General features: G+C 38.9%; 15 protein-coding genes and 4 pseudogenes across 20 annotated transcripts in view; 17 read left to right on the top strand and 2 right to left on the bottom strand.

Annotated features, from left to right (window-relative positions):
* Window positions 1-1,268, top strand: part of LOC148100299 (E3 ubiquitin-protein ligase TRIM35-like) — a 1,440-nt gene extending 172 nt beyond the window's left edge. The window contains exon 1 of the mRNA XM_087849375.1: window positions 1-1,268. This exon is cut by the window's left edge and continues 172 nt beyond it. Coding sequence (XP_087705501.1) covers window positions 1-1,268 — 1,268 coding nt within the window.
* Window positions 1,269-3,515: 2,247 nt separating this feature from the next.
* LOC118455247 (general transcription factor II-I repeat domain-containing protein 2 pseudogene) lies at window positions 3,516-5,327 on the bottom strand (annotated as a pseudogene).
* A 6,115-nt stretch (window positions 5,328-11,442) lies between these two features.
* Window positions 11,443-12,723, top strand: LOC148100300 (zinc-binding protein A33-like). The gene has a single exon (XM_087849387.1). The coding sequence runs from the start codon at window positions 11,458-11,460 to the stop codon at window positions 12,721-12,723; it is 1,266 nt and encodes a 421-aa protein (XP_087705513.1). The 5' UTR covers window positions 11,443-11,457.
* A 3,619-nt stretch (window positions 12,724-16,342) lies between these two features.
* Window positions 16,343-17,910, top strand: LOC148100301 (nuclear factor 7, brain-like). The gene has a single exon (XM_087849373.1). The coding sequence runs from the start codon at window positions 16,451-16,453 to the stop codon at window positions 17,897-17,899; it is 1,449 nt and encodes a 482-aa protein (XP_087705499.1). The 5' UTR covers window positions 16,343-16,450; the 3' UTR covers window positions 17,900-17,910.
* A 2,763-nt stretch (window positions 17,911-20,673) lies between these two features.
* Window positions 20,674-22,216, bottom strand: LOC148100302 (uncharacterized; annotated as a pseudogene).
* Window positions 22,217-26,236: 4,020 nt separating this feature from the next.
* Window positions 26,237-28,908, top strand: LOC148100303 (uncharacterized). The gene is made up of 2 exons (XM_087849388.1): window positions 26,237-27,282; window positions 27,475-28,908. The coding sequence occupies exons 1-2, from the start codon at window positions 26,383-26,385 to the stop codon at window positions 28,588-28,590; spliced, it is 2,016 nt and encodes a 671-aa protein (XP_087705514.1). The 5' UTR covers window positions 26,237-26,382; the 3' UTR covers window positions 28,591-28,908.
* A 7,985-nt stretch (window positions 28,909-36,893) lies between these two features.
* On the top strand, window positions 36,894-42,400 carry LOC148100304 (nuclear factor 7, brain-like). 6 transcript variants are annotated; one of them, XM_087849386.1, is made up of 4 exons: window positions 36,894-37,491; window positions 40,282-40,286; window positions 40,503-41,070; window positions 42,050-42,400. In XM_087849386.1, the coding sequence occupies exons 1-4, from the start codon at window positions 36,994-36,996 to the stop codon at window positions 42,398-42,400; spliced, it is 1,422 nt and encodes a 473-aa protein (XP_087705512.1). In that variant the 5' UTR covers window positions 36,894-36,993. The 6 variants fall into 6 exon arrangements, with proteins under 6 accessions (XP_087705512.1, XP_087705511.1, XP_087705507.1 ...); XM_087849385.1 differs by lacking the exon at window positions 40,282-40,286 and having other exon boundaries at window positions 36,894-37,481; window positions 40,488-41,070; XM_087849381.1 differs by having other exon boundaries at window positions 36,894-37,182; window positions 40,159-40,927; window positions 41,907-42,400.
* A 3,015-nt stretch (window positions 42,401-45,415) lies between these two features.
* LOC148100305 (E3 ubiquitin-protein ligase TRIM35-like) lies at window positions 45,416-46,967 on the top strand. Its single transcript, XM_087849371.1, has one exon. The coding sequence runs from the start codon at window positions 45,516-45,518 to the stop codon at window positions 46,965-46,967; it is 1,452 nt and encodes a 483-aa protein (XP_087705497.1). The 5' UTR covers window positions 45,416-45,515.
* A 3,829-nt stretch (window positions 46,968-50,796) lies between these two features.
* On the top strand, window positions 50,797-54,375 carry LOC148100306 (uncharacterized). Its single transcript, XM_087849357.1, has 2 exons — window positions 50,797-52,532; window positions 54,336-54,375. The coding sequence occupies exons 1-2, from the start codon at window positions 50,797-50,799 to the stop codon at window positions 54,373-54,375; spliced, it is 1,776 nt and encodes a 591-aa protein (XP_087705483.1).
* Window positions 54,376-63,703: 9,328 nt separating this feature from the next.
* LOC148100307 (nuclear factor 7, ovary-like) lies at window positions 63,704-65,143 on the top strand. Its single transcript, XM_087849374.1, has one exon. It carries the CDS (start codon window positions 63,704-63,706, stop codon window positions 65,141-65,143), a length of 1,440 nt encoding a protein of 479 aa, XP_087705500.1.
* Window positions 65,144-68,689: 3,546 nt separating this feature from the next.
* Window positions 68,690-70,893, top strand: LOC148100308 (uncharacterized). Its single transcript, XM_087849354.1, has one exon. It carries the CDS (start codon window positions 68,855-68,857, stop codon window positions 70,634-70,636), a length of 1,782 nt encoding a protein of 593 aa, XP_087705480.1. The 5' UTR covers window positions 68,690-68,854; the 3' UTR covers window positions 70,637-70,893.
* A 3,689-nt stretch (window positions 70,894-74,582) lies between these two features.
* LOC148100309 (nuclear factor 7, brain-like) lies at window positions 74,583-76,284 on the top strand. Its single transcript, XM_087849376.1, has one exon. The coding sequence runs from the start codon at window positions 74,854-74,856 to the stop codon at window positions 76,282-76,284; it is 1,431 nt and encodes a 476-aa protein (XP_087705502.1). The 5' UTR covers window positions 74,583-74,853.
* Window positions 76,285-79,993: 3,709 nt separating this feature from the next.
* LOC148100310 (uncharacterized) lies at window positions 79,994-81,871 on the top strand. The gene has a single exon (XM_087849358.1). The coding sequence runs from the start codon at window positions 80,056-80,058 to the stop codon at window positions 81,778-81,780; it is 1,725 nt and encodes a 574-aa protein (XP_087705484.1). The 5' UTR covers window positions 79,994-80,055; the 3' UTR covers window positions 81,781-81,871.
* A 5,686-nt stretch (window positions 81,872-87,557) lies between these two features.
* On the top strand, window positions 87,558-88,838 carry LOC148100311 (zinc-binding protein A33-like). Its single transcript, XM_087848773.1, has one exon. It carries the CDS (start codon window positions 87,573-87,575, stop codon window positions 88,836-88,838), a length of 1,266 nt encoding a protein of 421 aa, XP_087704899.1. The 5' UTR covers window positions 87,558-87,572.
* A 6,243-nt stretch (window positions 88,839-95,081) lies between these two features.
* Window positions 95,082-96,536, top strand: LOC148100312 (nuclear factor 7, brain-like). The gene has a single exon (XM_087848774.1). It carries the CDS (start codon window positions 95,082-95,084, stop codon window positions 96,534-96,536), a length of 1,455 nt encoding a protein of 484 aa, XP_087704900.1.
* A 5,108-nt stretch (window positions 96,537-101,644) lies between these two features.
* LOC148100313 (E3 ubiquitin-protein ligase TRIM35-like) lies at window positions 101,645-103,862 on the top strand (annotated as a pseudogene).
* A 3,770-nt stretch (window positions 103,863-107,632) lies between these two features.
* LOC118456005 (E3 ubiquitin-protein ligase TRIM35-like) lies at window positions 107,633-109,505 on the top strand (annotated as a pseudogene).
* Window positions 109,506-113,610: 4,105 nt separating this feature from the next.
* On the top strand, window positions 113,611-114,891 carry LOC102794030 (zinc-binding protein A33-like). The gene has a single exon (XM_006809597.3). The coding sequence runs from the start codon at window positions 113,626-113,628 to the stop codon at window positions 114,889-114,891; it is 1,266 nt and encodes a 421-aa protein (XP_006809660.3). The 5' UTR covers window positions 113,611-113,625.
* Window positions 114,892-118,547: 3,656 nt separating this feature from the next.
* LOC148100314 (nuclear factor 7, brain-like) lies at window positions 118,548-120,020 on the top strand (the record flags this gene model as incomplete). Its single annotated transcript, XM_087849637.1, has 1 exon — window positions 118,548-120,020. A coding segment is annotated over exon 1 (1,365 nt), but the record flags the coding sequence as incomplete, so codon positions are not given.
* Between the last annotated feature and the right edge of the window lie 6,655 nt (window positions 120,021-126,675).

Consider the following 126,675-nt stretch of genomic DNA (forward strand, 5'->3'; position numbering starts at 1 on the left):
CAAGGGATGAAGCATCTATAAACGTTTCTCTCAAAGAACTTGCTGACTCCTTTGCTAAGAGACACAGTGAGAGCTCACCTGAGACAGAAAACGAGAAGGAGGAGGTGGTGTGTGATAAACATCCAGACGTCCCTTACTGGTACTGTGAGGATGAAGACAGAGCTGTGTGTCCTGTGTGTGACTTTTCTCTCCACCAGAGTCACAAAGTGGTTCCTGTAGAAGAAGCAGTCAGTGACCTGAAGGAGCAGCTGAAATCTGACTTAAAGTCTCTGCAGGACAAGAGGAACAAATACAAACAAGTGGAGGAAACATACAATGAAATGAGGGAACACATGAAGAAGCAGCTGTTGTCCACAGAGAGGCAGATCAGAGCAGAGTTCAACAAGCTCCAGCAGATCCTGAAAGAGGAAGAGGAGTCCAGACTGGCAGCTCCGAGGGAGGAAGAGGAGCAGAAGGGGAGGACTATCAGCAGAGAGATGAAGATGATTGAGGAGCAGATCTCCACTCTGTCAGACAGCATCTCTGCTGTTGAAGAAGAGCTGCAGAAACACAGCGTGCCATTCCTCAGCAGTTATAAAGACACTCAGAGCAGAGCCAGAGCCCAGAGCTCAGTGTCAGATCCACAGCTGGTCTCAGGAGCACTGATAGATGTGGCCAAACACCTGGGCAACCTGTCCTTCAGAGTGTGGGAGAAGATGAAGGAGAAGGTCCACTTCAGTCCTGTCATTCTGGACCCGAACACTGCAAACCACTGGCTCTATCTGTCTGATGATCTGACCAGTGTGAGGGATGGAGACACATGGCAGCAGCTTCCTGATAATCCAGAGAGAAACACAAAGTATGTCACTGTTTTTGGCTCTGAGGGCTTCAGCTCAGGGAAACACAGCTGGGAGGTGGAGGTGGGAGACCATCCTGACTGGAATGTGGGTTTAATTAAAGAGTCTGTTGACAAAAATGAGTCATCCGTTTCACCAACATGTGGATTCTGGTGTTTAACACATCGCAGTGGAGAATACACTGATGTTGTTGGTCAGACTGTGACAGTGAAGAAGAGTCTCCAGAGGATCAGAGTCCAGCTGGACTATGACAGGGGGGAGGTGTCCTTCTATCACCCTCAAGACATGACTCACATCTGCACTTACAGAGACACTTTCACTGAGAAACTCTTCCCATATTTTGGTATTGGACAGACAGGAGACGCCAAAACATCTGATATCAAAATCTGTGAGACTGAGATTTCTTTGAAAACTGCAACGACGTCTCTGTGAATTCTTTTTTCTTTTCTCTTGTTTCAAGCTTTTTTCGTTGTTTGTTACAGCTTGTTTTGTTGTTGTTTTTTTTCCAATTTCGGCAACTCCTGTTGTTATTTTTTATGTGAGAAATTTCAGAAAGAAAAATTTAGCACCTGAAGCTTTTTATACAATAAGATACAAATTATTTTCAAAACACAAAGTAAAACAAAATCATAAATGTAATATTTTCTTTTTTGTTGCAAATTTAGTTTGAAGATGTTTAAATCATTAAGTGTTCATGAAACTGTTTTTAAACATTTAGTCAGTATAAAATAGATGTGACATTGATGAACAAGCTTTGTCACCTTCTTTACCTTCATCACTTATTTAGATCAATATCAGCTAATAACAGCATCGTGACAATTTGAGCTTCTAATGTCTTCTTTTAATACTTAACTGTCAGTGATTCATTTAAGTGATTTGCTTCATTTAAATGTGTTTCTTATAGCATGTTCTCCATTATGTTGCAAAATAAACCAAACTGTGTAGGTTGTCATAATAATTCAGCCATGTTTTTTTTTTTAAATGTGTCATTGCAGAATAATTTTGACTGTCTGACATTTATTCAGTTGTATTCATACAAACTAAAGTTCATTCTTTGTTTTTTAGATTGTTCCTAAGTTCTGTGTAAATTGATTTGTCAGATACAGACACTGTTTTCTTTGCTACTGACTGACCCGAAACATTTATTTCATAATTGTTGAACATTTGTACAGTTGGAGCTGCTGTTTGTTCCAGTGTTTTTCTGTGAACTCCCACTTCATATTCCAGATCACATCAGCACATTCAGGATTTGGTCTCGTTAACTGTGGATTTCCTGTTTTTCACCTGCAGAGCAAATAAGATGAAAATGTTGGAAACATGAGTTCACTGATTTCCTGGATTATTTTCTGTCAATAAAAATATCAAAGTCTGGCTGCGTTTTGATTTGTGTATAAACATCGAAGGAAAAGGATCTCTTAATTTTTATTGTTTAATTCTTACTGTATTCAAACTGTCCTTTTATTGGTAACACATTAACACATCTTGTTGAAGTTAGAGAAACTTGTGCATCACCTAAGAGAATAAAGCAAAAATCTGAAGAATATGAGAATTTAAGGATTAATATTATTATACTGAAGAAATCTCAAGTAGCAATAAGAGACAAAAAGGAAAGTAAGAGGAGGAAACTTCATGTAGTTTATGTGTAGAGCTGCACAAGAGCTGTGTTCAGAGACTTTCAGAGATCCTGTGTCTCTGAGCTGCAACAACAGCTTCTGTTCCAGCTGCCTGCAGAAATTCTGGGAACAAACTCAAAACAAAAACTGTCCCATTTGTAAAAGAAAATCTTCAAAGGATAATCCTCTTGTGAACTTTGCTCTGAAAGAACTTGCTGATTCATTTGCTGGGAGACAGAAATCTGGATCATTTGAGACAGAAAAGGGAGAGAAGAAATTAACAGTGGTGTGCAGTAAACATGAGGAAGAGCCTAAACTGTTTTGTGTGGACGAGCAGAGAGTTGTGTGTCCTGTGTGGCTTTTTGAACACTGTCACGTGTTCCACGGTCCAATCAGCTGCTCACTACTCTTCATTAGGGGAGAGACCTGCAAAGAGTCTGAAACACAGTAGAGAGACACAGAACAGAACAGCCCACACAGTGTTCCTATGGCCACAGCCGTAACACCCTCCTTCCCAAAATCAAAGACATCTCCTTTGTAGTTGTTTTGAACAGTTCTGTTTAGAGCAGGGGTGTCAAACTCAAATATACAGTGGGCCAAAATTCAAAACTGGAACAAGGTCGCGGGCTAACATTAATATGAAATATATTTATTGAAAAAAATCTTCCTCCAGATATAACAAGGAACCTTTTCTTACAGACTCAAATAAGTTTTGCTGAAAAACTGAATATGGAATAAGCAACACTTAATACTGAACGATATATAACTTATATAAAAATATATAACTTAATATTGCACACATGCAAAATTGAAATTCCAATTAAATAACATATCACTGGAATGCATTTCTTAAATAAAAATTGTATTTGCAGCCTTCTGAATTAAATTTTAGCAGTAAACTTTTTCCCCAGGCTAATAATACATGTAAAAATAAAATAACAATAATAAACCACTTAACTAATAAAAATATCATTAAACGTGAAACCATTCAAGCCCATGTCTGGGAGTAGCAAGACAAATTGCACAAAGAAAATGTTAATTATAGCTCAGTTTGCTACACACTGATCTACTCTGATGCGTCCAAGCCAGATACCTGGCATCTCTTCTTGGATGCTAGTTCCTCAATATATGGGCTCAGGCTCTGAGCTGAGGAAATCCTCAGGATCGAGTGAAGGTGTTCATCGGTCAGACGTCTCCTGTGAGATGTTTTAACCATCTTCATTGAGGAGAATAGTTGCTCACATATGTAAGTGCTGCCGAACATGGAGAGCATCTGAGCAGCGTGGGTGCGGAGCCCAGGCATTGTGTCAGGGATGAAATGTGGAAATTGTGAAGCGCCCACAGCATCATACTTTGATTTCAGCGTGTCACTACACTGGAGTTCAATCAGCTCCATTTGGAGGTTTGTTGGTGCTTTTGCCACGTCAACTGCAAAAGGATTACTGAGCAGTTCAAATCGACATTTCTGGGCATCAAAGTCGGCAAACCGCCGGGTAAACTCAGTACTGAGTACACAGAGTTTTTCAGCAAACTGTGCACATGGGAACACAGCAGTAGAGATTTGCATGTTCATCGTTTGGCAGCAGGGAAAATGGCCCAGGTTTCCTTGTAGCATCTGATTCTGCCACAGGCACAATTTCGTTTTAAAAGCCCTCACTGCAGCGTACATATCTGTGATGATACGCCCCCGTCCCTGAAGCTGCAGGTTCAGCGCATCGAGATGGCTCGTGACATCACACATAAAGTCCAGCTCACACAGAAACTCTTGCTCCCTGAGCTCAGCTGTGTCTTGCCCTTTGCTTTCCAGAAACTGAAATATTTCCTCGCGTAGCTCGAAACATCTGTTCAGTACTTTTCCTCGGCTTAACCACCTCACCTCCGTGTGATACGGCACGTCTCCGTATTCCGAACCACACTCCTCAAGAAAAGATTTGAATTGGCGGTGATTCAGACCTTTGGCTCTTATAAAGTTAACCACTCGTGTTACTGCGGTCATAACATGTTCCATCTTTAGGGCTTTGCCACAAAGTGATTCTTGATGTATGATGCAGTGATAAACAGTCAGCTCACCTGCACAGTTCTCCGCTCGCATCTTCTCCCGTACCCTGCCCACCAGTCCGCTCCTTTGACCACACATCGCTGGTGCACCATCTGTCGTTAACCCCACAAGTTTTTCCCATGGCAACTTCATTTCAGTTAGACATTTGGAAACCTCTTCAAATATTTCCTTCCCTGTGGTTGTGCCGTGCATTGATTTTAATCCTAAAAGTTCTTCCGTAACACAGAGAGTTGAGTCCACACCACGGATGAAGACTGAAAGCTGGGCAGTATCAGAGGCGTCGCTGCTCTCATCCACAGCGAGGGAGAATGCAACGAAACTGTTTCCCTTCTCCATCAGCTGGTTATTTAGATTGTTGGCAAGTTCACGTGTGCGATCAGCTACTGTGTTTCTGCTCAGGCTAACATTTGAAAATGCTTGCTTCTTCTCTGGGCACACAACGTCGCAAACTTTCATCATACAACTTTTCACAAACTCTCCCTCACTGAAGGGCCGGGCTGATTTTGCGATCTCTGCTGCCACAACAAAACTAGCCTTTACAGCAGCCTCACTTTGTAATATGGCTTTTTTAAACATAGTCTGTTGTGAAACAAAACTTCTTTTCATCTCTTCTGCTTTCCGGCGCCTTTGAGTCATGTCCAGGTCCTTGTACTTCTCTTGGTGTTTCGTTTCATAGTGTCGTCTAATGTTGTACTCCTTGGATATAGCCACATGAGCTCCACATACAAGACAAACAGGTCTATCTTTTACATAGGTAAACAGATATTCTGTCTCCCACCTGTCCAGAAAGCTCCTGTTTTCGTTCTTTCTTTTCGCCATTTTGGGAGAGGTAGCGCGGCAGTATTCGCACGGTTGCTATGACTACGGTCAACAGAGGAGAGGGCGTTAATGGGTCCTGTCCTGACTGAGGCGCCAAAACGCCAACAGAGCATTGTAGGATTTGTAGTATTAGCAGTACATGCGCTGTATAAGACCGGCGGGCCAGCTCTAATAGTAGTTTGGTATGGCCTCGCGGGCCAAATGTAATTAGGCTGCGGGCCAAATTTGGCCCGCGGGCCAGAGTTTGACACCTATGGTTTAGAGGAAGACACGGGATAGGGCATCCGCCAACACATTCTCTGTGCCCTTTTTATGGCGGACTTCCAAGTTGAAATCCTGCACCAGGAGAGACCATCTCATCAGCCTTTGGTTCGAGTTCTGCATTCACATCAGGAACACCAGGGGATTGTGGTCGGTATAAACGATCACAGGCGAGGGGCTGGAACCGACGTACACCTCGAAATGCTGCAATGCGAACAGCAGAGAGAGGGCCTCTTTCTCAATCGTGCTGTACCCTCGCTGATGGACATTAAATTTCTTTGAGAAATAGCCGATTGGGTGATCCACACCATGATGGTCTTCCTGTAGCAATACGGCACCTGCTCCGTTTGCACTAGCATCTACCTCTAATTTAAAAGGGCGTGCAAAATCAGGGGCAGCCAGCACTGGCGCACTGCACAGGAGAGTCTTAACAGCCTGGAACGCACTCTGACACGCAGAGGACCACACAAAGGGTGTCAACACACTAGTGAGGCTAGTGAGGGGTGCGACCACTTCCACGAAATTTTTACAGAAACCCCGGTAGTAGACCACCATGCCGAGAAAACGACGGAGCTCACGCCTAGTCCGAGGGGCAGGAAAGTCCAGTATGGCCTGGATCTTGGCCAAGATAGGGCGCACTTGTCCCTGACCCACATGTTTTCCTAAGTACGTCACCATGGCTTTACCGAAATCACACTTGGCGAGGTTGAGGGTGAGGGATGCCTTTTCCAGGTGATGGAACACATCAGTGAGTGTCTCCATATGCTCTGGCCAGGTGTCTGAATAGACGACAATATCATCTAAATACACCTCACACTTGCAGACGCCTCCCAGCACGATATTCATGAGCCGTTGGAATGTGGCGGGAGCGTTGCGCAACCCAAAAGGCATGACAGTGTACTGAAGAAAGTGGTCAGGAGTAACAAAGGCAGAGATTTCGGCCGCACGTGATGTTAGAGGAACTTGCCAATAGCCCTTTAACAAGTCCAGCTTGGTAACGAACTTCGCAGAACCGACCCTGTGGCAGGAATAAGGCACAGCGGGTCCAGGGATCAGTGTTTTCAGACATTTTTTATACAAAACACCTCACACCACACACACCTGAGTCCCCGTGTTTTTAACGTGGCGGGCGTGATTGCGGATGCCGTGCAGGTGCGTCCGCCCTCCCTGCACGCCACCGCAGACCACGCCCCACCACAGACCCTATCGACACAATCTTCCATTCTGGGAAGAGGATAGGAGTCAGGTTTGGTCACGCTGTTCACCTTCCGAAAATCTGTACAAAACCGTGGGGTCTTATCCGCTTTAGGCACTAGGAGACACGGGGAACTCCACGCACTAGAGCTAGGAACAGCAAGACAGTTTTCCAACAGATAAGAGACTTCTGTCTGGAAAAGAGCACGTTTAGTGGGATTCACAAGTGAAGAAGAGTCTCCAGGGGATCAGAGTCCAGCTGGATTATGACAGGAGGGAGGTGACCTTGGTGACCAATCTATGACCTTGAAGACATGACTCTGATCTGCACTCACAGAGACACTTTCACTGAGAAACTCTTCCCATTTTTTGATATTGGAAATGCTGGAGATGCCAAAACCTCTGATATCAAAATTTGTCCAACTAACATTTCATTGTAAAGTTGAGGGGAGTGTTTCTGTTTTGGTTTGATATTTAATTTGTGGTGATTATTATATCTGTTTATTTTGTAAACTGTTGGTAAATGTTGGTTAGATTTATTTTTAAAATGTAAACAAGATTTTCAAAAAGGATGGAATAATGCCGCAAATCATGAATGTAATTCTTCTTTATCCAAGAAGGGAAATACCAAGTTCAAACAAATTGGTTTCATGAAGAAGAAAGCTGTTGAAAACCTTCATCTTACTTTGTTTTGTTTCTGACATTTAACCTTTATTGATACTTTTGATTAAAATACATTTAATCTATTATGAAGAATGAACCAACCATTAACAGTGATTTAATGGTTCATTAAACTTCATGCCAAAATATAAAGATCCTCAAGAAGAGATGAGAAACAAACTCACTGACATCTGTCAGTCTGGAAGGAGTTCTAAAGCCTATTATGAGACCTTTGACCCCAGTGAACCACGCTGTGAGCCAATATCCACAAATGGAGAAAACTTACAACAGTGGTGAACTTTCCCAGTCGTGGCCAGCCTACCAAAATTACTCCAGAAGATCACAAAAGAATCCAGAACAAAGAATCGCAGACTCCACTTACCTCAGTTAATATCAGAGTTCATGATTCAACAATAAGAAAGAGACTGGGTTAAAAAATGGCATCTATAGGAGACTTTCAAAGTGAAAACTGCTGCTGACCAAAACAAACACAAAAGCTCATCTCACATTTCCCAAAATACATCTTGCTGTGTGTTTTTAAGAAAAAATTCTGTTGACTGATGAGATAAAGTTGAACTTCTTGGAAGGTTCACATTCCTTTGTATCTGCCATAAAATTAACGGCATTTCGTAAAACATATATCATATTAAGAGTCATAGAGGGATAGAGGGTACTTTTCTGCTTCAGGATCTGGACAACTTGCTGTAATTAGTGAAACCATGAATTTAGCTATCTACTATTTAAATCCTGGAAATTCAGAATCCCGAAGGAAAATGTCCGACCATCAGTGCTCTGAAATTTAAATTCACTTGGATTATGCAGAAGGATACAAAACAAGCAAGTCCACCTTTAAATGATGCAAATAATAAATGAATGAGTGAATAAAAGGAAGGTTTTGGAGTATCCTAGTCAGAGTGTAGAAATAAATCAGATTGAGCTGGTTTGTGATGACCTTAAACAGATCATTCACGCACGAAAACCCTCCAATGTGGCTAAATTAAAATGATTTAGTTCAATTCAATTTCAAGCCAGCTGTAACATAATGGGGGGCTCATTTCAAGACAGCTTTTAGGTGAGTTAACTGTTGTAGCCCTGGAGCTTTGGACTTTTGCTGCTGATGTTTTGGTCAGGTTAGTTATTCAGAGCTCACTGTCAAATCATTCAGTTAGGGAAAATAAATTTTTACAATTTTAAATACAATACAATGTGCTACTGTGTAAATGGACCAAATACTAATTCATCTGTTGTCTGTTTAATACATATATCAGCACTGGCTGTACTGCATTCTGTATATATTTATTTGGTTTTGTTAGTACAATCAAAATCTTTTTTGTTTTGTCGGATTCATTAAAGGTATTTGTGCTATTTCATCTGAATGGAAGCTGTTTTGTTTTATTCCAAGCTTAAAAAAACTTGACTGACTGGCTTGTCTGTTTGATCTGACACCAAAGTTATTGTGCAGTTACATGTTGCGCAGCATTAACATGCAGGGTCAGTGAAACAGCAGCAAATGTGTCTCATCTCCTCTCAGCTATGTACATAAGAAACCCATAGAACAGCATGCAAAATAATGATCCTCATAACCACAAAGAATAAAATGAGATGCTAAATATTTAATGTATTTTTTTCATTCTCCAAATTTGTAAAATAGATCCACAAAATGAATTTCAACAAAAAGTCTTTAATGTAAACAATATTTGTACTGATTTTCACAATATAGTCCTGCATATACTAAAAAAGGTTGTTGGGGGGATTTTAGCATTTACTCCTCACATTTTAGTCAGGAGGTTATTAAGCTGCTACTACATTTCTGTACTACTGTACAGACATGAACAAACAGCAATGTAGTAAAATCGCCACCACCATACAAACATTCATTGTAAAAAATGAATCAAAATAAAGTCATAAACCACAGTGAAGTACATGAGAAATCCCTGGTTCTCTTCCAATACACAATGTAATACATGTTGAGATCAAAGGTGCATGAGGACAATAAAAGCTGTGAAGCAAAGTCCAAAGAAGGAACCATAAACCAAAGTCAAAGGGGAGATTTATGACATAAATGAAGCTCATGTTTGACAGTGAGCTTGAAAAACACAAATGGCTTATGAAGTAAAAATAATTTGATCAAATGATAGTCAAGCAAAATCTCCAGGGTTTGAAGTCCATGATACATGTTTCAGCTGCATCCTGTTCTGCCTAAAGGTAATATAAGACAGCAGAATCCAGTTAATAACTAACTGATAAAAAATCCACATGAAATCTGAGTATCAAGTAGAGTATTTTGAAACCAATGCAGGGCTTGGCATCTGTTACTGAACTGTGTTTCCTTGGCAGAGAGTTCAAGGCAAGGTTTCATTTGAAAAAAGAGAATCAGAGATCGCTGATTTTCTCAGTCAATAAATGTTTTTATGATGTTTTTGTGTTTCTCTTTAAAAAATTCTTGGCAAATCTAGAGTTGGTGGAAACAAACATGGAAATGTAATGTATCTGATGAACAGTGCTCAAGCTCTATATCAGTTTTCTAATAATAATTTAAAAAATTAGGGCTCTTCAGCCACACATGCACTGAAAGGCATCAGGTTACATTTAAGTGTAATCAGTTAATGAGTACTAATACTGGAGTTAGCAATGGAATCCAACAGATTAGAAAAAATGTCATAAAATCTCACTTTCACAAATATTTGTTTTCTGTGGTTTTTAAAATCTCAGAACATCCATCCGTTTTCTTCCATGTATCCATGTGGGCGGATGGTGGGGACTGCTGCCTATCTGAGCTGTTATGGGACGAGAGACTCTGGACATGGAGAATATGCAAATACCATACAGAGAGGTCCATGCTGGTGGGGTTAAATCCAAGTGGAAGCTAATCAACCTTTATTTTTTTTTAATCTTTTATTTTTTTAATGATAAGTGATTTTCTTCTGATTAACCATCTAGATTCTAGATGGATGTCTGTTAGAACGATTCAGTACTAACATTACTTTAGTAATCCTTAAACATTTGATCAGTTGGAGCTGCTGTTTCTTTAAACTCTCACTTCATATGTCAGATGGGAAAAAACTGAGAAGCCTGGCTCCAGTTTGATGTGTCTGTGAACATAAAAGGACAAATATCAATTGAAAACAGGGCTCAGACCTGCATTTAAAGAAACACTTCCATTATTTTCATATTTGGAGGCAAAAGATGCAAAAACCTCCAACTTTAAAATCTGTTTTAAAAATAAAAATATTTGTTTTTAAAAATAAATGTAAGTTTAAAAAAAAGTTTGTACATTGAAATTTGGCCTTTTTTGGAACTGAGCCTATACAATGACTTATTGCAAAAAAATAAAATAAAATCATAAACCACAGGGAAGTATGAAGAACTCCTTTGTCTATAAGAATACACAAGGTAATAACTGTTGACATCAAGGCTGCAACAGGAGGACAATAAAAGCTGTGAAGCAACATCCAAAGAAAGAGCTGCAATCTAAAATAAAAGGGGAGATTTATAATGTAAACAAATGTTTGACATTTGCTTGGAAAACACAAATAACTTAAACTAAAAAAGTAATAATTTTATCCCCAATAAAAGATTCTCGAGAGTTTTGAGTCAGTAGGTTAGTTTATGGTTGTTTCGGGACAGATCCCATTCTCCATAAGGGTAGTAAAAGCTAGCACAATGCAGTTAATAATCAACCAATGAATGATTTAGATGAAATTTGAAGTGACTGTTGAAACCAAGTAGTCATTACAGGGTTTGGTGTCTGTTACCAGTCTGTACTTACGTGGTGGACAGTAGGAGGAAAACTGCGAGGAATTTTGATTTGGTGAGTTTCTCATTTGAAAACAGAGAAAATGCAGAAAAAGACTTATTTTCTTATGCACTTTAATCCACTTTCTGTTCTTAGATTTTCAAAGATGCTGTGTCTCTGATCTGTAACCACAGATTCTATTCAAGCTGCCCGCAACAATTTTGAGAACAAGTCAAAAACAAAATCTGTCCTATTTGTAAAAGGAGACCCTCAAACCACATGGAAGATCAAATGCACTCTCTTACCCATCTGACCAACTTTGATCAGAACGAAGTGGCTGATAAGTATGATGGGATAAATACAGCTCGATTATCCGAGACAGTAAAAGAAAAGAAGATGGTGGAAATGTCTTGCATTCAACACCAAAAAGAATCTAAACTGTTCTGTGTGGACGAGCAGAGAGTTGTGTGTCCTGTGTGTGAGTTTTCTCTCCACCAGAGTCACAGAGTGGTTCCTGTAGAAGAAGCAGTCAGTGACCTGAAGGAGCAGCTGAAATCTGACTTAAAGTCTCTGCAGGACAAGAGGAATAAATACAAACAAGTGGAGGAAACATACAATGAAATGAGGGAACACGTGAAGAAGCAGCTGTTGTCCACAGAGAGGCAGATCAGAGCAGAGTTCAACAAGCTCCAGCAGTTCCTGAAAGAGGAAGAGGAGTCCAGACTGGCAGCTCTGAGGGAGGAAGAGGAGCAGAAGGGGAGGACTATCAGCAGAGAGAGGAAGATGATTGAGGAGCAGATCTCCTCTCTGTCAGACAGCATCTCTGCTGTTGAAGAAGAGCTGCAGAAACACAGCGTGCCATTCCTCAGCAGTTATAAAGACACTCAGAGCAGAGCCAGAGCCCAGAGCTCAGTGTCAGATCCACAGCTGGTCTCAGGAGCACTGATAGATGTGGCCAAACACCTGGGCAACCTGTCCTTCAGAGTGTGGGAGAAGATGAAGGAGAAGGTCCACTTCAGTCCTGTCATTCTGGACCCAAACACTGCAAACTGCTGTCTCTGTCTGTCTGATGATCTGACCAGTGTGAGACAAGGAGACACAAAACAGCAGCTTCCTGATAATCCAGAGAGAAACACTTATTACATAACTGTTTTTGGTTATGAGAGTTTCAGCTCAGGGAAACACAGCTGGGAGGTGGAGGTGGGAGACCATCCTAGCTATTTTGTAGGTTTAGCTAAAGAGTCACTTGACAGGAAGGGGATGTCTTTTGGCTCACCAGACTGTGGATTCTGGTGTTTATTATATTGTAGTGGAATATACTTTAACCGTGACGGTCAGACTCTCACACTGAAGAAGAGTCTCCAGAGGATCAGAGTCCAGCTGGACTATGACAGGGGGGAGGTGTCCTTCTATGACCCTGAAGACATGACTCTGATCTGCACCCACAGAGACACTTTCACTGAGAAACTCTTCCCATATTTCAGTTTTGGAGGGGATGGAAGTCGAAACACATCTGATATCAAAATCTGTCAGACTGAGATTTGATTGAAAACTTGAAGGAGGTCTAAAATTATTATACATTATAATATTTTATATTAAACAAAGTCATGAATGTAGTTTGTGGTTTTTGAGACTATGCAATATTATTTAACAGCTGGTTTCAAATATCATCCAGTTAATATGAGATTGATAACAATGATCCTGGTAGCTGATATCAATGTCACTTTCTTTGATTTTGGTATTTGCCCCTCTCTGTTTAAAATCTCTTACTTTTTCATCAAATTATTTTTAAACATTTAAATATTTCCAAACATATGATGATTCAGATAAATATCTGTAACTAAGATGATATTTTATGATATTTTGATATCATTTACTAAAGTCAGTGTCTCCCAATTATAGCAGCGCTTTAACAGAACACTAAATTGAACACTAAAGTGAACACTAAAATATTTTTTTATTAGACTCTAATCTCTGATTTAAAGCATTCGGGAAATTGTGTTATTTTTTCTTGTTATTGTAATAACGCACTATGTGTTACTGTGCAAAACGAATCCAATTGTGGACTTTAATGCAAAATTTATTCTGCTGTAGATCAGTGCAGATTACTGTCTCAAAATCTTCTGTATATTTTTCTGTTTTCTTCATACAAAGAAAATCTGGATTTCTATTTGTCTCTGTTTTAATACAACATAAATGTAACACTGGGAAGCAGAGTTACCTAACTGTGGATGCACATTGATGGCTGAACAGCAACATTTATTTCATAAATCTGTAAAATTTGTACAGTTGGAGCTGTTGTTTGTCCCAGTGTGTTTCTGGAAACTCCCACTTCATATTCCAGATGTGAAACAACACATCAGCACATTCAGGATTTTGTTGTGTTAACTGTGGATTTCCTCTTCTTTTTTTTTTAATGCAGGTATTGCAAATATGATAAAATGTCAAAATCATGAGTTTATTGATCTCTTGAGTTTTCTATCAATAAAAAAATATAAACTCCTGGCTACAGTCTGATATTTCTTCAAAAACAGAATTTCATACTGAATTATAATTTCATAAATAACACCACAATAATCAGAAAAAACAGAGACATAGAGGAAGAAATCTAAAGTGGTAAAAAGAGACAAAAGGAAACTAGAAACAGCCACCTGAAGAGAAATGATGGAGTAAGTTTGGAAAGACACCCTGTGAAGAGAGGCCGTCTCACTGATGTCCGTGCGGCTCAGGCAGTGACTGGAGATAGCAGACAGCAGACGTTCAGAGTTCAGTGATGCTTTATCTGACTAAATGACAGGAAGGCAGCAGAGTTCATGCTCAAATTAAGAGGACAACACTTCATGTAGTTTATGTGTATGACTGGACAGGTAATCAGTATTCATTAATTCGAGCCCCTTGAAATTTGAATTTTGCTCATTTGTGCAGAGAAGAAAACGCTGACTTCAGCCTAAAACCGCAGGCCTTTAAAAGTAAATATCATTTTGTCATCCTGGGAAAGAGTGGTGTTTTAAATGTCGTCTTATTTTGCATGTGTAGCTGTATTTTATTATTTATAATCTTTTAATAATGTGTAGGGTGGTACTCTTGCAGTTTTATTGCATGCTTTTATTGTGACATTTGTTAACTTGTTTCCGGGAGACTCCTCACCTCCCCTATCACACACCTGTGAGAGTTCATGCCCTGGAAGGATTGCGCGTTTGACAAATCACAGTTCGCATTCGCGCCACAAACAGACCAATAAGAGTGCCTGGCGGCGGTCCAACTGGAGACGAAAACGGAAATAAACACCATCGGCGAAGAGTGAAGAGGTGACGCGATAGTATCGCATCATACATCGTTGGACGGCGAGATACTAGTCACGCGTGTCAAGTACAGTTAAGAGCTCTGCCCATTGGGGCTCACAGGAGCGAGGTAGTGGAGAGGACGTGTGAGGACGCTGCCAGCTTTTGGATTTTAATAGATCTTTATTGGACTTTTACTTTTTCTAATTGATCGGCTGAGGCGATTGAAACTTTTTAGTTTCATTGTTTTTACATATTTAAATGTTGTTGTGTTTGACTGAAAATCAGCTTTTTAGACACATTCAGTCATTAGTTTCGTTTTATTTAACATGGAAACTCACTTTCATTGTTCTTTTTATATTTAACTGACTCCTTAGAATAAAAGATTATTTGCTTCTGTTGGTTTGTAAATATTCTTGTTGTGCTGAAGCTGTTTTCTTGAAATAATCATAATCAGATTTGATAAAATTCAGTTTATTTTAAGCAACTATATTTAAAATTTTTATTTTTATTTTCAGACCTGCATTCACATTTAACCTCAACTCTCTTAAACTGCATATCAGAGAAGACTTGTGCAGTTTGTTTAGATGGAGTCACTGATTCTCACTTTGGTCTGATCCTCAGTGTGAATCATTACCAGGCAGAAATCAAATGTAATCATGGATAAAGTTTACATTCTCACACCTGATCTGCATCTTTATAAACTCTAACTTATGTTGTTTAACAGTAAATTTAAAGCTGCAGAGATGTTTGATGAAGGTCCAACTTTATAATATTGGTGTTTATTTGTATATTATATTTACTCACAAGACAAAGTTCATATTTTCTTCTCTGGTAAAAATGTTTTTCCAACATTTTATTTCCACTTTCTCACATTTTTATTATATGTGACTCATTACATGTTAGTTATGCCGTTACTCAATAAGTAAAGCAAAAACACTTTTGTCAGTTCATCTCTAAAAACTGCAAATACACAAATAAAACATTTTTTTCTTTAGTATTTCCATAAACTTTGGCTCTAAATACATCATTTGTTATGCGTTTGGAGATTTAAACTCAGTAAGATTATTAAGAGAGCAAGAAGGTAGATTATTAATTAAAAACTAATAAAACTTTATTTCTCCTCTTTGCAGACTGAATCTTGTTTTTCAGTCCTGAGCACAGACCTGCTGACATGTTGGAGAAGCAAACAAAGTATTTGTTTAGTCAGTCTGCCCTGAGCCATAGTCTTTGTGACACTTTTTATACTTTATTCATATTTTTTAAATTTGTTTATGTAACCAGATAAGGGGCAGAAAAGTGATGATGGTACTAAGGGTCTGCACCATAGCTTCTTCCTTTGACTATAAACATCACAGCAGTTATTCTAACACTTTGCTGAGGTATAACAAGGCACAGCACTAAAATGAATGTGCATCAATACAAACTCACCAGAGCAGTTTGGTTCATGCTAAGTGTCTGAACTCAGCTCTGCTTCAAAGTTAGTGAATTCTCCCGCAAACAACACATTAGACTCATCAGTTTCAATTATGTACATTTTTATAAACGTATCTAGCATGACTCATTTCATCACAGCAGCACACAGAGGACAAAAGACACCGGCCCTGGTTCCTGTCACAGCTGGGATTTCATCCTGCTTTCATCCTGACGGGCCGTCGTAGTCTAATCACAACATAGCATAGCTGAATTCTTATATAATAAATCATCTTCAGTTCCTTCTCCTTATTGAAATATCTGTTTGTGAAGCACAACCTGGAAACTGTCTGAATTACTGTGACAGCGCCCTCTAGCGAATACAAATATTATATGCACATTTCAGTTTACCACGTGACTGTGATTCGTGAAAATGAAAGTAAATTTCGACACTTTTAAACTGAGCTGAGACGCCATTACAGGGAGTCAGATCTCTGCTAAGAACACACGTTTGGAGGATTTTAATCAGAAAGTTCAAGAGACACTAATTTGGTGAGTTAAAAATACTTAACGATCAAATGGCTGAGAAACTCGGACTTGTTGAAAATTACCTGAGCTGCCATGTGTGTTCAGAGACTTTCAGAGATCCTGTGTCTCTGAGCTGCAGCCACAGCTTCTGTTCAAGCTGCCTGCAGAAATTCTGGGAACAAACTAAAAACAAAAACTGTCCCATTTGTAAAAGAAAATCTTCAAAGGATCTTCCTCGTGTGAACTTTGCTCTGAAAGAATTTGCTGATTCATTTGCTGGGAGACAGAAATCTGGATCATCTGAGACAGAAAAGGGAGAGAAGAAATTAACAGTGGTGTGCAGTAAACATGAGGAAGAGCCTAAACTGTTCTGTGTGGACGAGCAGAGAGCTGTGTGTCCTGTGTGTGAGTTTTCTCTCCACCAGAGTCACAAAGTGGTTCCTGTAGAAGAAGCAGTCAGTGACCTGAAGGAGCAGCTGAAATCTGACTTAAAGTCTCTGCAGGACAAGAGGAACAAATACAAACAAGTGGAGGAAACATACAATGAAATGATTCAACACTCCAAGAAGCAGCTGTTGTCCACAGAGAGGCAGATCAGAGCAGAGTTCAAGAAGCTCCAGCAGTTCCTGAAAGAGGAAGAGGAGTCCAGACTGGCAGCTCTGAGGGAGGAAGAGGAGCAGAAGGGGAGGACTATCAGCAGAGAGATGAAGATGATTGAGGAGCAGATCTCCTCTCTGTCAGACAGCATCTCTGCTGTTGAAGGAGAGCTGCAGAAACACAGCGTGCCATTCCTCAGCAGTTATAAAGACACTCAGAGCAGAGCCAGAGCCCAGAGCTCAGTGTCAGATCCACAGCTGGTCTCAGGAGCACTGATAGATGTGGCCAAACACCTGGGCAACCTGTCCTTCAGAGTGTGGGAGAAGATGAAGGAGAATGTCCACTTCAGTCCTGTCATTCTGGACCCAAACACTGCAAGTCGCCGTCTCTATCTGTCTGATGATCTGACCAGTGTGAGGAATGGAGACAGAAAGCAGCAGCTTCCTAATAATCCAGAGAGAAACACTTATAGTGTCACTGTTTTTGGCTCTGAGGGCTTCAGCTCAGGGAAACACAGCTGGGAGGTGGAGGTGGGAGACCATCCTGTCTGGGTTATAGGTTTAAGTAAAGAGTCAGTTGACAGGAAGGGAGAGGTTTTGTCTTCACCTCAATATGGAATCTGGTGTTTAAGGCATAAAAGTGGAAAGTATACTAATGGTGTTGGTCAGACTGTGACAGTGAAGAAGAGTCTCCAGAGGATCAGAGTCCAGCTGGACTATGACAGGGGGGAGGTGTCCTTCTATGACCCTGAAGACATGACTCACATCTGCACTCACAGAGACACTTTCACTGAGAAACTCTTCCCATATTTTGGTATTGGAGAGGCAGGAGACGCCAAAACCTCTGATATCAAAATCTGTCAGACTGAGATTTCTCTGAAAACTGCAACGAGGTCTCTGTGAACTTTTCTTCTCTTGTCTCATCCTTTTAGTTACAGCTTGTTTTGTGGTTGTTTGTTTTTCAATTTAGGCAACTCCTGTTTTCATTTATGTGAGAAATTGCAGAAAGAAAGATTAGTATCTGAAGCATTTTATACAATGTGATAAAAATCATTTTCAAAACACAGTAAAGTTAAATGATAAAAGTAATTTTTGTTTTGTTTTCTTTCAAATTCAGTTTGAAGGTCCTTAAAACTTTATATTTATTTCTTCTTTTTTTGGTTGATTTTTTCCTTTTTTGACAAATATATAGCAGTTTCAAGTCATTGGGTGTTCATGAAACAGTTTTTAAACATTTAAACAGTGCGAAGTTGAACATACTTCCATGTGTCAGACATTGATGAACAAGCACTGATAAATGTCACTTTCCTTTCCTTCATCAGTTATTTAGATCCATATCAGCTAATAACAGCATCGTGACAATTTGTGTTTTAATGGTTTCAAAATGATAAATAGACTTGACTCATAAATAATCCTAATGTCTGCTTTTAATACTTAACTGTCAGTGATTCATTTAAGTGATTTGTTTCATTTAAATGTGTTTCTTATAGCATGTTCTCCATTACGTTGCAAAATAAACCAAACTGTGTAGGTTGTCATAATAATTCAGCCATGTTTTTCTTTAAAATGTGTCATTGCAGAATAATGTTGACTGTCTGACATTTATTCAGTTGTATTCATACAAACTAAAGTTAATTCTTTCTTTTTAGATTGTTCCTAAGTTCTGTGTAAATTGCTTTGTCAGATACAGACACTGTTTTCTTTGCTACTGACTGACCCGAAACATTTATTTCATAATTGTTGAACATTTGTACAGTTGGAGCTGCTGTTTGTTCCAGTGTGTTTCTGTGAACTCCCACTTCATATTCCAGATCACATCAGCACATTCAGGATTTAGTCTCGTTAACTGTGGATTTCCTGTTTTTCACCTGCAGAGCAAATATGATGAAAATGTCGGAAACACGAGTTCACTGATTACCTGGATTATTTTCTGTCAATAAAAAATATCAAAGTCTGGCTGCGTTTTGATTTGTGTATAAACATCGAAGGAAATTTGATCTCTTAATTTTTATTGTTTAATACTTACTGTATTCAAACTGTCCTTTTATTGGTAACACATTAACACATCTTGTTGAAGTTAGAGAAACACGTGCATCACCTAAGAGAATAAAGCGAAACTCTGAAGAATCAGAGAATTTAAGGATTAATATTATTATACAGAAGAAATCCAAAGTGGCAATAAGAGACAAAAAGGAAAGTAGAAAAAGAAGAGAAATGCTGGAGTGAGTTTGGAAAGACACCCTGTGAAGACTGGAGATAGAAGACAGCAGAAGTTCAGAGTTTAATGATGCTTTAACTAAAAGACAGAAAGGCAGAAGAGTTCATGTTCAAATCAAGAGGACAACACTGCATGTAGTTTATGTGTATTACTGCAGTTAGTTAGTTTATCTAACTAAGACACTTCACCCGTTGCCTACTGGTGGTGGTCAGAGGGCCCGGTGGCGCCAGCCTCGCCTCTGTTAGTGCGCCCCAGGGCAGCTGTGGCTACAATGTAGCTTGCAATCACCAGTGTGTGAATGTGTGTGTGAATGTGTGTGTGAATGGGTGAATGACTGAATGTAGTGTGAAGCGCTTTGGGGTCTTTAGGGACTAGAAAAGTGCTATACAAATGCAGGCCATTTAGGTTTTTTTTATTAGTTTCAGTCTTTTTAATTATTATTGTATGGAGCGCATATGTCAGATGCACGATTTACAAAACTCACTGTACACTGAAAAAAAAAGTTCTTTCAATTTACTTGATTTTATTGTGTACATCGGTCCCACATAATATGAATAAGTATGATTGACTTAATTTTCCACTTTCCCTCAAGTAATTAATGCTTGTCAAATCAAAGTATTTTATTTACATCAGATTACTTAAAAAAAAATCATGTTTGATGTACTAATATTAATCTGTTATCATAATATCAATGTATTGCATAATGTCAATATATTTTAATATTTAACACCAACTTATTTTTATTTGCCAGTGGTACGCAATGATATTATGTAATGTAAACACATTGCAATTATGTTCCTGCAACACAACTTATGGCTTTAAATCCTACTTAATTTTTTCAATTGAAATATTAACTGATCATTATTGACAAAAAAGGCAAAGACTGAGTGCTACTGAACAATTCACCTTTATTAAACTGTAACAGCAGTGAAAGCAGCAATTCTGCCATGAACAAGTCAAAAATCACATCCATATAAACTTGTTAACACATTTTTAAAGATAGCCTGCAGAAATAACTAAAAGAAAAAGTTAGTTTGAGAATATATTTGCAAATACTTCACAAAAAACTGACCTTAGCAGCAAATAAAAGAAAGTGCTTATAGATGATCCTGTCATCTCTTACATATAACATTTGTATTAATTACACAATTGAAAATGTAAACTAAATTAAGACTACCTAAAAAAAAGCAACACGCTTTTATGAATAAACATATTTACACAAATATAACTTGTGTATTATTTGACAACAGTTTCAGCTTCTATACAAGTATTTACCTGTACAAGATTTCAACTAAGTTGAGCCTTAAATGACATTGTTACATAACTAATACCAAACACCTACATGAATTTTAATCTTCATTTTAAACATGTAAGCAGGACATTAAGGTTGACTTAGAACATATTGCTAAAAATCATCAGTAAAAATTTCTTACAACATGATACCAAAAGGAAAAAATCATCCTGCATTGCAGTCACATGAGGGGAAAGCAATAAAAACATAAGCAGTATAACGTTACTGAACACAAAATGAAAAACTGCAAAGAATTGCAGAAGTGCAGTCTTTGACTTCTCAATGAAACAGATGGTTTTTGAAAGCAAGAACTTTAGAGAGTTTAGCTCCATCCAGTTCCATGAAAACCTTCTGGAAAACGTCAAAGTTGTAGCGAAGGTCAGCAGGGTAGGCAAGGTTTAATGCATACATGACTCCAAATAGCATTATCACAGCAAATGCTACATTATCCAAATTCTTCGCCACCCTGATGCCTGCGAGGACAACTCTTGTTCATCTGCTGAAGCTTGCTCTTTAAGAAGATAAATTCGAACAGTGGTGTCTTCAACAGTCTCACTGATGGCACGTTCTTCCATGCCCTGTAAAAAAAAAAAAAAAAAAAAGCCATGTTAGTCATTTCATGCCAAGTAAGTAATATGACACACTGTGGAAAGTCCGAAAAAAAAAAAAAAACACCAAAAAAAAAAAAAAAAAACCCCAAAAAAACACAAGTACATACCACAAACTCCCGGATAAGCATGCCAGCGTCTTCATGTAGATACACACTCCCTTGACAGACGCAGCATCAACATCTTCACACTGAAATGAAATGTATGTAATTAGCATCTTCATTCAGCCCTTGTCCTTCATTTAAGTTTTAATAGTGTACTTTACATGAATGTTTTTAAAGTAAAAGCACACAAATTAATAATAGGTTTAATGGCAATTAATAATAAGTTGACAAAGTGAAGGTTAAAAAAACAAGCAGATGTAAAAATACAATATGCGAGAATTTATCAAGGGAAAACATTTGAAATTCAGGCTTTATCACTTACATTATCCATTTATGCCACAATTCTTTTCAGTATTAGTCCAAGCTCTCCTCTTCTGTTGACCAACTTCACCAGGTTGTCCAAGTGGAGAGCCAGCTGAGCCACGAACTTTGTCTGAGGGGGGATGGTGGCAATTCTCTTAAACTCAGCGTTGATCTGAAAACATGAGCACAGAGGAATGAGCTTCAAAGGTTTAATACCTGGAAGAAGGCCACAATCACTCATGCTGAAGAAATGGGCTGTCAAATAACAACTGTGCCTTAACCCATTTTAGGCTAATACCACAAAAACACCGTGTATGAGGCAAACCTTACCTCATGGAAATCAAATGGAGCAGGCCATCTTGCCATGAAACCATTGGTGCATCACGAACATCTTCATGTCTTCTGTATGAAAAAGTCTTTTCCATCTTGAGTTTCACCAACTCTGTTACTCTTTTTTTATGTCCATGTGGTGGGCTTTGGCATGTCAATAGCTTTAAGAGTCCCTTTGTCTGCTACTTCTGAAATTGAGGTGAGGTTAAGAAACTCATTCCCAAACAAGGAATCCATAAACTGAAGTCTGCCCTGAAGACAACACTGTCTCTTGACTTCAACGATGAGATCCTTAGTTGATTCAGGCGCTCCATTAGAGAGTGAGCCTTTGACAGGTTCCGTCAGCCAAAACTTCTTTAGGACCATAGGACTCTGTAGGCAAAAAAGAATTACATATTCAGAAAGAATCATTTCAGTTTAGTTTTCATAAAGCTATCCATACCCAATAGTCAAAGTTATAAAGATCAGACATAAAAAAAGAAGAATTTATCTAATGAAATACATGCGACTGAACCTATTACACTTATATGAACACCTTTTATTTCTATATGCCTTTTTAAAGTCACAATGTGGACTGATCCAATCTCATAGTCAACCAATGGATAAGTATCAAGAGTGAAATGAGAGTGAATATTCTTGATGATACTGGGCTGAGCTCAAAAGCTCTGTCGTGCTCTCTGTACCAGCCACCAAGCTCTCTCACAATGTAGAATATGCTGTGATACAATGCAGATATGGTTTTTCAGTGTTCTGGCAATCCACCTGCTGCCCTTTGGGCCAGTACCATTCCCTTTCTATAAGTTATACTCTTTATGTCACACACTGTCCAAGGTCGACATCTAGAATGTCAGGGAATATGTACCCAATGACTTAAGCTATCTCCTCTTTAAGTCTTTAACTCTTTAAATCCACAAGAAAGGCCGATACAGCTGAGCTCTCTAATTCAGAATTGCCAAGAGATGGGGAGTTTAGATGGTAAGCGATCATCATCTGATGTTTTGACTTCTGTAATGATAAAGGTAAAAATTCCACCATCACAAAAAACATTAATTTTAATTGAAAAAAGGTATTCCAGTCCAGAAGAGCATCAATGGTTTCTTTAAAGTACCAATCTTTCTCTCATTTATACATAATGTTTTAAGAAGCAGCTCACATATGTTCTACACAAAGTAGGAAAAAAAAAAAAGGGGGGGGGGGGGGGGGGGGAGAGAGAGAGAAGGGTCCTAATTTTTGTTAGGACGATGTTGGAAAATTCACAATACATCACTTAATAAGACATACTCTGTTGAACAAACTTATCTCCTTGTAGATATCTGCTGTATTATTTGGGCTTGACCAATAGAATAGTCAAATAAGTGACACTTCACCTAAAACAATGACTAAATGGAAAAATGATTTGGCATTTATGGGCACAGGTTCTTAAACCCACGTCTAAGGTGGCAGGATCCTTATTATAACTTGAGTGCGTGTCAGCAGCAAGAATTAGGGTATGGCACTGTGGGGCTCCCAGCTTCTTAAACTCCAACGGTTACAGCCGGACTAATTAGCCACTGTAGCCATAATTAGCATGAGTAACACAAACACTATTGCGCTCTCTCAGTGACGTTTTAACTTGCTAAGCCACCAAAAACGTCAGTGCTCTCTGTCACATGCATAAATTCCATATCTGACCGACAACAGCTGCAATTTGATACTATTTTTCAGTTTTAGCCACAAAGCTAATACCAACTTTAGCTAGCACTGTAAAAACAACATGTAGATGCATTACAGATTACTTTTCATATAGCATGCACTACAACAATTCTGTGAAAACGTACCCAACTAAAACAAATGTATTTAAATTACTTACCTTCTCAGTATGCCTGACTCAGTGCCAAAGGTTGCATGTGACTGGACAGTCTTCCAGAATCTGGCGGTCAATTGCGCTCTCCTTAAATTATGTTGTTGTCTTATTGGATAAGACTCTAGGTCTTATTATCCAATCATATTTAGTTGTTGTCTTTGAATATATTGCATCATTTCCGGTTGTGGTCAAACATGATTACAATGGTTTTATTATTATAATTTAGTCACTTTAAATCAATGCAAAAAAATGAGTAGTCTCAGTATTGTTTATAATCAAGTAAATGGTACTTTATTTAATCATGTAAATAAGAGAAACATGAAAGGCTTGCGTAGCATTAACAAAATTCATTTGTGCAAATTCAAAAGCCTGCCAATTCCCATTTTTTCAGTGTAGGCTTAACTAGGTAAGCTTATTCTTACTGTTATAACAAACAGAACTTTTAACAAATGTGTTTTTTTTATTGCAGGGAATAGGTAAGGTTAAAGTTTAACAACAAACACTGAGCCTCACGTTTGATATTCGCAGACAACATGGAAAAACGTGGATCCAAACACTGTCTCACAGCCTTTTTGATTAAAATACCTCATATAGCACTAAATCTGGTACCTGAACACATCTTCATTTTTGACATATTTATGGCTGTGATGAACCAGCATCTCTCTCATGTGTTTTAATACCTGTGACATCAGAATCAATCAGAATCAGAATATTTTATTGATCCTTAGGGAAATGATGTGGGTTACAGTTGCTCTCGTACAGTGACAATAAGAAAAACAGAAACAAAAAAAACCCCAAAACAAAAACAGAATAGATGATTAGAAATACAATATGTCAAGATATAAGGAATAGCACAATATATAAAAATCAGCAAATAATAAATATCCAGGGTTGACAGATGCGATTATAAATAAATATCCAGAAAATAGACAGCAACATTACCAAGCAGGAAGGAGCATGTGCAAAAGGATGTAACTATTGCAGTGTTTACAGTGTGTTAGATGGAGGAGTTGTACAGGGAGATGGCCACAGGAAGGAATGATTTCCTGAGTCGTTCAGTGGCGCTTTTTGGTAATCTCAGTCTCTCACTGAACGTGCTCCTGTGGCTAGCCAGCATGTCATGGAGTGGGTGGAAGGTATTGTCCAACATTGTCTTTATCTTGGACAACATTCGCCTCTCTGACACCGCCTTAAGAGAGTCAAGCTCCATACCCACAACATTACTGGCCTTGTGGATCAGTTTATTGAGTCTGTTGGCATCAGCAATGCTCAACCTGCTGCCCCAGCATCCAACAGCATAGAGGATAGCTCTGGCCACAACAGACTCATAGAAAGTTCTGAGCATTGCCCGATAGATGTTGAAGGACCTCAGCCGCCTCAGAAAATAGAGACGACACTGGCCCTTCCTGTAAAGTGCAGTGGTGTTTTTGACCGAGTCAAATTTATTGTTTATGTGTACTCCGAGATATTTATAGTCCTCCACAATGTCCACGTTGACCCTCTTGAGTGTCAAAGGGGTAAAAGGTTTCCCGGTATTCCTAAAATCCACAATTAATTCCTTGGTCATGAGTCTGCACACAGACGTCGTGTTGAACAGATGGCGCTATGGTGAGGTCAGAATAACTAAGAGCTGATTACACTCAAAACTGAGACTTTTTTTTATCTGCCTTGAAAGTTAAATGTTGCTACGAGGGGCTTCATAGTGGAGGCAAAAGTGATGCTCAGATAAAGACAAACAAGGAGCCAAAGGAAGGAGGCAGCTGCAGGTCTCTCTCTTAAGGATCTAACACAAGATAAGCTCATACAGTGGCAATTAAACGTTATTAAAATAGCAAATAGCTTTTATCAATGTGGTTGGTTTTAAGGTTGATTTAAAAATTTGCATGTTTTTCTAAACACAAGAGAGTTCAACTTATTTCAATATATAACAAAGAAAATGAAGATATCATTTTTTCATTGTTAAAAATCGCGCAGTTAGAAGTAAACTGTGTGTCGAAAACATTAATAGATCAGGTCACCTGCTGGTTTGAAATACTCTCCTTCCTACCTTATTATAAGTAATCAACAGGGGCACAGGCAATAATCTCGGAGTGGGCAAAAAGACCTGATAGAGGCGGATGGAAGTGAAGTGAGCGTGGAAAATAAAGGTTTTCTACCACAGAGAAGGGCTTTTGAGTAAGTGATGAAAATGTTTTTTGGGTAAATGAAGAGGGATGAATCATAATAAATTTAAATGAATATATTTTTAAATAATTTCTATTTTATTATTTCTAAATATGAATTTAATTGTAAAACTCTGGCAGCCTGTTCTTTGTGGGCGGGATCTATTTTCAATGAGCCAATATGGAACGTTGTGGAGGGCGGGGCCTGTTTCAAACATGAAAGGCAAGAGAATGGGGCCATGACGTCAGAAAATCTGACAGCCTGTTCTTTGTGGGCGGGACCTATCGTCAATTCACCAATAGCGAACGTTATTGTGGGCGGGGCCTGTTTCAAACATGAAAGGCAAGAGAATCAGGCCATGACGTCACAGTCAACTCAAGTCCTTAAACAGCCAGCTGAAACTGCACACTAGACAAGCACGTTTCTTACCTACAGTCACGAGCGATTCACTAGATGAACTTTTGTTCTGCTACCCTCAGTCAAATCTGAATATCTGATTTATTGTAACACTGCAGCTTTGTTTTAAATGTCAAAAATGAGCAACCAGAAAGGAAAACCACAATTTATGTGCACTCTGCCAAAAAGTACACTGGATGACCTCATTAAGGTTAGGAAAGCCTTCCAAAACACTCTGTCTGAATATCAGCTTTTAAAAGAGGATACAAAGGAAGCTAGACAGCTAATCAAACAGCTGATGGCCCAAATTTCACTGATGCGTGCCAAGCTGGACCAATATGAGATCCAAGCTGGAGAACTCACTGATGAGTCAGTGTCACGCAAAGTGCAAATGAGGAGCACCACTAACGAAAAAGGGGCTCAGGCTTGTTCAGATCAGGAAAAGACCAGCATCTTTGACCTTGAGATGAACCGTCTGGAAGAGCAGCTTCAGCAGAGGGACAGCGAAATCCTGATCCTCAAACAGGACAAGGACAGTCTGTCTGCCGAGCTTGCACAGCTTCAGAAAGGCAAGGAAGAAAAAATTATGTGCACTCTGCCAAAAAGTGTTCTGGACAAACTTACTCAGGTTAGGAAAGCCTTTCGAAACACTCTGTCGGAAAATCAACTTTTAAAAGAGGATTCAAAGACAGCCAGACAGCAAGTCAAACAGCTGTTGGCCCAAATTTCACTGATGCATACCAAGCTGGAACAATATGGGATCCAAGCTGGAGAAGAAACAGAGGAACAGACTTGTTCAGATCAGGAAAAGACCAGTATCTTTGACCTTGAGATGAACCGTCTGAAAGAGCAGCTCAGGCAGAGGGACAGTGAAATCCTGATCCTGAAACAGGAGAAGGACGGTCTGTCTGCCGAGCTCGCAAAGATTCAGAAACACGAGGCCCCTCTGAAAGAAACTCAGTGGAATCAGAAAACACAGACAGAAAATCTGGAGGAAGAAAAAGAGAAAGTCCTGGAAGACCAGAAACTGGTGAAGGACACAAAAGAAATGCAGAACAAACTGGACACGCAGAGAAAAGAATTAGCGGAAGCTAAGACGGAGACAAAAGACACGGCAACCCCAGAGTCCTCCTCATTAGAAATGCAGGAGGTGAATCAGAGCGCCGAGAAGAGCGGAGTCAACACGAAAACACAGACAGAAAATTTGGAGGTAGAAAAAGAGAAAGTCCTGGAAGATCAGAAACTGGTGAAGGACACAAAAGAAATGCAGAACAAACTGGACACGCAGAGAAAAGAATTAGCGGAGGCTAAGACGGAGATAGAAGACACGGCAACTCCAGAGTCCTCCTCATTAGAAATGCAGGAGGTGAATCAGAGCGCTGAGAAGAGCGGAGTCAACACGAAAACACAGACAGAAAATCTGGAGGAAGAAAAAGAGAAAGTCCTGGAAGATCAGAAACTGGTGAAGGACACAAAAGAAATGCAGAACAAACTGGACACGCAGAGAAAAGAATTAGCGGAGGCTAAGACGGAGATAGAAGACACGGCAACCCCAGAGTCCTCCTCATTAGAAATGCAGGAGGTGAATCAGAGCGCTGAGAAGGGCGGAGTCAACACGAAAACACTGAACATGGGGGAAAAGTTGTGTGTTCACAGAGTTATTCAGTTGGTGGTTTCACAGGCCATAGAAAAAGTCTCTTCTAAATACAAGCTCTTCACAGAGCGCCTGACTCCTGACTGCATCAGCGATCGCCTGATTGAGAGAATCTGGCCTGAAATTCAGCTGAAACATTTGGACCTATCCCCAAAAAGGCTGAAAAAGATACACAAGGCCATTCTCAAGGATCTGTGCCAAACACACAACTGCAAGGAAAAAGATCTGATTTTTAATCTGAGGGAACAACTTGATAATATCACAGTCCCAACCTTCACCAAACACCTGTTGGCTTTACCAAGACGAGTACTCAGTGTCTCTAAAAACAGGGAAGAGTACAAAGAAGTGGTGAAAAATTTCACTAAAGATCTGGTAATGCACGCTATGAGTCGAGAAAATGAGACAGCGACATGGCATCCAGGAACATCAGATTTCATTATGCAGAGGCTTTCCAATAAGATCTGGAACAAAATCTTGTCCAAATCCTACAAAATGTCCTTAGAGAACATTGAACAGCTCAGCCTGACGGTGTACAACGAACTCCATGACAGGTGGCCTTCTCCAGTCTTCTTAATGAAGTCAAACAACCCAGTGGTTGACGAAGTAATCGTCAAAACCTTCAAAACACATGCCAAACCGAGGAGCCAAAATGTCATCGTTAGGGCTTTCTCATGTGCACGCTAAAATTGAACTGAAACGTGCATGTGATTATGTGACAAAACTCTGAAACTGGCTTAAAATATGCATTTACATTGGGCAATCTAAATTTACTTTTAAAACCAGAGTGGTTAAAAAATAACCACTCTTCTCTTCCCAACTTCCTTCCCTCATCACCAACTGGCCGAGGCAGATGGCCACCCCATCCCAGAGCCTGGTTCTGCCGCAGGTTTCTCTCTTTTAAAAGTGAGTTTTTCTTTCCCACTGTCGCCAAAGTGCTTGCTCTAGGGGGTTGGAGTTTTGGTGCATTATTGTAGGGTCTTCACCTTACAATATAAAGCACCATGAGGGAAGTGTTGTTGGGGTTTGGTGTTGTTTCCTAACTCAAAATGTCCAATTACAACAGGACATTTTGAGTTGAGAAACAGCACCAAACCACTAAACAAAAGAAAATAAAAATTAATAATAAAAAAGATCAAATTTAATATATTTGTGCTTTGTTCTATTTGCTTTAAATTTGCTAAGAATGTCATATCAGATTAAAATTGTGTGTCTCAATATCATGTATTATAGCATCATTGTGTAGGCCAATTTGAAGTGGATGTCATAGTAATGTCTTTATGTACGTATGTACAAACCAGTGGTGAAAAACACAGGAGATACGCAAAGAATAACCAGTGTTTGAGGTTCCAGATCCCCAGAATTGATACTTTCACCGAATGGTCTTTTCTGTCTGCCAGTGTGTCATGCAGTTTTCAAGATTAAAGACCTTGGCAAAGAAAAAAGGTTCCCCACTCCAGCCCTTGGGAATCCATATACCCTTCAATATTACTTTCAGACAAATTTTTTTTTTTTTTTTTTGCCTGTCCCATTTGGTTCTTTAGCCGTTGGAAATGTTGTCTGAAGACCAACAAGGATACCCAATGGATTTATTTAGCCAAATGGATCATCATGGCATTGCCGTATTGTTCCATTTGATCGACCTTTGTTTTTATTATTTATTTTATTTTATTTTCAGTTGTTACAGACGGGACAGACATGAGTGAGGGATAGGAAAGGGAGAAAGAAAGAGGAATGAAAAGAAAAACAGAAGGGGAGAGGGACAGTGAGAAAGGGGGAAAAAAAATATCTCCGGGATCACCTGTTGAGAGAAAAAGAATAGAAAACAAGCAAAAAAAACAAAACAAAACAACATACTAAACAACACCATCGCATTAATCTAGCTAAGTGTAAACAGCAGTAAATACTAAATATTGAATGTTGTTGTGCAGCACGCAGGACAGACAGCGCACAATGTGCTTTGAAGTAGCAGCCAAGAAAGGTGTGATTTAAGTCTACGAACATTGAACACCCGTGTGCACACCTGTGTGGATCGGCGCGCTTGTATTCAAATGGTTTCCCCTTGTAATGGTCTGCAAGAGGATGTAGACAGCCATAGCCCTGTCCCCCAGGGCATGAAGCAGGCATGGAGGAGATCCAGGCCCCAGACATCCAGAGGCCCCAGAGTGCAAGAGCCCAAGGAGGACCACCGGAGTGGCATCCGTGCCACCTTCATGGGAAGTGCTGAGGATCCCCAGACGAGGGGTCACCCAGTAGCCACCGGGCAGAAGCTAGAGGGGGCTGCACCGGCGTGCCCGCCGGCTTCGCCGGCAGCCAGCTGTGCCAGAGTGAACCGAGCCACAGGCACAGAGGCTGGAGGCCCGAGGGCCCTCCGCGCCCCGGAAGAGGCCTGACCGAGCAACCTGGTACATACCTGAGCGCCCAGCCCCAGACACCAAGAACCAACAATGCACCGACCCCTGAGGGCATCAGTCACCGGCAGGGAGTGTGGTGAGGGGAGATAGGCCTCCACACTTTGGAGGGCCTGGGAGTTCCCAGAGAGGTGGAGTCTAAGACCCGACCTGACATATAGACACAGACAAACAGGCACACACAGACACAGACATACATTCCCACCCTCATGCACACATATACAAACACTCAGCACTCACCCAACATAGGAATAAACGTAAATGGACATGTACACACAATCACACTCCCCAAACATACTCTATACCCCGGGTCCAGGTATCCTCGCCCCCAGAGGGGGAAACGGCACCCAGACCCAAGAGATGTTACCCTTCCCTCCAGGGTGGAGGCAAGCAGACCGCCCCAGGCTCCGCAGCAGCAGGGAGGCCAATCGGACAGCCAGCATCTCTTCCCAGCCCCCCCGCCCCGATGGCTAGTAGAGAACGGGGGTGTGTTAAGACCCCATACCCTCCTCCTCCCGCTCAAGTGTAGTGTTGCTGCGTGTTGCTCTAAAGTGTATTTAAAACAAGGGAGAGCATGGTGCTGCTGCCAGAGAGCAGCAGGTGTTAGCACGGCCCCTCCCGAGAACCCTCAATGTCTACATGGATTTAAAATTGAGAGGTGGGCACCGGCGCCAGAGGTAGGTTTGAATACACAGACCGTCTACTGGACGCCGTTAACGTGCCCACCCCAAGGCCCTACCTGTGTGGGTGGGTGTGGTGGAGCGGGAAGAGGGAGGTAGCCGGGGATGGGGAGGAAAAGAAGGGAGGGGAGGATGCCCCTCCCTAGGGCTAGTAGGCACCCCCGTCCTCTGGTATCCACCAAGGCAAGGGAGCCCAGGCCCATCCAGACTGGGGCCTACGGCAGCAGCACCGCCAAGCCCCACAGGACCCGGGGCAGCCCACCCTACCCCACCGCAGAGGAAACTGTACCCACCCCAACATTCAATCATCTCCCAGACTACACAAGACAACAGACACCCAGGTTAAGTTTATTCTCCACCTCTCCTATGTCTCTCCCCCACCTGCAGAGTGGACTCCTGCAAGGATGGAACAACCTCCCTGCCAGTTGAAGAGCCCCCCGGTTGGGCCGATGCACAAGAGGCCCCCTTCGCCAGGGCTGAGCCCCCGTGCACCCACCCGCCCACAACCTCGGCGACACACCGACGAGGACCGAAGCCCCCAAGGCCCAGCCAGAGCCCCAGCACGGAGGCGAAGCACCCCTGAACCCCAAACCCCCACGCCTGCCCCGGATCCACTCAGGGGCAGCCAGGCCACCAGGCCAGTAACCTACGTCCGTTTGCACAGACCATCCTCCAGCCCCGCTGCACGCAGCCACGAGGAGAACAACCTCTGAGAGCGACCAGAGCCACTAACCAGGTTATGAACACAACCCCCGGGTTAAGCCCTCCAGGGATAACGTCTCTAGGGGTCCTCCAGGTGCCCTAAGCCCATCCCAACCTCCACATCAACCACAATAGCCAAGGCGGGACCAAACCACGACCCCCTACCCCCGCTAGGTGATGGAGCCGATTAAAGGAGCCCAGAGGGATTGATCTAATGTGGTGGCAGAGGCTATATCGAGACTAATGTGATCTATTAGATAGTTTCTATATTGGCTAGAATTAAGATTATTTTTATTTTTCCAGTTCATGAGGACTGTTTTCTTGGCGATGCATAGGGCAGTAAAAACCATGTGGACTGTATTAGTTTCTGTAGTGACATCATCCAAATTTCCCAACAAGCATACTAAAGGGGAGGTTGGAATTTTACATTTCAGACACTTTGATAAGTCTTCACATATCTCGTGCCAAAACTTCTGCACTGGTGGACAGAACCAAAGAGCGTGGATGTAATTGTCTGGTGTATTGCCTTGACAGTGTGAGCAGTTGTTGGCAGACAACAATTAATTATTTTAAATTTTAGTAAAAAGCCTTCAACCTGGTTTTATTTAGATTTATTTAGATTGTGTTCACTGACACATCTGAATTAAAAACTGATGAACAGGATTTAAAAGGAGGGAGCGATGGACACTGAGCAGCAGATCAGTCCGTGTAGAAACAGGACATAAGTTTAAGGGATGGGGGGGATAATTTGATTGTGATCATTTTTGATCTGACTCAGTTGGTGCTGGCTTCTCTCCTGGACACATATTTCCCTTACAGGTCGCTGATGTAGAATAGAATAGAATTTTATTAATATCTATGGGAAGGTCCATTTATTGTTCATTCTTCAGGATGTGGTTTCTGTGTCTGTTCCTTTTATCGTCACATGCAGCTCAACTTTAAAAAGCAGTGCAGCTGCATGGTTGCACATGATTGTTTCCTATTGTGATGGCTGCAGTTACAGCCACAGATTTTGGGTAATATCTGCCAAACATCACAGGGCTACAATAGAGACTTATACATACCGCTACACTAATGAAGGGCTGCACAATCAATCATGTAGATTCCTGATCTATTATGTTAAATGACATCAGTGCCATTTCAGTCCTAACTGTGCAGCCCTGATCAATAATATGAATGGAAACTGGTTCTTCTTTACACTGATGAACTGCTGATGTCTCTGACTGGATTGTCTGTTTGATTTGACACTTAAGTTATTGTGTAGTTACATTAGAACCATCAATCTGCCACCAGTGTGTGATTGTGCTTTATTTTGTAAATGGACTGGTACTTACATGATACTTTTGTATTATATTTGCACATTTTAAGTACATTTTACTACAAGCCTCACTTACCCATTCACACTCTATGCCTGTGCACTTTTATCCTAACATGCACACACACTCACACAGTCATCAGGGTAAAATCAGTGTTCAGTATCTTGCAGGAGGAGGAGACAGGATTGAACTACTGACTCTCTAATTAGTAGATGACTCACTGACACAAAGACTCACCATCCCTTTGAATAACTGCACCCTTGCTGACGCTCATTCACTCGTTGAAGTGCCTCTGATAAAGTAGGTCTTACAGACGGTGACCATCTGAAGCTGAAGAAAAAGAGTAGAAGAACTCAGGTTAGTGATGTGAGAGTGAATGAATAGTGGCATTGTAAAGCGCTTTGGGTGCCTTGAAAAGCGCTATATAAATCCAATCCATTATTAAACAGGTGGTGAATGCTGTGATTTACTAGGATTTTATGATGCTCATGCTTTTTTTTCTTACACCACCAGTTATGATTCATTCCTGGGTCAGATTCATGTAAACTAAAGAAACATCAAAATAATTAAAAGATACAGGTTACACGGAAAAAAAAAAAAAAGGTTTTCTAATACACACACGGGGCGATCGTGGCTCAAGAGTTGGGAGGTTGCCTTGCAATCGGAAGGTTGCCGGTTCGAGCCCCGGCTTGGACAGTCTCGGTCGTTGTGTCCTTGGGCAAGACACTTCACCCGTTGCCTACTGGTGGTGGTCAGAGGGCCTGGTGGCGCCAGTGTCCGAAAGCCTCGCCTCTGTCAGTGCGCCCCAGGGTGGCTGTGGCTACAATGTAGCTTGCCATCACGAATGTGTGGATGACTGGTTGTGTAAAGTGCTTTGGGGTCCTTAGGGACTAGTAAAGCGCTATACAAATACAGGCTATTTACCATTACATTACACGATTAAATTCAATGCTATATTTTAAATATATTTTTACAACAGAGACACATTATGCATAGAAAAGAAAATGTAATTCATATTAGATTTTTGTTAGTTGTTTTTTTTTTCGGGTTTACAAGCAGTTAACAGAAAAACAATGGACCTCTGAGAATAGGAGCTAAAAATGATTGAATATATATATCAGTTTAGACAAAGTCGTAGCATAATTTATATAGTCACACTTAAAATTTCACCTCAATTTCACATGGTTCTTCTTTAGCATGGAATTTTCCTTTGACATCTATAACAAAGAAATGGCGACATCTAGTGGGGACTGAGTCAAATGATAGGTTCATTACTATCAGTTTCACCCATTACAGAGAAAATAAAACTTACTTCTTTATCACAACGCAGATACGTTTGTATGCTGGGATCTGAACTGACGAACTGACCATGAGTGGATTATAACTGAAAAGGACTTTGTTTTGGTGAGTTCACCTATAAACTAAACTAAAATATCTGAAAATCAGTGGAAATGACTGAGAAACTTGCAATCATTGAAAATTTCCTGAGCTGCCATGTGTGTTCAGAGACTTTCAGAGATCCCGTGGATCACAGATCCTGTGATCCTTCCTTGGTTTCATTGAAAACCAAAGAAACTTTTTCAACTGAAAATCTTGTGAGCCACTCGAGTTTTTGTAAAAAAAACTTTTGCTTTTTATATTCTTGTTTCTTTTAAATTAATATTTTCAGACTGTTTCTGATGTTGTTCATGTAAATATTTTGATAATTTTAAAATCTGAATGATGATTTCTTTCCTTTTCAAAGTTGTTGAGTGTGAACAGTAAACTGTGACACTTTTTAAAAGAAGGATTAATGATTAAACTTGTGTCACATCAGCAAGAGTCAACTTTAAAGCTACAAGATCTTAATTTTCCTGATTGTCAGCATCTTGTTTTCAGTTAAATAACATTTTATAGTAACACATCTACTTTAAAGTTTTCCAAATTCAAAGAAACGACTTCTAAGTTCTGAAACTGTCTCATCAGTGTAACTAAGATTGATTTGATTAAAAATCGTCTTTCTTGTGTTATTTTTAACTGCAATCAGCAGCAGACGTCGCTTAATGTTTGAATGATTTCTGGATCTTCTGATGATTTATAATCAGGTTTTAAATTTGATTTTGAAACTTCAATGTTATTCTTTAACTGGTTTCTTTGATTATTGAAAATCACAAAATGTGTCTGTGAAGTGAAAAAAATCAAATTCAGTGATTCTGTTGTTGTTGTGTTTGACTGAAAATCAGCTTTTTAGACACATTCAGTCATTAGTTTAGTTTTATTTAACATGGAAACTCACTTTCATTGTTCTTTTTATATTTAACTGACTCCTTAGAATAAAAGATTATTTGCTTCTGTTGGTTTGTAAATATTCTTGTTGTGCTGAAGCTGTTTTCTTGAAATAATCATAATCAGATTTTATAAAATTCAGTTTATTTTAAGCAACTACATTTAAAATTTTTATTTTTATTTTCAGACCTGCATTCACATTTAACCTCAACTCTCTTAAACTGCATATTAGAGAAGACTTGTGCAGTTTGTTTTGATGGAGTCACTGATTCTCACTTTGGTCTGATCCTCAGTGTGAAACATTACCAGGCAGAAATCAAATGTAATCATGGATAAAGTTTACATTCTCACACCTGATCTGCATCTTTATAAACTCTAACTTATGTTGTTTAACAGTAAATTTAAAGCTGCAGAGATGTTTGATGAAGGTCCAACTTTATAATATTGGTATTTATTTGTATATTATATTTACTCACAAGACAAAGTTCATATTTTCTTCTCTGGTAAAAATGTTTTTCCAACATTTTATTTCCACTTTCTCACATTTTTATTATATATGACTCATTACATGTTAGTTGTGCCGTTACTCAATAAGTAAAGCAAAAACACTTTTCTCAGTTCATCTCTAAAAACTGCAAATACACAAATAAAACATTTTTTTCTTTAGTATTTCCATAAACTTTGGCTCTAAATACATCATTTGTTATGCGTTTGGAGATTTAAAGTCAGTAAGATAATTAATATAGCAAGAAGGTAGATTATTAATTAAAAACTAATAAAACTTTATTTATCCTCTTTGCAGACTGAATCTTGTTTTTCAGTCCTGAGCACAGACCTGCTGACATGTTGGAGAAGCAAACAAAGTATTTGTTTAGTCAGTCTGCCCTGAGCCATAGTCTTTGTGACACTTTTTATACTTTATTCATATTTTTAAAATTTGTTTATGTAACCAGATAAGGGGCAGAAAAGTGATGATGGTACTAAGGGTCTGCACCATAGCTTCTTCCTTTGACTATAAACATCACAGCAGTTATTCTAACATGTTGCTGAGGTATAACAAGGCACAGCACTAAAATGAATGTGCATCAATACAAACTCACCAGAGCAGTTTGGTTCATGCTAAATGTCTGAACTCAACTCTGCTTCAAAGTTAGTGAATTCTCCCTCTAACAACACATTAGACTCATCAGTTTCAATTATGTACATTTTTATAAACGTATCTAGCATGACTCATTTCATCACAGCAGCACACAGAGGACAAAAGACACCGGCCCTGGTTCCTGTCACAGCTGGGATTTCATCCTGCTTTCATCCTGACGGGCCGTCGTAGTCTAATCACAACATAGCATAGCTGAATTCTTATATAATAAATCATCTTCAGTTCCTTCTCCTTATTGAAATATCTGTTTAGTTTTAAAAAAAAACACTTAGAGAAGTCAACGATTTTTCAATTTTCACTCTTGTGTTTTTTGTGAAGCACAACCTGGAAACTATCTGAATTACTATGACAGCGCCCTCTAGCGAATACAAATATTATATGCACATTTCAGTTTAACACGTGATTCGTGAAAATGAAAGTAAATTTCGACACTTTTAAACAGAGCTGAGACGCCATTACAGGGAGTCAGATTTCTGCTAAGAACACACGTTTGGAGGATTTTAATCAGAAAGTTCAAGAGACACTAATTTGGTGAGTTAAAAATACTTAAAGCTCAAATGGCTGAGAAAGTCAGACTTTTGGAAAATTTCCTGAGCTGCCATGTGTGTTCAGAGACTTTCAGAGATCCTGTGTCTCTGAGCTGCAACCACAGCTTCTGTTCAAGCTGCCTGCAGAAATTCTGGGAACAAACTAAAAACAAAAACTGTCCCATTTGTAAAAGAAAATCTTCAAAGGATGATCCAGATGTGAACTTTTCTCTGAAAGAACTTGCTGATTCATTTGCTGGGAGACAGAAATCTGGATCATCTGAGAAAGGAAAGGGAGAGAAAAAATTAACAGTGGTGTGCAGTAAACATGAGGAAGTGCCTGAACTGTTCTGTGTGGACGAGCAGAGAGCTGTGTGTCCTGTGTGTGAGTTTTCTCTCCACCAGAGTCACAAAGTGGTTCCTGTAGAAGAAGCAGTCAGTGACCTGAAGGAGCAGCTGAAATCTGACTTAAAGTCTCTGCAGGACAAGAGGAACAAATACAAACAAGTGGAGGAAACATACAATGAAGTGAGTGAAGAGTGATACAGTGGTTGACGAAGTAATCGTCAAAACCTTCAAAACACATGCTAAACTGAAGAGTCAAAATGTCATCCTTAGGGCTTTCTCATGTGCACGCTAAAATTCAACTGAAACGTGCATGTGATTATGTGACAAAAGTCTGAAACTGGCTTAAAATATGCATTTACATTGGGCAATCTAAATTTAATTTTAAAACCAGAGTGGTTAAAAAATAACCACTCTTCTCTTCCCAACTTCCTTCCCTCATCACCAACTGGCCGAGTCAGATGGCCACCCCATCCCAGAGCCTGGTTCTGCCACAGGTTTCTTAACTGAAAATGTCCAATTACAACAGGACATTTTGAGTTGAGAAACAGCACCAAACCACTAAACAAAAGGAAATAAAAATTAATAATAAAAAAGATCAAATTTAATATATTTGTGTTTTGTTCTATTTGCTTTAAATTTGCTAAGAATGTCATATCAGATTAGAATTGTGTGTCTCAATATCATGTATCATAGCATCATTGTGTAGGCCAATTTGAAGTGGATGTCATAGTAATGTCTTTCTGTACGTGTGTACAAACCAGTGGTGAAAAACACAGGAGATACGCAAAGAATAACCGGTGTTTGAGGTTCCAGATCCCCAGAATTGATATTTTCACTGAACTGTCTTTTCTGTCTGCCAGTGTGTCATGCAGTTTTCAAGATTAAAGACCTTGGCAAAGAAAAAAGGTTCCCCACTCCAGCTCTTGGGAATCCATATACCCTTCATGTCAATATTACTTTCAGACAACAATTAATTATTTTAAATTTTAGTAAAAAGCTTTCAACCTGGTTTTATTTAGATTTATTTAGATTGTGTTCACTGACACATCTGAATTCAAACTGATAAACAGGAATTAAAAGGAGGGAGCGATGGACACTGAGCAGCAGATCAGTCCGTGTAGAAACAGGACATAAGTTTAAGGCACAGGGGAGATAATTTGATTGTGATCATTTTTGATCTGACTCAGTGGTGCTGGCTTCTCTCCCGGACACATCTTTCCCTTACATGCAGGTCACTGATCTAGAATAGAATAGAATAGAATAGAATAGAATAGAATAGAATAGAATAGAATAGAATTTTATTAATCTCTATGGGAAGGTCCATTTATTGTTCATTCTTCAGGATGTGGTTTCTGTGTCTGTTCCTTTTATCCTCACATGCAGCTCAACTTTAAAAAGCAGTGCAGCTGCATGGTTGCAGATGATTGTTTCCTATTGTGATGGCTGCAGTTACAGCCACAGATTTTGGGTAATATCTGCCAAACATCACAGGGCTACAATAGAGACTTATACATACCGCTACACTAATGAAGGGCTGCACAATCAATCATGTAGATTCCTGATCTATTATGTTAAATGACATCAGTGCCATTTCAGTCCTAACTGTGCAGCCCTGATCAATAATCTGAATGGAAACTGGTTCTTCTTTACACTGATGAACTGCTGATGTCTCTGACTGGATTGTCTGTTTGATTTGACACTTAAGTTATTGTGTAGTTACATTAGAACCATCAATCTGCCACCAGTGTGTGATTGTGCTTTATTTTGTAAATGGACTGGTACTTACATGGTACTTTTGTATTATATTTGCACATTTTAAGTACATTTTACTAGAAGCCTCACTTACCCATTCACACTCTATGCCTGTGCACTTTTATCCTAACATGCACACACACTCACACAGTCATCAGGGTAAAATCAGGGTTCAGTATCTTGCAGGAGGAGGAGACAGGATTGAACTGCTGACTCTCTGATTAGTAGTTGACTCACTGACACAAAGACTCACCATCCCTTTGAGTAACTGCACCCTTGCTGAAACTCATTCACTCATTGAAGTGTCTCTGATAAAGTAGGTCTTACAGACGGTGACCATCTGAAGCTGAAAAAAAGAGTAGAAGAACTCAGGTTAGTGATGTGAAAACCTCTGATGTCACAAATCTGTCAAAGAAGTGGTGAATGCTGTGATTTACTAGGATTTTATGATGCTCATGTTTTTTTTTCTTACACCACCAGTTATGATTAATTCATGGGTCAGACTCATGTAAACTAAAGAAACATTAAAGGAACTAAAGAAAAAAAAGGTTTTAACACATTACATGAGTAAATTCAATGTTATTTTTTAAATATATTTTTTAAATATAAATTTATATAGTCGCACTTAAAATTTCACCTCAATTTCACATGGTTCTTCTTTAGCATGGAATTTTCCTTTGACATCTATAACAAAGAAATGGCAACATCTAGTGGGGACTGAGTGAAATGATAGGTTCATTACTATCAGTTCCACCCATTACAGAGAAAATAAAACTTAATTCTTTATCACAACGCAGATACGTTTGTATGCTGGGATCTGAACTGACGAACTGACAGTGAGTGGATTATAACTGAAAAGGACTTTGTTTTGGTGAGTTCACCTATAAACTAAACTAAAATATCTGAAAATCAGTGGAAATGACTGTGAAACTTGCAATCGTTGAAAACTATCTGAGCTGCCATGTGTGTTCAGAGACTTTCAGAGATCCTGTGTCTCTGAGCTGCAGCCACAGCTTCTGTTCAAGCTGCCTGCAGAAATTCTGGGAACAAATTACAAACAAAAACTGTCCCATTTGTAAAAGAAAATCTTTAAAGGATCAAACATCAATTAATTTTTCTCTCAAAGAACTTGCTGACTTCTTTGCTAAGAGGCAGAGTGAGAGCTCACCTGAAACAGAAAAAGAAAACGAGGAAGAGAAGGAGGAAGAGAAGGAGGAGGTGGTGTGTGATAAACATCCAGACGTCCCTTACTGGTTCTGTGAGGATGAAGACAGAGCTGTGTGTCCTGTGTGTGAGTTTTCTCTCCACCAGAGTCACAAAGTGGTTCCTGTAGAAGAAGCAGTCAGTGACCTGAAGGAGCAGCTGAAATCTGACTTAAAGTCTCTGCAGGACAAGAGGAACAAATACAAACATGTGGAGGAAACATACAATGAAATGAGGGAACACATGAAGAAGCAGCTGTTGTCCACAGAGAGGCAGATCAGAGCAGAGTTCAACAAGCTCCAGCAGTTCCTGAAAGAGGAAGAGGAGTCCAGACTGGCAGCTCTGAGGGAGGAAGAGGAGCAGAAGGGGAGGACTATCAGCAGAGAGATGAAGATGATTGAGGAGCAGATCTCCTCTCTGTCAGACAGCATCTCTGCTGTTGAAGAAGAGCTGCAGAAACACAGCGTGCCATTCCTCAGCAGTTATAAAGACACTCAGAGCAGAGCCAGAGCCCAGAGCTCAGTGTCAGATCCACAGCTGGTCTCAGGAGCACTGATAGATGTGGCCAAACACCTGGGCAACCTGTCCTTCAGAGTGTGGGAGAAGATGAAGGAGAAGGTCCACTTCAGTCCTGTCATTCTGGACCCAAACACAGCACACTGCTGTCTCTATCTGTCTGATGATCTGACCAGTGTGAAACATGGAGACACATGGCAGCAGCTTCCTGATAATCCAGAGAGAAAAACAAAGTATGCCACTGTTTTTGGCTCTGAGGGCTTCAGTTCAGGAAAACACAGCTGGGAGGTGGAGGTGGGAGACCATCCTGACTGGGTTATAGGTTTAGTTAAAGAGTCAGTTGAGAGGAAGGGACAGTGTTCTGCTTTACCAAAAAATGGAATCTGGTGTTTATTGCATCACAGTGGAAAATACAATAATGGTGATGGTCAGACTGTGAAAGTGAAGAAGAGTCTCCAGAGGATCAGAGTCCAGCTGGACTATGACAGGGGGGAGGTGTCCTTCTATGACCCTGAGGACATGACTCTGATCTACACTCACAGAGACACTTTCACTGAGAAACTCTTCCCGTATTTCGGTGTTGGAGAGGCAGGAGACGCCAAAACCTCTGATATCAAAATCTGTCAGACTGAGATTTGATTGTAAAGCGAGTCTTTATTTTAACTGTTTTGTTTTTTTCTTGTTGTTTGTTTCTATGTTTGTTTTTTTTAAGTCCAGGAGCAGCTTAATTTTAGTGAAATTATTCATCAAATTTTTTAACTTCATTATCAGGTTTTATTTTATTTTGTTGAATTAATGAAACTATTAGCAATTCATTGAAAACCAAAGAAACTTTTTCAAGTGAAAATCTTGTGAGCCACTCGAGTTTCTGTAAAAAAAAAAACCTTTGGATTTTTATATTCTTGTTTCTTTTAAATTAATATTTTCAGACTATTTCTGATGTTATTCATGTAAATATTTTGATAATTTTAAAATCTGAATGATGATTTCTTTGCTTTTCAAAGTTGTTGAGTGTGAACAGTAAACTGTGACACTTCTTAAAAGAAGGATTAATGATTAAACTTGTGTCACATCAGCAAGAGTCAACTTTAAAACTACAAGATCTTAATTATCCTGAATATCAGCATCTTGTTTTCTGTCTGATGATCTGACCAGTGTGAGGAATGGAGACACATGGCAGAAGCTTCCTAATAATCCAGAGAGAAACACTTATTATGCCAATGTTTTTGGTTCTGAGGGTTTCAGTTCAGGGAAACACAGCTGGGAGGTGGAAGTGGGAGACCATCCTGACTGGGTTATAGGTTTAGCTAAAGAGTCTGTTGAAAGGAAGGGAGAGTGTTCTGTTTCACCAAAAAATGGAATCTGGTGTTTATGGCATAAAAGTGGAAAATACACTAATGGTGATGGTCAGACTGTGACAGTGAAGAAGAGTCTCCAGAGGATCAGAGTCCAGCTGGACTATGACAGGGGGGAGGTGTCCTTCTATGACCCTGAAGACATGACTCACATCTGCACTCACAGAGACACTTTCACTGAGAAACTCTTCCCATATTTCAATGTTGGAAAGTCAGGAGACGCCAAAACCTCTGATATCAAAATCTGTCAGACTGAGATTTGATTGTAAAGCGAATCTTTATTTTCACCGTTTTGTTCTTTTGTTGTTTGTTTCTATGTTTGTTTTTTAAGTCCAGCAGCAGCTTAATTTTAGTGAAATTATTAATCAAATTGTTTAACTTCATTATCAGGTTTTATTATATTTTGTTGAATTCATGAAACTATTAGCAATTCATTGAAAACCAAAGAAACTTTTTCAAGTGAAAATCTTGTGAGCCACTCGAGTTTCTGTAAAAAAAAAAAAAAAACGTTTCATTTTTATATTTTTGTTTCTTTTAAATTAATATTTTCAGACTATTTCTGATGTTGTTCATGTAAATATTTTGATAATTTTAAAATCTGAATGATGATGATTTCTTTCCTTTTCAAAGTTGTTGAGTGTGAACAGTAAACTGTGACACTTTCACGGCTAGACGGTCCTCACCGGTCGCCTTGCTAATTTTTGTTGTGTTTGTGTGTACTTTGTGGTGTTCTCCTCTCCATCCGGTGCATGTGTGTTCGTATGCGGGAACGTGTACTTCCGGAAGCCGTGGCACTGAACGGCAGCTGACCCGGGGGGAGTATCCTCAGCTGGAATCGTCGCACCTGTGCTTAATCACTTCACCGGTTACTACTAATCCGAAACAGACCTATTTAACGGTGCGGTCGAGTCACAACCAACGCTGGAACGTTGAGCTAAACCGGGTAGCGTAGTCGCGATTGGCATACCTAGTTTGTGAAGGAGAGAGAACGTTTTCGTTACTGTGTGTGTGTTTTTCTCATCTGCCTCCAGGATCCAGGGATCGGAGGAGGAGCGGGCACAAGGAGTTGTTTTGGATTGTCACTGCATTTTCACCACGGGGAGAAACCACTGTATCACTGCACTGCCCTTTTGGATTACAGACTCGAACTGTTGACTTATTTATTCACTGTCACTCTGCAAGGAATCTCGCACCCGAATCCTTTAACCCAATTCACCATGACAGACACTTCTTAAAAGAAGGATTAATGATTAAACTTGTGTCACATCAGCAAGAGTCAACTTTAAAACTACAAGATCTTAATTTTCCTGATTGTCAGCATCTTGTTTTCAGTTAAATAACATTTTATAGTAACACATCTACTTTAAAGTTTTCCAAATTCAAAGAAATGACTTCTAAGTTCTGAAACTGTCTCATCAGTGTAAATAAGATTGATTGGATTAAAAATCGTCTTTCTTGTGTTATTTTTAACTGCAATCACCAGCAGACGTCTCTTAACGTTTGAATGATTTCTGGATCTTCTGATGATTTATAATCAGGTTTTAAATTTGACTTTGAAACTTCAATGTTATTCTTTAACTGGTTTCTTTGATTATTGAAAATCACAAAATGTGTCTGTGAAGTGAAATAAATCAAATTCAGTGATTCTGTTGTTGTTGTGTTTGACTGAAAATCAGCTTTTTAGACACATTCAGTCATTAGTTTAGTTTTATTTAACATGGAAACTCACTTTCATTGTTCTTTTTATATTTAACTGACTCCTTAGAATAAAAGATTATTTGCTTCTGTTGGTTTGTAAATATTCTTGTTGTGCTGAAGCTGTTTCCTTGAAATAATCATAATCAGATTTTATAAAATTCAGTTTATTTTAAGCAACTACATTTAAAATTTTTATTTTTATTTTCAGACCTGCATTCACATTTAACCTCAACTCTCTTAAACTGCATATCAGAGAAGACTTGTGCAGTTTGTTTTGATGGAGTCACTGATTCTCACCTTGGTCTGATCCTCAGTGTGAAACATTAGCAGGCAGAAATCAAATGTAATCATGGATAAAGTTTACATTCTCACACCTGATCTGCATCTTTATAAACTCTAACTTATGTTGTTTAACAGTAAATTTAAAGCTGCAGAGATGTTTGATGAAGGTCCAACTTTATAATATTGGTATTTATTTGTATATTATATTTACTCACAAGACAAAGTTCATATTTTCTTCTCTGGTAAAAATGTTTTTCCAACATTTTATTTCCACTTTCTCACATTTTTATTATATATGACTCATTACATGTTAGTTGTGCCGTTACTCAATAAGTAAAGCAAAAACACTTTTCTCAGTTCATCTCTAAAAACTGCAAATACACAAATAAAACATTTTTTTCTTTAGTATTTCCATAAACTTTGGCTCTAAATACATCATTTGTTATGCGTTTGGAAATTTAAATTCAGTAAGATTATTAAGAGAGCAAGAAGGTAGATTATTAATTAAAAACTAATAAAACTTTATTTCTCCTCTTTGCAGACTGAATCTTGTTTTTCAGTCCTGAGCACAGACCTGCTGACATGTTGGAGAAGCAAACAAAGTATTTGTTTAGTCAGTCTGCCCTGAGCCATAGTCTTTGTGACACTTTTTATACTTTATTCATATTTTTAAATTTGTTTATGTAACCAGATAAGGGGCAGAAAAGTGATGATGGTACTAAGGGTCTGTACCATAGCTTCTTCCTTTGACTATAAACATCACAGCAGTTATTCTAACATTTTGCTGAGGTATAACAAGGCACAGCACTAAAATGAATGTGCATCAATACAAACTCACCAGAGCAGTTTGGTTCATGCTAAATGTCTGAACTCAGCTCTGCTTCAAAGTTAGTGAATTCTCCCTCTAACAACACATTAGACTCATCAGTTTCAATTATGTACATTTTTATAAACGTATCTAGCATGACTCATTTCATCACAGCAGCACACAGAGGACAAAAGACACCGGCCCTGGTTCCTGTCACAGCTGGGATTTCATCCTGCTTTCATCCTGACGGGCCATCGTAGTCTAATCACAACATAGCATAGCTGAATTCTTATATAATAAATCATCTTCAGTTCCTTCTCCTTATTGAAATATCTGTTTGTGAAGCACAACCTGGAAACTGTCTGAATTACTGTGACAGCGCCCTCTAGCGAATTTAAAAATTATATGCACATTTCAGTTTGCCACGTGACTGTGATTCGTGAAAATGAAAGTAAATTTCGACACTTTAAAACTGAGCTGAGACGCCATTACAGGGAGTCAGATCTCTGCTAAGAACACACGTTTGGAGGATTTTAATCAGAAGGTTCAAGAGACACTAATTTGGTGAGTTAAAAATACTTAAAGATCAAATGGCTGAGAAAGTCAGACTTTTGGAAAATTACCTGAGCTGCCATGTGTGTTCAGAGACTTTCAGAGATCCTGTGTCTCTGAGCTGCAGCCACAGCTTCTGTTCAATCTGCCTGCAGAAATTCTGGGAACAAACTAAAAACAAAAATTGTCCCATTTGTAAAAGAAGATTTTCGAAGGATTGTCCAGATGTGAACTTTGCTCTGAAAGAACTTGCTGATTCATTTGCTGGGAGACAAAAATCTGGATCATCTGAGACAGAAAAGGGAGAGAAGAAATTAACAGTGGTGTGCAGTAAACATGAGGAAGAGCCTAAACTGTTCTGTGTGGAAGAGCAGAGAGCTGTGTGCACCGTGTGTGAGTTTTCTCTCCACCAGAGTCACAAAGTGGTTCCTGTAGAAGAAGCAGTCAGTGACCTGAAGGAGCAGCTGAAATCTGACTTAAAGTCTCTGCAGGACAAGAGGAACAAATACAAACAAGTGGAGGAAACATACAATGAAATGAGGGAACACACGAAGAAGCAGCTGTTGTCCACAGAGAGGCAGATCAGAGCAGAGTTCAAGAAGCTCCAGCAGTTCCTGAAAGAGGAAGAGGAGTCCAGACTGGCAGCTCTGAGGGAGGAAGAGGAGCAGAAGGGGAGGACTATCAGCAGAGAGATGAAGATGATTGAGGACCAGATCTCCTCTCTGTCAGACAGCATCTCTGCTGTTGAAGAAGAGCTGCAGAAACACAGCGTGCCATTCCTCAGCAGTTATAAAGACACTCAGAGCAGAGCCAGAGCCCAGAGCTCAGTGTCAGATCCACAGCTGGTCTCAGGAGCACTGATAGATGTGGCCAAACACCTGGGCAACCTATCCTTCAGAGTGTGGGAGAAGATGAAGGAGAAGGTCCACTTCAGTCCTGTCATTCTGGACCCAAACACTGCAAGTCGCTGGCTCTATCTGTCTGATGATCTGACCAGTGTGAGGAATGGAGGACAGACGTGGCAGCAGCTTCCTGATAATCCAGAGAGAAACACTTGTTATACCAATGTTTTTGGCTCTGAGGGCTTCAGCTCAGGGAAACACAGCTGGGAGGTGGAGGTGGGAGACCATCCTGAGTGGATTATAGGTTTAGTTAAAGAGTCAGTTGAGAGGAAGGGAGAGTGTTCTGCTTCACCAAAAGATGGATTCTGGTGTTTACTGCATCGCAGTGGAAAATACATTAATGTTGTTGGTCAGACTATGACAGTGAAGAAGAGTCTCCAGAGGATCAGAGTCCAGCTGGACTATGACAGGGGGGAGGTGTCCTTCTATGACCCTGAAGACATGACTCACATCTGCACTCACAGAGACACTTTCACTGAGAAACTCTTCCCATATTTCAGTGTTGGAAAGTCAGGAGACGCCAAAACCTCTGATATCAAAATCTGTCAGACTGAGATTTCTCTGAACACTGCAACGAGGTCTCTGTGAACTTTTCTTCTCTTGTCTCATCCTTTTAGTTACAGCTTGTTTTGTGGTTGTTTGTTTTTCAATTTAGGCAACTCCTGTTTTTATTTTTTATGTGAGAAATTGCAGAAAGAAAGATTAGTATCTGAAGCATTTTATACAATGTGATAAAAAATCGTTTTCAAAACACAGTAAAATTAAATGATAAAAGTCATTTTTGTTTTGTTTTCTTGCAAATTCAGTTTGAAGTTCCTTAAAACTTTATATTTATTTCTTCTTTTTTTGGTTGATTTTTTCCTTTTTTGACAAATATATAGCAGTTTCAAGTCATTGGGTGTTCATGAAACAGTTTTTAAACATTTAAACAGTGTGAAGTTGAACATACTTCCATGTGTCAGACATTGACGAACAAGCACTGATAAATGTCACTTTCCTTTCCTTCATCAGTTATTTAGATCCATATCAGCTAATAACAGCATTGTGACAATTTGTGTTTTAATGGTTTCAAAATGATGAATAGACTTGACTCATAAATAATCCTAATGTCTGCTTTTAATACTTAACTGTCAGTGATTCATTTAAATGTGTTTCTTATAGCATGTTCTCCATTATGTTGCAAAATAAACCAAACTGTGTAGGTTGTCATAATAATTCAGCCATGTTTTTCTTTAAAATGTGTCATTGTAGAATAATGTTGACTGTCTGACATTTATTCAGTTGTATTCATACAAACTAAAGTTCATTCTTTGTTTTTTAGATTGTTCCTAAGTTCTGTGTAAATTGCTTTGTCAGATACAGACACTGTTTTCTTTGCTACTGACTGACCCAAAACATTTATTTCATAATTGTTAAACATTTGTACAGTTGAGCTGCTGTTTGTTCCAGTGTGTTTCTGTGAACTCTCACTTCATATTCCAGATCACATCAGCACATTCAGGATTTAATCTCGTTAACTGTGGATTTCCTGTTTTTCACCTGCTGAACAAATATGATAAAAATGTCAGAAACCTGATTTCATTGATCTCCTGGATTATTTCTGTCAATAAAAAAGATCAAAGTCTGGCTGCATTTTGATTTGTCTATAAACATCAAAGGAAATTTTATCTCTTAACTCTTATTGTTTAACTCTTACTGTATACAAACTGTCATTTTATTGATAACACCTTAACATTTTCTAGAGGTTAGAGAAACACGTGCATCACCCAAGAGAATAAAGCAATAATGTGAAAAATCAGGGAACTAGAGGATTAATATTATTGTACAGAAGAAATCCAAAGTAGCAATAAGAGACAAAGGGAAAGTAGAAAAAGCCACCTGAAGAGAAATGCTGGAGTGAGTTTGGAAAGACACCCTGTGAAGACTGGAAATAGAAGACAGCAGAAGTTCAGAGTTTAATGATGCTTGAACTAAAAGACAGAAAAGCAGCAGAGTTCATGTTCAAATCAAGAGGACAACACTGCATGTAGTTTATGTTTATTACTGCAGTTAGTTTAGGGTTTTTTCATTAGTTTCAGTCTTTTTAATTATTATTGTATGGAGCGCATATGTCAGAGGCACGATTTACAAAACTCACTGTAGGCTTAACTAGGTAAGCTTATTCTTACTGTTATAACAAACAGAAGTTTTAACAAATGTGTTTTTTTATTGCAGGGAATAGGTAAGGTTAAAGTTTAACAACAAACACTGAGCCTCACTTTTGATATTTGCAGACAACATGGAAAAACGTGGATCCAAACACTGTCTCGCAGCCTTTTTGATTAAAATACCTCATATAGCACTAAATCTGGTACCTGAACACATCTTAATTTTTAACATATTTATGGCTGTGATGAACCAGCATCTCTCTCATGTGTTTTAATACCTGTGACATCAGAATCAATCAGAATCAGAATATTTTATTGATCCTTAGGGAAATGATGTGGGTTACAGTTGCTCTCGTACAGTGACAATAAGAAAAACAGAAACAAAAAAACCCCCAAAACAAAAACAGAATAGATGATTAGAAATACAATATGTCAAGATATAAGGAATAGCACAATATATACAAATCACCAAATAATAAATATCCAGGGTTGACAGATGCGATTATAAATAAATATCCAGAAAATAGACAGAAACATTACCAAGCAGGAAGGAGCATGTGCAAAAGGATGTAACTATTGCAGCATTTACAGTGTGTTAGATGGAGGAGTTGTACAGGGAGATGGCCACAGGCAGGAATGATTTCCTGTGTCGTTCAGTGGCGCTTTTTGGTAATCTCAGTCTCTCACTGAACGTGCTCCTGTGGCTAGCCAGCATGTCATGGAGTGGGTGGAAGGTATTGTCCAACATTGTCTTTATCTTGGACAACATTCACCTCTCTGACACCGCCTTAAGAGAGTCAAGCTCCATACCCACAACATTACTGGCCTTACGGATCAGTTTATTGAGTCTGTTGGCATCAGCAATGCTCAACCTGCTGCCCCAGCATGCAACAGCATAGAGGATAGCTCTGGCCACAACAGACTCATAGAAATTTCTGAGCATTGCCCGACAGATGTTGAAGGACCTCAGCTGCCTCAGAAAATAGAGACGACACTGGCCCTTCCTGTAAAGTGCAGTGGTGTTTTTGACCGAGTCAAATTTATTGTTTATGTGTACTCCGAGATATTTATAGTCCTCCACAATGTCCACGTTGACCCCCTTGAGTGTCAAAGGGGTCAAGGGTTTCCCGGTATTCCTAAACTCCACAATTAATTCCTTGGTCATGAGTCTGCACACAGACGTCGTGTTGAACAGATGGCGCTATGGTGAGGTCAGAATAACTAAGAGCTGATTACGCTCAAAACTGAAACATTTTTATCTGCCTTGAAAGTTAAATGTTGCTACGAGGGGCTTCATAGTGGAGGCAAAAGTGATGCTCAGATAAAGACAAACAAGGAGCCAAAGGAAGGAGGCAGCTGCAGGTCTCTCTCTTAAGGATGTAACACAAGATAAGCTCATACAGTGGCAATTAAACGTTATTAAAACAGCAAATAGCTTTTATCGGTGTGGTTGGTTTTAAGGTTGATTTAAAAATTTGCATTCTTTTCTAAACACAAGAGAGTTCAGCTTATTTCAATATATAACAAAGAAAATGAAGATATAATTTTTTCATTGTTAAAAATCGCGCAGTTAGAAGTAAACTGTGTGTCAAAAACATTAATAGATCAGGTCACCTGCTGGTTTGAAATACTCTCCTTCCTACTTTATTATGAGTAAGCAACAGGGGCACAGGCAATAATCTCGGAGTGGGCAAAAAGACGTGATAGAGGCAGATGGAAGTGAAGAGAGCGTGGAAAATAAAGGTTTTCTACCACAGAGAAGGGCTTTTGAGTAAGTGGTGAAAATGGTTTTTGGGTAAATGAATCATAATAAATTTTAATGAATATATTTTTAAATAATTTCTATTTTATTATTTCTAAATATGAATTTAATTGTAAAACTTTGGCAGCCTGTTCTTTGTGGGCGGGGTCTATTTTCAATGAGTCAATATGGAACGTTGTGGAAAGCGGGGCCTGTTTCAAACATGGAAGCCAAGAGAATGGGGCCATGACGTCAGCAAATCTGACAGCCTGTTCTTTGGGGGCGGGACCTATCGTCAATTAACCAATAGGGAACGGTGTTATGGGCGGGGCCTGTTTCGAACATGAAAGGCAAGAGAATCAGGCCATGACGTCACAGTCAACTCAAGTCCTTAAACAGCCAGCTGAAACTGCACACTAGACAAGCACGTTTCTTACCTACAGTCACGAGCGATTCACTAGATGAACTTTTGTTCTGCTACTCTGTCAAATCTGAATATCTGATTTATTGTAACACAGCTTTGTTTTAAATGTCAAAAATGAGCAACCAGAAAGGAAAACCACAATTTATGTGCACTCTGCCAAAAAGTACACTGGATGACCTTATTAAGGTTAGGAAAGCCTTCCAAAACACTCTGTCTGAAAATCAGCTTCTTAAAGAGGATACAAAGGAAGCTAGACAGCAAATCAAACAGCTGATGGCCCAAATTTCACTGATGCGTGCCAAGCTGGACCAATATGAGATCCAAGCTGGAAAACTCACTGATGAGTCAGTGTCATGCAAAGTCCAAATGAGGAGCACCACTAATGAAAAAGGCGCACAGGCTTGTTCAGATCAGGAAAAGACCAGCATCTTTGACCTTGAGATGAACTGTCTGGAAGAGCAGCTTCAGCAGAGGGACAGTGAAATCCTGATCCTCAAACAGGACAAGGACAGTCTGTCTGCTGAGCTTGTACAGCTTCAGAAAGGCAAGGAAGAAAAAATTATGTGCACTCTGCCAAAAAGTGTTCTGGACAAACTTACTCAGGTTAGGAAAGCCTTTCAAAACACTCTGTTGGAAAATCAACTTTTAAAAGAGGATTCAAAGACAGCCAGACAGCAAGTCAAACAGCTGTTGGCCCAAATTTCCCTGATGCGTACCAAGCTGGAACAATATGGGATCCAAGCTGGAGAAGAAAAAGAGGAACAGACTTGTTCAGATCAGGAAAAGACCAGCATCTTTGACCTTGAGATGAACCGTCTGAAAGAGCAGCTCAGGCAGAGGGACAGTGAAATCCTGATCCTGAAACAGGAGAAGGACAGTCTGATTGCTGAGCTCGCAAAGCTTCAGAAACACGAGGCCCCTCTGAAAGAAACTCAGTGGAATCAGAAAACACAGACAAAAAATCTGGAGGAAGTAAAAGAGAAAGTCCTGGAAGACCAGAAACTGGTGAAGGACACAAAAGAAATGCAGAACAAACTGGACACGCAGAGAAAAGAATTAGCGGAGGCTAAGACGGAGATAGAAGACACGGCAACTCCAGAGTCCTCCTCATTAGAAATGCATGAGGTGAATCAGAGCGCTGAGAAGGGCGGAGTCAACATGAAAACACTGAACATGGGGGAAAAGTTGTGTGTCCACAGAGTTATTCAGTTGGTGGTTTCACAGGCCATAGAAAAAGTCTCTTCTAAATACAAGCTATTCACAGAGCGCCTGACTCCTGACTGCATCAGCGATCGCCTGATTGAGAGAATCTGGCCGGAAATTGAGCTGAAACATTTGGACCTATCCCCAAAAAGGCTGAAAAAGATACACAAGGCCATTCTCAAGGATCTGTGCCAAACACACAACTGCAAGGAAAAGTATCTGATTTTTAATCTGAGGGAACAACTTGATAATATCACAGTCCCAACCTTCACCAAACACCTGTTGGCTTTACCAAGACGAGTACTCAGCGTCTCTAAAAACAGGGAAGAGTACAAAGAAGTGGTGAAAAATTTCACTAAAGATCTGGTAATGCACGCTATGAGCCGAGAAAATGAGACAGTGACATGGCATCCAGGAACATCAGATTTCATTATGCAGAGGCTTTCCAATAAGATCTGGAACAAAATCTTGTCCAAAACCTACAAAATGTCCTTAGAGAACATTGAACAGCTTAGCCTGACGGTGTACAACGAACTCCATGACAGGTGGCCTTCTCCAGTCTTCTTAATGAAGTCAAACAACCCAGTGGTTGACGAAGTAATCGTCAAAACCTTCAAAACACATGCCAAACTGAGGAGCAGTCCCCTGGTCCCCTCCCCAGTCAGACCAGGAGTGACATGTTTAGCCGCATGTTCTCCTTAAATTGCTGGCTGTCTGAGTGGTGTCCCAGAAACGATGTGGGCTTCATAGATAATTGGCAAACCTTCTGGAGGAAACCTGGTCTTGTTAGGAGAGACGGCATCCATCCCACTTTGGATGAAACAGCTTTAGTGAAGGTTACAAATGATCTTCTTATGGCCTCTGACAGTGGACTCATCTCTGTGCTTGTCCTTCTTGACCTTAGTGCAGCATTCGATACTGTTGACCATAATATCCTATTAGAGCAATTAGAACATGCTGTAGGTATTACAGGTACTGCACTGCAGTGGTTTGTATCATATCTATCTAATAGACTCCAATTTGTGCATGTAAATGGAGAGTCCTCTTCACACACTGAGGTTAATTATGGAGTTCCACAGGGTTCAGTGCTAGGACCAATTCTGTTTACATTATACATGCTTCCCCTAGGCAGCATCATTAGAAGACATAGCATACATTTTCACTGCTATGCAGATGAAACCCAGCTCTATCTGTCCATGAAGCCAGATAACACACACCAATTAGTTAAACTGCAGGAATGTCTTAAAGACATAAAGACTTGGATGGCCACTAACTTTCTGCTTCTTAACTCAGATAAAACTGAGGTCATTGTACTCGGCGCTGAAAAGCTTAGAAATATGGTATCTAACCAGATTCTTACTCTGGATGGCATTACCTTGGCCTCCAGTAACACTGTGAGGAACCTTGGAGTCATTTTTGACCAGGATATGTCCTTCAACGCACATATTAAACAAATATGTAAGACTGCGTTCTTCCATTTGCGCAACATCTCTAAAATTAGAAATATCCTGTCTCAGAGTGACGCTGAAAAACTAGTTCATGCATTTATTACTTCCAGGCTGGACTACTGCAATTCATTATTATCAGGATGTCCAAAAAACTCACTGAAAAGCCTTCAGTTAATCCAAAATGCTGCAGCAAGAGTACTGACAGGGACTAGAAAGAGAGAGCATATTTCTCCTGTTTTGGCTTCCCTTCATTGGCTTCCTGTTAAATCCAGAATTGAATTCAAAATCCTGCTCCTCACATACAAGGTCTTAAATAATCAGGCCCCATCTTATCTTAATGACCTTGTAGTACCATATCACCCTATTAGAGCACTTCGCTCCCGCTCTGCAGGCCTACTTGTTGTTCCTAGAGTATTTAAAAGTAGAATGGGAGGGAGAGCCTTCAGTTTTCAGGCCCCTCTTCTGTGGAACCAGCTTCCAGTTTGGATTCGGGAGACAGACACTATCTCTACTTTTAAGATTAGGCTTAAAACTTTCCTTTTTGCTAAGTCATATAGTTAGGGCTGGACCAGGTGACCCTGAATCCTCCCTTAGTTATGCTGCAATAGATGTAGGCTGCCGGGGGATTCCCATGATGCATTGAGTTTTTCCTTTCCAGTCACCTTTCTCACTCACTATGTGTTAACAGACCTCTCTGTATTGAATCGTATCTGTTATTAACCTCTGTCTCTCTTCCACAGCATGTCTTTTATCCTGTCTTCCTTCTCTCACCCCAACCGGTCGCAGCAGATGGCCGCCCCTCCCTGAGCCTGGTTCTGCCGGAGGTTTCTTCCTGTTAAAAGGGAGTTTTTCCTTCCCACTGTCGCCAAAGTGCTTGCTCATAGGGGGTCATATGATTGTTGGGTTTTTCTCTGTATCTATGAAGCGCCTTGAGGCGACTTTTGTTGTGATTTGGCGCTATATAAATAAAATTGAATTGAATTGAATTGAATTGAAAAATGTCATCCTTAGGGCTTTCTCATGTGCACGCTAAAATTGAACTGAAACGTACATGTGATTACGTGACAAAACTCTGAAACTGACTTAAAATATCCATTTACATTGGGCAATCTAAATTTAATTTTAAAACCAGAGTGGTTAAAAAATAACCACTCTTCTTTCCCCAACTTCCTTCCCTCATCACCAACTGGCCGAGGCAGATGGCCACCCCATCCCAGAGCCTGGTTCTGCCGCAGGTTTCTCTCTTTTAAAAGTGAGTTTTTTCTTCCCACTGTCACCAACGTGCTTGCTCTTGGGGGTTGGAGTTTTGGTGCCTTATTGTAGGGTCTTGACCTTACAATATAAAGCACCATGAGGGAAGTGTTGTTGGGGTTTGGTGCTGTTTCTTAACGCAAAATGTCCAATTACAACAGGACATTTTGAGTTGAGAAACAGCACCAAACCACTAAAGAAAAGAAAAGAAAAATTAATAATAAAAAAGATCAAATTTAATATATTTGTGCTTTTTTCTATTTGCTTTAAATTTGCTAAGAATGTCATATCAGATCAGAATTGTGTGTCTCAATATCATGTATCATAGCATCATTGTGTAGGCCAATTTGAAGTGGATGTCATAGTAATGTCTTTCTGTACGGGTGTACAAACCAGTGGTGAAAAACACAGGAGATACACAAAGAATAACTGGTACCATTTGTTTAGATATTCTACATTCTGTGTTCCAGATCCCCAGAATTGATTTTCTTTTCTGTCTGCCAGTGAGTTATGCAGTTTTCAAGATTAAATCAAATCAAATCAAATCAAAATTTATTTATATAGCACATATTAAAACAACAGTGTTGACCATAGTGCTCTACAGTCAGTAAAAGCTTGATACAATTAAAACAAACAATAAAAGAGGACAACAAACAATCGGTAACAACACAACAAGCTAGACCAGCCAACTAGTTAGAATCAAAAGCCAAAGTAAAAAGATAAGTTTTAAGACGTGATTTACAAGACTGGATAGACTCGGCAGTACGAATATGAACAGGGAGGTTATTCCAGAGTCTAGGTGCCACGGATGCAAAGGCGCGGTCACCTCTCGACTTCATTCAACACCTAGGTTGTGCTAGGAGCCTGTGATTGGACGATCTAAGTGCTCTGTTGGGATTGTATAAGTGGAGTAGTTCAGAAAGATTGCTGGGCGCTTAATTATTCAGAATATTAAAAGTGAACAAAAGAATTTTAAAATCTATGCGATATTTAACAGGAAGCCAATGTAATTTGCCTGTGCACTTTTATCCTAACATGCACACACACACACAGTCATTAGGGTAAAATCAGGGTTCAGTATCTTGCAGGACGAGGAGACAGGATTGAACTGCTGACTCTCTGATTAGTAGATGACTCACTGACACAAAGACTCACCATCACTTTGAGTAACTGCACCCTTGCTGACGCTCATTCACTCGTTGAAGTGCCTCTGATAAAGTAGGTCTTACAGACGGTGACCATCTGAAGCTGAAAAAAAGAGTAGAAGAACTTAGATTAGTGATGTGAGAGTGAATGAATAGTGGCATTGTAAAGCGCTTTGGGTGCCTTGAAAAGCGCTATATAAATCCAATACATTATTAAACAGGTGGTGAATGCTGTGATTTACTAGGATTTTATGATGCTCATGCGTTTTTTTCTTACACCTCCAGTTATGATTCATTCTTGGGTCAGATTCATGTAAACTAAAGAAACATCAAAATAATTAAAAGATTCAATGCCTTGTAATCGGAAGGTTGCCGGTTCGAGCCCCGGCTTGGACAGTCTCGGTCGTTGTGTCCTTGAGCAAGACACTTCACCCGTTGCTTACTGGTGGTGGTCAGAGGGCCCGGTGGCGCCAGTGTCCGGCAGCCTCGCCTCTGTCAGTGCGCCCCAGGGTCGCTGTGGCTACAATGTAGCTGCCATCACCAGTGTGTGAATGTGTGGATGACTGGTTGTGTAAAGTGCTTTGGGGTCCTTAGGGACTAGTAAAGCGCTATACAAATACAGGCCATTTACCATTACATTACACGATTAAATTCAGTGCTATAGTTTAAATATGTTTTTACAACAGAGACACATTATGCATAGAAAAGAAAATGTAATTCATAGGATTTTTGTTAGTTTTTTTTTTTTTTCAGGTTTACAAGCAATTAACAGAAAAACAATGGACCTCTGAGAATAGGAGCTAAAAATGATTGAATATATATATCAGTTTAGCCAAAATCGTAGCATAATTTATATAGTCACACTTAAAATTTCACCTCAATTTCACATGGTTCTTCTTTAGCATGGAATGTTCCTTTGACATCTATAACAAAGAAATGGCAACATCTAGTGGGGACTGAGTCAAATGATAGGTTCATTACTATCAGTTCCACCCATTACAGAGAAAATAAAACTTACTTCTTTATCACAACGCAGATACGTTTGTATGCTGGGATCTGAACTGACGAACTGACAGTGAGTGGATTATAACTGAAAATGACTTTGTTTTGGTGAGTTCACCTATAAACTAAACTAAAATATCTGAAAATCAGTGGAAATGACTGAGAAACTTGCAATTGTTGAAAATATCCTGAGCTGCCATGTGTGTTCAGAGGCTTTCAGAGATCCCGTGGATCACAGATCCTGTGATCCTTCAAGTTTCATTGAAAACCAAAGAAACTTTTTCAAGTGAAAATCTTGTGAGCCACTCGAGTTTCTGCAAAAAAATCTTTTGCTTTTTATATTCTTGTTTCTTTTAAATTAATATTTTCAGACTATTTCTCATGTTGTTCATGTAAATATTTTGATACTTTTAAAATCTGAATGATGATTTCTTTGCTTTTCAAAGTTGATGAGTGTGAACAGTAAACTGTGACACTTCTTTAAAGAAGGATTAATGATTAAACTTGTGTCACATCAGCAAGAGTCAACTTTAAAACTACAAGATCTTAATTTTCCTGATTGTCAGCATCTTGTTTTCAGTTAAATAACATTTTATAGTAACACATCTACTTTAAAGTAGATTAGATTAGTAGATTGTGAGATTTGCAAACAGAAAACACAAAACAGCACTGTTAAAACAAGGAAAGAAACTGAAAGGATCCGATGTCTTCATGAATGAACATCTGATAAAAAGAAATGCGGACATTGCCAGGAAAGCACGTTACTTGAAGAAACAGGGAAAAATTCAAAATACATGGACCACCAACTGCAAAGTATTCATTAAACTCAATGGAACACCGGAACAAGCCAAAGTGTTGGTCATCAGAAATATGGAGGAGCTGGACAAATACTGAGGTTCAACTTACTCTGGAGGTATGAATACACATGTGACGTGACACAAAACACAACACATGGCACAGTCCAAAAGAACTTCATCTGCATCCGACAACAATATCAATATAACTCATTGGAATTCTCTTTATGATAATCTGGAACTGAAAACATTTCGATACACAGACCATAATGTTCTAGACTTAGAAAAGGATATAGACCCGGAAAATAACTTCTTCTACAACATCAGCAGTAACTGCTGCTTCTTCACTGATGAACAGTTTAAGCACATCATCAACACGGAAAATAAATGATCAATAATCCATTTTAATAGCAGAAGTCTGTATGCCAACTTCAACAATATAAAGGAATATCTAAATGAGTTGACAAATCCATTTGGAATTATTGCCATTTCTGAAACATGGATCAATGCGGAGAAAGGACTGGACTTTGGATTGGAGGGATATGAAGTGAAATTTGTAAATAGAAGGAACAAGAGTGGAGGGGGAGTAGCTGTGTATGTGGATAAAAACCTAAATTACAAGGTGGTAGAAAGCATTACAACTGTAATTGATAATTTATTAGAATGTATAACAATTGAAATTTATAAGGAAAAAGAGAAAAATGTAATAATTAGCTGTATATATAGAACACCTGGCTCTAGTATTCAAGTATTTAATGACTTCATAGAGGAAATGTTCTCTAAAACAAATCAAAAAGTTATGTTTATCTGTGGGGATTTTAATATTGACCTGTTGAATCCGAAAAAGCATAAAATGACCGACGAATTCCTAAATACTATGTACAGTTTGAGTTTACATCCTAAAATAACCAGGCCTAGTAGAATTACACCACATTGTGTCACCTTACTTGACAATATTTTCACTAACAATATGGAAAACAACATTGTGAGCGGAATATTAATTAATGACATCAGTGATCACCTACCAGTTTTTGCAGTTTATGACACTAATTATAAGAAAAATCAGCATGAAGAACAACTGAGATACAGACGTGTAAGGACAGAAGAAACTATGAATGCACTTAAGAATGATCTATTAAATCAGGACTGGGACAATGTGTACAAAGAAACTGATATTGATATTGCATATGGCATATTTTTAAGAATATTCATGGAATTGTACGATAAAAACTGTCCAACAATAAAATACAACAGAAAGCACAAATATTCAGATAGACCATGGATCACTAAGGGTTTACAAAATGCATGTAAAAAGAAAAATACACTCTATAGGGAATTCCTAAAACAACGAACAAAAGATGCTGAAAATAAATATAAAAAATACAAAAATAAGTTGACCAATATTATACGTGTATGTAGAAAGGAGTATTATAGTAAAATATTGAACAACAATAAACATAATATGAAGGGAATATGGGATGTTTTAAACAGTATCATTAAAAATAATTCTGGACAGCAAAGTTATCCTCAATACTTTATCGACAATGGCAATATTATGGAAAACACTGCTGATAAGGTCAACAGCTTTAATCATTATTTTGTAACTATTGGACCAAAACTGGCAGAACAAATTCCTGAGTCACTGCCATCAGTAGACTGTAGTGAAAACCTGATTGATAGGAACCCTAACTCAATGTTCCTCACATCAGTGGAGGAAAAAGAAATAATTGACATTGTACACATGTGTAAATATAAAACATCAACTGATTGTAATGATATTGACATGAAAATCGTCAAGAAGGTCATTGAAGGAATTGTAGGTCCTCTAACATATATTTGCAACTTATCATTTCAGACGGGAAAAGTGCCAAACAAAATGAAAATAGCTAAAGTTGTGCCGCTGTATAAAACTGGGGATAGACGCCACTTCACAAATTACAGGCCTGTTTCTTTACTACCACAATTCTCCAAAATCCTAGAAAACCTGTTTAATAAACGATTAGACAAATTCTTAGATAAATATAAATTACTCTCTGACAGTCAATATGGATTCAGATCAAAAAGATCAACATCTCTGGCATTAATCGAATCAATTGAGGAGATTACGAATGCTATAGATCAGAAACAGTATGCAGCTGGAGTATTTCTGGATCTCAAGAAAGCATTCGACACAATCAATCATGATATATTAATTAATAAACTGGAACAGTACGGGATTAGGGGGGTTGTACTGCAATGGGTGAAAAATTATTTAAGTGACAGGAAACAATTTGTGAAGCTGGGTGTCCATTCCTCATCATGCTTGGACATTGCTTGTGGTGTTCCACAAGGCTCTGTACTGGGTCCAAAATTATTTATTATTTATATAAATGATATTTGTAAGGCATCTGATATATTAAAATTAGTATTATTTGCAGATGACACAAATATTTTTTGTTCTGGGGGGAACCTAAAGGAGCTGCTGGATACAATTACATCAGAAATGTGCAAAATTAAAAAATGGTTTAACAGGAACAAACTATCGCTAAATCTAAGTAAAACTAAAATAATCTTATTTGGGAATTCCCTTAGAAATGCACAAGTGCAGATTCATATAGATGGTGTGGAAATTGAAAGAGTACTTGAACATAAGTTTCTTGGTGTGATTATAGATGATAAATTAAACTGGAAGTCTCATATAAATCATATACATAACAAAATTTCAAGAAGTGTCTCAATCTTGAGTAAAGTAAAACACATTCTGGACCACAAATCACTCCACATTCTCTATTGTTCCCTGATTGCACCGTATTTTAATTACTGTGCAGAGGTGTGGGGCAATACTTACAAATGTTCGCTATCATCAATCTTTATATTACAAAAAAGGGCCATAAGGATAATCCATAAAACCGGTTACAGAGATCATACAAATCCACTATTCTTAAAATCAAAAATTCTCAAATCCACAGATCTGGTTCATTTTCTCACTGCACAAATTATATATAAAGCAATAAATAACCTGCTTCCTGACAATATTCTAAAAATGTTTTCTAAAAGGGAACGGGGATACAATTTGAGGGGGGAATTAAATTTAAAACATCCTCGTATCCGTACAACATTAAAAAGTTTTTGCATCTCTGTGTGTGGAGTGAAGCTGTGGAACAGACTAAGTAAAGATATAAAGCAATGTCCGAGCATGGCACAGTTTAAAAAGCGGTTTAAGGAGATGGTTTTTATAGGGTACAGGGAGGAGGTAGAGATTTGATAGGGTGTTCTTGTCTAATATTTTCATGTGTGTGCGGGTGCACGGGTATGTTGGTATGGGTATATATATATTTGTAGGTTGTGTATCCTTTGAGGTGTTAATGGGGTTATTGAAAATGTGTATATGTGCGTATGTGTAAATACGTATGTATGGATAGATAGAAACATATATGTATATATATTAAAAATAAAAAATAAAAAAATAAAATAAAATAAATAAATAATAATAAAAAAAAAAATACACATGACACATAATGTGATTGCAAGGAGGTATTTCGGTAGTCTATAAATTACTAGATAGTGGAAAAGGGGTGGGATTAAATAAGCTCATGCTTCTTCCTGCTCCTTTTTGAACATAAAAGATATTTGTAGTTGTGGTTGCTCGTTTTCTTTTTGTTTTGCTTTGTTTATTTGTCTCTTTTAATTCTATGTTGTTGTACTTTTTTAACATGTTCAAAATGAAGATTCAATCAATCAATCAATCAATCAATCAATAAAGTCAAACATAACTTTTAACTTTTTAGTATAGGCTCATAAGTCTCCGATGGTAAAAAAAAAACAAAAAAACTACATTTCCGCAAAATGACGTCACTGGCGGGTCGTGGCGGACATGTGATAGGCAGTGTTTCGAACAGCTGATCGGATCAGCAAAGCCTGTTTCTGGAATATTATGTTATTGCTGCAAGTGCTTTTTATGCAGTATTTGCAAAGCTTTATGTGGAAGGAAACTGTGACTTAGGACAAGCTGATGGCATAAGATGTAAGTACAACTCCTCCGGTTTCATATGCAAAAAAAATTATTAAGCTATGGTTGCAGTGCTACTGGGATTTAAAAATAGTCATGCAAAACAGAGCGTGCCCGGTCCGACCGGCTTTAAAGGGTTAAATAACATTTTATAGTAACACATCTACTTTAAAGTTTTCCAAATTCAAAGAAACGACTTCTAAGTTCTGAAACTGTCTCATCAGTGTAACTAAGATTGATTGGATTAAAAATCGTCTTTCTTCTGTTATTTTTAACTGCAATCAGCAGCAGACGTCGCTTAACGTTTGAATGATTTCTGGATCTTCTGATGATTTATAATCAGGTTTTAAATTTGATTTTGAAACTTCAATGTTATTCTTTAACTGGTTTCTTTCATTATTGAAAATCACAAAATGTGTCTGTGAAGTGAAATAAATCAAATTCAGTGATTCTGTTGTTGTTGTGTTTGACTGAAAATCAGCTTTTTAGACACATTCAGTCATTAGTTTAGTTTTATTTAACATGGAAACTCACTTTCATTGTTCTTTTTATATTTAACTGACTCCTTAGAATAAAAGATTATTTGCTTCTGTTGGTTTGTAAATATTCTTGTTGTGCTGAAGCTGTTTTCTTGAAATAATCATAATCAGATTTTATAAAATTCAGTTTATTTTAAGCAACTACATTTAAAATGTTTATTTTTATTATAGGGACCTGCATTCACATTTAACCTCAACTCTCTTAAACTGCATATCAGAGAAGACTTGTGCAGTTTGTTTTGATGGAGTCACTGATTCTCACTTTGGTCTGATCCTCAGTGTGAAACATTAGCAGGCAGAAATCAAATGTAATCATCAATAAAGTTTACATTCTTACACCTGATCTGCATCTTTATAAACTCTAACTTATGTTGTTTAACAGTAAATTTAAAGCTGCAGAGATGTTTGATGAAGGTCCAACTTTATAATATTGGTATTTATTTGTATATTATATTTACTCACAAGACAAAGTTCATATTTTTTTCTCTGGTAAAAATATTTTTCCAACATTTTATTTCCACTTTCTCACATTTTTATTATATATGACTCATTACATGTTAGTTATGCCGTTACTCAATAAGTAAAGCAAAAACATTTTTCTCAGTTCATCTCTAAAAACTGCAAATACACAAAACTTTTTTTTCTTTAGTATTTCCATAAACTTTGGCTCTAAATACATCATTTGTTATGCGTTTGGAAATTTAAAGTCAGTAAGATTATTAAGAGAGCAAGAAGGTAGATTATTAATTAAAAACTAATAAAACTTTATTTCTCCTCTTTGCAGACTAAATCTTGTTTTTCAGTCCTGAGCACAGACCTGCTGACATGTTGGAGAAGCAAACAAAGTATTTGTTTAGTCAGTCTGCCCTGAGCCATAGTCTTTGTGACACTTTTTATAATTTATTCATATTTTTTAAATTTGTTTATGTAACCAGATAAGGGGCAGAATAGTGATGATGGTACTAAGGGTCTGCACCATAGCTTCTTCCTTTGACTATAAACATCACAGCAGTTATTCTAACATGTTGCTGAGGTATAACAAGGCACAGCACTAAAATGAATGTGCATCAATACAAACTCACCAGAGCAGTTTGGTTCATGCTAAATGTCTGAACTCAACTCTGCTTCAAAGTTAGTGAATTCTCCCTCTAACAACACATTAGACTCATCAGTTTCAATTGTGTACATTTTTATAAACGTATCTAGCATGACTCATTTCATCACAGCAGCACACAGAGGACAAAAGACACCGGCCCTGGTTCCTGTCACAGCTGGGATTTCATCCTGCTTTCATCCTGACGGGCCGTCGTAGTCTAATCACAACATAGCATAGCTGAATTCTTATATAATAAATCATCTTCAGTTCCTTCTCCTTATTGAAATATCTGTTTGTGAAGAACAACCTGGAAACTGTCTGAATTACTGTGACAGCGCCCTCTAGCGAATACAAATATTATATGCAAACTTCCGTTTGCCACGTGACTGTGATTCGTGAAAATGAAAGTAAATTTCGACACTTTTAAACTGAGCTGAGACGCCATTACAGGGAGTCAGATCTCTGCTAAGAACACACGTTTGGAGGATTTTTATCAGAAAGTTTAAGAGACACTAATTTGGTGAGTTAAAAATACTTAAAGATCAAATGGCTGAGAAATTCGGACTTGTTGAAAATTTCCTGAGCTGTCATGTGTGTTCAGAGACTTTCAGAGATCCTGTGTCTCTGAGCTGCAGCCACAGCTTCTGTTCAAGCTGCCTGCAGAAATTCTGGGAACAAACTAAAAACAAAAACTGTCCCATTTGTAAAAGAAAATCTTCAAAGAATCAAATATTGGTAAATTTTTCTCTCAAAGAACTTGCTGACTCCTTTGCTAAGAGACACAGTGAGAGCTCACCTGAGACAGAAAAAGAGAAGGAGGAGGTGGTGTGTGATAAACATCCAGACGTCCCTTACTGGTACTGTGAGGATGAAGACAGAGCTGTGTGTCCTGTGTGTGAGTTTTCTCTCCACCAGAGTCACAAAGTGGTTCCTGTAGAAGAAGCAGTCAGTGACCTGAAGGAGCAGCTGAAATCTGACTTAAAGTCTCTGCAGGACAAGAGGAACAAATACAAACAAGTGGAGGAAACATACAATGAAATGAGGGAACACATGAAGAAGCAACTGTTGTCCACAGAGAGGCAGATCAGAGCAGAGTTCAACAAGCTCCAGCAGTTCCTGAAAGAGGAAGAGGAGTCCAGACTGGCAGCTCTGAGGGAGGAAGAGGAGCAGAAGGGGAGGAGTATCAGCAGAGAGATGAAGATGATTGAGGAGCAGATCTCCTCTCTGTCAGACAGCATCTCTGCTGTTGAAGAAGAGCTGCAGAAACACAGCGTGCCATTCCTCAGCAGTTATAAAGACACTCAGAGCAGAGCCAGAGCCCAGAGCTCAGTGTCAGATCCACAGCTGGTCTCAGGAGCACTGATAGATGTGGCCAAACACCTGGGCAACCTGTCCTTCAGAGTGTGGGAGAAGATGAAGGAGAAGGTCCACTTCAGTCCTGTCATTCTGGACCCAAACACTGCACACCCCCGTCTCTATCTGTCTGATGATCTGACCAGTGTGAGACGTCGAAACACAAAGCAACATATTCCTGATAATCCAGAGAGAAACACTCAGTATCATATTCTTTTTGGCTCTGAGGGCTTCAGCTCAGGGAAACACAGCTGGGAGGTGGAGGTGGGAGACCATCCTGCCTGGGGTGTGGGTTTAGCTAAAGAGTCAGTTGACAAAAATGAGCCATCTCTTTCACCAACATGTGGACGCTGGTGTTTATTGCATCACAGTGCAAAATACACTAATGGTGTTGGTCAGACTGTGACAGTGAAGAAGAGTCTCCAGAGGATCAGAGTCCAGCTGGACTATGACAGGGGGGAGGTGTCCTTCTATGACCCTGAAGACATGACTCACATCTACACTCACAGAAACACTTTCACTGAGAAACTCTTCCCATTTTTTAACATTGGAGAGGCAGGAGACGCCAAAACCTCTGATATCAAAATATGTCAAACTGAGATTTCTTTGAAAACTGCAACGAGGTCTCTGTGAACTTTTTTTCTTTTCTCTTGTTTCAAGCTTTCTCGTTGTTTGTTACAGCTTGTTTTGTGGTTGTTTGTTTTTCAATTTCAGCAACTCCTGTTGTTATTTTTTATGAGAGAAATTTCAGAAAGAAAAATTTAGCACCTGAAGCTTTTTATACAATAAGATACAAATTATTTTCAAAACACAGAGTAAAACAAAATCATAAATGTAATATTTTTTGTTTTGTTGCAAATTCAGTTTGAAGATGTTTAAAGTCATTAAGTGTTCATGAAACTGTTTTTAAACATTTAGTCAGTATAAAATAGACGTGACATTGATAAACAAGCTCTGATAAATGTCACTTTCTTTACCTTCATCAGTTATTTAGATCCATATCAGCTAATAACAGCATCGACAGTTTGTGCTTCTAATGTCTGCTTTTAATACTTAACTGTCAGTGATTCATTTAAGTGATTTGCTTCATTTAAATGTGTTTCTTATAGCATGTTCTCCATTATGTTGCAAAATAAAACAAACTGTGTAGGTTGTCATAATAATTCAGCCATGTTTTTCTTTAAAATGTGTCATTGCAGAATAATGTTGACTGTCTGACATTTATTCAGTTGTATTCATACAAACTAAAGTTCATTCTTTGTTTTTTAGATTGTTCCTAAGTTCTGTGTAAATTGCTTTGTCAGATACAGATACTGTTTTCTTTGCTACTTACTGACCTGAAACATTTATTTCATAATTGTTGAACATTTGTACAGTTGGAGCTGCTGTTTGTTCCAGTGTGTTTCTGTGAACTCTCACTTCATATTCCAGATCACATCAGCACAATCAGGATTTGGTCTCATTGTCTTTTTCACCTGCTGAACAAATATGATGGAAATGTCAGAAACCTGATTTCATTGATCTCCTGGATTATTTCTGTCAATAAAAAAAGATCAAAGTCTGGCTGCATTTTGATTTGTCAATAAACATCAAAGGAAATTTTATCTCTTAACTCTTATTGTTCAACTCTTACTGTATACAAACTGTCATTTTATTGATAACACCTTAACATTTTCTTGAGGTTAGAGAAACACATGCATCACCCAAGAGAATAAAGCAATAATGTGAAAAATCAGGGAACTAGAGGATTAATATTATTATACAGAAGAAATCCAAAGTAGCAATAAGAGACAAAGGGAAAGTAGAAAAAGCCACCTGAAGAGAAATGCTGGAGTGAGTTTGGAAAGACACCCTGTGAAGACTGGAGATAGAAGACAGCAGAAGTTCAGAGTTTAATGATGCTTTAACTAAAAGACAGAAAGGCAGCAGAGTTCATGTTCAAATCAAGAGGACAACACTGCATGTAGTTTATGTTTATTACTGCAGTTAGTTTAGGGTTTTTTCATTAGTTTCAGTCTTTTTAATTATTATTGTATGGAGCGCATATGTCAGAGGCACGATTTACAAAACTCACTGTAGGTTTAACTAGGTAAGCTTATTCTTACTGTTATAACAAAAAGAACTTTTAACAAATGTGTTTTTTTTATTGCAGGGAATAGGTAAGGTTAAAGTTTAACAACAAACACTGAGCCTCACTTTTGATGTTTGCAGACAACATGGAAAAACATGGATCCAAACATTGTCTCGCAGCCTCTTCTATTAAAATACCTCATATAGCACTAAATCTGGTACCTGAACACATCTTCATTTTTAACATATTTATGGCTGTGATGAACCAGCATCTCTCTCATGTGTTTTAATACCTGTGACATCAGAATCAATCAGAATCAGAATATTTTATTGATCCCTAGGGAAATGATGTGGGTTACAGTTGCTCTTGTACAGTGACAATAAGAAAAACAGAAACAGAATAGATGATTAGAAATACAATATGTCAAGATATAAGGAATAGCACAATATATACAAATCACCAAATAATAAATATCCAGGGTTGACAGATGCGATTATAAATAAATATCCAGAAAATAGACAGCAACATTACCAAGCAGGAAGGAGCATGTGCAAAAGGATGTAACTATTGCAGTGTTTACAGTGTGTTAGATGGAGGAGTTGTACAGGGAGATGGACACAGGCAGGAATGATTTCCTGTGTCGTTCAGTGGCGCTTTTTGGTAATCTCAGTCTCTCACTGAACGTGCTCCTGTGGCTAGCCAGCATGTCATGGAGTGGGTGGAAGGTATTGTCCAACACTGTCTTTATCTTGGACAACATTCACCTCTCTGACACCGCCTTAAGAGAGTCAAGCTCCATACCCACAACATTACTGGCCTTGTGGATCAGTTTATTGAGTCTGTTGTCATCAGCAACCCTCAATCTGCTCCCCCAGCATGCAACAGCATAGAGGATAGCTCTGGCCACAACAGACTCATAGAAAGTTCTGAGCATTGTCCGACAGATGTTGAAGGACCTCAGCCGCCTCAGAAAATAGAGACAAGACTGGCCCTTCCTGTAATGTGCAGTGGTGTTTTTGACCGGGTCAAATTTATTGTTTGTGTACTCCGAGATATTTATAGTGCTCCACAATGTCCACGTTGACCCCCTTGAGTGTCAAAGGGGTCAAGGGTTTCCCGGTATTCCTAAAATCCACAATTAATTCCTTGGTCATGAGTCTGCACACAGACGTCGTGTTGAACAGATGGCGCTATGGTGAGGTCAGAATAACTAGAGCTGATTACACTCAAAACTGAAACATTTTTATCTGCCTTGAAAGTTAAATGTTGCTACGAGGGGCTTCATAGTGGAGGCAAAAGTGATGCTCAGATAAAGACAAACAAGGAGCCAAAGGAAGGAGGCAGCTGCAGGTCTCTCTCTTAAGGATGCAACACAAGATAAGCTCATACAGTGGCAATTAAACGTTATTAAAACAGCAAATAGCTTTTATCAATGTGGTTGGTTTTAAGGTTGATTTAAAATTTTGCATTGTTTTCTAAACAGAAGAGAGTTCAGCTTATTTCAATATATAACAAAGAAAATGAAGATATCATTTTTTCATTGTTAAAAATTGCGCAGTTAGAAGTAAACTGTGTGTCGAAAACATTAATAGATCAGGTCACCTGCTGGTTTGAAATACTCTCCTTCCTACCTTATTATGAGTAAGCAACAGGGGCACAGGCAATAATCTCGGAGTGGGCAAAAAGACGTGATAGAGGCGGATGGAAGTGAAATGAGCGTGGAAAATAAAGGTTTTCTACCACAGAGAAGGGCTTTTGAGTAAGTGGTGAAAATGGTTTTCGGGTAAATGAAGAGGGATGAATCATAATAAATTTAGATGAATATATTTTTAAATAATTTCTTTTTTATTATTTCTAAATATGAATTTAATTTTAAAACTCTGGCAGCCTGTTCTTTGTGGGCGGAATCTATTTTCAATGAGCCAATATGGAACGTTGTGGAGGGCGGGGCCTGTTTCAAACATGAAAGCCAAGAGAATGGGGCCATGACGTCAGAAAATCTGACAGCCTGTTCTTTGTGGGCGGGACCTATCGTCAATTAACCAATAGGGAACGTTATTGTGGGAGGGGCCTGTTTCAAACATGAAAGGCAAGAGAATCAGGCCATGACGTCACAGTCAACTCAAGTCCTTAAACAGCCAGCTGAAACTGCACACTAGACAAGCACGTTTCTTACCTACAGTCACGAGCGATTCACTAGATGAACTTTTGTTCTGCTACCCTCAGTCAAATCTGAATATCGGATTTATTGTAACACCGCAGCTTTATTTTAAATGTCAAAAATGAGCAACCAGAAAGGAAAACCACAATTTATGTGCACTCTGCCAAAAAGTACACTGGATGACCTCATTAAGGTTAGGAAAGCCTTCCAAAACACTCTGTCTGAAAATCAGCTTCTTAAAGAGGATACAAAGGAAGCTAGACAGCAAATCAAACAGCTGATGGCCCAAATTTCACTGATGCGTGCCAAGCTGGACCAATATGAGATCCAAGCTGGAGAACTCACTGATGAGTCAGTGTCACGCAAAGTGCAAATGAGGAGCACCACTAACGAAAAAGGGGCTCAGGCTTGTTCAGATCAGGAAAAGACCAGCATCTTTGACCTTGAGATGAACCGTCTGGAAGAGCAGCTTCAGCAGAGGGACAGCGAAATCCTGATCCTCAAACAGGACAAGGACAGTCTGTCTGCCGAGCTTGCACAGCTTCAGAAAGGCAAGGAAGAAAAAATTATGTGCACTCTGCCAAAAAGTGTTCTGGACAAACTTACTCAGGTTAGGAAAGCCTTTCGAAACACTCTGTCGGAAAATCAACTTTTAAAAGAGGATTCAAAGACAGCCAGACAGCAAGTCAAACAGCTGTTGGCCCAAATTTCACTGATGCGTACCAAGCTGGAACAATATGGGATCCAAGCTGGAGAAGAAAAAGAGGAACAGACTTGTTCAGATCAGGAAAAGACCAGCATCTTTGACCTTGAGATGAACCGTCTGAAAGAGCAGCTCAGGCAGAGGGACAGTGAAATCCTGATCCTGAAACAGGAGAAGGACAGTCTGTCTGCCGAGCTCGCAAAGCTTCAGAAACACGAGGCCCCTCTGAAAGAAACTCAGTGGAATCAGAAAACACAGACAGAAAATCTGGAGGACGAAAAAGAGAAAGTCCTGGAAGATCAGAAACTGATGAAGGACACACAAGAAATGCAGAACAAACTGGACACGCAGAGAAAAGAATTAGCGGAGGCTAAGACAGAGATAGAAGACACGGCAACCCCAGAGTCCTCCTCATTAGAAATGCAGGAGGTGAATCGGAGCGCTGAGAAGAGCGGAGTCAACACAAAAACACTGAACATGGGGGAAAAGTTGTGTGTCCACAGAGTTATTCAGTTGGAGGTTTCACAGGCCATAGAAAAAGTCTCTTCTAAATACAAGCTCTTCACAGAGCGCCTGACTCCTGACTGCATCAGCAATCGCCTGATTGAGAGAATCTGGCCTGAAATTGAGCTGAAACATTTGGACCTATCCCCAAAAAGGCTGAAAAAGATACACAAGGCCATTCTCAAGGATCTGTGCCAAACACACAACTGCAAGGAAAAGTATCTGATTTTTAATCTGAGGGAACAACTTGATAATATCACAGTCCCAACCTTCACCAAACACCTGTTGGCTTTACCAAGACGAGTACTCAGTGTCTCTAAAAACAGGGAAGAGTACAAAGAAGTGGTGAAAAATTTCACTAAAGATCTGGTAATGCACGCTATGAGCCGAGAAAATGAGACAGCGACATGGCATCCAGGAACATCAGATTTCATTATGCAGAGGCTTTCCAATAAGATCTGGAACAAAATCTTGTCCAAATCCTACAAAATGTCCTTAGAGAACATTGAACAGCTCAGCCTGACGGTGTACAACGAACTCCATGACAGGTGGCCTTCTCCAGTCTTCTTAATGAAGTCAAACAACCCAGTGGTTGACGAAGTAATCGTCAAAACCTTCAAAACACACGCCAAACTGAAGAGCCAAAATGTCATCCTCAGGGCTTTCTCATGTGCACGCAAAAATTGAACTGAAATGTGCATGTGACAAAACTCTGAAACTGACTTAAAATATGCATTTACATTGGGCAATCTAAATTTAATTTTAAAACCAGAGTGGTTAAAAAATAACCACTCTTCTCTTCCCAACTTCCTTCCCTCATCACCAACTGGCCGAGGCAGATGGCCACCCCATCCCAGAGCCTGGTTCTGACGGAGGTTTCTTAACTCAAAATGTCCAATTACAACAGGACATTTTGAGTTGAGAAACAGCACCAAACCACTAAACAAAAGTAAATAAAAATTAATAATAAAAAATATCAAATTGAATAAATTTTTGCTTTGTTCTGTTTGCTTTAAATTTGCTAAGAATGTCATATCAGATTAGAATTGTGTGTCTCAATATCATGTATCATAGCATCATTGTGTAGGCCAATTTGAAGTGGATGTCATAGTAATATCTTTCTGTACGTGTGTACAAACCAGTCGTGAAAAACACAGGAGATACACAAAGAATAACCGGTGTTTGAGGTTCCAGATCCCCAGAATTGATACTTTCACCGAATGGTCTTTTCTGTCTGCCAGTGTGTCATGCAGTTTTCAAGATTAAAGACCTTGGCAAAGAAAAAAGGTTCCCCACTCCAGCTCTTTGGAATCCATATACCCTTCATGTCACTATTACTTTCAGACAATAATTAATTATTTACATTTTTAGAAAAAGCCTTCAACCTGGTTTTATTTAGATTTATTTAGATTGTGTTCACTGACACATCTGAATTCAAACTGATAAACAGGATTTAAAAGGAGGGAGCGATGGACACTGAGCAGCAGATCAGTCTGTGTAGAAACAGGACATAAGTTTAAGGGATGGGGGGATAATTTGATTGTGATCATTTTTGATCTGACTCAGTGGTGCTGGCTTCTCTCCTGGACACATCTTTCTTTTACATGCAGGTCAGTGATGTAGAATAGAATAGAATAGAATAGAATAGAATAGAATTATATTAATCTCTATGGGAAGGTCCATTTATTGTTTATTCTTCAGGATGTGGTTTCTGTGTCTGTTCTTTTTATCCTCACATGCAGCTCAACTTTAAAAAGCAGTGCAGCTGCATGGTTGCAGATGATTGTTTCCTATTGTGATGGCTGCAGTTACAGCCACAGATTTTGGGTAATATCTGCCAAACATCACAGGGCTACAATAGAGACTTATACATACCGCTACACGAATGAAGGGCTGCACAATCAATCATGTAGATTCCTGATTTATTATGTTAAATGACATCAGTGCCATTTCAGTCCTAACTGTGCAGCCCTGATCAATAATCTGAATGGAAACTGGTTCTTCTTTACACTGATGAACTGCTGATGTCTCTGACTGGATTGTCTGTTTGATTTGACACTTAAGTTATTGTGTAGTTACATTAGAACCACCAATCTGCCACCAGTGTGTGATTGTGCTTTATTTTGTAAATGGACTGGTACTTACATGGTACTTTTGTATTATATTTGCACATTTTAAGTACATTTTACTAGAAGCCTCACTTACCCATTCACACTCTATGCCTGTGCACTTTTATCCTAACATGCACACACAGTCATCAGGGTAAAATCAGGGTTCAGTATCTTGCAGGAGGAGGAGACAGGATTGAACTGCTGACTCTCTAATTAGTAGATGACTCACTGACACAAAGACTCACCATCCCTTTGAGTAACTGCACCCTTGCTGAAGCTCATTCACTCGTTGAAGTGCCTCTGATAAAGTAGGTCTTACAGACGGTGACCATCTGAAGCTGAAAAAAAGAGTAGAAGAACTCAGGTTAGTGATGTGAAAACCTCTGATGTCACAAATCTGTCAAAGAGGTGGTGAATGCTGTGATTTACTAGGATTTTATGATGCTGATGCTTTTTTTTCTTACACCACCAGTTATGCCATCACCAGTGTGTGAATGTGTGGATGACTGGTTGTGTAAAGTGCTTTGGGGTCCTTAGGGACTAGTAAAGCACTATACAAATACAGGCCATTTACCATTACATTACACGATTAAATTCAATGTTATATTTTAAATATATTTTTACAACAGAGACACATTATGCATAGAAAAGAAAATGTAATTCATAGGATTTTTGTTAGTTGGGTTTTTTTTTCGGGTTTACAAGCAATTAACAGAAAAACAATGGACCTCTGAGAATAGGAGCTAAAAATGATTGAATATATATCAGTTTAGCCAAAATCGCAGCATAATTTATATAGTCACACTTAAAATTTCACCTCAATTTCACATGGTTCTTCTTTAGCATGGAATGTTCCTTTGACATCTATAACAAAGAAATGGCAACATCTAGTGGGGACTGAGTCAAATGATAGGTTCATTACTATCAGTTCCACCCATTACAGAGAAAATAAAACTTACTTCTTTATCACAACGCAGATACGTTTGTATGCTGGGATCTGAACCGACAAACTGACAGTGAGTGGATTATAACTGAAAAGGACTTTGTTTTGGTGAGTTCACCTATAAACTAAACTAAAATATCTGAAAATCAGTGGAAATGACTGAGAAACCTGCAATTGTTGAAAATATCCTGAACTGCCATGTGTGTTCAGAGACTTTCAGAGATCCTGTGTCTCTGAGCTGCAGCCACAGCTTCTGTTCAAGCTGCCTGCAGAAATTCTGGGAACAAATTACAAACAAAAACTGTCCCATTTGTAAAAGAAAATGTTTAAAGGATGAACAATCGATAAACGTTTCTCTCAAAGAACTTGCTGACTCCTTTGCTAAGAGACACAGTGAGAGCCCACTTGAGTCACTAAAAGAAAAGGAGGAAGAGAAGGATTATTATTATTTCATGCTGTGTTTAAAATAATTACATACACTTTACAACATTGTGTTCAGGTCATGTTTGTTTAGCATTAGCATGCAGAAATGCCTTCAGGTAACCTTTTACCTCGCAGTATTAGAACAGGCTGAACTAGACAAACATTTTTATGGAATGAAACATGAGTGTGATACAACAAAGCTGCTCACCCTGAAAAAAGTAACTGCCACCTTAATGAAGCCGATGACACAAAGTACATACTAAGAGCTATAAGGTAACAAATGTTCTTTTCTTATTAATGATTTCTAATGAACAGGAAAACCAAACACACTATAAACTGAGAAAAAGCGTTTAGGTGGAATAAAGTCTCTAAAAATTATCTGATCGGTTTCAGTCTTGGTTGTTTGGTATATTCTCAGAACAGAGAATAAGATATTAAACTGGTAACTGGTGCATCTTTCACCTTTGTTTGGATAAAATGCTGGTTTGGAAAAAACAAATCATGCCACCTCACACTTTACCAGTTTACCTACCACTGCATGTTGTTTAGAACATTTTCAGATTAATCCTAGTGAACAGTGATGCAGTGGTGAGTCCTGTCACCTGTTAGGGTTGAAAATCTTTTATTTAAATTATTTGATTAAGCTGTTTTAATTATTCTATTTATACACAATGCAAACGTGCTCATGAATGAGTTGGCTCTCTGTGTTTTGAGGGCCATAAGCTTCGTCCGGCGCTATGCCTGTGCTGAAATATTGACGTGGATGTAGATCGCTTGAGGTTCCTTTTTTGCTGCATGCTTACACATACACTGATAATGGTTAGAATAAGTCTTTCTAGGTCAGGAAGTCCAAACAAGATTCCCTGAACTGGGCCTTAAAATCAGCTGAGGGATAATATTAGATGATCAAGGCTACGTAGGCTTGTTTTTCTTCTTTGTCTTTCTGATTCCAGGAGGAGCAGATACGAGGCGAGGTTGGACTGAACGGAGTGGATTGGAAGGGAGTTCAAACACATGCAAGTTAGGTTAACTGATTATCTAAATTGTCTGTCTGTCTCTATTTGTTAACCCTGGCACAGATCGTTGATCTGCCGAGTAACCTGCCTTTAAAACAGCAGCGTGAATGAACAGTATTTCTGCACAACTTCACTGACACAGAGAGGCTATCAGCATGTCTGATGCAGAATTTCTGTAACACCGTGAGAAACTGCACCATCTAAAGGTGACAGAGTGAAATGGCAGGGTGATTGATATCAGCTCCACCCATAACAGAGTAAATGAAACCTAAAGATTCACTTCGGCGATCACCCGGGAACGCATTACAGTAAAGGTTGGGATCTGTACGGACGAATACAATTTAGTTCAAAAGTCAAAGGGACTGTATTTTGGTGAGTCTTGTCCTTTAAGTAATCTGTAAATTATCAGGGATGGCTGAGAAATTGCTTTTAGGTTACTTGAGCTGCCATGTGTGTTCAGAGACTTTCAGAGATCCTGTGTCTCTGAGCTGCAGCCACAGCTTCTGTTCAAGCTGCCTGCAGAAATTCTGGGAACAAACTAAAAACAAAAACTGTCCCATTTGTAAAAGAAAATCTTCAAGGGAGGACCCATCTATAAACGTTTCTCTCAAAGAACTTGCTGACTCCTTTGCTAAGAGACACAGTGAGAGCTCACCTGAGACAGAAAAAGAAAAGGAGGAGGTGGTGTGTGATAAACATCCAGACGTCCCTTACTGGTACTGTGAGGATGAAGACAGAGCTGTGTGTCCTGTGTGTGAGTTTTCTCTCCACCAGAGTCACAAAGTGGTTCCTGTAGAAGAAGCAGTCAGTGACCTGAAGGAGCAGCTGAAATCTGACTTAAAGTCTCTGCAGGACAAGAGGAACAAATACAAACAAGTGGAGGAAACATACAATGAAATGAGTGAACACATGAAGAAGCAGCTGTTGTCCACAGAGAGGCAGATCAGAGCAGAGTTCAAGAAGCTCCAGCAGTTCCTGAAAGAGGAAGAGGAGTCCAGACTGGCAGCTCTGAGGGAGGAAGAGGAGCAGAAGGGGAGGAGTATCAGCAGAGAGATGAAGATGATTGAGGAGCAGATCTCCTCTCTGTCAGACAGCATCTCTGCTGTTGAAGAAGAGCTGCAGAAACACAGCGTGCCATTCCTCAGCAGTTATAAAGACACTCAGAGCAGAGCCAGAGCCCAGAGCTCAGTGTCAGATCCACAGCTGGTCTCAGGAGCACTGATAGATGTGGCCAAACACCTGGGCAACCTGTCCTTCAGAGTGTGGGAGAAGATGAAGGAGAAGGTCCACTTCAGTCCTGTCATTCTGGACCCAAACACTGCAAACCCCTATCTCTATCTGTCTGATGATCTGACCAGTGTGAGACGTGGAGACACAAAGCAGCAGCTTCCTGATAATCCAGAGAGAAACACAAAGTATTTCAATGTTTTTTGTTCTGAGGGTTTCAGCTCAGGGAAACACAGCTGGGAGGTGGAGGTGGGAGACCATCCTCTCTGGTGTGTAGGTTTAGTTAAAGAGTCTGTTGAGAGGAAGGGAAAGCTTCATGCTTCACCAAAATATGAAATCTGGTGTTTTGGATATGGCAGTGGAAAATACAATAATGGTGTTGGTCAGACTGTGACAGTGAAGAAGAGTCTCCAGAGGATCAGAGTCCAGCTGGACTATGACAGGGGGGAGGTGTCCTTCTATCACCCTGAAGACATGACTCACATCTACACTCACAGAGACACTTTCACTGAGAAACTCTTCCCGTGTTTAAACATTGGAAAGGCAGGAGATGCCAAAACCTCTGATATCAAAATCTGTCAGATTTCTCTGAAAACTGCAACGACGTCTCTGTGAACTTTTCTTCTCTTGTCTCATCCTTTTAGTTACAGCTTGTTTTGTGGTTGTTTGTTTTTCAATTTAGGCAACTCCTGTTTTTATTTCTTATGTGAGAAATTGCAGAAAGAAAGATTAGTATCTGAAGCATTTTATACAATGTGTTAAAAATCATTTTCAAAACACAGTAAAATTAAATGATAAAAGTAATTTTTGCTTTGTTTTCTTGCAAATTCAGTTTGAAGGTCCTTAAAACTTTATATTTATTTGTTCTTTTTTTGTTTGATTTTTTGCCTTTTTTGACAAATATTTAGCAGTTTCAACTCATTGGGTGTTCATGAAACAGTTTTTAAACATTTAAACAGTGCGAAGTTGAACATACTTCCATGTGTCAGACATTGATGAACAAGCACTGATAAATGTCACTTTCCTTTCCTTCATCAGTTATTTAGATCCATATCAGCTAATAACAGCATCGTGACAATTTGTGCTTCTAATGTCTTCTTTTAATACTTAACTGTCAGTGATTCATTTAAGTGATTTGCTTCATTTAAATGTGTTTCTTATAGCATGTTCTTCATTATGTTGCAAGGTAAACCAAACTGTGTAGGTTGTCATAATAATTCAGCCATGTTTTTCTTTAAAATGTGTCATTGCAGAATAATGTTGACTGTCTGACATTTATTCAGTTGTATTCATACAAACTAAAGTTCATTCTTTGTTTTTTAGATTGTTCCTAAGTTCTGTGTAAATTGCTTTGTCAGATACAGACACTGTTTTCTTTGCTACTGACTGACCCGAAACATTTATTTCATAATTGTTGAACATTTGTACAGTTGGAGCTGCTGTTTGTTCCAGTGTGTTTCACTGAAATCTCACTTCATATTCCAGATCACATCAGCACAATCAGGATTTGGTCTCATTGTCTTTTTCACCTGCTGAACAAATATGATGGAAATGTCAGAAACCTGATTTCATTGATCTCCTGGATTATTTCTGTCAATAAAAAAGATCAAAGTCTGGCTGCATTTTCATTTGTCAATAAACATCAAAGTAAATTTTATCTCTTAACTCTTACTGTTTAACTCTTACTGTATACAAACTGTTATTTTATTGATAACACCTTAACATTTTCTTGAGGTTAGAGAAACACGTGCATCATCCAAGAGAATAAAGCAATAATGTGAAAAATCAGGGAACTAGAGGATTAATATTATTGTACAGAAGAAATCCAAAGTAGCAATAAGAGACAAAAGGAAAGTAGAAAAGCCACCTGAAGAGAAATGCTGGAGTGAGTTTGGAAAGACACCCTGTGAAGACTGGAGATAGAAGACAGCAGAAGTTCAGAGTTTAATGATGCTTTAACTAAAAGACAGAAAGGCAGCAGAGTTCATGTTCAAATCAAGAGGACAACACTGCATGTAGTTTATGTTTATTACTGCAGTTAGTTTAGGGTTTTTTCATTATTTTCAGTCTTTTTAATTATTATTGTATGGAGCGCATATGTCAGAGGCAGAATTTACAAAACTCACTGTAGGCTTAACTAGGTAAGCTTATTCTTACTGTTATAACAAAAAGAACTTTTAACAAATGTGGGGTTTTTTTATTGCAGGGAATAGGTAAGGTTAAAGTTTAACAACAAACACTGAGCCTCACTTTTGATATTCGCAGACAACATGGAAAAACGTGGATCCAAACACTGTCTCGCAGCCTCTTCTATTAAAATACCTCATATAGCACTAAATCTGGTACCTGAACACATCTTCATTTTTAACATATTTATGGTTGTGATGAACCAGCATCTCTCTCATGTGTTTTAATACCTGTGACATCAGAATCAATCAGAATCAGAATATTTTATTGATCCTTAGGGAAATGATGTGGGTTACAGTTGCTCTCGTACAGTGACAATAAGAAAAACAGAAACAAAAAAACCCCAAAACAAAAACAGAATAGATGATTAGAAATATAATATGTCAAGATATAAGGAATAGCACAATATATGCAAATCACCAAATAATAAATATCCAGAAAATAGACAGCAACATTACCAAGCAGGAAGGAGCATGTGCAAAAGGATGTAACTATTGCAGTGTTTACAGTGTGTTAGATGGAGGAGTTGTACAGGGAGATGTCCACAGGCAGGAATGATTTCCTGTGTGGTTCAGTGGTGCTTTTTGGTAATCTCAGTCTCTCACTGAACGTGCTCCTGTGGCTAGCCAGCATGTCATGGAGTGGGTGGAAGGTATTGTCCAACATTGTCTTTATCTTGGACAACATTCACCTCTCTGACACCGTCTTAAGAGAGTCAAGCTCCATACCCACAACATTACTGGCCTTACGGATCAATTTATTGAGTCTGTTGGCATCAGCAATGCTCAACCTGCTGCCCCAGCATGCAACAGCATAGAGGATAGCTCTGGCCACAACAGACTCATAGAAATTTCTGAGCATTGTCCGACAGATGTTGAAGGACCTCAGCCGCCTCAGAAAATAGAGACGACACTGGCCCTTCCTGTAAAGTGCAGTGATGTTTTTGACCGGGTCAAATTTATTGTTTATGTGTACTCCGAGATATTTACAGTCCTCCACAATGTCCATGTTGACCCCCTTGAGTGTCAAAGGGGTCAAGGGTTTCCCGGTATTCCTAAACTCCACAATTAATTCCTTGGTCATGAGTTTGCACACGACGTCGTGTTGAACAGATGGCGCTATGGTGAAGTCAGAATAACTAAGAGCTGATTACACTCAAAACTGAGACTTTTTTTATCTGCCTTGAAAGTTAAATGTTGCTACGAGGGGCGTCATAGTGGAGGCAAAAGTGATGCTCAGATAAAGACAAACAAGGAGCCAAAGGAGGGAGGCAGCTGCAGGTCTCTCTCTTCAGGATGTAACACAAGATAAGCTCATACAGTGGCAATTAAACGTTATTAAAACATCAAATAGCTTTTATCGGTGTGGTTGGTTTTAAGGTTGATTTAAAAATTTGGATTCTTTTCTAAACACAAGAGAGTTCAGCTTATTTCAATATATAACAAAGAAAATGAAGATATAATTTTTCCATTGTTAAAAATTGCGCGGTTAGAAGTAAACTGTGTGTCAAAAACATTAATAGATCAGGTCACCTGCTGGTTTGAAATACTCTCCTTCCTACTTTATTATGAGTAAGCAACAGGGGCACAGGCAATAATCTCGGAGTGGGCAAAAAGACGTGATAGAGGCGGATGGAAGTGAAGTGAGCGTGGAAAATAAAGGTTTTCTACCACAGAGAAGGGCTTTTGAGTAAGTGGTGAAAATGTTTTTTGTGTAAATGAAGAGGGATGAATCATAATAAATTTAAATGAATATGTTTTTAAATAATTTCTATTTTATTATTTCTAAATATGAATTTAATTGTAAAACTCTGGCAGCCTGTTCTTTGTGGGCGGGATCTATTTTCAATGAGCCAATATGGAACGTTGTGGAGGGCGGGGCCTGTTTCAAACATGAAAGCCAAGAGAATGGGGCCATGACGTCAGAAAATCTGACAGCCTGTTCTTTGTGGGCGGGACCTATCGTCAATTAACAATAGAGAACGTTGTTATGGGCAGGGCCTATTTCAAACATGAAAGGCAAGAGAATCAGGCCATGACGTCACAGTCAACTCAAGTCCTTAAACAGCCAGCTGAAACTGCACACTAGACAAGCACGTTTCTTACCTACAGTCACGAGCGATTCACTAGATGAACTTTTGTTCTGCTACTCTCAGTCAAATCTGAATATCTGATTTATTGTAACACAGCTTTGTTTTAAATGTCAAAAATGAGCAACCAGAAAGGAAAACCACAATTTATGTGCACTCTGCCAAAAAGTACACTGGATGACCTTATTAAGGTTAGAGAAGCCTTCCAAAACACTCTGTCTGAAAATCAGCTTCTTAAAGAGGATACAAAGGAAGCTAGACAGCAAATCAAACAGCTGATGGCCCAAATTTCACTGATGCGTGCCAAGCTGGACCAATATGAGATCCAAGCTGGAGAAGAAAAAGAGGAACAGACTTGTTCAGATCAGGAAAAGACCAGCATCTTTGACCTTGAGATGAACCATCTGGAAGAGCAGCTTCAGCAGAGGGACAGCGAAATCCTGATCCTGAAACAGGACAATAAGAGTCTGTCTGCCGAGCTTGCACAGCTTCAGAAAGGCAAGGAAGAAAAATTTATGTGCACTCTGCCAAAAAGTACACTGGATGACCTTATTAAGGTTAAGAAAGCCTTTCGAAACACTCTGTCGGAAAATCAACTTTTAAAAGAGGATTCAAAGACAGCCAGACAGCAAGTCAAACAGCTGTTGGCCCAAATTTCACTGATGCATACCAAGCTGGAACAATATGGGATCCAAGCTGGAGAAGAAAAAGAGGAACAGACTTGTTCAGATCAGGAAAAGACCAGCATCTTTGACCTTGAGATGAACCGTCTGAAAGAGCAGCTCAGGCAGAGGGACAGTGAAATCCTGATCCTGAAACAGGAGAAGGACAGTCTGTCTGCCGAGCTCGCAAAGCTTCAGAAACACGAGGCCCCTCTGAAAGAAACTCAGTGGAATCAGAAAACACAGACAGAAAATCTGGAGGAAGAAAAAGAGAAAGTCCTGGAAGACCAGAAACTGGTGAAGGACACAAAAGAAATGCAGAACAAACTGGACACGCAGAGAAAAGAATTAGCGGAGGCTAAGACGGAGATAGAAGACACGGCAACCCTAGAGTCCTCCTCATTAGAAATGCAGGAGGTGAATCAGAGCGCTGAGAAGGGCGGAGTCAACACGAAAACACTGAACATGGGGGAAAAGTTGTGTGTCCACAGAGTTATTCAGTTGGTGGTTTCACAGGCCATAGAAAAAGTCTCTTCTAAATACAAGCTCTTCACAGAGCGCCTGACTCCTGACTGCATCAGCGATCGCCTGATTGAGAGAATCTGGCCTGAAATTGAGCTGAAACATTTGGACCTATCCCCAAAAAGGCTGAAAAAGATACACAAGGCCATTCTCAAGGATCTGTGCCAAACACACAACTGCAAGGAAAAGTATCTGATTTTTAAACTGAGGGAACAACTTGATAATATCACAGTCCCAACCTTCACCAAACACCTGTTGGCTTTACCAAGACGAGTACTCAGTGTCTCTAAAAACAGGGAAGAGTACAAAGAAGTGGTGAAAAATTTCTCTAAAGATCTGGTAATGCACGCTACGAGCCGAGAAAATGAGACAGCGACATGGCATCCAGGAACATCAGATTTCATTATGCAGAGGCTTTCAAATAAGATCTGGAACAAAATCTTGTCCAAATCCTACAAAATGTCCTTAGAGAACATTGAACAGCTCAGCCTGACGGTGTGCAACGAACTCCATGACAGGTGGCCTTCTCCAGTCTTCTTAATGAAGTCAAACAACCCAGTGGTTGACGAAGTAATCGTCAAAACCTTCAAAACACACGCCAAACTGAAGAGCCAAAATGTCATCCTTAGGGCTCTCTCATGTGCACGCTAAAATTGAACTGAAACGTGCATGCTATTATGTGACAAAACTCTGAAACTGGCTTAAAATATGCATTTACATTGGGCAATCTAAATTTAATTTTAAAACCAGAGTTTTAAAAAATAACCACTCTTCTTTTCCCAACTTCCTTCCCTCATCACCAACTGGCCGAGGCAGATGGCCACCCCATCCCAGAGCCTGGTTCTGCCGCAGGTTTCTCTCTTTTAAAAGTGAGTTTTTCCTTCCCACTGTTGCCAAAGTGCTTGCTCTAGGGGGTTGGAGTTTTGGTGCATTATTGTAGGGTCTTGACCTTACAATATAAAGCACCATGAGGGAAGTGTTGTTGGGGTTTGGTGCTGTTTCTTAACTCAAAATGTCCAATTACAACAGGACATTTTGAGTCCTTTGACCCCAGTGAACCACGCTGTGAGCCAATATCCACAAATGGAGAAAACTTACAACAGTGGTGAACTTTCCCAGTCGTGGCCAGCCTACCAAAATTACTCCAGGAGATCACAAAAGAATCCAGAACAAAGAATTGCAGACTCCACTTACCTCAGTTAATATCAGAGTTCATGATTCAACAATAAGAAAGAGACTGGGTTAAAAAATGGCATCTATAGGAGACTTTCAAAGTGAAAACTACTGCTGACCAAAACAAACACAAAAGCTCATCTCACATTTCCCAAAATACATCTTGCTGTGTGTTTTTAAGAAAAAATTCTGTTGACTGATGAGATAAAAGTTGAACTTCTTGGAAGGTTCACATTCCTTTGTATCTGCCATAAAATTAACGGCATTTCGTAAAACATACAGTGGGGCAAAAAAGTATTTAGTCAGCCACCGATTGTGCAAGTTCCCCCACTTAAAATGATGACAGAGGTCAGTAATTTGCACCAGAGGTACACTTCAACTGTGAGAGACAGAATATGAAAAAAAAAATCCATGAATTCACATGGTAGGATTTGTAAAGAATTTATTCGTAAATCAGGGTGGAAAATAAGTATTTGGTCAATAACAAAAATACAACTCAATACTTTGTAACATAACCTTTGTTGGCAATAACAGAGGTCAAACGTTTACTATAGGTCTTTACCAGGTTTGCACACACAGTAGCTGGTATTTTGGCCCATTCCTCCATGCAGATCTTCTCAAGAGCAGTGATGTTTTGGGGCTGTCGCCGAGCAACACGGACTTTCAACTCCCGCCACAGATTTTCTATGGGGTTGAGGTCTGGAGACTGGCTAGGCCACTCCAGGACTTTCAAATGCTTCTTACGGAGCCACTCCTTTGTTGCCCGGGCGGTGTGTTTTGGATCATTGTCATGTTGGAAGACCCAGCCTCGTTTCATCTTCAAAGTTCTCACTGATGGAAGGAGGTTTTGGCTCAAAATCTCACGATACTTGGCCCCATTCATTCTGTCCTTAACACGGATCAGTCGTCCTGTCCCCTTGGCAGAAAAACAGCCCCATAGCATGATGTTTCCACCCCCATGCTTCACAGTAGGTATGGTGTTCTTGGGATGCAACTCAGTATTCTTCTTCCTCCAAACACGACGAGTTGAGTTTATACCAAAAAGTTCTACTTTGGTTCCATCTGACCACATGACATTCTCCCAATCCTCTGCTGTATCATCCATGTGCTCTCTGGCAAACTTCAGACGGGCCTGGACATGCACTGGCTTCAGCAGCGGAACACGTCTGGCACTGCGGGATTTGATTCCCTGCCGTTGTAGTGTGTTACTGATGGTGACCTTTGTTACTTTGGTCCCAGCTCTCTGCAGGTCATTCACCAGGTCCCCCCGTGTGGTTCTGGGATCTTTGCTCACCGTTCTCATGATCATTTTGACCCCACGGGATGAGATCTTGCGTGGAGCCCCAGATCGAGGGAGATTATCAGTGGTCTTGTATGTCTTCCATTTTCTGATGATTGCTCCCACAGTTGATTTTTTCACACCAAGCTGCTTGCCTATTGTAGATTCACTCTTCCCAGTCTGGTGCAGGTCTACAATTCTTTTCCTGGTGTCCTTCGAAAGCTCTTTGGTCTTGGCCATGGCGGAGTTTGGAGTCTGACTGGTTGAGGCTGTGGACAGGTGTCTTTTATACAGATGATGAGGTCAAACAGGTGCCATTCATACAGGTAACGAGTGGGGGACAGAAAAGCTTCTTACAGAAGACGTTACAGGTCTGTGAGAGCCAGGGATTTTCCTTGTTTGAGGTGACCAAATACTTATTTTCCACCCTGATTTACGAATAAATTCTTTACAAATCCTACCATGTGAATTCATGGATTTTTTTTTCACATTCTGTCTCTCACAGTTGAAGTGTACCTCTGGTGCAAATTACTGACCTCTGTCATCATTTTAAGTGGGGGAACTTGCACAATCGGTGGTTGACTAAATACTTTTTTGCCCCACTGTATATCATATTAAGAGTCATAGAGGGATAGAGGGTACTTTTCTGCTTCAGGATCTGGACAACTTGCTGTAATTAGTGAAACCATGAATTTAGCTATCTACTATTTAAATCCTGGAAATTCAGAATCCCGAAGGAAAATGTCCGGCCATCAGTGCTCTGAAATTTAAATTCACTTGGATTATGCAGAAGGATACAAAACAAGCAAGTCCACCTTTAAATGATGCAAATAATAAATGAATAAGTGAATAAAAGGAAGGTTTTGGAGTATCCTAGTCAGAGTGCAGAAATAAATCAGATTGAGCTGGTTTGTGATGACCTTAAACAGATCATTCATGCACGAAAACCCTCCAATGTGGCTAAATTAAAATAATTTAGTTCAATTCAATTTCAAGCCAGCTGTAACATAATGGGGGGCTCATTTCAAGACAGCTTTCAGGTGAGTTAACTGTTGTAGCCCTGGAGCTTTGGACTTTTGCTGCTGATGTTTTGGTCAGGTTAGTTATTCAGAGCTCACTGTCAAATCATTCAGTTAGGGAAAATAATTTTTTACAATTTTAAATACAATATAATGTGCTACTGTGTAAATGGACCGAATACTAATTCATCTGTTGTCTGTTTAATACGTATATCCGCACTGGCTGTACTGCATTCTGTATATATTTATTTGGTTTTGTTAGTACAATCAAAATCTTTTTTGTTTTGTGGGATTCATTAAAGGTATTTGTGCTATTTCATCTGAATGGAAGCTGTTTTGTTTTATTCCAAGCTTAAAAAAACTTGACTGACCGGCTTGTCTGTTTGATCTGACACCAAAGTTATTGTGCAGTTACATGTTGCGCAGCATTAACATGCAGGGTCAGTGAAACAGCAGCAAATGTGTCTCATCTCCTCTCAGCTATGTACATAAGAAACCCATAGAACAGCATGCAAAATAATGATCCTCATAACCACAAAGAATAAAATGAGATGCTAAATATTTAATGTATTTTTTTCATTCTCCAAATTTGTAAAATAGATCCACAAAATGAATTTCAACAAAAAGTCTTTAATGTAAACAATATTTGTACTGATTTTCACAATATAGTCCTGCATATACTAAAAAAAAGCGCTTGAGGTTGTTGGGGGGATTTTAGCATTTACTCCTCACATTTTAGTCAGGAGGTTATTAAGCTGCTACTACATTTCTGTACTACTGTACAGACATGAACAAACAGCAATGTAGTAAAATCGCCACCACCATACAAACATTCATTGTAAAAAATGAATCAAAATAAAGTCATAAACCACAGTGAAGTACATGAGAAATCCCTGGTTCTCTTACAATACACAATGTAATACATGTTGAGATCAAAGCTGCAGGAGGACAATAAAAGCTGTGAAGCAAAGTCCAAAGAAGGAACCATAAACCAAAGTCAAAGGGGAGATTTATGACATAAATGAAGCTCATGTTTGACAGTGAGCTTGAAAAACACAAATGGCTTATGAAGTAAAAATAATTTGATCAAATGATAGTCAAGCAAAATCTCCAGGGTTTGAAGTCCATGATACATGTTTCAGCTGCATCCTGTTCTGCCTAAAGTTAATATAAGACAGCAGAATCCAGTTAATAACTAACTGATAAAAAATCCACATGAAATCTGAGTATCAAGTAGAGTATTTTGAAACCAATGCAGGGCTTGGCATCTGTTACTGAACTGTGTTTCCTTGGCAGAGAGTTCAAGGCAAGGTTTCATTTGAAAAAAGAGAATCAGAGATCGCTGATTTTCTCAGTCAATAAATGTTTTTATGATGTTTTTGTGTTTCTCTTTAAAAAATTCTGGGCAAATCTAGAGTTGGTGGAAACAAACATGGAAATGTAATGTATCTGATGAACAGTGCTCAAGCTCTATATCAGTTTTCTAATAATAATTTAAAAAATTAGGGCTCTTCAGCCACACATGCACTGAAAGGCATCAGGTTACATTTAAGTGTAATCAGTTAATGAGTACTAATACTGGAGTTAGCAATGGAATCCAACAGATTAGAAAAAATGTCATAAAATCTCACTTTCACAAATATTTGTTTTCTGTGGTTTTTTAAATCTCAGAACATCCATCCGTTTTCTTCCATGTATCCATGTGGGCGGATGGTGGGGACTGCTGCCTATCTGAGCTGTTATGGGACGAGAGACTCTGGACATGGAGAATATGCAAATACCATACAGAGAGGTCCATGCTGGTGGGGTTAAATCCAAGTGGAAGCTAATCAACCTTTATTTTTTTTAATCTTTTATTTTTTTAATGATAAGTGATTTTCTTCTGATTAACCATCTAGAATCTAGATGGATGTCTGTTATAACGATTCAGTACTAACATTACTTTAGTAATCCTTAAACATTTGTTCAGTTGGAGCTGCTGTTTCTTTAAACTCTCACTTCATATGTCAGATGGGAAAAAACTGAGAAGCCTGGCTCCAGTTTGATGTGTCTGTGAACATAAAAGGACAAATATCAATTGAAAACAGGGCTCAGACCTGCATTTAAAGAAACACTTCCATTATTTTCATATTTGGAGGCAAAAGATGCAAAAACCTCCAACTTTAAAATCTGTTTTAAAAATAAAAATATTTGTTTTTAAAAATAAATGTAAGTTTAAAAAAAGTTTGTACATTGAAATTTGGCCTTTTTTGGAACTGAGCCTATACAATGACTTATTGCAATAAAATAAAATAAAATCATAAACCACAGGGAAGTATGAAGAACTCCTTTGTCTATAAGAATACACAAGGTAATAACTGTTGACATCAAGGCTGCAACAGGAGGACAATAAAAGCTGTGAAGCAACATCCAAAGAAAGAGCTGCAATCTAAAATAAAAGGGGAGATTTATAATGTAAGCAAATGTTTGACATTTGCTTGGAAAACACAAATAACTTAAACTAAAAAAGTAATAATTTTATCCCCAAAAAAAGATTCTCGAGAGTTTTGAGTCAGTAGGTTAGTTTATGGTTGTTTCGGGACAGATCCCATTCTCCATAAGGGTAGTAAAAGCTAGCACAATGCAGTTAATAATCAACCAATGAATGATTTAGATGAAATTTGAAGAGACTGTTGAAACCAAGTAGTCGTTACAGGGTTTGGTGTCTGTTACCAGTCTGTACTTACTTGGTGGACAGTAGGAGGAAAACTGCGAGAAATTTTGATTTGGTGAGTTTCTCATTTGAAAACAGAGAAATTGCAGAAAAAGACTTATTTTCTTATGCACTTTAATCAACTTTCTGTTCTTAGATTTTCAAAGATGCTGTGTCTCTGATCTGTAACCACAGATTCTATTCAAGCTGCCCGCAAAAATTTTGAGAACAAGTCAAAAACAAAATCTGACCTATTTATAAAAGGAGACCCTCAAACCACATGGAAGATCAAATGCACTCTCTTACCCATCTGACCAACTTTGATCAGAACGAAGTGGCTGATAAGTATGATGGGATAAATACAGCTCGATTATCCGAGACAGTAAAAGAAAAGAAGATGGTGGAAATGTCTTGCAATCAACACCAAAAAGAATCTAAACTGTTCTGTGTGGACGAGCAGAGAGTTGTGTGTCCTGTGTGTGAGTTTTCTCTCCACCAGAGTCACAAAGTGGTTCCTGTAGAAGAAGCAGTCAGTGACCTGAAGGAGCAGCTGAAATCTGACTTAAAGTCTCTGCAGGACAAGAGGAATAAATACAAACAAGTGGAGGAAGCATACAATGAAATGAGGGAACACGTGAAGAAGCAGCTGTTGTCCACAGAGAGGCAGATCAGAGCAGAGTTCAACAAGCTCCAGCAGTTCCTGAAAGAGGAAGAGGAGTCCAGACTGGCAGCTCTGAGGGAGGAAGAGGAGCAGAAGGGGAGGACTATCAGCAGAGAGATGAAGATGATTGAGGAGCAGATCTCCTCTCTGTCAGACAGCATCTCTGCTGTTGAAGAAGAGCTGCAGAAACACAGCGTGCCATTCCTCAGCAGTTATAAAGACACTCAGAGCAGAGCCAGAGCCCAGAGCTCAGTGTCAGATCCACAGCTGGTCTCAGGAGCACTGATAGATGTGGCCAAACACCTGGGCAACCTGTCCTTCAGAGTGTGGGAGAAGATGAAGGAGAAGGTCCACTTCAGTCCTGTCATTCTGGACCCAAACACTGCAAATGCCTGTCTCTGTTTGTCTGATGATCTGACCAGTGTGAGATTTGGAGACACAAAGCAGCAGCTTCCTGATAATCCAGAGAGAAACACTTATTACATAACTGTTTTTGGTTATGAGAGTTTCAGCTCAGGGAAACACAGCTGGGAGGTGGAGGTGGGAGACCATCCTAGCTATTTTGTAGGTTTAGCTAAAGAGTCTGTTGACAGGAAGGGGATGTCTTTTGGCTCACCAGACTGTGGATTCTGGTGTTTATTGTATTGTAGTGGAATATACTTTAACCGTGACGGTCAGACTCTCACACTGAAAAAGAGTCTCCAGAGGATCAGAGTCCAGCTGGACTATGACAGGGGGGAGGTGTCCTTCTATGACCCTGAAGACATGACTGTGATCTTCACCCACAGAGACACTTTCACTGAGAAACTCTTCCCATATTTCAGTTTTGGAGGGGATGGAAGTCAAAAAACATCTGATATCAAAATCTGTCAGACTGAGATTTGATTGAAAACTTGGAGGTCTAAAATTATTATACATTATAATATTTTATATTAAACAAAGTCATGAATGTAGTTTGTGGTTTTTGAGACTATGCAATATTATTTAACAGCTGGTTTCAAATATCATCCAGTTAATATGAGATTGATAACAATGATCCTGGTAGCTGATATCAGTGTCACTTTCTTTGATTTTGGTATTTGCCCCTCTCTGTTTAAAATCTCTTACTTTTTCATCAAATTATTTTTAAACATTTAAATATTTCCAAACATATGATGATTCACATAAATATCTGTAACTAAGATGATATTTTATGATATTTTGATATCATTTACTAAAGTCAGTGTCTCCCAATTATAGCAGCGCTTTAAAAGAACACTAAAATGAACACTAAAGTGAACACTAAAATATTTTTTTATTAGACTCTAATCTCTGTTTTAAAGCATTCGGGAAATTGTGTTATTTTTTCTTGTTATTGTAATAACGCACTATGTGTTACTGTGCAAAACGAATCCAATTGTGGACTTTAATGCAAAATTTATTCTGCTGTACATCAGTGCAGATTACTGTCTCAAAATCTTCTGTATATTTTTCTGTTTTCTTCATACAAAGAAAATCTGGATTTCTATTTGTCTCTGTTTTAATACAACATAAATGTAACACTGGGAAGCAGAGTTACCTAACTGTGGATGCACATTGATGGCTGAACAGCAACATTTATTTCATAAATCTGTAAAATTTGTACAGTTGGAGCTGTTGTTTGTCCCAGTGTGTTTCTGGAAACTCCCACTTCATATTCCAGATGTGAAACAACACATCAGCACATTCAGGATTTTGTTGTGTTAACTGTGGATTTCCTCTTCTTTTTTTTTTTATTGCAAATATGATAAAATGTCAAAATCATGAGTTTATTGATCTCTTGAGTTTTCTATCAATAAAAAATATAAACTCCTGGCAACAGTCTGATATTTCTTCAAAAACAGAATTTCATACTGAATTATAATTTTATAAATAACATCACAATAATCAGAAAAAACAGAGACATAGAGGAAGAAATCTAAAGTGATAAAAAGAGACAAAGGGAAACTAGAAACAGCCACCTGAAGAGAAATGATGGAGTAAGTTTGGAAAGACACCCTTTGAAGAGAGGCCGTCTCACTGATGTCCGTGCGGCTCAGGCAGTGACTGGAGATAGCAGACAGCAGACGTTCAGAGTTCAGTGATGCTTTATCTGACTAAATGACAGGAAGGCAGCAGAGTTCATGCTCAAATTAAGAGGACAACACTTCATGTAGTTTATGTGTATGACTGGACAGGTAATCAGTATTTATTAATTTGAGCCCCTTGAAATTTGAATTTTGCTCATTTGTGCAGAGAAGAAAACGCTGACTTCAGCCTAAAACCGCAGGCCTTTAAAAGTAAATATCATTTTGTCATCCTGGGAAAGAGTGGTGTTTTAAATGTCGTCTTATTTTGCATGTGTAGCTGTATTTTATTATTTTTAATCTTTTAATAATGTGTAGGGTGGTACTCTTGCAGTTTTATTGCATGCTTTTATTGTGACATTTGTTGACTTGTTTCCGGGAGACTCCTCACCTCCCCTATAGGGCTTTGGAGTTGACGTCACGCCGCAATGCATTATGGGAGCGCAGCGCCATTTTCGGGGTCTACGAATTAAAACAAACACACTGTTGGAACGACGACTACAAGAAAGATGCTTAAAAGCAGCTCAAAAGAGAATGGACTGTATAGAGACCGATTGCGTCCAGAGGCGAAGCGGCGGTACTTGCAGAAAATAGCGTGCATTGGAAATGTGGACCCGTATGAAACACAGCCGTGGAGTAGAAACCCTGAAGACCAACCGCTATTGACGTAGCCTGACATATTTTCGTACCTTGTCTGTGGAGTCAGCGCGTACAAGTCGTCATTCAAACAAAGGTAAGTCAGCTCGAGTACTGCGTGTGAAATGCGTTTGATTTCCCTGCAAACATTCAGATTAGTGCAGCATAAATTCATTCATGAGGGGAAACTACAGTGAGAACATGTGGAGGCTGTTAGAGGGATAACATAGTGAGTTCAGTGCACTGATGTGACATTGTCATGAAGGATTTAGTTATTCTTTATGGTTAAAGAAATTGCACTAATTTATTCATATTTATTATAAATAATTCTAATTATACATCTTGCTTCCATATTTGTATCTTGTGTCACTAAAAATACATTTTATTTTAGTTTTATACATTGATTAATGACCTGCAGAATCTCCTTATCATATTAAGTGACTCATAATTGTCACTTTATGCTTTCTCCATCTCTAAAGTGATGACATCCTTGCATTACATACTTTAGGTTCATTTTCTGCAGGCAGGTTTCTGACCGAGAACAGGCAGATTTACACTATAACATGCAGCGTTCTATAGATGGACACATAAAGAAATGAAAAATTACATGTATGTGCTAACTTTCTAAACACTTTGTTACATTTATGATAAAGTAGATTAAACACATTTATGTCGGCCTTGGCTCATAGTTCTTGTCTTTAAATGAACTTTGTGTGTTTCAGGTCCTGCACTCTCAAAGACTGAATGAACCAGCATTGCAGCCATGGGTCACTGTGAGCATCACAGGGAAGGTTGAAGCCGCCCACTGCACCTGTAAGGCCGGAGTCGTGGAGACCTGCACCCACGTCACTGCTCTTCTGTTTAATGTAGAAGCAACAGTGTTGATCTGTGGCACAGGACTGTTACAGATGAACCTGCATGCTGGGTTTTGCTGGGTAATGTGACCAAGATACAGTCAGAGGTTGGCCATAAGATAGACTTCTCCTCTTCAGCTGCCCAAAAAAAGGCTCTTGATCAAAACATAAACAGACCATCTGTAGTGACAGGTAAAAGGAGCCGTCCTCAAAAAAGAAAAATCCCACCTGCTACCGTGGAGGAGTTGTCACTGCTGGAGGATACTTGGATACTTTGCTGGAGCACAGTAAAGCTGTGGGTTGTGGGAATGACCCATAATGTTTTATCTAGGGGTCTAGATTTATGCCTGTAGTGCACTGCCATGTAAATAATTTGCATTTACTGAATATGTACTGACTGAGTACCACTGTTCAAAAATTGAATAAAGAAACAAACTAATTTCTGCCTCTTTTTTTATTATTATGAAAACCACTTTATAGAACATCACATCCGTTACAATGTAGAATCCAGTCATTTATAGTTTACAAATGACAAAATGTTTACATAAAATCATGACAGTGTTTACATGATATCAACCACTACTAACATTACTTTATTTACTGTATCTTTTGAAAAAATACAGCAATTTTAACAGCACAATACTTAAGAATATTTAACAGGAGCAGGTTTCATATTTCCCTGGTTTTATTATCACACTGTTCACCAAAACGCAGCAAACCTTCACCATCTTATCCAGAAGGGTCACCTCTTCACCCTCACATGGAAGAAGTAATCTGATTGGCATGGTGGTATGTTTGAAGCAGGTCCCTTGTGTAGCGCTGGAACCCAGTCACGATGTGTTTCATCCATTTCATAGGCTGGTTTGCCTGCAATAATGCCAAATAATTAGCAAGTCTATAAATAGAAGGTGGTTCTACAAAATCACTCAGTAGGATGTTTGTTCTAATTTATGAAGCGCCTTGAGGCGACATTTGTTGTGATTTGGCGCTATATAAATAAAATTGAATTGAATTTGCTATGAGCTCAGAGTGCATCGAAAATAAAACTAATAGGCTATAAAGAGTGATATGAACATATTTAGAACTTACCGGAATGAAACTGTCTGGAGCACCAACAGATATTTGGAGATGGAAGAGAACTGGATATCAGCTCGTCTCACAGCTGCTATCCAGGCTACACGCCTTCATTTGCTAACATTGATACATGAGCTGCCTCGTGTTGCTTCCAGGTTGGGAAAGAATGAAAAGATAAACCATTTTCAAGCTTATTCTCTTGCCGGTCGTGCGATCGAACATTGCAGCCGACCACACAGCAAATACGAACCGTGGCTGTTGTGTGTGCCTTTGCTCCCTTTTCACTTGCGCTAGACCCCGAAAATGGCGGATCGAGCCAAAATCCTTTCCACGCCCACCCCCGTGACATCACGCTCCAAAGCCCTATCACACACCTGTGAGAGTTCATGCCCTGGAAGGATTGCGCGTTTGACAAATCACAGTTCGCATTCGCGCCACAAACAGACCAATAAGAGTGCCTGGCGGCGGTCCAACTGGAAACGAAAACGGAAATAAACACCATCGGCGAAGAGTGAAGAGGTGACGCGATAGTATCGCATCATACGTCGTTGGACGGCGAGATACTAATCACGCGTGTCAAGTACAGTTAAGAGCTCTGCCCATTGGGGCTCACAGGAGCGAGGTAGTGGAGAGGACGTGTGAGGACGCTGCCAGCTTTTGGATTTTAATAGATCTTTATTGGACTTTTAGCGGTTCTAATTGATCGGCTGAGGCGATTGAAACTTTTTAGTTTCATTGTTTTTACATATTTAAATGTTGTTGTGTTTGACTGAAAATCAGCTTTTTAGACACATTCAGTCATTAGTTCAGTTTTATTTAACATGGAAACTCACTTTCATTGTTCTTTTTATATTTAACTGACTCCTTAGAATAAAAGATTATTTGCTTCGGTTGGTTTGTAAATATTCTTGTTGTGCTGAAGCTGTTTTCTTGAAATAATCATAATCAGATTTTATAAAATTCAGTTTATTTTAAGCAACTACATTTAAAATTTTTATTTTTATTTTCAGACCTGCATTCACATTTAACATCAACTCTCTTAAACTGCATATCAGAGAAGACTTGTGCAGTTTGTTTAGATGGAGTCACTGATTCTCACTTTGGTCTGATCCTCAGTGTGAAACATTACCAGGCAGAAATCAAATGTAATCATGGATAAAGTTTACATTCTCACACCTGATCTGCATCTTTATAAACTCTAACTTATGTTGTTTAACAGTAAATTTAAAGCTGCAGAGATGTTTGATGAAGGTCCAACTTTATAATATTGGTATTTATTTGTATATTATATTTACTCACAAGACAAAGTTCATATTTTCTTCTCTGGTAAAAATGTTTTTCCAACATTTTATTTCCACTTTCTCACAGTTTTATTATATATGACTCATTACATGTTAGTTATGCCGTCACTCAATAAGTAAAGCAGAAACACTTTTCTCAGTTCATCTCTAAAAACTGCAAATACACAAATAAAACATTTTTTTCTTTAGTATTTCCATAAACTTTGGCTCTAAATACATCATTTGTTATACGTTTGGAAATTTAAAGTCAGTAAGATTATTAAGAGAGCAAGAAGGTAGATTGTTAATTAAAAACGAATAAAACTTTTTTTCTCCTCTTTGCAGACTGAATCTTGTTTTTCAGTCCTGAGCACAGACCTGCTGACATGTTGGAGAAGCAAACAAAGTATTTGTTTAGTCAGTCTGTCCTGAGCCATAGTCTTTGTGACACTTTTTATACTTTATTCATATTTTATAAATTTGTTTATGTAACCAGATAAGGGGCAGAAAAGTGATGATGGTACTAAGGGTCTGCACCATAGCTTCTTCCTTTGACTATAAACATCACAGCAGTTATTCTAACATGTTGCTGAGGTATAACAAGGCACAGCACTAAAATGAATGTGCATCAATACAAACTCACCAGAGCAGTTTGGTTCATGCTAAATGTGTGAACTCAGCTCTGCTTCAAAGTTAGTGAATTCTCCCTCTAACAACACATTAGACTCATCAGTTTCAATTATGTACATTTTTATAAACGTATCTAGCATGACTCATTTCATCACAGCAGCACACAGAGGACAAAAGACACCGGCCCTGGTTCCTGTCACAGCTGGGATTTCATCCTGCTTTCATCCTGACGGGCCGTCGTAGTCTAATCACAACATAGCATAGCTGAATTCTTATATAATAAATCATCTTCAGTTCCTTCTCCTTATTGAAATATCTGTTTGTGAAGCACAACCTGGAAACTATCTGAATTACTGTGACAGCGCCCTCTAGCGAATACAAATATTATATGCACATTTCAGTTTGCTATGTCACTGTGATTCATGAAAATGAAAGTAAATTTCGACACTTTTAAACAGAGATGAGACGCCATTACAGGGAGTCAGATCTCTGCTAATAACACACGTTTGGATTTTTATCAGAAAGTTCAAGAGACACTAATTTGGTGAGTTAAAAATACTTAACGATCAAATGGCTGAGAAACTCGGACTTGTTGAAAATTTCCTGAGCTGCCATGTGTGTTCAGAGACTTTCAGAGATCCTGTGTCTCTGAGCTGCAACCACAGCTTCTGTTCAAGCTGCCTGCAGAAATTCTGGGAACAAACTAAAAACAAAAACTGTCCCATTTGTAAAAGAAAATCTTCAAAGGATCAAACATCTATAAACGTTTCTCTCAAAGAACTTGCTGACTCCTTTGCTAATAGACACAGTGAGAGCTCACCTGAGACAGAAAACGAAAAGGAGGAAGAGAAGGAGGAGGTGGTGTGTGATAATCATCCAGATGTCCCTTACTGGTACTGTGAGAATGAAGACAGAGCTGTGTGTCCTGTGTGTGAGTTTTCTCTCCACCAGAGTCACAAAGTGGTTCCTGTAGAAGAAGCAGTCAGTGACCTGAAGGAGCAGCTGAAATTGGACCTAGAGTCTCTGCAGGACAAGAGGGACGAATACGAAGAAGTGGAGGAAACATACAATGAAATGAGGGAACACATGAAGAAGCAGCTGTTGTCCACAGAGAGGCAGATCAGAGCAGAGTTCAACAAGCTCCAGCAGTTCCTGAAAGAGGAAGAGGAGTCCAGACTGGCAGCTCTGAGGGAGGAAGAGGAGCAGAAGGGGAGGACTATCAGCAGAGAGATGAAGATGATTGAGGAGCAGATCTCCTCTCTGTCAGACAGCATCTCTGCTGTTGAAGAAGAGCTGCAGAAACACAGCGTGCCATTCCTCAGCAGTTATAAAGACACTCAGAGCAGAGCCAGAGCCCAGAGCTCAGTGTCAGATCCACAGCTGGTCTCAGGAACACTGATAGATGTGGCCAAACACCTGGGCAACCTGTCCTTCAGAGTGTGGGAGAAGATGAAGGAGAAGGTCCACTTCACTCCTGTCATTCTGGACCCAAACACTGCAAGTCGCCGTCTCTATCTGTCTGATGATCTGACCAGTGTGAGGAATGGAGACACAAAGCAGCAGCTTCCTGATAATCCAGAGAGAAACACTAAGTATGTCACTGTTTTTGGCTCTGAGGGCTTCAGCTCAGGGAAACACAGCTGGGAGGTGGAGGTGGGAGACCATCCTGCCTGGATTATAGGTTTAGGTAAAGAGTCAGTTGAGAGGAAGGGAGAGTGTTCTGCTTCACCAAAAGATGGATTCTGGTGTTTATGGCATCGTAGTGGAAAATACACTAATGGTGCTGGTCAGACTGTGACAGTGAAGAAGAGTCTCCAGAGGATCAGAGTCCAGCTGGACTATGACAGGGGGGAGGTGTCCTTCTATCACCCTGAAGACATGACTCTGATCTACACTCACAGAGACACTTTCACTGAGAAACTCTTCCCATATTTCAATGTTGGAAAGGCAGGAGACGCCAAAACCTCTGATATCAAAATCTGTCAGACTGAGATTTCTCTGAAAACTGCAACGAGGTCTCTGTGAACTTTTCTTCTCTTGTCTCATCCTTTTAGTTACAGCTTGTTTTGTGGTTTTTTGTTTTTCAATTTAGGCAACTCCTGTTTTTATTTATGTGAGAAATTTCAGAAAGAAAGATTAGTATCTGAAGCATTTTATACAATGTGAGAAAAATCTTTTTCAAAACACAGTAAAATTAAATGATAAAAGTAATTTTTGCTTTGTTTTCTTGCAAATTCAGTTTGAAGGTCCTTAAAACTTTATATTTATTTGTTCTTTTTTTGGTTGATTTTTTCCTTTTTTGACAAATATATAGCAGTTTCAAGTCATTGGGTGTTCATGAAACAGTTTTTAAACATTTAAACAGTGCGAAGTTGAACATACTTCCATGTGTCAGACATTGATGAACAAGCACTGATAAATGTCACTTTCCTTTCCTTCATCAGTTATTTAGATCCAAATCAGCTAATAACAGCATCGTGACAATTTGTGCTTCTAATGTCTGCTTTTAATACTTAACTGTCAGTGATTCATTTAAGTGATTTGCTTCATTTAAATGTGTTTCTTATAGCATGTTCTCCATTATGTTGCAAAATAAACCAAACTGTGTAGGTTGTCATAATAATTCAGCCATGTTTTTCTTTAAAATGTGTCATTGTAGAATAATGTTGACTGTCTGACATTTATTCAGTTGTATTCATACAAACTAAAGTTCATTCTTTGTTTTTTAGATTGTTCCTAAGTTCTGTGTAAATTGCTTTGTCAGATACAGACACTGTTTTCTTTGCTACTGACTGACCCGAAACATTTATTTCATAATTGTTGAACATTTGTACAGTTGGAGCTGCTGTTTGTTCCAGTGTGTTTCTGTGAACTCATATTCCAGATCACATCAGCACATTCAGGATTTAATCTTGTTAACTGTGGATTTCCTGTTTTTCACCTGCAGAGCAAATATGATGAAAATGTTGGAAACACAAGTTCACTGATTTCCTGGATTATTTTCTGTCAATAAAAATATCAAAGTCTGGCTGCGTTTTGATTTGTGTATAAACATCAAAGGAAATTTGATCTCTTAATTTTTATTGTTTAATTCTTACTGTATTCAAACTGTCCTTTTATTGGTAACACATTAACACATCTTGTTGAAGTTAGAGAAACACGTGCATCACCTAAGAGAATAAAGCAAAAATCTGAAGAATCAGAGAATTTAAGGATTAATATGATTATACAGAAGAAATCCAAAGTGGCAATAAGAGACAAAGTAAGAGGAGGAAACTTCATGTAGTTCATGTGTAGGGCTGCACAAAAAAACCTGTATTTATTATTTAATCATGTGAAGACATGACTCATATCTGCACTCACAGAGACACTTTCACTGAGATACGTGTAATATTGGAAAAGCAGGAGATGCCAAAACAACTGATAATAACATGTTTTAGACTTTTAGAGCTTTTCATTGTAGTTCAGTGAGATCTCAGTGAATTTCTTTCCTTTGGTTTATTTTAAATTTTTGTGTAAATTATTGTGAATGTATTTGTTTCATCTTTCAATCTTTGATCAATTCCATCAACTTCTTTCTATGTGAGAAAACACTAAAATATCTCTTGGAGTAAATGAAATGTACAACATGAACTTCTGATGACTGAAACACAGAACAGTCATGTGTTCATTTCTTGTCATTTAAGGTCAAGAGCCGTCACTACAGGCCTGCAGGCAGAAATCTGAGAAGCCTAATCTGAAACTTTTCTGTTAGTCACTGTGATTTGGAGCGACTAAAACTGATCAAAAACCATTTAAATAACAATTTGACTAGTTCATCTTTTGGTTGTTTCTGTGGCTGAAACACTAAAAATAATGTTTTTTCTCCTTTTTTTGGACACCTGCTGTATTTGAAAGCAATTTGAGTCTTTTTAATTATTATTGTTGCATGGACGATTTACAAAACTCACTGAAGATGTTTTAATGAAAACACTGAACATTTTGAGTCTCAATGAAAACCTCATCAGGCAAGTCTTGATACAAATACTGAAGCTGAGAACATTTCCTCTGTATTTGTATTTGATACTAATTAGTGTTATTAACTGTGGAGTTCAAGTTTTTCTCCTGATGAACAAAAATTGTGAAAATATCAGAAAAACAAGTTCATTAATCTCCTGTTTTTTTCTGTCAGTTAAATATATCAAAGCCTGTCTGCTGTCTGATGTGTCTGTAAACACAGAAGGACGCTGAACTTTCTATTTAAACTGTCATTTTATTGATAACACCTTAACACATTTTATTGAAGTTAGAGAAACACATGAAGCACGTAAGAGAACAGAGCAATAATCAGAAGAATCAGAGAACTAGAGGATTAATATTATTATACAGAAGAAACCCAAAGTGACAAAAAGAGACAAAGGGAAAGTAGAAAGAGCCAACTGCAGAGAAATGATGGAACAAGGTTGGAAACAGAGAGAGTGGGGAAAGAGTGAAAGACGCCCTATGAAGAGAAGCCGGCTCAGTGTTGTCAGTGCAGCTCAGTCAGTGACTGTAAAAAGAAGATGGCAGGAGTTCAGAGTGGCTCCAGCTCATCTCAGTGATGCTTCATCTGACTAAATAACAGGAAGGCAGCAGAGCTCACACTGGCCTCAAGAGGAGGACACTTCATGTAGTTTATATGCAGGGCTGCACAATGAATCACTGTTCCTTATTTCACCTTTGATAATTCATACAGATGATGATTTATTAGAGGCATCAGTGTCATTTTAGTCCTAACTGTGCAGCTCTAATCAATAATCTGAATGGAAGCTGGTTCTTCTTCTACACTGATGAACTGCTGATGTCTCTGACTGGATTGTCTGTTTGATCTAAAGTTACTGCAGCTACATTAGAAGCATCAAGCTGCCTCAGTGTGTTTGTGCTTTATTTTGTGTGACAGCGCCCCCTGCTGGAGCATCTTTACTCTTTGAAGCAGCAGTGACTCTTGGTGCTGACAGTCACTCAGCTATGTACAAAAGGCAGCCAGTCTGCACTGGCAACACAGAGCCCCATAGAGAAGCATGTCAAATAATCATCATCACATCATCATCATAACTGTCAACTTCCTCATAGTCATCCTCAGTGCTATAATCTATATATAATATTCCTTATCATTATAATCATCTTCATTATATCATCTCGAGACAAAAATAGTGATATGCACTTAAAAAGCTGAGAAAATAGAGAGAGAAAGGTCGAGTATACCAGCATTCAGTAGAAAATAAAGCAAAACTCAAGTAAAAACAAGTAAAAACATGTGTCCTGCTGACTGTTTGTTTTAGAGCAGGGTGAAACCGGTTTATTGGACGAGACATGAGTGCAGTACAACATGTCAGCTGCTCAGTGTGAAAAAAATAAAAACCTCTATTTAACAAAATTTTCACCATCTCAACAAAATGTGATAACATTATAAGCTGTAAGGTGACAAATGTTCTGCCTTATTAATTCAAATTAAAAGTTAAATAAAGTACATTATAAACTGTACATGATACTTATTTAGGCCACAGCAAATATAAAGCTACAGCTTTTTTTTTCAAGCATCTCTTTAAAATTATGTGATTAGGTTCAATCTTGATTGAACAGAGAATGGGATATTAAAGTGGGGAGTGATGCATCTTTCCCAATGAATAAATTATTGGTCTTTAAATACTAATTGTGATAAACATCAGTTGGAAAAAACTTCATGTCACCTCACACTTTATAATGTCCTGGGTTCAAATTCATGCTGGGGGCTTTCTTTGTGGAGTTTGCTGTCACCTGTCCAGAGTGTAGCCGAACTTTAAACCTGACTCCTGGGATAGGCTCCAACACTCTGCCCCCAAATATATAAACAATTTCAGTACTACAGCTGTTGTATAAAACATAAAAAATGTGCAAAATCCATTTCTTCACCAGTGTGTAGCTTGCGTTAGGCTACCTCAAGTGTTTTGATTTACAAAGAGTGAAAACTGATAACAAAAAGACCTCACAGTGAAATGTTCAAAGGGGTGAAAATGACACACAGTGAGGAAAGGACTGAGGGAATTTTAATGAAAAGAAAACTGTTTATGGCTAATTGTTGGCTTGAAAAAGGGGCTTTGAAAAGCTCAGTTACTCAAAATCATACAGAACACATGTGAATATTATTTCTGCACAACTTAGGAGACACAGAGAAGCTATCAGCATGTCTGATGCAGTATTTCTTTAACACTGTGAGAAACTGCACCATCTAGTCAGGACAGAGTGAAACGGTGGGGTCATTGATATCAGCTCCACCAATAACAGAATAAATGAAACCTAAAGAGTCACTTTGTCGCTCTGAGTGTCGCTCTGAGCGGAACACATTACATTAAAGGTTGGGACCTGTACGGACGAATACAAATTAGCTCAAAAGTCAAAGACACTGTATTTGTCCTGTAAATTATCAGGGGTGGCTGAGAAATTGCTTTTAGAAGGTTAGCTGAGCTGCCATGTGTCTTCAGAGACTTTCAGAGATCCTGTGTCTCTGAGCTGCAGCCACAACTTCTGTTCAAGCTGCCTGCAGAACTCAACTCTGCTTCAAAGTTAGTGAATTCTCCCTCTAACAACACATTAGACTCATCAGTTTCAATTATGTACATTTTTATAAACGTATCTAGCATGACTCATTTCATCACAGCAGCACACAGAGGACAAAAGACACCGGCCCTGGTTCCTGTCACAGCTGGCATTTCATCCTGCTTTCATCCTGACGGGCCGTCGTAGTCTAATCACAACATAGCATAGCTGAATTCTTATATAATAAATCATCTTCAGTTCCTTCTCCTTATTAAAATATCTGTTTAGATTTTTTAAAAAACACTTGGAGAAGTCAATGATTTTTCAATTTTCACTCTTGTGTTTTTTGTGAAGCACAACCTGGAAACTGTCTGAATTACTGTGACAGCGCCCTCTAGCGAATACAAATATTATATGCACATTTCAGTTTACCACGTCACTGTGATTCGTGAAAAGGAAAGTAAATTTCGACACTTTTAAACAGAGCTGAGACGTCATTACAGGGAGTCAGATCTCTGCTAAGAACACACGTTTGGAGGATTTTAATCAGAATGTTCAAGAGACACTAATTTGGGGAGTTAAAAATACTTAAAGATCAAATGGCTGAGAGACCTCTTCTTGAAAACTATCTGAGCTGCCATGTGTGTTCAGAGACTTTCAGAGATCCTGTGTCTCTGAGCTGCAACCACAGCTTCTGTTCAAGCTGCCTGCAGAAATTCTGGGAACAAACTAAAAACAAAAACTGTCCCATTTGTAAAAGAAAATCTTCAAAAGAGCATCTTATGGTCAACTTTGCTCTGAAAGAACTTGCTGATTCATTTGCTGGGAGACAGAAATCTGGATCATCTGAGATAGGAAAGGGAGAAAAGAAATTAACAGTGGTGTGCAGTAAACACGAGGAAGAGTCTAAACTGTTCTGTGTGGACGAGCAGAGAGCTGTGTGTCCTGTGTGTGAGTTTTCTCTCCACCAGAGTCACAAAGTGGTTCCTGTAGAAGAAGCAGTCAGTGACCTGAAGGAGCAGCTGAAATCTGACTTAAAGTCTCTGCAGGACAAGAGGAACAAATACAAACAAGTGGAGGAAACATACAATGAAATGAGGGAACACATGAAGAAGCAGCTGTTGTCCACAGAGAGGCAGATCAGAGCAGAGTTCAACAAGCTCCAGCAGTTCCTGAAAGAGGAAGAGGAGTCCAGACTGGCAGCTCTGAGGGAGGAAGAGGAGCAGAAGGGAGGACTATCAGCAGAGAGATGAAGATGATTGAGGAGCAGATCTCCTCTCTGTCAGACAGCATCTCTGCTGTTGAAGAAGAGCTGCAGAAACACAGCGTGCCATTCCTCAGCAGTTATAAAGACACTCAGAGCAGAGCCAGAGCCCAGAGCTCAGTGTCAGATCCACAGCTGGTCTCAGGAGCACTGATAGATGTGGCCAAACACCTGGGCAACCTGTCCTTCAGAGTGTGGGAGAAGATGAAGGAGAAGGTCCACTTCAGTCCTGTCATTCTGGACCCAAACACTGCAAGTGACTGTCTCTATCTGTCTGATGATCTGACCAGTGTGAGACGTGGAGACACAGAGCAGCAGCTTCCTGATAATCCAGAGAGAAACACTAAGTATCCTGCTGTTTTTGGCTCTGAAGGCTTCAGCTCAGGGAAACACAGCTGGGAGGTGGAGGTGGGAGACCATCCTGTCTGGAATCTGGGTTTAGTTAAAGAGTCAGTTGACAGGAAGGGAGAGTGTTCTGCTTCACCAAAATATGGAATCTGGTGTTTAAAGCATCGCAGTGGAAAATACACTAATGGTGTTGGTCAGACTGTGACAGTGAAGAAGAGTCTCCAGAGGATCAGAGTCCAGCTGGACTATGACAGGGGGGAGGTGTCCTTCTATGACCCTGAAGACATGACTCTGATCTACACTCACAGAGACACTTTCACTGAGAAACTCTTCCCATATTTTGATATTGGAAAGGCAGGAGATGCCAAAACCTCTGATATCAAAATCTGTCAGACTGAGATTTCTTTGAAAACTTCAGTGAGGTCTACAGAGCTTGGAATGAAAAGCATTTGGACTTCTTTAGAGAGGTCTTTTCAGTGAGGTCTTGGTGAATTTTTTCTCTTCTCTCATGTTTTCTTTCTTTTGTTACAACTTGTTTTGTAGAACTTTTTTATGTGAGAAATGCAGGAATAAAATTTTTAGCACTTTCCAAATGAAATTACAAATGTAGCTCAGATCCTTTTATTTTCAAATTAAGTTTCACAATGCAATTTCAGAATTAATGCATCAAATGTTGGATCATATAAAACTGTCTTCTGTCTGATGATCTGACCAGTGTGAGACGTGGAGACACAAATCAGAAGCTTCCTGATAATCCAGAGAGAAACACTTATAGTGTCACTGTTTTTGGCTCTGAGGGCTTCAGCTCAGGGAAACACAGCTGGGAGGTGGAGGTGGGAGACCATCCTGAGTGGGATTTGGGTTTAGTTAAAGAGTCAGTTGACAGGAAGGGAGAGAATTTTCTTTCACCAAAATATGGAATCTGGTGTTTAAATCACGAGAGTGGAAAATACATTAATGTTGTTGGTCAGACTGTGACAGTGAAGAAGAGTCTCCAGAGGATCAGAGTCCAGCTGGACTATGACAGGGGGGAGGTGTCCTTCTATGACCCTGAAGACATGACTTACATCTACACTCACAGAGACACTTTCACTGAGAAACTCTTCCCATTTTTTAACATTGGAGAGGCAGGAGACGCCAAAACCTCTGATATCAAAATCTGTGAGACTGCGATTTCTCTGAAAACTGCAACGACGTCTCTGTGAATTCTTTTTTCTTTTCTCTTGTTTCAAGCTTTCTCGTTATTTGTTACAGCTTGTTTTGTGGTTGTTTGGTTTTCAATTTTGGCAACTCCTGTTGTTATTTTTCATGTGAGAAATTTCAAAAAGAAAAATTTAGCACCTGAAGCAATTTATACAATAAGATAAAAATTATTTTCAAAACACAGAGTAAAACAAAATCATAAATGTAATTTTGTTTTGTTTTGTTGCAAATTCAGTTTGAAGATGTTTAAAGTCATTAAGTGTTCATGAAACTGTTTTTAAGCATTTAATCAGTATAAAATAGATGTGATATTGATAAACAAGCTCTGATAAATGTCACTTTCTTTACCTTCATCAGTTATTTAGATCCATATCAGCTAATAACAGCATCGTGACAATTTGTGCTTCTAATGTCTGCTTTTAATACTTAACTGTCAGTGATTCATTTAAGTGATTTGCTTCATTTAAATGTGTTTCTTATAGCATGTTCTCCATTATGTTGCAAAATAAACCAAACTGTGTAGGTTGTCATAATAATTCAGCCATGTTTTTCTTTAAAATGTGTCATTGCAGAATAATGTTGACTGTCTGACATTTATTCAGTTGTATTCATACAAACTAAAGCTCATTCGTTGTTTTTTAGATTGTTCCTAAGTTCTGTGTAAATTGCTTTGTCAGATACAGACACTGTTTTCTTTGCGTCATCGGTGTTTCTCTTTGAATCTTCTGTGTACGCAGCATTATTCTGTGTTTCACCGTGTCTCTCTGCTCCTCGCACTGTGTCCTCCTTTTGTGTTAGTTTTCCCAGTTTAGGTTTATGTTTCGGTTCTGCCGCTTCTTGGTTATTTCTCACTGTAAATAAATCTCACTTGCACCTCCACCACTGGCTGCTATTTGGATCCTCCTTCTCACCTCCACACGACTGCCGCCCCAGCCGTGACACCAGATCACATCAGCACATTCAGGATTTAATCTCATTAATTGTCTTTTTCACCTGCTGAACAAATATGATGGAAATGTCAGAAACCTGATTTCATTGATCGCCTGGATTATTTCTGTCAATAAAAAAGTCTGGCTGCATTTTGATTTGTCTATAAACATCAAAGGAAATTTTATCTCTTAACTCTTATTGTTTAACTCTTACTGTATACAAACTGTCATTTTATTGATAACACCTTAACATTTTCTTGAGGTTAGAGAAACACTTGCATCACCCAAGAGAATAAAGCAATAATGTGAAAAATCAGGGAACTAGAGGATTAATATTATTGTACAGAAGAAATCCAAAGTAGCAATAAGAGACAAAGGGAAAGTAGAAAAAGCCACCTGAAGAGAAATGCTGGAGTGAGTTTGGAAAGACACCCTGTGAAGACTGGAGATAGAAGACAGCAGAAGTTCAGAGTTTAATGATGCTTTAACTAAAAGACAGAAAGGCAGCAGAGTTCATGTTCAAATCAAGAGGACAACACTGCATGTAGTTTATGTGTATTACTGCAGTTAGTTAGTTTAGGGTTTTTTCATTAGTTTCAGTCTTTTTAATTATTATTGTATGGAGCGCATATGTCAGAGGCACGATTTACAAAACTCACTGTAGGCTTAGCTAGGTAAGCTTATTCTTACTGTTATAACAAACAGAACTTTTAACAAATGTGTTTTTTTTATTGCAGGGAATAGGTAAGGTTAAAGTTTAACAACAAACACTGAGCCTCACTTTTGATATTTGCAGACAACATGGAAAAACGTGGATCCAAACACTGTCTCGCAGCCTCTTCTATTAAAATACCTCATATAGCACTAAATCTGGTACCTGAACACATCTTCATTTTTAACATATTTATGGCTGTGATGAACCAGCATCTCTCTCATGTGTTTTAATACCTGTGACGTCAGAATCAATCAGAATCAGAATATTTTATTGATCCCTAGGGAAATGATGTGGGTTACAGTTGCTCTTGTACAGTGACAATAAGAAAAACAGAAACAAAAAAACCCCAAAACAAAAACAGAATAGATGATTAGAAATACAATATGTCAAGATATAAGGAATAGCACAATATATACAAATCACCAAATAATAAATATCCAGGGTTGACAGATGCGATTATAAATAAATATCCAGAAAATAGACAGCAACATTACCAAGCAGGAAGGAGCATGTGCAAAAGGATGTAACTATTGCAGTGTTTACAGTGTGTTAGATGGAGGAGTTGTACAGGGAGATGGCCACAGGCAGGAATGATTTCCTGTGTTGTTCAGTGGCGCTTTTTGGTAATCTCAGTCTCTCACTGAACGTGCTCCTGTGGCTAGCCAGCAGGTCATGGAGTGGGTGGAAGGTATTGTCCAACATTGTCTTTATTTCGGACAACATTCACCTCTCTGACACCGCCTTAAGAGAGTCAAGCTCCATACCCACAACATTACTGGCCTTACGGATCAATTTATTGAGTCTGTTGGCATCAGCAATGCTCAGCCTGCTGCCCCAGCATGCAACAGCATAGAGGATAGCTCTGGCCACAACAGACTCATAGAAATTTCTGATCATTGTCCGACAGATGTTGAAGGACCTCAGCCGCCTCAGAAAATAGAGACGACACTGGCCCTTCCTTTAAAGTGCAGTGGTGTTTTTGAATGAGTCAAATTTATTGTTTATGTGTACTCCGAGATATTTATAGTCCTCCACAATGTCCATGTTGACCCCCTTGAGTGTCAAAGGGGTCAAGGGTTTCCCGATATTCCTAAAATCCACAATTAATTCCTTGGTCATGAGTCTGCACACAGACGTCGTGTTGAACAGATGGCGCTATGGTGAGGTCAGAATAACTAAGAGCTGATTACGCTCAAAACTGAGACTTTTTTATCTGCCTTGAAAGTTAAATGTTGCTACGAGGGGCTTCATAGTGGAGGCAAAAGTGATGCTCAGATAAAGACAAACAAGGAGCCAAAGGAAGGAGGCAGCTGCAGGTCTCTCTCTTAAGGATGTAACACAAGATAAGCTCATACAGTGGCAATTAAACGTTATTAAAACAGCAAATAGCTTTTATCAGTGTGGTTGGTTTTAAGGTTGATTTAAAAATTTGCATTCTTTTCTAAACACAAGAGAGTTCAGCTTATTTCAATATATAACAAAGAAAATGAAGATATAATTTTTCCATTGTTAAAAATCGCGCAGTTAGAAGTAAACTGTGTGTCGAAAACATTAATAGATCAGGTCACCTGCTGGTTTGAAATACTCTCCTTCCTACCTTATTATGAGTAAGCAACAGGGGCACAGGCAATAATCTCGGAGTGGGCAAAAAGACGTGATAGAGGCGGATGGAAGTGAAGAGAGCGTGGAAAATAAAGGTTTTCTACCACAGAGAAGGGCTTTTGAGTAAGTGGTGAAAATGTTTTTTGGGTAAATGAAGAGGGATGAATCATAATAAATTTAAATGAATATGTTTTTAAATAATTTCTATTTTATTATTTCTAAATATGAATTTAATTGTAAAACTCTGGCAGCCTGTTCTTTGTGGGCGGGATCTATTTTCAATGAGCCAATATGGAACGTTGTGGAGGGCGGGGCCTGTTTCAAACATGAAAGGCAAGAGAATCAGGCCATGACGTCACAGTCAACTCAAGTCCTTAAACAGCCAGCTGAAACTGCACACTAGACAAGCACGTTTCTTACCTACAGTCACGAGCGATTCACTAGATGAACTTTTGTTCTGCTACCGTCAGTCAAATCTGAATATCTGATTTATTGTAACACTGCAGCTTTGTTTTAAATGTCAAAAATGAGCAACCAGAAAGGAAAACCACAATTTATGTGCACTCTGCCAAAAAGTACACTGGATGACCTTATTAAGGTTAGGAAAGCCTTCCAAAACACTCTGTCTGAAAATCAGCTTCTTAAAGAGGATACAAAGGAAGCTAGACAGCTAATCAAACAGCTGATGGTCCAAATTCCACTGATGCGTGCCAAGCTGGACCAATATGAGATCCAAGCTGGAGAACTCACTGATGAGTCAGTGTCACGCAAAGTGCAAGTGAGGAGCACCACTAACGAAAAAGGGGCTCAGGCTTGTTCAGATCAGGAAAAGACCAGCATCTTTGACCTTGAGATGAACCGTCTGGAAGAGCAGCTTCAGCAGAGGGACAGTGAAATCCTGATCCTCAAACAGGACAAGGACAGTCTGTCTGCCGAGCTTGCACAGCTTCAGAAAGCCAAGGAAGAAAAATTTATGTGCACTCTGCCAAAAAGTGTTCTGGAAAAATTTCCTGAGCTGCCATGTGTGTTCAGAGACTTTCAGAGATCCTGTGTCTCTGAGCTGCAGCCACAGCTTCTGTTCAAGCTGCCTGCAGAAATTCTGGGAACAAACTAAAAACAAAAACTGTCCCATTTGTAAAACAAAATCTTTAAAGGATGAACAATCGATAAACGTTTCTCTCAAAGAACTTGCTGACTCCTTTGCTAAGAGACACAGTGAGAGCTCACCTGAACAAAAGGAGGAAGAGAAGGAGGAGTTAGTGTGTGATAAACATCCAGACGTCCCTTACTGGTACTGTGAGGATGAAGACAGAGCTGTGTGTCCTGTGTGTGAGTTTTCTCTCCACCAGAGTCACAAAGTGGTTCCTGTAGAAGAAGCAGTCAGTGACCTGAAGGAGCAGCTGAAATCTGACTTAAAGTCTCTGCAGGACAAGAGGAATAAATACAAACAAGTGGAGGAAACATACAATGAAATGAGGGAACACATGAAGAAGCAGCTGTTGTCCACAGAGAGGCAGATCAGAGCAGAGTTCAACAAGCTCCAGCAGTTCCTGAAAGAGGAAGAGGAGTCCAGACTGGCAGCTCTGAGGGAGGAAGAGGAGCAGAAGGGGAGGACTATCAGCAGAGAGATGAAGATGATTGAGGAGCAGATCTCCTCTCTGTCAGACAGCATCTCTGCTGTTGAAGAAGAGCTGCAGAAACACAGCGTGCCATTCCTCAGCAGTTATAAAGACACTCAGAGCAGAGCCAGAGCCCAGAGCTCAGTGTCAGATCCACAGCTGGTCTCAGGAGCACTGATAGATGTGGCCAAACACCTGGGCAACCTGTCCTTCAGAGTGTGGGAGAAGATGAAGGAGAAGGTCCACTTCAGTCCTGTCATTCTGGACCCAAACACTGCAAACTGCTGTCTCTATCTGTCTGATGATCTGACCAGTGTGAGACGTCAAGACACAAAGCAGCAGCTTCCTGATAATCCAGAGAGAAACAATAAGTATGTCACTGTTTTTGGATCTGAGGGCTTCAGCTCAGGGAAACACAGCTGGGACGTGGAGGTGGGAGACCATCCTTTGTGGATTGTGGGTTTAGTTAAATAGTCAGTTGACAAAAATGAGTCATCTGTTTCACCAAAATATGGAATCTGGCGTTTAACACATCACAGTGGAGAATACACTAATGGTGATGGTCAGCCTCTACAAGTGAAGAAGAGTCTCCAGAGGACCAGAGTCCAGCTGGACTATGACAGGGGGGAGGTGTCCTTCTATGACCCTGAAGACATGACTCTGATCTGCACTCACAGAGACACTTTCACTGAGAAACTCTTCCCGTATTTTAATGTGGGGGGAAAAGGAGATGCCAAAACCTCTGATATCAAAATTTGTCCAACTAACATTTCATTGTAAAGTTGAGGGGAGTGTTTCTGTTTTGGTTTGATATTTAATTTGTGGTGATTATTATATCTGTTTATTTTGTAAACTGTTGGTAAATGTTGGTTATATTTATTTTTAAAATGTAAACAAGATTTTCAAAAAGGATGGAATAATGCCGCAAATCATGAATGTAATTCTTCTTTATCCAAGAAGGGAAATACCAAGTTCAAACAAATTGGTTTCATGAAGAAGAAAGCTGTTGAAAACCTTCATCTTACTTTGTTTTGTTTCTGACATTTAACATTTATTGATACTTTTGATTAAAATACATTTAATCTATTATGAAGAATGAACCAACCATTAACAGTGATTTAATGGTTCATTAAACTTCATGCCAAAATATAAAGATCCTCAAGAAGAGATGAGAAACAAACTCACTGACATCTGTCAGTCTGGAAGGAGTTCTAAAGCCTATTATGAGACCTTTGACCCCAGTGAACCAGGCTGTGAGCCAATATCCACAAATGGAGAAAACTTACAACAGTGGTGAACTTTCCCAGTCGTGGCCAGCCTACCAAAATTACTCCAGGAGATCACAAAAGAATCCAAAACAAAGAATCGCAGACTCCACTTACCTCAGTTAATATCAGAGTTCATGATTCAACAATAAGAAAGAGACTGGGTTAAAAAATGGCATCTATAGGAGACTTTCAAAGTGAAAACTGCTGCTGACCAAAACAAACACAAAAGCTCATCTCACATTTCCCAAAATACATCTTGCTGTGTGTTTTTAAGAAAAAATTCTGTTGACTGATGAGATAAAGTTGAACTTCTTGGAAGGTTCACATTCCTTTGTATCTGCCATAAAATTAACGGCATTTCGTAAAACATATATCATATTAAGAGTCATAGAGGGATAGAGGGTACTTTTCTGCTTCAGGATCTGGACAACTTGCTGTAATTAGTGAAACCATGAATTTAGCTATCTACTATTTAAATCCTGGAAATTCAGAATCCCGATGGAAAATGTCCGGCCATCAGTGCTCTGAAATTTAAATTCACTTGGATTATGCAGAAGGATACAAAACAAGCAAGTCCACCTTTAAATGATGCAAATAATAAATGAATAAGTGAATAAAAGGAAGGTTTTGGAGTATCCTAGTCAGAGTGCAGAAATAAATCAGATTGAGCTGGTTTGTGATGACCTTAAACAGATCATTCATGCACGAAAACCCTCCAATGTGGCTAAATTAAAATAATTGAGTTCAATTCAATTTCAAGCCAGCTGTAACATAATGGGGGGCTCATTTCAAGACAGCTTTTTAAATACAATATAATGTGCTACTGTGTAAATGGACCAAATACTAATTCATCTGTTGTCTGTTTAATACGTATATCAGCACTGGCTCTACTGCATTCTGTATATATTTATTTGGTTTTGTTAGTACAATCAAAATTGTTTTTGTTTTGTGGGATTCATTAAAGGTATTTGTGCTATTTCATCTGAATGGATGCTGTTTTGTTTTATTCCAAGCTTAAAAAAACTTGACTGACCGGCTTGTCTGTTTGATCTGACACCAAAGTTATTGTGCAGTTACATGTTGCGCAGCATTAACATGCAGGGTCAGTGAAACAGCAGCGAATGTGTCTCATCTCCTCTCAGCTATGTACATAAGAAACCCATAGAACAGCATGCAAAATAATGATCCTCATAACCACAAAGAATAAAATGAGATGCTAAATATTTAATGTATTTTTTTCATTCTCCAAATTTGTAAAATAGATCCACAAAATAAATTTCAACAAAAAGTCTTTAATGTAAACAATATTTATACTGATTTTCACAATATAGTCCTGCATATACTAAAAAAAAGCGCTTGAGGTTGTTGGGGGTGATTTTAGCATTTACTCCTCACATTTTAGTCAGGAGGTTATTAAGCTGCTACTACATTTCTGTACTACTGTACAGACATGAACAAACAGCAATGTAGTAAAATCGCCACCACCATACAAACATTCATTGTAAAAAATGAATCAAAATAAAGTCATAAACCACAGTGAAGTACATGAGAAATCCCTGGTTCTCTTACAATACACAATGTAATACATGTTGAGATCAAAGCTGAGGACAATAAAAGCTGTGAAGCAAAGTCCAAAGAAGGAACCATAAAGCAAAGTCAAAGGGGAGATTTATGACATAAATGAAGCTCATGTTTGACAGTGAGCTTGAAAAACACAAATGGCTTATGAAGTAAAAATAATTTGATCAAATGATAGTCAAGCAAAATCTCCAGGGTTTGAAGTCCATGATACATGTTTCAGCTGCATCCTGTTCTGCCTAAAGGTAACATAAGACAGCAGAATCCAGTTAATAACTAACTGATAAAAAATCCACATGAAATCTGAGTATCAAGTAGAGTATTTTGAAACCAATGCAGGGCTTGGCATCTGTTACTGAACTGTGTTTCCTTGGCAGAGAGTTCAAGGCAAGGTTTCATTTGAAAAAAGAGAATCAGAGATCGCTGATTTTCTCAGTCAATAAATGTTTTTATGATGTTTTTGTGTTTCTCTTTAAAAAATTCTGGGCAAATCTAGAGTTGGTGGAAACAAACATGGCAATGTAATGTATCTGATGAACAGTGCTCAAGCTCTATATCAGTTTTCTAATAATAATTTAAAAAATTAGGGCTCTTCAGCTACACATGCACTGAAAGGCATCAGGTTACATTTAAGTGTAATCAGTTAATGAGTACTAATACTGGAGTTAGCAATGGAATCCAACAGATTAGAAAAAATGTAATAAAATCTCACTTTCACAAATATTTGTTTTCTGTGGTTTTTAAAATCTCAGAACATCCATCCGTTTTCTTCCATGTATCCATGTGGGCGGATGGTGGGGACTGCTGCCTATCTGAGCTGTTATGGGACGAGAGACTCTGGACATGGAGAATATGCAAATACCATACAGAGAGGTCCATGCTGGTGGGGTTAAATCCAAGTGGAAGCTAATCAACCTTTATTTTTTTTTAATCTTTTATTTTTTTAATGATAAGTGATTTTCTTCTGATTAACCATCTAGAATCTTGATGGATGTCTGTTATAATGATTCAGTACTAACATTACTTTAGTAATCCTTAAACATTTGTTCGGTTGGAGCTGCTGTTTCTTTAAACTCTCACTTCATATGTCAGATGGGAAAAAACTGAGAAGCCTGGCTCCAGTTTGATGTGTCTGTGAACATAAAAGGACAAATATCAATTGAAAACAGGGCTCAGACCTGCATTTAAAGAAACACTTCCATTATTTTCATATTTGGAGGCAAAAGATGCAAAAACCTCCAATTTTAAAATCTGTTTAAAAAATAAAAATATTTGTTTTTAAAAATAAATGTAAGTTTAAAAAAAGTTTGTACATTGAAATTTGGCCTTTTTTGGAACTGAGCCTATACAATGACTTATTGCAAAAAAATAAAATAAAATCATAAACCACAGGGAAGTATGAAGAACTCCTTTGTCTATAAGAATACACAAGGTAATAACTGTTGACATCAAGGCTGCAACAGGAGGACAATAAAAGCTGTGAAGCAACATCCAAAGAAAGAGCTGCAATCTAAAATAAAAGGGGAGATTTATAATGTAAACAAATGTTTGACATTTGCTTGGAAAACACAAATAACTTAAACTAAAAAAGTAATAATTTTATCCCCAATAAAAGATTCTCGAGAGTTTTGAGTCAGTAGGTTAGTTTATGGTTGTTTCAGGACAGATCCCATTCTCCATAAGGGTAGTAAAAGCTAGCACAATGCAGTTAATAATCAACCAATGAATGATTTAGATGAAATTTGAAGTGACTGTTGAAACCAAGTAGTCATTACAGGGTTTGGTGTCTGTTACCAGTCTGTACTTACGTGGTGGACAGTAGGAGGAAAACTGTGAGGAATTTTGATTTGGTGAGTTTCTCATTTGAAAACAGAGAAAATGCAGAAAAAGACTTATTTTCTTATGCACTTTAATCCACTTTCTGTTCTTAGATTTTCAAAGATGCTGTGTCTCTGATCTGTAACCACAGATTCTATTCAAGCTGCCCGCAACAATTTTGAGAACAAGTCAAAAACAAAATCTGTCCTATTTGTAAAAGGAGACCCTCAAACCACATGGAAGATCAAATGCACTCTCTTACCCATCTGACCAACTTTGATCAGAACAAAGTGGCTGATAAGTATGATGGGATAAATACAGCTCGATTATCCGAGAGAGTAAAAGAAAAGAAGATGGTGGAAATGTCTTGCAATCAACACCAAAAAGAATCTAAACTGTTCTGTGTGGACGAGCAGAGAGCTGTGTGTACCGTGTGTGAGTTTTCTCTCCACCAGAGTCACAGAGTGGTTCCTGTAGAAGAAGCAGTCAGTGACCTGAAGGAGCAGCTGAAATCTGACTTAAAGTCTCTGCAGGACAAGAGGAACAAACACAAACAAGTGGAGGAAACATACAATGAAATGAGGGAACACGTGAAGAAGCAGCTGTTGTCCACAGAGAGGCAGATCAGAGCAGAGTTCAAGAAGCTCCAGCAGTTCCTGAAAGAGGAAGAGGAGTCCAGACTGGCAGCTCTGAGGGAGGAAGAGGAGCAGAAGGGGAGGACTATCAGCAGAGAGATGAAGATGATTGAGGAGCAGATCTCCTCTCTGTCAGACAGCATCTCTGCTGTTGAAGAAGAGCTGCAGAAACACAGCGTGCCATTCCTCAGCAGTTATAAAGACACTCAGAGCAGAGCCAGAGCCCAGAGCTCAGTGTCAGATCCACAGCTGGTCTCAGGAGCACTGATAGATGTGGCCAAACACCTGGGCAACCTGTCCTTCAGAGTGTGGGAGAAGATGAAGGAGAAGGTCCACTTCAGTCCTGTCATTCTGGACCCAAACACTGCAAATGCCTGTCTCTGTTTGTCTGATGATCTGACCAGTGTGAGACTTGGAGACACAAAACAGCAGCTTCCTGATAATCCAGAGAGAAACACTTATTACATAACTGTTTTTGGTTATGAGAGTTTCAGCTCAGGGAAACACAGCTGGGAGGTGGAGGTGGGAGACCATCCTAGCTATTTTGTAGGTTTAGCTAAAGAGTCACTTGACAGGAAGGGGATGTCTTTTGGCTCACCAGACTGTGGATTCTGGTGTTTATTATATTGTAGTGGAATATACTTTAACCGTGACGGTCAAACTCTCACACTGAAGAAGAGTCTCCAGAGGATCAGAGTCCAGCTGGACTATGACAGGGGGGAGGTGTCCTTCTATGACCCTGAAGACATGACTCTGATCTGCACCCACAGAGACACTTTCACTGAGAAACTCTTCCCATATTTCAGTTTTGGAGGGGATGGAAGTCGAAAAACATCTGATATCAAAATGTGTCAGACTGAGATTTGATTGAAAACTTGGAGGAGGTCTAAAATTATTATACATTATAATATTTTATATTAAACAAAGTCATGAATGTAGTTTGTGGTTTTTGAGACTATGCAATATTATTTAACAGTTGTTTCAAATATCATCCAGTTAATATGAGATTGATAACAATGATCCTGGTAGCTGATATCAATGTCACTTTCTTTGATTTTGGTATTTGCCCCTCTCTGTTTAAAATCTCTTACTTTTTCATCAAATTATTTTTAAACATTTAAATATTTCCAAACATATGATGATTCAGATAAATATCTGTAACTAAGATGATATTTTATGATATTTTGATATCATTTACCAAAGTCAGTGTCTCCCAATTATAGCAGTGCTTTAACAGAACACTAAAATATTCTTTTATTAGACTCTAATCTCTGTTTTAAAGCATTCGGGAAATTGTGTTATTTTTTCTTGTTATTGTAATAACGCACTATGTGTTACTGTGCAAAACGAATCCAATTGTGGACTTTAATGCAAAATTTATTCTGCTGTACATCAGTGCAGATTACTGTCTCAAAATCTTCTGTATATTTTTCTGTTTTCTTCATACAAAGAAAATCTGGATTTCTATTTGTCTCTGTTTTAATACAACATAAATGTAACACTGGGAAGCAGAGTTACCTAACTGTGGATGCACATTGATGGCTGAACAGCAACATTTATTTCATAAATCTGTAAAATTTGTACAGTTGGAGCTGTTGTTTGTCCCAGTGTGTTTCTGGAAACTCCCACTTCATATTCCAGATGTGAAACAACACATCAGCACATTCAGGATTTTGTTGTGTTAACTGTGGATTTCCTCTTCTTTTTTTTTTAATGCAGGTATTGCAAATATGATAAAATGTCAAAATCATGAGTTTATTGATCTCTTGAGTTTTCTATCAATAAAAAATATAAACTCCTGGCTACAGTCTGATATTTCTTCAAAAACAGAATTTCATACTGAATTATAATTTTATAAATAACACCACAATAATCAGAAAAAACAGAGACATAGAGGAAGAAATCTAAAGTGATAAAAAGAGACAAAGGGAAACTAGAAACAGCCACCTGAAGAGAAATGATGGAGTAAGTTTGGAAAGACACCCTGTGAAGAGAGGCCGTCTCACTGATGTCCGTGCGGCTCAGGCAGTGACTGGAGATAGCAGACAGCAGACGTTCAGAGTTCAGTGATGCTTTATCTGACTAAATGACAGGAAGGCAGCAGAGTTCATGCTCAAATTAAGAGGACAACACTTCATGTAGTTTATGTGTATGACTGGACAGGTAATCAGTATTTATTAATTTGAGCCCCTTGAAATTTGAATTTTGCTCATTTGTGCAGAGAAGAAAACGCTGACTTCAGCCTAAAACCGCAGGCCTTTAAAAGTAAATATCATTTTGTCATCCTGGGAAAGAGTGGTGTTTTAAATGTCGTCTTATTTTGCATGAGTAGCTGTATTTTATTATTTTTAATCTTTTAATAATGTGTAGGGTGGTACTCTTGCAGTTTTATTGCATGCTTTTATTGTGACATTTGTTGACTTGTTTCCGGGAGACTCCTCACCTCCCCTATCACACACCTGTGAGAGTTCATGCCCTGGAAGGATTGCGCGTTTGACAAATCACAGTTCGCATTCGCGCCACAAACAGACCAATAAGAGTGCCTGGCGGAAGTCCAACTGGAGACGAAAACGGAAATAAACACCATCGGCGAAGAGTGAAGAGGTGACGCGATAGTATCGCATCATACATCGTTGGACGGCCAGATACTAGTCACGCGTGTCAAGTACAGTTAAGAGCTCTGCCCATTGGGGCTCACAGGAGCGAGGTAGTGGAGAGGACGTGTGAGGACGCTGCCAGCTTTTGGATTTTAATAGATCTTTATTGGACTTTTAGCGGTTCTAATTGATTGGCTGAGGCGATTGAAACTTTTTAGTTTCATTGTTTTTACATATTTAAATGTTGTTGTGTTTGACTGAAAATCAGCTTTTTAGACACATTCAGTCATTAGTTTAGTTTTATTTAACATGGAAACTCACTTTCATTGTTCTTTTTATATTTAACTGACTCCTTAGAATAAAAGATTATTTGCTTCTGTTGGTTTGTAAATATTCTTGTTGTGCTGAAGCTGTTTTCTTGAAATAATCATAATCAGATTTTATAAAATTCAGTTTATTTTAAGCAACTACATTCAAAATTTTTATTTTTATTTTCAGACCTGCATTCACATTTAACCTCAACTCTCTTAAACTGCATATCAGAGAAGACTTGTGCAGTTTGTTTTGATGGAGTCACTAATTCTCACTTTGGTCTGATCCTCAGTGTGAAACATTACCAGGCAGAAATCAAATGTAATCATGGATAAAGTTTACATTCTCACACCTGATCTGCATCTTTATAAACTCTAACTTATGTTGTTTAACAGTAAATTTAAAGCTGCAGAGATGTTTGATGAAGGTCCAACTTTATAATATTGGTATTTATTTGTATATTATATTTACTCACAAGACAAAGTTCATATTTTCTTCTCTGGTAAAAATATTTTTCCAACATTTTATTTCCACTTTCTCACATTTTTATTATATATGACTCATTACATGTTAGTTATGCCGTTACTCAATAAGTAAAGCAAAAACACTTTTGTCAGTTCATCTCTAAAAACTGCAAATACACAAATAAAACATTTTTTTCTTTAGTATTTCCATAAACTTTGGCTCTAAATACATCATTTGTTATGCGTTTGGAAATTTAAAGTCAGTAAGATTATTAAGAGAGCAAGAAGGTAGATTATTAATTAAAAACTAATAAAACTTTATTTCTCCTCTTTGCAGACTGAATCTTGTTTTTCAGTCCTGAGCACAGACCTGCTGACATGTTGGAGAAGCAAACAAAGTATTTGTTTAGTCAGTCTGTCCTGAGCCATAGTCTTTGTGACACTTTTTATACTTTATTCATATTTTTTAAATTTGTTTATGTAACCAGATAAGGGGCAGAAAAGTGATGATGGTACTAAGGGTCTGTACCATAGCTTCTTCCTTTGACTATAAACATCACAGCAGTTATTCTAACATGTTGCTGAGGTATAACAAGGCACAGCACTAAAATGAATGTGCATCAATACAAACTTACCAGAGCAGTTTGGTTCATGCTAAATGTCTGAACTCAACTCTGCTTCAAAGTTAGTGAATTCTCCCTCTAACAACACATTAGACTCATCAGTTTCAATCATGTACATTTTTATAAACGTATCTAGCATGACTCATTTCATCACAGCAGCACACAGACGACAAAAGACACCGGCCCTGGTTCCTGTCACAGCTGGGATTTCATCCTGCTTTCATCCTGACGGGCCGTCGTAGTCTAATCACAACATAGCATAGCTGAATTCTTATATAATAAATCATCTTCAGTTCCTTCTCCTTATTGAAATATCTGTTTAGTTTTTTTAAAAAACACTTAGAGAAGTCAACGACTTTTCAATTTTCACTCTTGTTTTTTTTGTGAAGCACAACCTGGAAACTGTCTGAATTACTGTGACAGCGCCCTCTAGCGAATACAAATATTATATGCACATTTCAGCTTACCACGTCACTGTGATTCGTGAAAATGAAAGTAAATTTCGACACTTTTAAACAGAGCTGAGACGCCATTACAGGGAGTCAGATCTCTGATGAAAAACACACGTTTGGAGGATTTTAATCAGAAAGTTCAAGAGACACTAATTTGGTGAGTTAAAAATACTTAAAGATCAAATGGCTGAGAAACTCGGACTTGTTGAAAAATTCCTGAGCTGCCATGTGTGTTCAGAGACTTTCAGAGATCCTGTGTCTCTGAGTTGCAACCACAGCTTCTGTTCAAGCTGCCTGCAGAAATTCTGGGAACAAACTAAAAACAAAAACTGTCCCATTTGTAAAAGAAAATCTTCAAAGGATAATCCTCTTGTGAACTTTGCTCTGAAAGAACTTGCTGATTCATTTGCTGGGAGACAGAAATCTGGATCATCTGAGACAGAAAAGGGAGAGAAGAAATTAACAGTGGTGTGCAGTAAACATGAGGAAGAGCCTAAACTGTTCTGTGTGGACGAGCACAGAACTGTGTGTCCTGTGTGTGAGTTTTCTCTCCACCAGAGTCACAAAGTGGTTCCTGTAGAAGAAGCAGTCAGTGACCTGAAGGAGCAGCTGAAATCTGACTTAAAGTCTCTGCAGGACAAGAGGAACAAATACAAACAAGTGGAGGAAACATACAATGAAATGAGGGAACACATGAAGAAGCAGCTGTTGTCCACAGAGAGGCAGATCAGAGCAGAGTTCAAGAAGCTCCAGCAGTTCCTGAAAGAGGAAGAGGAGTCCAGACTGGCAGCTCTGAGGGAGGAAGAGGAGCAGAAGGGGGGGACTATCAGCAGAGAGATGAAGATGATTGAGGAGCAGATCTCCTCTCTGTCAGACAGCATCTCTGCTGTTGAAGAAGAGCTGCAGAAACACAGCGTGCCATTCCTCAGCAGTTATAAAGACACTCAGAGCAGAGCCAGAGCCCAGAGCTCAGTGTCAGATCCACAGCTGGTCTCAGGAGCACTGATAGATGTGGCCAAACACCTGGGCAACCTGTCCTTCAGAGTGTGGGAGAAGATGAAGGAGAAGGTCCACTTCAGTCCTGTCATTCTGGACCCAAACACTGCAAGTGGCTGTCTCTATCTGTCTGATGATCTGACCAGTGTGAGACGTGGAGACACAAAGCAGCAGCTTCCTGATAATCCAGAGAGAAACACTGAGTATCTCACTGTTTTTGGCTCTGAGGGCTTCAGCTCAGGGAAACACAGCTGGGAGGTGCAGGTGGGAGACCATCCTGTCTGGATTATAGGTTTAGCTAAAGAGTCAGTTGACAGGAAGGGAAAGTGTTTTGCTTCACCAAAAAATGGAATCTGGTGTTTAAAACATGACAGTGGAAAATACACTAATGGTGATGGTCGGACTGTGACAGTGAAGAAGAGTCTCCAGAGGATCAGAGTCCAGCTGGACTATGACAGGGGGGAGGTGTCCTTCTATGACCCTGAAGACATGACTTACATCTGCACTCACAGAGACACTTTCTACGGTGGCCCTGAGAGGCCAAAAGCGCTGCAAAAAGAAAAACACTTGCAAAAAGAAAAAGCGCTGCAAAAAGAAAAACACTTGCAAAAAGAAAAAGCGCTGCAAAAAGAAAAACACTTGCAAAAAGAAAAAGCGCTGCAAAAAGAAAAACACTTGCAAAAAGAAAAACACTTGCAAAAAGAAAAAGCGCTGCAAAAAGAAAAACACTTGCAAAAAGAAAAAGCGCTGCAAAAAGAAAAACACTTGCAAAAAGAAAAAGCGCTGCAAAAAGAAAAACACTTGCAAAAACAAAAAGCGCTGCAAAAAGAAAAACACTTGCAAAAAGAAAAAGCGCTGCAAAAAGAAAAACACTTGCAAAAAGAAAAGCGCTGCAAAAGCACACACAACACAACGGAAATAGGAAAAAACACAACGGAAATGTTTCTGGGGAGACAATAACCGGACGGACCAGTTGACCAAAACATGCTAACAAGTGCACTGGGACTGGGAGACACTTCAACGAAGTGGAAGCAGAGCGGCCAAAGAGTAAACTTCCAAAAGTAAGTTCTGAATATTATGTCACTTATTTATGTGCAAATGTTTAATAACGAGGAGCATTAAAACATTACTGTTGGCCACATGCCGGCAAAGTTATGTGACATTAGCGATGTTTGTACTTTCAGCGTTTACTTTGTTTTAAAGTCTTTACTTTATACGCCGTTAGATAGTCGACCTTAATCTTACAGAGAATCTGATGATTTTGTGGATAATTAAAATCAGTCATATATCCACAAACACAACAGGCTGAAAGTCAGTGATGCTGCTCGGTTTGCAGTCCTGAATATCACGGCACAAGCAGGATTCACTGCACTGTTAATGTTAATTATGTCATATTGCTGCCTCTGTTCGGTGGTGTTGAGCCAAACGGACTTTAACGTGTGTTTGAACGAGCTGACGGTTCACTCATTGTAGCGACTTCCACAGTCGCTAGAGCCCGGGGATGGAGCCCGCCTATTTGCCTGACGCGCTGTCAACTTTAGCAATAATGCGAGAGGTGGAATTGTTTGCTTGTTTATTAAAGTGTTTACAGAGTAATGTCATCTCAAGATTTGGACTCTTACAACGTCACAGGCTCTAATGTAACAAGACGAAACATGTTGTGCAGCGGTCAACAAAAACTACGGCTACCCAGCCCTCCTCTCTGTCAAAATCAAAACCAGTGAATGACAGACTGACAACGCCCTCTTAATGTCGCCGCTAGCACCCACGTGACTCCCATTACACATCACCATAGCAACCAAACAAATGAAAACCCAGTGATCATCAAAAAATTCAATACATTTAATTATGGTTCCTACACTCATTAAGCTGAAAGAAAGATGCTTTAATCACAGCAGTCACACATGTGTCCACTGTACCAGCTGGGAACTCTTCTTGTTCAGCACTCGTAATAACACTAAATCCTCCTGTTTGTAGCAGTGTGTACACCTGAGACTGTCACCTGTCTGTCTGTCCTGCACTCTCTCTCTGTTTCTTTCTCTCTGATTGTGGAATAAAAGTATGAACATGTATTTATAAGTTACACTTGTGTTTGAATCCTGCAGCTTATCACGCATTTGATTTCCATGTGTGACGACTGCAAGTGTCCAGAGTGAGGACAGACTGAGGGACCCACTGCTGCACATCATCTGTGAGGCTTTGCACCCCTGATGATCCACCAGGACTCAGCAGTGTGTGAGGAAGAGGAGGAGGAAGAGCCAGCAGCAGCTGACAGATGGAGAGAATAGACAGACTGTTCCCTGTTTGTGAAGGACTGCTAGGAAAGTTTAACATAACTAACTGTCTGTACTGAATCAGTCTTATTAGGTAATGTTCAAATAATGTTATCATCCAGTGTTTTCAGTGTGGGAGAAAGTACTCAGGGCCTTCAAGTTACACACTATGAAAGGCAGCAACAAGTTTAATATTCAGAAACCTAAAGTATGTATCAGCAGCTGAATGGAGCTAAAAATAATTGTTTGTTTCAGTTCTATGAAGCTTTGAGTATTTTGGATCAGTAGCACTGCTGTGTTTGTTGCATCATATCGCTGTAATTGTTTATATGCTTTATATATTCTGAGGTAAGTTGATCTATAGTTACATCATATTCTATAAGGATGTTATGTGTTTGTAGACTTTCTGCCCAGTTTGACCCATTTAGCAGAAGTCAGCCCTTTTAAGGCTCTGATATCTATTCTGTATGACTTAAAGCAGTTATGACATGGTCTGATTTTCTCACCCAATAAAGGAATATTTAATATATCAGTCTACTCTTCATTCTATCAGAAACAGTTATCACAGCTCGTACATTTGCTTCTTCCACACATATATGTAAGCATTGAGCCAAATTTAGTAATAATGCCAACATATTAAAAGAACAATATTTGTCTCTTATATATAATACATCTATATATACACTGTCACAGATACTTGTCTTTAAGTGAAGATTTAAGGTGATAGGAAATATAAATAAATGCAACTTGAATCTTTACTGAAGCTCAGTGTTTGACACAGAGTTCACTCACATGTGCTGTACCAGTGTACCTGCATATGTGATGTGACAATAGAAGTGATTTGATTTGAGAGTTCAAACTCACTGCTGTAATAACTGATAATGATTAATATAATAACTATAATATTGGCCATCTCATATTTACACTGACTTTAGTCTCATGAACAACATTAGCTAATTGTTATTTACTAGCTAATCTTAAATGACTGTTCAGTACAGATATGAAGCCCAACAATCATGTTTTACAGTCCTGTGGTCTCAGCCTCAGATACTTATTAAATCACACAAAGCTCGTGTAGAAACAAACAAACGAACAAAATATGTTCTCCTTCATTTCTGTCAACCACACGTTTCCCGCTATCATGGTTGCTAGGCAACCTGGGCAGCGCAACGGAGGCTAGACCGCCCCATTTCACAAGCCTCACACTTCCGGCCTTAGCGGTCTTTGAGTACGCGGCCCTTGAGGACCGTTGAGGCTGCGTACTTTAAGGCTGCAGACCCTGAATTGGGATACAGCAATTCAGGGACTGTTTCCCAATTCAGGGTCTGAAATGGGACGGTCTAGCCTCCGTTGCGCTGCCCAGGTTGCCTAGCAACCATGATAGCGGAAACGTGTGGTTGACAGAAATGAAGGAGAACATATTTTGTTCGTTTGTTTGTTTCTACACGAGCTTTGTGTGATTTAATAAGTATCTGAGGCTGAGACCACAGGACTGTAAAACATGATTGTTGGGCTTCATATCTGTACTGAACAGTCATTTAAGATTAGCTAGTAAATAACAATTAGCTAATGTTGTTCATGAGACTAAAGTCAGTGTAAATATGAGATGGCCAATATTATAGTTATTATATTAATCATTATCAGTTATTACAGCAGTGAGTTTGAACTCTCAAATCAAATCACTTCTATTGTCACATCACATATGCAGGTACACTGGTACAGCACATGTGAGTGAACTCTGTGTCAAACACTGAGCTTCAGTAAAGATTCAAGTTGCATTTATTTATATTTCCTATCACCTTAAATCTTCACTTAAAGACAAGTATCTGTGACAGTGTATATATAGATGTATTATATATAAGAGACAAATATTGTTCTTTTAATATGTTGGCATTATTACTAAATTTGGCTCAATGCTTACATATATGTGTGGAAGAAGCAAATGTACGAGCTGTGATAACTGTTTCTGATAGAATGAAGAGTAGACTGATATATTAAATATTCCTTTATTGGGTGAGAAAATCAGACCATGTCATAACTGCTTTAAGTCATACAGAATAGATATCAGAGCCTTAAAAGGGCTGACTTCTGCTAAATGGGTCAAACTGGGCAGAAAGTCTACAAACACATAACATCCTTATAGAATATGATGTAACTATAGATCAACTTACCTCAGAATATATAAAGCATATAAACAATTACAGCGATATGATGCAACAAACACAGCAGTGCTACTGATCCAAAATACTCAAAGCTTCATAGAACTGAAACAAACAATTATTTTTAGCTCCATTCAGCTGCTGATACATACTTTAGGTTTCTGAATATTAAACTTGTTGCTGCCTTTCATAGTGTGTAACTTGAAGGCCCTGAGTACTTTCTCCCACACTGAAAACACTGGATGATAACATTATTTGAACATTACCTAATAAGACTGATTCAGTACAGACAGTTAGTTATGTTAAACTTTCCTAGCAGTCCTTCACAAACAGGGAACAGTCTGTCTATTCTCTCCATCTGTCAGCTGCTGCTGGCTCTTCCTCCTCCTCTTCCTCACACACTGCTGAGTCCTGGTGGATCATCAGGGGTGCAAAGCCTCACAGATGATGTGCAGCAGTGGGTCCCTCAGTCTGTCCTCACTCTGGACACTTGCAGTCGTCACACATGGAAATCAAATGTGTGATAAGCTGCAGGATTCAAACACAAGTGTAACTTATAAATACATGTTCATACTTTTATTCCACAATCAGAGAGAAAGAAACAGAGAGAGAGTGCAGGACAGACAGACAGGTGACAGTCTCAGGTGTACACACTGCTACAAACAGGAGGATTTAGTGTTATTACGAGTGCTGAACAAGAAGAGTTCCCAGCTGGTACAGTGGACACATGTGTGACTGCTGTGATTAAAGCATCTTTCTTTCAGCTTAATGAGTGTAGGAACCATAATTAAATGTATTGAATTTTTTGATGATCACTGGGTTTTCATTTGTTTGGTTGCTATGGTGATGTGTAATGGGAGTCACGTGGGTGCTAGCGGCGACATTAAGAGGGCGTTGTCAGTCTGTCATTCACTGGTTTTGATTTTGACAGAGAGGAGGGCTGGGTAGCCGTAGTTTTTGTTGACCGCTGCACAACATGTTTCGTCTTGTTACATTAGAGCCTGTGACGTTGTAAGAGTCCAAATCTTGAGATGACATTACTCTGTAAACACTTTAATAAACAAGCAAACAATTCCACCTCTCGCATTATTGCTAAAGTTGACAGCGCGTCAGGCAAATAGGCGGGCTCCATCCCCGGGCTCTAGCGACTGTGGAAGTCGCTACAATGAGTGAACCGTCAGCTCGTTCAAACACACGTTAAAGTCCGTTTGGCTCAACACCACCGAACAGAGGCAGCAATATGACATAATTAACATTAACAGTGCAGTGAATCCTGCTTGTGCCGTGATATTCAGGACTGCAAACCGAGCAGCATCACTGACTTTCAGCCTGTTGTGTTTGTGGATATATGACTGATTTTAATTATCCACAAAATCATCAGATTCTCTGTAAGATTAAGGTCGACTATCTAACGGCGTATAAAGTAAAGACTTTAAAACAAAGTAAATGCTGAAAGTACAAACATCGCTAATGTCACATAACTTTGCCGGCATGTGGCCAACAGTAATGTTTTAATGCTCCTCGTTATTAAACATTTGCACATAAATAAGTGACATAATATTCAGAACTTACTTTTGGAAGTTTACTCTTTGGCCGCTCTGCTTCCACTTCGTTGAAGTGTCTCCCAGTCCCAGTGCACTTGTTAGCATGTTTTGGTCAACTGGTCCGTCCGGTTATTGTCTCCCCAGAAACATTTCCGTTGTGTTTTTTCCTATTTCCGTTGTGTTGTGTGTGCTTTTGCAGCGCTTTTCTTTTTGCAAGTGTTTTTCTTTTTGCAGCGCTTTTTCTTTTTGCAAGTGTTTTTCTTTTTGCAGCGCTTTTTGTTTTTGCAAGTGTTTTTCTTTTTGCAGCGCTTTTTCTTTTTGCAAGTGTTTTTCTTTTTGCAGCGCTTTTTCTTTTTGCAAGTGTTTTTCTTTTTGCAAGTGTTTTTCTTTTTGCAGCGCTTTTTCTTTTTGCAAGTGTTTTTCTTTTTGCAGCGCTTTTTCTTTTTGCAAGTGTTTTTCTTTTTGCAGCGCTTTTTGTTTTTGCAAGTGTTTTTCTTTTTGCAGCGCTTTTTCTTTTTGCAAGTGTTTTTCTTTTTGCAGCGCTTTTGGCCTCTCAGGGCCACCGTAACTTTCACTGAGAAACTCTTCCCATATTTCAGTGTTGGAAAGGCAGGAGACGCCAAAACCTCTGATATCAAAATCTGTCAGACTGAGATTTCTCTGAAAACTGCAACGAGGTCTCTGTGAACTTTTCTTCTCTTGTCTCATCCTTTTAGTTACAGCTTGTTTTGTGGTTGTTTGTTTTTAAATTTAGGCAACTCCTGTTTTTATTTCTTATGTGAGAAATTGCAGAAAGAAAGATTAGTATCTGAAGCATTTTATACAATGTGATAAAAAATCATTTTCAAAACACAGTAAAATTAAATGATAAAAGTAATTTTTGCTTTGTTTTCTTGCAAATTCAGTTTGAAGGTCCTCAAAACTTTATATTTATTTGTTGCTTTTTTGGTTGATTTTTTTTGCCTTATTTGACAAATATATAGCAGTTTCAAGTCATTGGGTGTTCATGAAACAGTTTTTAAACATTTAAACAGTGCGAAGTTGAACATACTTCCATGTGTCAGACATTGATGAACAAGTTCTGATAAATGTCACTTTCCTTTCCTTCATCAGTTATTTAGATCCATATCAGCTAATAACAGCATTGTGACAATTTGTGTTTTAATGGTTTCAAAATGATAAATAGACTTGACTCATAAATAATCCTAATGTCTGCTTTTAATACTTAACT

Source organism: Neolamprologus brichardi, chromosome 12 (assembly GCF_056152115.1).
Source record: "Neolamprologus brichardi isolate AB-2024 chromosome 12, ASM5615211v1, whole genome shotgun sequence".
In the NCBI taxonomy this organism is placed as follows: domain Eukaryota; kingdom Metazoa; phylum Chordata; class Actinopteri; order Cichliformes; family Cichlidae; genus Neolamprologus; species Neolamprologus brichardi.

Coding starts and splice junctions, on each gene's coding strand:
- LOC148100300 (XM_087849387.1), top strand. CDS start 11,458: ATGGAAGATCAAATGCACTCTCTTACCCATCTGACCAACTTTGATCAG.
- LOC148100301 (XM_087849373.1), top strand. CDS start 16,451: ATGGCTGAGAAACTCGGACTTGTTGAAAATTACCTGAGCTGCCATGTG.
- LOC148100303 (XM_087849388.1), top strand. CDS start 26,383: ATGTCAAAAATGAGCAACCAGAAAGGAAAACCACAATTTATGTGCACT. Junction 27,283..27,474: donor TCCTGGAAGACCAGAAACTG/GTGAAGGACACA, acceptor GTAGAAAAAGAG/AAAGTCCTGGAAGATCAGAA.
- LOC148100304 (XM_087849381.1), top strand. CDS start 36,994: ATGGCTGAGAAAGTCAGACTTTTGGAAAATTTCCTGAGCTGCCATGTG. Junction 37,183..40,158: donor CTTCAAAGGATGATCCAGAT/GTGAACTTTTCT, acceptor AAATCTTTAAAG/GATCAAACATCAATTAATTT. Junction 40,928..41,906: donor GGACCCAAACACAGCACACT/GCTGTCTCTATC, acceptor CCTGAATATCAG/CATCTTGTTTTCTGTCTGAT.
- LOC148100305 (XM_087849371.1), top strand. CDS start 45,516: ATGGCTGAGAAAGTCAGACTTTTGGAAAATTACCTGAGCTGCCATGTG.
- LOC148100306 (XM_087849357.1), top strand. CDS start 50,797: ATGTCAAAAATGAGCAACCAGAAAGGAAAACCACAATTTATGTGCACT. Junction 52,533..54,335: donor ACACATGCCAAACTGAGGAG/CAGTCCCCTGGT, acceptor TTGAATTGAATT/GAAAAATGTCATCCTTAGGG.
- LOC148100307 (XM_087849374.1), top strand. CDS start 63,704: ATGGCTGAGAAATTCGGACTTGTTGAAAATTTCCTGAGCTGTCATGTG.
- LOC148100308 (XM_087849354.1), top strand. CDS start 68,855: ATGTCAAAAATGAGCAACCAGAAAGGAAAACCACAATTTATGTGCACT.
- LOC148100309 (XM_087849376.1), top strand. CDS start 74,854: ATGGCTGAGAAATTGCTTTTAGGTTACTTGAGCTGCCATGTGTGTTCA.
- LOC148100310 (XM_087849358.1), top strand. CDS start 80,056: ATGTCAAAAATGAGCAACCAGAAAGGAAAACCACAATTTATGTGCACT.
- LOC148100311 (XM_087848773.1), top strand. CDS start 87,573: ATGGAAGATCAAATGCACTCTCTTACCCATCTGACCAACTTTGATCAG.
- LOC148100312 (XM_087848774.1), top strand. CDS start 95,082: ATGGCTGAGAAACTCGGACTTGTTGAAAATTTCCTGAGCTGCCATGTG.
- LOC102794030 (XM_006809597.3), top strand. CDS start 113,626: ATGGAAGATCAAATGCACTCTCTTACCCATCTGACCAACTTTGATCAG.